Source organism: Aegilops tauschii, chromosome 7 (assembly GCF_002575655.3).
Source record: "Aegilops tauschii subsp. strangulata cultivar AL8/78 chromosome 7, Aet v6.0, whole genome shotgun sequence".
Classification (NCBI taxonomy): Eukaryota; Viridiplantae; Streptophyta; class Magnoliopsida; order Poales; family Poaceae; genus Aegilops; species Aegilops tauschii.
The window spans coordinates 643,657,092-643,801,270 of NC_053041.3; the positions used below are offsets into that span (position 1 = coordinate 643,657,092).

The following is a 144,179-nucleotide window of genomic DNA, read 5'->3' on the forward strand; positions in this document are numbered from 1 at the left end:
ATGTAACAGATGAGTTCTCGTCCGAAACCCTGATACTCCGAAAGAGATTGTTCAGTTTGTACACGAGGTGCGTCCAGTTTTCGCCGTGACCCTCTCTACTCTTTTGCACATGCTATGCGGGCGAAATGATGATACCATGCCAAGTTCCAACATTTTGAGTTCATTTTGTAGTGATTTTCAATTTCACCATCATTTAGCTCCCTAAACAAATCGGTAAATGACTGAAAAATAGCAAATGATGTCAGAACGTGTTGGAAATTGATGACGTCGCTTTGAAAGATGCATACTGAACGCAAAAATAGGCTGGAGTTCAATAAGTTTAAAAAACATTGAAGTGCCCGTGTAACAGATGAGTTCTCGTCCGAAACCCTGATACTCCGAAAGAGATTGTCCAGTTTGTACACGAGGTGCGTCCAGTTTTTGCCGTGACTCTCTCTACTCTTTGCACATGCTATGCGAGCGAAATGATGATATCATACCAAGTTCCAACATTTTCAGAGTTCATTTTGTAGCGATTTTCAATTTCACCGTCATTTAGCTCTCTAAACAAATCGGTAAATGACTGAAAAACAACAAATGATGTCAGAACGTGTTGGAAATTGATGACGTCGCTTTGAATGATGCATACTGAACGCAAAAATAGGCTGGAGTTCAAATAAGTTTAAAAAACATTGAAGTGCCCGTGTAACAGATGAGTTCTCGTCCGAAACCCTGATACTCCGAAAGAGATTGTCCAGTTTGTACACGAGGTGCGTCTAGTTTTCGCCGTGACCCTCTCTACTCTTTTACACGTGCTATGCGGTCAAAATGATGATACCATGCCAAGTTCCAACATTTTCGGAGTTCATTTTGTAGCGATTCTCAATTTCACCGTCATTTAGCTCTCTAAACAAATCGATAAATGACTGAAAAAGCAAATGATGTCAGAACGTGTTGGAAATTGATGACGTCGCTTTGAATGATGCATACTGAACGCAAAAATAGGTTGGAGTTCAAATAAGTTTAAAAAACATGGAAGTGCCCGTGTAACAGATGAGTTCTGGTCCGAAACCCTGATACTCCGAAAGAGATTGTCCAGTTTGTACACGAGGTGCGTCCAGTTTTCGCCGTGACCCTCTCTACTCTTTTGCACATGCTATGCGGGTGAAATGATGATACCATGCGAAGTTCCAACATATTCAGAGTTCATTTTGTAGTGATTTTCAATTTCACCGTCATTTAGCTCCCTAAACAAATCGGTAAATGACTGAAAAACAGCAAATGATGTCAGAACGTGTTGGAAATTGATGACGTCGCTTTAAATGATGCATACTGAACGCAAAAATAGGATGGAGTTCAAATAAGTTTAAAAAACATTGAAGTGCCCGTGTAACAGATGAGTTCTCGTCCGAAACCCTGATGCTCCGAAAGAGATTGTCCTGTTTGTACACGAGGTGCGTCCAGTTTTCGCCGTGACCCTCTCTACACTTTTGCACATGCTATGCGGCCGAAATGATGATACCATGCCAAGTTCCAACATTTTCAGAGTTCATTTTGTAGTGATTTTCAATTTGACCGTCATTTAGCTCTCTAAACAAATCGGTAAATGACTGAAAAACAGCAAATGATGTCAGAACGTGTTGGAAATTGATGACGTCGCTTTGAAATATGCATACTGAACGCAAAAATAGGTTGGAGTTCAAATAAGTTTAAAAAACATTGAAGTGCCCGTGTAACAGATGAGTTCTCGTCCGAAACCTTGATACTCCGAAAGAGATTGTCCAGTTTGTACACGAGGTGCGTCCAGTTTTCGCCGTGACCCTCTCTACTCTTTTGCACATGCTATGCGGGCGAAATGATGATACCATGCAGGTTCCAACATTTTCAGAGTTCATTTTGTAGCGATTTTCAATTTCACCGTCAATTAGCTCTCTAAACAAATCGGTAAATGACTGAAAAACAGCAAATGATGTCAGAACGTGTTGGAAATTGATGACGTCGCTTTGAATGATGCATATTGAACGCAAAAATAGGCTGGAGCTCAAATAAGTTTAAAAACATTGAAGTGCCCGTGTAACAGATGAGTTCTCGTCCGAAACCCTGATACTCCGAAAGAGATTGTCCAGTTTGTACACGAGGTGCGTCCAGTTTTCGCCGTGACCCTCTCTACTCTTTTGCATATGCTATGCGGGCGAAATGATGATACCATGCCAAGTTCCGACATTTTCAGAGTTCATTTTGTAGTGATTTTCAATTTCACCGTCATTTAGCTCTCTAAACAAATCGGTAGATGACTGAAAAACAACAAATGATGTCAGAACGTGTTGGAAATTGATGACGTCGCTTTGAATGATGCATACTGAATGCAAAAATAGGCTGGAGTTCAAATGACTGAAGAACAGCAAATGATGTCAGAACATGTTGGAAATTGATGACGTCGCTTTGAATGGTGTGTACGGAACACAAAAAAGTCTGGAGTTGTAATAAGTTTAAAAAAATGAAGTGCCCATGTAACAGATGAGTTCTCGTCAGAAACCCTGATACTTCGAAAGAGATTGTCCAGTTTGTACATGAAGTGCGTCCAGTTTTTGCCGTAACACAAGAAGTCCAGAGTTGTAATAAGATATTAAATATAAAAAGAGGCACAATGCTCGTTAATTAGCTTCAAGCCTTTCGGAACAGTGCAAACTGCACTGCACATAGCTCCGTGCATCTACACTATTCCTCAAGGCTTAAAGCTAAGCAACGTGCAGATGAGCATTGCGCCTCTCCTTCATCGTCTCTGCACTCAGGGCTTATAAACCGCTCCTAGTGCCTCTCTCTTCGCGAGGTGGGACTAAAAAACAGCTTACTAAGAAACTATAGTACCGGTTCATGGCATGAACCGGTACTAAAGGTGCCCGTGGGGCCCCAGCCTGACCACAGTCTGACGCAGCATCATTAGTACCGGTTCGTGACATGAACCGGTACAAAAGGTTGCTCACGAACCAGTACTAATGATCTCCGCCCGCCTAGACATTGGAACCGGCACTAATGGACACATTAGTGCCGGCTCAAAATCGAACCGACACTAATGTGCTTCACATTTGACCCTTTTTCTACTAGTGTGAGCGGTTACCCGTGTTCGCACGTCTTCCCGCGACATTTGTCCTTCTTCGTAGAACATCCCTATTTTCCCGATGACCTCCTTCATGATGATTTGCTCAAGTTCGCGTTGGATGTGATAGAACTCAGCTCGAAGTCGATGATCCTCGATATCTCCTACGTTCTTTGCCCATTGTAGAATATGGGCATCGCCGGATGTAGGTGACATGCGAAGGTTCTGGTGATCCCGTCTGTACTCCAGCATGTGTTGTAGGACATAGAATCCATCATTAAGAGAATCACTCGGTTGCTGGATGCAGCAGAAGTCGGTCTTATGGCCGAAGGCGGGCCTGCCGTCCCTTCTCTTCTTGTTCTTGACCTCTCCACCCCGTGCGTCGTAGTAAAACATAGCACTGTCGAGAACATCCTTGATGTGGGTGTAATCCTTTTTGTTAATGTTCTTCGACGAGTCCAAGTAAAGAGCGTGGGAGTATCGGGGGGTAGAGGATGATGAGGACGGCATGCCCACCGCTGTGCAAAATAAGTACACCTCAAATTAATTAGCCTCCACCATGCAAATGAATGATTGAAATCGAAGGAAGGATATCCGCGCGGATGACTTACAGGGGATGATAAGGCACAAGAATAGCCTCCTTGTCCTTATTGGGGAGCATGAAATTGACGATGTATTCCCTCGCGTATTCACGGTGCTTTGCGCAGACTCCCAAGAAGCCCTCATGCATGAAGTACGGGTCAGCGACACAGATATGAGGTATTTGCTCAACCCCGATGATTTAGTTCATGTGCAAGGCATAAAGGCGGACAAACGTAAAATCCAGCTTCTTCACGTGAAACATGTCGAATATGTAATCGAATCGAAGGAAGAACTTCTCCGCGGAGAATGTGTCGACGTACGACAATTACCGCGGAACGTTAACCACGTAGAGTGGGTATCCTGGATCTTTCGAGGCGATAAGGCCTTTCTCTATCCGCAACACATAGTCATGAAGTCTCCTTAGATCGCCGAATCTGGCCCCAAGCGCTGCTGCAGGTAGGATCGGTTGACCGGGGATATGCCATTTATCCGCACCGGGGATATCTATAAGGTCTTGAACCCGAGGCTGCTGAGGCGGCTGGATCATAGAATCAGCCTTTTGCCTTTGCTCAGTCTCTTCCTAGACTTCTTTACTACCGAAAGGTCGTCCATAATACGTTCAGCCTCCGGAGACGGCAATTCAGGCACCGACTCATGACGCTCAAACCCTAAGTAGGCACCAGTATAGACATACTGTTGAGTGCCATCGTCATCCTCATCTATGGCGACGTCACCAGTGACTAATGGAGCCTTTTCCTCACTCCCTCCGCTATCACCCAGCACGACAGCAGATGCTAATTGGGTAGGTGAGGTGTTGATGTTCATACCTAACTGCGTGCTCGTGGGTGTGCTCCTGGCCGCCTCCAAATGAAGCAGACTCTTTGGCCACAACAGGACCCACCCATTGCAACAATCACCAAGCCACCGCGGGGTCTCGTCGTCATCCCCCACTAGTACCAGAGGAGGCAAATTCTCATGGCCCGGTTTGACACTGGCCACGGAAACCTTGAAGACGTTCGGGGGGATCGGCCGGCTGTGGAACAATGGTTCCTTCGGCTTTATTATCGTCGGCTTCCCCACGTCTACCTTCTGGTCGCCGATGGTGTACAATATGGTGCACAGGGTTTCGTCGGCCTGCGAAGAAAAGTCTACGACTTGAGACATCCGAAAGGCAACGAGGACGGTGTGACAGATACCGTGAGGACGTCGAGCTCAGCCAAAGACGAAGCACCGCCGAGCACATCCGGTGCCGGAGCTGGTGCGGGAGCCGGTGCAGCTGCAGGTGCTGGTGCAATGCTAGTCGAGCTGCTCCCCAAGTAGTCAGCAAGGGGAAAGTCCGCTGCATTTTTTTCTGGATTTTGCCTGGTCCAATTGAAAATGGCCGGAACCAAGGAAGTAGACATATCTACAACCACCTGTTTTGCGGCAGCTACCGCTATTGCGACCGTCTGGGATGATTTCTTCTCAACCGCAATCTCAACCTTCTTGTCGATGTTTTCTTCAGTTAACCTCCGTCTTTCCTTTCTCTCCTCCATGGTCTCACAGTAGTATCTTCCACGTGGCGCCGTCTCCGAGACCGTGCAAGCGTCCATACGACGGTCGATTCTCCACTGGGAGTCATTTCAATATGTTCAATGCCCGGTTTAATGGAGTGTCCCACTTGGGCCTCGCCAACGCCTCAGACGGCGAGTCGCTTTCGGCCGCAATCCTGTGCTGCTCTCTCTGCAAAAGGCACAAGGATCGTTTACAAATATGACTAACGTGCAGTCGAATTGAGCAGAAACTAAAATTACCAGCAGTCTCATGAACTCCGTCGTGACCGCGTTCGTCTCGAAAACCTTCTTCACTGGGTCCCAACGGTGCCGGGCCCTGAGGACGTCACGCTCCTGCGGGACGGTGAACTCTGCCAAGGGGTCTGGGATGCCCAGACTCGCGGCTTCCATGTCCTCCTTGGCCCATATGGACCTCTTCCCGCCGTAACCACGGCTTCCGAGGTGGTGGCACCCAATGTTCCTTTGTTGAAACCCCTTCATGTACATCCACTTTTTTTTGCAGCTTCGGCCTCGCAAGCCGCCTTGAATATTTCAAAGTGCTCTGCCGTGATTGTTGGATTATCCTTTACAATCTCGGAGTAGGGTTCCTTTTTGTCGATGATCCTTGATTTCACCCTTGTTTTCCAGGCGGCCAACGCGTCGCTAAACTTGGTCATGGCGTGTTTGTTTATCTTCTTCATTGCCGGGTCCTTATCTGGATCTTTATAATCCTTTTCATTCCGGCCCGGGAACAAGAATATCTGGTGCAGCTTCTTTAGGAGGGAGGGCCTCATATTATCTATCTTCTGTAGTTTCTCATCGTTGATGGTGGCGGTTGTCCGTACGATGCAACCTATTTGATTGCCGTAGCACGCGCGCGCTTCCTCGGGCGCATTTGGCTCAAAATTACCGTCGTCCACCTTCGTGACCACCAGTCTAGTAGTCCTGAGTTTGTTAGGAAGCCGTTGCCTCTTTGCTTTCGGTTCTACACCGGCTCCGCTCCCCGAGGCAGCGCCGGTCTCAGTCTCAGCGCCGGTCTCGATGCCGGTCTGAGTCTCAGCGCCGGTCTCAGTCTCAGCACCGGTCTGCGTGTCGGTCTCAGTCCCCAATGCGACCGGTGGGCCCAACAACAACATCGGTTGATCGTCGGCATGACTCAAAAATTCGTCTGCCGCCAAGTAGACGTCGTCGCAATAACCAGAACCCTGTCCTTCATCGTTGCTAGCCATGTTTCCTACGATTAAATCTACTCAATTAATTCTAGACCTAATAAAATGAATAGTGACATAAAAAAGGCCTATGTTTTGCAGGAACGTTGACTCCTTCCTGATGCGGCAAATCCTGGGCGCTCGATATGTCCTAGTTTGTAGCACAATTCATGCCGAAATTCACGGAAAATTCCGGCATGACCTTTGCTAAAAAGTGGACAAATCGAGAACCTGAAATTTGCCGGAACGGAAATGAATCAACATTCAGGCAAAACATAGGCCACTCAGCTTCATTCCCTGGAAACAGTGTTCAAATATCCATCTTCGACACCGCAACACATGTCCAAATATACACGAGCAACCACATGTACAAATATACATGTCCAAATTTCACAAGCTAATTCAAAAACAAAGTGTAGAAGAAAATTCATTTAACTACTAATAGAACAAAATTTAGTTAACTTTAGTGCTCTATAATGATGAAAGGAAAAAATTCAGTTAACTACTAATTTCATTCATTTAGGTTATTCATTAAACTTCACCTAATTAACCTACTGTACCACTACTACTAGGAGCACTACTAACCTAATTAACCTAGCAAAACTCTACTGCCCTAACTAAAAAACATCTAATTAACATCTACTAGTACCACTACTGCCCTAACCTAATTAACATCTACTAGTATCACTATATACTACAAGCAGCATCTACCCTAATTAAACCCTACTGCCCTAACTAACTTTTGCTGTAAACCAAATTTTTTGCTCTAAACTAATTTTTGCTCTAACATCTACTACTTAACATGTTTTGCTGTAAACTAAATTTTTTGCTATAAACTAACTTTTGCTCTACTAATTTTTGCTCTAAAATGCAGAGAGAGAGAGGAGTGGGGGGGAGGGGTGGGGGACTTACAGAGAGGGGAGAGACGGTGGCGAGGAGGTGCTCGGCGACGGAGGCAGGGGCGGAGAGGGCGGGCTCAGGCACCGGCGGTCCTGGGCAGGCTCGGGTGGCGGTGAGGTCGACGGCGGAGACGGTGAGGTCGAGGGCGGCCTCGGGCGGCGGCGGTGAGTATGACGGCGGCCTCGGGGGGAGACGATGAGGTTGCGGGCGTCCACGCCAGCAGGAGACGGCGGTGAAGTGGGGTGACGGCGAATTGGGGGACGGTGGCGAGGGCGAGGGATTTGGGGGAGAAGTGGTGGCCGGGGGGAGGGAAACCGCTGTTTAAGTGAAACGTAACGGTAGCGCGTTCCCAAAAACGCGCTATAGCTAAGTTAGCTACAGCGCATTTCCTGAAACGCGCAACTGCTATTTCTTTCTCCTTTTCCCCCTTTTTCATTTATTTTTCTTTACATTATATTTTTTCCTTTCTCCTTTTTCTATTTCTTTCATTTTCATTTACTTTTCTACTTGTTTTTCATTTTATTTTATTTTCGTTAGCAGTAGCGCCTTACACATAAACGCGCTGCTACAACAAAATTAGCGGCAGCGCTGTTTCTAAAAGAGTGCTACTACTATGTGTAGCTGATCGGCTTAGTGGTGGGAATTTTTTTAGTAGCGCTTTTACAAAGGGACGCGCTACTGCTATATGTGTATCTGCAGCGCGGTTATTTCGCGTGCGCTACTGCTGTCTAGCAATAACGCCCTTTTTTAACATGCGCTACTACTAAAGTTCTGCGTATAGGCTTTTCCTTCATAGTGCACCCGTCGGAGTTAACCTTCCACCCTTATGACCCTTTCTCAATGTAGCATTTCTTCTATCAGGTTGGGCGCACGAGCAGCACAGTGCACCAGTAGGATGGACAAACATCGAGCGGGGCCCCCACCTTGACATCGGCCTGTAGGTGAAGCTCACTCGCAATGGAATGGGGCATGAGTGAACCATTGAAGCAGCACTGTGCTGCCTTCCAACGCATGGCGTGTCCTCGCTTTCTACTCTGCCTTATCCCAAACACCGATAGCAGCGGCTTCATCGGCGGTCTTCTCTGGCATGACCGAGGACAGCGGTGTTGAACCCCGCTGCGACACCGAAGCTGAGGCCGACGTCCCTAGGAACCATGGCAGTGCCCGCCCACCGCACCACCGACACAGGCCTCCTGCACGAGGTATAAGCAGCTCCTGACCGGAGGCACCATGCCCATGGCAGGGTATGGCCCAACCTCGATCAGGATTGGGTTCTCAACTCATCTAGGGAGCTAATATCAAATAACCTTTTTTCACCAGTAAGCTTAAAATCGTAATTGATTTATTTGATTGTCCAATAAACTTTATGTTCTAATTCAAGAGGTAAATGACATGCCTTCGCATAGATCATTTTATACGGAGATATACCCATAGAATTTTCATAAGTAGTTCTGTAAGCCCATAATGCATCATCAAGTTTATAAGACCAATTCTTCCTGGATCTATTAACATTGTTTTGCAAAATTAACTTTATTTATCTATTGCTCAATTCAACTTGACCACTAGACTGAGGGTGATAAGGTGATGCAATTCTATGGTTAACATCATATATATCAAGAAGTTTACGGAATGCACCCTGAATAAAATGTGAACCACCATCTATCATCAAATATCTAAGGACTCCAAAACTTAGGAGTATAATTTCTTTAAGAATTTTAATAGATGTGACGTGATCAGCATTAATAGTTGGAATAACTTCTACCCACTTAGTAACATAATTAGCAGCAACCAAAATATGACTATACTCATTAGAGGGAGGAGAAGGTCCCATATAATGAAACACTGCTGGAATCAGAGAATTTGCCATCAGTCCATTCATTGTCGTTCGCTTCTAAAAAACAGACGGCAAAGGAAGGACTGATGGCAAAGAAGTATTTTGCCATCAGTCCATTCTTTGCCGTCTGTCAGCCGACGGCCAAGAACGGACAGGCAGACGACAAAGAGGCTAGCTGGGGCCCATAGGCCAGTGCAGTGGCTTAGGTCAAATGCAAACTAGTTGGATGGTACATTGCAATCTAAAATAAACGGGCATGGAACAGTTAGTATATGCACATGCACCAATTCCCTTCGACTCATTGCTAAAATCAGTCAATTAGCCCGTGTAACATGTGAACACATCAAAGAGGATTCCTACTATTGGAAACAAAATTTATTCTGCAGAAAAAATCAAGACATGAAGCAATCAGCATATACACATTGTAGTGCCTGCATAACATTTGAACAAATCAAAAGAGGATGGCCGTAGAAACCACATGTCAACAGGAAGATTAAAAAGCGACATGGAAGTATCCTGACCACTTATGACAAGCCAGTGTCACAGGAATATTTGCACCTACTCTAGCTATATCTATTTATCTATCTATCTAGTTTCTACAAATAAAATTTCCCTCTCCAACACGAGAATGGGAGTGGAGCATGTTCCTGATCACACTACTAGTTCCTCCTATGTGACTTCCCTGGGTTGGTCAACTTGAGCTGCTTACTGCATTCTTCTCGACTCTGAGATGTAAGTGAGAGCGACAGCCACATCTATCATCTCATGTCTTAGACTGGCTGTTGTATTCAGGCACATTCGAGCAACGTTAAGGACATTGATCAATGATGTCACGTTGTACTGATTGCCAAGCGCTGGATCTATCAACATTGCAAAATTCCTTCTGTCAATCAAAGGGATGGCAGGAAATTACACAACAACAAATGTCACCACAATTAATCTTCATCGAAGAAAGTTTTCAACAAATCTGTGTTAATCAAATGGTTAAAAACTACTGAAAATGTAAGTAAAATTTAAGCTTATAATGCTTCTTCCTGCCAGTTTTCAGAAGCAAATAGAAATCAGAAATCCCCACAAGATCCCCTTGATACAGACTTATAGCATTGGGGAGAAGCAAATACTAGTTCTTCAAAAGAAAAAGGAAACACATGAAGTGATGCTTACCCATTCAGCAAGGGTACACTCAGCTAGGCTCTGACCTAAAGCCTTTCTTCCTGTGATAAACTCCAGTATGACAACACCAAAGCTGTAAAACATTTGACTTGATAGTCAACTGACCGCTCTCAAGATACTCCGGCGCACAATACCCAGGCGTACCCATCACTCTGCTTGGAACATGAGGCAATCCAAAGTCAGATACACTACCAGGAAAAACATTATACATAGAGGATTATCAGTAATGCTGGTTATAAAGAGGCGCTACTGATACTTAACAGTGGCGCGTGGTTACAAAGGCTGCTACTGCTACCGTCATAGCAGTAGCGCGACAACACTAAAACGCACTATGAGTATTATGGCCACACCGTTGCCGACAGGCTAGGTATAGTAGTAGCACCACTCGAGATCACACGGTACTGCTAAGAGAATAGTAGTAGCGCGTTTTTAGGGGACCGTGCTACAACTAAGTTTGTATTGTGCCACATGGCGGACCCCATTTAGCAGTACCGCGCCTGGCAGGAACTCGCTACGGCTACGTTTTTAGCAGCATCGTGTTTTCCCTGCCCTCGCTGCTGCTAAGGCGCAGTAGCCACCTTTCCTACCCCCTCCCCCATCCTCTCTTCCTTCACTTTCCCGTAGCTCCCACCTCCTGTCTCCCTCAATTTGCTTCTTACTCATTGATACGTCTCCAACATATCTACTTCTCCTAATGCTTTTCCTCTTGTTTTGGACTCTAATTTGCATGATTTGAATGAAACTAACCCCGGACTGACGTTGTTTTCAGCAGAACTACCATGGTGTTGTTTTTGTGCAGAAATAAAAGTTCTCAGAATGGAACGAAACTTTGCGAGGACTTTTATACAATAAAAGAGAATTTCTGGAGCCAAGAGTCACCTGAGGGGGGCACTTGGGTAGGCACAACCCACCAGGGCCCGCCTGTCCCCCTAGGCGCGCCCAGGTGGGTTGTCCCCACCTGGTGGCCCCGCAGACCCTGAAACCGATGCTATAAAATCCTATTATTCCAAAAAAATCAGGGAGAAAGAATTATCGCGATCCACGAGACGGAGCCGCTGTCACCTCCTGTTGTTCATCGGGAGGCCAGATCTGGAGTCCGTTTGGGGATCCGGAGAGGCTGATCTTCATTCTTCATCATCACCAACCCTTCTCCATCGCCAATTCCATGATGCTCCCCACCGGGAGTGAGTAATTCATTCGTAGGTCGCTGGTCGGTGAGGAGTTGGATGAGATTCATCATGTGATCTAGTTAGTTTTGTTAGGGCCTGATCCCTAGTATCCATTATGTTCCGAGATTGATGTTGCCATGACTTTGCCATGCTTAATGCTTGTCACTTTGGGCGCGGGTGCCATGATTTCATATCTGAACTGTTTATGTTATCACCATTATATCCATGTTCTAGATCCGATCATGCAAGTTATAGTCAACTACGTGTTATGATCCGGCAATCCCGGAGTGACAATAGTCGAGACCACTCCCGGTGATGACTGTAGTTTGAGGAGTTCATGCATTCACCGTGTGTGAATGCTTTGTTCTGGTTCTCTAATAAAATGAGGCCTTAATATCCATTAGTTTCCAATTGGACCCTGCTGCCACACGAGGGTAGGACAAAAGATGTCATGCAACTTCTTTCCATAAGCACGTATGACTATTTACGTAATACATGCCTACATTATATTTATGAACTAGAGCTAGTTCCGTATTGCCCTAGGTTATGACTGTCACATGATGAATATCATGCAACAAATTACTGATCCAATGCCTACAAATTTATCTTATATTGTTCTTGCTAAGTTACTACTGCTATCATTACTGCTGCACTTGTTACAAAACTACTGCTATCACTGTTACCATTACCATTGCTGTTGTCACTATTATCCAAACAATCATATTACTTTGCTACTAATCACATTGCCGCAGATAACTAATCTCCAGGTGTGGTTGAATTGACAACTCAGCTGCTAATACCTTCAAATATTATTTGGCTCCCCTTGTGTCAAATCTATAAATTTGGGTTGAATACTCTACCCTCGAAAACTATTGTGATTCCCTATACTTGTGGGTTATCACTCACTACTCCCCCCATTACTCTCTTTCTCTTTCTTTAATGCTCCTAGCTAACTACCCCACCTTCATTAATTAATGCAACTCGTTTCTCTTTTCCCTCACTTTTCCTCCCCCTCCACTAGTTAGAGACATCTCCTTCCCCAACTAGCTAGGTAGATCTACCCATTTAATGAAGTGACATATGTACCTCCCTAACTAGGTCTAGCCATGTCAAGAAGTAACCTTTGTCCACTTTTCATAACTCCCTAGGTGTATGTGGCGACACCGATCGGCCTCATCACCATGCTCGATCTCTATGTCAAGATAGGTGATTAAAAAGTTGTGCTTTTGTAAGAATGGAAATATGTGTGTGTGTGTGTGACTAGTAGAAAACAGGACATTGGTCCAAGCTCGATCTACACATTAGTCACGGTTGCATTATGAATCGGGACTAATGTGAGTCTTGTTGACGATGTATAAACTTCATCGAGTCTTGTTGACGATGTAGTTGCAAGTATTCGCGGCATGTCATAACTTGTATCGCTATTTAGAGATGATGACGAGAGACATCATTTTGTGTTCGATGATGATTATATATGATGATGACATGATTTGATGAGACTATTTGTATTTTGTATGTGTATGATATGATTAGATGTGTATGTGTATGATATGCTAGGGACTATTGTATAAAACCTGTACAAATACAAAAGAAAATATGCAGCAGAAAAAAATTCAGAACCTAATAACAGTAGCACGGGGTATGATTTTAGCAGCAGCGAGAGTTTAGCAGTAGCGCTCTTTAAAAAGGGACACTACAGCTATTAGCAACAACACGTTATTGTAACACATGCTACTGCTACCTTTAGATAGCAGTAGCGCGGGCTAACACGCGCTACTGCTAAAAGTTTGCTGTAGCATCGTAGCAGTAGCGCGGCCACCCGCGCTACTGCTAGGCATTTGACCCGGCTACTACTAGGCTTTTTCCTAGTAGTGATAGCTTTGGATGATATCCCTCGGCAAGCAAAATATTAGCGTATTTCACATCGCAGTTTATGACAGGAGGGTTGCAGTTAACATGCAAATGCTTTAGGCCTTCAGCTGCCCCTGCAAGTATCTTCATCCTTGCATTCCAGTCAGGAGGCTTCTTATCAGGGGAAAGATCTGGATAAAAAAAGAAACCAAATTCTGGTTAAAACAAGCTTCTACTTATTCAGCAACAACGTAATGAAGCAGAGAAAAGAACTATATCTATATACAAGGAAGTTCAGCACCATACCGAAAATGTGAGTTCCGAGTGAACCTAGAGGCATGTATTCATAAATTAAAAGCTTCTGATCATCATCAGCACAAAAGCAGACGAGCTTGACCAGATTCGGGCGATGCATCCGGCTCAACACCATAACTTCTGTGCAGAACTCTCTGTTCCCTTTCAATCCATGGGGGTTGAGCATCTTAATAGCCACCTGTTACAACAACATACAAGGGAATCATATATTACACCATCGTCATCTCAAAAGCCTTACTTTTCATAGCAAAATAACCTCAGTAAGCCATGCCATGGATGGTCGACCACATTAAAACATGCGAAATAAAATGCTATGGCAATCTGTTCTTTGACGCAGCACATTAGTTTAATGTAACACCCCGAGAATCATGCTACAGTAATCCCCTTCTAATGATGCCTTGTCATCATTGTTACTGTTGCTAATCTCACTTTGATTCTAATCCAGCCCAGATCTCAAATTCAAATTAAAGTCAAAATTCAAACTTCTCAAATATGCAAACTAAAATGTTCATTTTGTGGCAAATTTTCCATTTGTTAATATTGGTGCTGAACCATTTTTTTTGCAAAGTGGTTAATGCCCTAATCTAAAGAAAACAGGAAAGGTTAAATAAATAAATAAAAAAGAATCCCCCACTACCCTTGGGCCTCTGCCAACTGGCCGGCCCGGCTGGCCACTATACCCCCTCCGTGGACCGAACCCACCTCGGCCAGCCCACCTAACCCACCCGAGCCAGCCCAGCTCCCCCGGCCGCCTTCTTGTTCGAGCGACCGCGGGCGCGGTCGCCATCGAACCACTTCGCCGGCGACGCCCGACGAGAGGATAAGGCCTCCACCGCCCCTACGCCTCGGCCCCTCGCCTCCCACTTGCCCTGCCTCCCCCCACTCACGCCAGTCCCTATCCCCTCGCACACTCCCTCCCCCTCCTCCAGATCCGCCTCACCGACGCGCCCTGCACCGTCCGCCGTGCTGACCGCGGCCACCGTTGTCCCCGTCCCTCTCCGACGAGTCCCCGAGCGCCGTCGTGCCCCGTGAAGTCTTCCTCGATCACCGGACCAAGCCAGGAGCCCTCACAACGAGTGCGGCGACCTCTCCTTCCTCCTCTGTTCTGACGAACCCCAGCATCGAATTCGGCCACCCCGAGCCTCCCCCGAGCCCACGATTGCACACCTACAGGCTCACGGTGAGCAGCCGCATCGCCTCCCCCTCTCTCCGGCCTCTCCCCGTAGCCGCAGCCGCCGCTTTTGCCGCGCCCGAACACCTCGTCGCCGACGAGCTCGTAGCCTTGCCCTCGCTGCCCGTCGAGCTCAAACGAGCTCGGGTTCGTGCTCATCACGCCCGTGCGAGCCCGAAGCACCCATCTCCGCGCTCTGCCGAGCCCCGTAGCGCCAAATCCGATGGCGGCCGAACTCCGGCGACCGCCCCGCCTCTCGCCGTCGCCGTTCCAGCCTGTTGCGGGCCGCGCCGCCACAGTAGATGGATGCGCGTCCAACGTCCGTTCGAACGCGCCTAGCGGCACCTCTCCCCGTGCCCTGTAGCGTTTTTCCGGCAAAGTCCGGCGATGCTCCGCCGCGGTTTTGGTCGCCGGGGCTCTCTCCAGCGCCGACACCGACGTGGCTCAGTGGGCCCCGCCCCTGGGTCACTGACCAGTGGGCCCTGATGGCCCAGTTGACTGGGTTGACCCAGTCAACCTCCTTATCGTCTTGCATTATGCTTAATACCATATGTCTAACAATATTCATTAAAATTCTTTGAGATTGTCATTCCTTTCCTATTGATTCGACATGTGTGTGAATGCACACATTCATTAGTTATTCCCTGGTAATTATTTATCCTTCTGGCTCATACTCCACTCTGGACATGAGCTGTTTCTCTGCAAATCAAACCTTGATTGATTGTCGATGTAAGCCTATTCAACTTATCCATCCTTAATCAGAGTGTCTGATTCTGATCCCTTGATTTGGAACTCATAATTCCTTTGCATTGAAGCATCGAATTATTCAGATGTTTCTATAATCCGAATCCTTTGCATTCTTTCTTCTTCTGGTTGAGTACCGATACTCACATCAGATCCTATGTGGACCGCCAGATCCTTTGTTGGATTTTATCTGACAACGTCCTTCATATTCAATAACCTTTTGGAGCCTTTCCTCGGATACATAATGCCTTTGGTAAATTGTATCCTCTGCCTTCTCAACTAGGCTCTGCCTTCGAGCTTGTGTTATTTTACTCGTGGAGTTTGTGGTATATGTTCCCAAGATGCCCCTATGGGTTGAACCTATGCCTTCCTTAATCCATGTGAACCCGAGAGTTTTCATGAGTCATACTCTTCTGGTGTTTTCCAGATAACATTTCAACACTACAACTTCATTGAACGCGAGAAGTGAATGAAAGGTTATGCATTGGAGAAGTGGGAGTCGACCTTGAACTTGTGTTCATGCCCATGGACCTAATGTGGATCTTATCATGGAAGCTTCTTGTGATATAATAATCCCCTTATTATAAGTTCATACGGTATCTATGTTTGGTCCTTTGCAACCGTGGCTCTCACCACGATTGTTCCCCTTTGATTCCATTTCTCGGACAAGTTAAAGCACTTGTCTTCTACAGATCAATGCATCTCCGCAACCTCTATTTTGATCTTCCTTCGAGTATTACCCTCCGGTACCTCGAGAATAACAAAGAACCGTGTTGCTTCCTACGAGTCTTCATCTGGTATTGCTTCTCATCGATTTCAGATTTCACGGGGTTTCAGTTGTTAGTCACTCGAGAACGCCGATAAGTGAATCGATTCCACACTCTGATTCAATAACTCTAAATAATTTTCATTGCTTATGAGTTTAATAATCCTTCAAGTCATTCCTAGCCTGATCGGCTATATCATTATCGTGCTAAATTTTAACTGTGCTACCTAGTCCTTCTTCCCGGAGCACAATTTCTGATGATGAGCTAAGCCTACGTCGATTTTCCTCGTCATATCTTTTCGCCTTGAACAACAAACTTGATTTCAAGTTTGTGCCATACCCGTGGTTACAATAACCTTTTGCTTCATCATTCCTTTGACTTGATGTCATCGCCGGTCGATTACATCTTCATGAAATCTCTCCACAATTGTGGTGATCATCATCAACATTCTGAAATCTTCCAGGATATCAATATTCATGATGAGAAATACCATGCTTGCCCCTCGATGATTTGTGTTATCATCGACAACATTTATGCCTTCGCCCGAACACAAACTTGTTCATATAATTTTGGAAATACATACTTTGTGACATGTCGATGGATTGCGGCTGAACCCATCGGCCACCTTCTCATCTTTTACCTAATAAAATTGCATGAGATGTTCTAAAAATTCCTGTATGATCCTTTGTATTCCTAAGGTCCGATCTTTACCTGATGACCATGTCAATGCTATCCCGAAGCATGATAGTGGTACTCCGAACATCAATAAGAACATTGGGAGCGCAACGCTAACTGTTCTTGATCAATTATCCAAACACCGTTGTATGGGCAAACCTCATAAATTCCCTTACCCCTTTGTCTAAATGATTTAATACTTGGAGCCCTATCATGCCCTGCCTTTCCTTGGGAAAGTTATACTCTAATACTTGGGTATAAACACCTTTCCTTTCCATTGGTCTGATTATCAAAAAAATCACATTTTCCTTTCCCTTGTTTTGTTCCACCTTTCTTGTAATCTAACTTGTCTGAGCAGAGATAAATCCCTGCTTAAGTAAGCACCTCGATGTACAACTCTGTCAGTAAGACCCTGTTACTATTGTTGATCACATTCCGGTAACGACCGATGGACGAGAACTTTGCCTATTTGTCTGCCTCGTCTTACGAGCAGGAAAATGGTTCTCTTCGTCCCACGCCCTTGGTACCAAACTTTGTTGCCAACATAACCGACAGGCTATCCTCTCACCTGCCTTGCTATCATGACCGTTCAAGATGTTAGCGCCTTCCTGCTTTTAACCCACATGGTGGGCCCATACCCCACAGTTCCACAAGATCGAAACCTGACTCTCCTGTACACCCTTGTTTCTAAGGTTATTTCTCACGCTTGGCTTCATATGAAAATCCCGAGCCGGCTTCCGAGTGGCGATCTATTCTTGTATCAGACGCAATACTTATTACCATTTCTCTGAACCCCTTTCACCCCTTGTTTCAGGCAACAAACGATTGCCTACCCGGTTGGAGCTTCTTATTGCACCTCACTTTGCTCTCAATGACTTCCTAGAATTTCAACTCGAGAGATGCCTCTTTGCAACGTTCACTGAGATAGTCTCCAGGTAACTATCTTGTGTTGAGCTCCGTCCTTCCCGAGTCTTCCCCCTTACTCCACCCCTTAAATCTCGGGATGAGATTTCTTGTAGTGGAGGAGATTTATAACACCTCGAGAATCATTGTTACTGTTGCTAATCTCACTTTGATTCTAATCCAGCCCAGATCTCAAATTCAAATTAAAGTCAGAATTCAAACTTCTCAAATATGCAAACTAAAATGTTCATTTTGTGTCAAATTTTTCATTTGTTAATATTGGTGGTGAAGCATTTTTTTTGCAAAGTGGTTAATGCCCTAATCTAAAGAAAACAGGAAAGGTTAACAAAATAAATAAAAAGAACCCCCCCACTACCCTTGGGCCTCGGCCAACTGGCCGGCCCGGCTGGCCACCGTACCCCCTCCCTGGACCGAACCCACCTGTGTCGGCCCACCTAACCCACCCGAGCCAGCCCAGCTTCCCCGGTCGCCTTCCTGTTCGAGCGACCGCGGGCGCGGTCGCCATCCAACCACTTCGCCGGCGACGACCGACGAGAGGATAAGGCCTCCACCGACCCGACGCCTCGGCCCCCTCGCCTCCCACTTACCCTGCCTCCCCCCACTCGCGCCAGTCCCTATCCCCTCGTACACTCCCTCCCCCTCCTCTAGATCCGCCTCGCGGACGTGCCCTGCACCATCCGCCGTGCTGACCACGGCTACCGCTGTCCCCGTCCCTCTCTGACGAGTCCCCGAGCGTCGTCGTGCCCCGTGAAGTCTTCCTCAACCACCGGACCAAGCCAGGAGCCCCCACAACGAGTGCGGCGACCTCTCCTTCCTCCTCTGCTCCGATGAATGCACACGTACAGGCTCACGGTGAGCAGCCGCATCGCCTCCCCCTCTCTCCGACCTCTCCCCGTAGCCGCAGCCGCCGCTTTTGCCGCGCCCGAACACCTCGTCGCCAACGAGCTCGTAGCCGTGCCCTCGCTACCCGTCGAGCTCAAACGAGCTCGGGTTCGTGCTCATCACGCCCGTGCGAGCCCGAAGCACCCATCTCCGCGCTCTGCCGAGCCACGTAGCGCCAAATCCGAATGCGGCCGAACTCCGGCGACCGCCCCGCCTCTCGCCGTCCCCGTTCCATCCTGTTACGGGCCGCGCCACCACCGTAGATGGATGCGGCGTCGAACGCCCGTTCGAACGCGCCTAGCCGCACCTCTCCCATGCCCTGTAGCGTTTTTCCAGCAAAGTCCGGTGATGCTCCGCCGCGGTTTTGGTCGCCGGGGCTCTCTCCGGCGCCGACGCCGATGTGGCTCAGTGGGCCCCACCCCTGGGTCACTAATCAGTGGGCCCTGATGGCCCAGTTGACTGGGTTGACCCAGTCAACTGCTGATTGGGCTGCCCAGTGAGACTGACGTGTGGGCCTCACTTGTTTAAAACATTTTATAAATGAGTAAAACTGCTAGTTAAAATCTATTATTTAATTAGTAGTTAGTTAGTTACTGACACTTGGGGCCCACCCCTCTAATTAGTCAGTTAGATTAGTTTAACCCACTGTTTAAGCCTGAGAGGCTGACAGGTGGGCCCCACCTGTCAGTTTGACCAGTCAGCAGGCCAGCCAAATGCTGACGCATTGCTGACGTCATGCTGACGTCATATTCCTTTTCTGTTAATTTAAGTAATTCCAAACACTACAAAAAAAAGACACATCCGTGACATTTTGGGCCGAACGAATTTTTTTCTATCACACATATGACACTTCTATGAGGATAATTGTGACAAAACCCGGTATCATCATAGATGTGGTGGGCTCCTACTTCTATGACAAAAAATCAGGACAGAAAATGGGCTTTTCGTCCTGGGCGGGCCGGAGACGCAGCTGCATGACATTCTTTGGGTCGTCCATGACGGAAAAAACCGTGGTAGTAGCGAGGGGGAGGAAAATTTCGGGGAGTTCCCGGTTACGGTGGGAGGTCGGGGGCCGAGCGATGCACGTTTCTCTCATACACGTACGCGCGTGTGTGCAAGGCGTTGGCTCTAACTGAACCCGAGCGAGGCTTTGGGCTCTAACTGAACCCGAGCGATTGCACTGCAGGCTACGCGTTACTGAACCCGAGCGATCGATCGATGGCTGTTAACTGAACCCGATCGAGCGATTCCTTTGCTACTGCTGCTAACTGAAGCCGGTCGATGCTTCCTCTGGGATGAACAGTGAGCGTTGCGGGGGGGTTTGGATGAACAGTGAGCAGTGGCGTTGCCTCTGGATGAACAGGACCCCGTGGTGTGGTGGAGGGCTGAATGAACAGTAGACGGTGGAGGGGTGCCCGTGGAGGGGTGGTTGAATAGGACCCCGTGGTGTGGAGGGTTGGATGAACAGTAGACGGTGGAGGGGTGCCCCTGGAGGGGTGGTTGAACAGGACCCCGTGGTGTGGAGGGCTGGATGAACAGTAGACGGTGGAGGGGTGCCCGTGGAGGGGTGGTTGAACAGTAGCAGGTGGAGTAGCGCGCGGTGGAGGCTGGATGAACAGGAGCCCGTGGAGGCTGGAGGAGCTCGACGGTAGGCCGTGGAGGCTGGAGGAGGTCGACGGTGGAGATGAACAGTATCCCGTGGAGTCCCGTTTTGCGGTACGCCACACCCCTCCCGATGAAGAGGACCCCCGTTTCGACCATAGGAGGTCCGTTTCGTCCGTTTTGCGGTACGCCACACCCCTCCCGATCAACAAGACGCCCGTTTCGACCGTAGGAGGTCCGTTTCGTCCGTTTTGCGGTACGCCACACCCCTCCCAATCAACAGGACCCCCGTTTCGACCGTAGGAGGTCCGTTTCCTCCGTTTTGCGGTACGCCACACCCCTCCTGATCAACAGGACCCCGTTCCGAATGTAGGAGGTCCGTTTCCTCCGTTGTGCGGTACGCCAGGCCTCGTTTCCATCGCCTATTCCGTCCAAGCCCTCCCGATGAACACGACCACGCATTCTGTTCCGACCCAGCCGGTTGGCTCCCACGCGTTCCGTTGCCTCCCGATGAACACAACGCATTCCGTTGCCTCCCCATGAACACGACGCATTCCGTTGCCTCCCCATGAACACGACGACGACGTTGTTTCTCCGTTCCGACCCAGCCATGTACACGTGCCCTGGCCGTACGTATGCTCGAGTAGGCGTTCGAGACCCCGCCCTTATGTACACATACGTGGCCGTATTTTCTTTCTTGCACCCTGGCCGCTGTACGTACGTGTACATGCTACGTGCGGGCCTCTACTACGACACGTGCGTGCCTCTACATCCACCAGTATATATGTACGTGCACGTTCGCGACCAGAATGACAACGCTACGTACGCTTCGACCAGGTGGGTCCCGACTGTCAGGCACTTCCTTGCCTACGAAGATGTAGCTGGTGGGTCCCAGCAGTCAGGGGGGCGAATCGTTTTTTTTGCCCGGACGCACTTCCTTGCATGCGAAGATGTAGCTGGTGGGTCCCAGCAGTCAGGGGCAAACGTTTTTTTCACGAAATACGGTAGCCCGTCCGATGGGTCCCCGCTATCAGGTGGAGGAATAATTATTTTGCACGTAATAAGGAGGCACTTCCTTGCTGCGGTCGTGGACCCAGCTGTCAGCCTCTCCACGTACAATCCACGTCCGATGGAAGCCGTTCCTTGACCACGTTGACCACACCACGCCGAGAGCACCAGGGCGGTGGACGACGGCGAGGCCTAGGAAGGGGACGACGCAGAGCAGGGGAAGACGCGGCAGTGGATGCCCACGCGTAGAGGAGTACGAGGGTTCACTAGTTCACTGCGGTATGAGGCTGCCGTCGCCGCAGAATAACAGGGGGTGTGGGTGAGTAGTGGGATGGCCTGGCCAGCGGTGGGAGCAGTAGGGGGCGGTGAGGCCTCCGCTGCATCGTAGCCGGCCACGGGAGGCAGGAGCACGAGGCACGACCGGCGCTGGTTTGGGCAGCTGGAGCAAGAAGCCCAGAGGTTGAAGAAGCACTACGGCCGTTGGATGGACATCGTACGGTCACTGGAGCTAGGGTCATGCATATTGACTAAGTTGACAAAGCCCTCCGTCCCCGTCAACTTAGTAGGCCTGCAAGTCAGCCTGCCACTATACTGGGTCCCAGCTAACAGGGGGAGTATTCATTTTTGTGTGCGTAATAAAGAGGCACTTCCTTGCGTGCGAAGATATTGCTGGTGGGTTCGAGCTGTCAGTGGCGGTAACTTTTTTTCATGAAATACAGAGGCCCTTTCGGTGGGTCCCTGATGTCTTGTGGAGGAATCATTATTTTGCGCGTAATAAGGAGGCATTTCCTTGCGTGCGGCAGTGGACCCAGCTGTCGGCCTCTCCACGTACAGTCCACTTCAGATGCATGTCGGTCGTTGACCACGTTGACCAGGCCGTGCCGAGAGCACCAGGGCGGTGGACGACGACGAGGCCTAGGAAGGAAACGACACGGAGGCAGGGAAGACTCAGTAGTTGTTTCCCACGTGGAGGGGAGTACGACTGTACGAGGGTTTACTGGTTCGTCTGCTGTCGCCGGAGAATAACAGCAGGTGTGGGTGAGTAGAGGGATGGCTAGGCCAGCGATGGGAGTACGGTAGGGCGGTGAGGCCTGCGCGGCAGCAGAGCCGGCCGCGGGGAGGAGGGAGCAGGCAGTCCCGCCGGCACTTGTTTGAGCGGCTGGAGCAGGAAGAGCAGAGATTGAAGAAGCACGACGGCCGTTGGATGGCCATCCAACAGTCACTGCTTGTGCGTCAACCTTTTTTTTAGGAAAGCCTCAAATCTGTGGAAAACAGCATACAGCCCATCTGCCATTATTTCTAATAATTTACAGCCCATTTGCTAATTATTAAGGTTTTTTTGAAGCCCATATTCTTTTTGTTAGCATTACAGCCCATATTGTGGCCACGGTTAAAAAATTATATGAAATTTTGCATATTTCGGTGCGGTCCGAACTGTTTTTAATCCCGAAATTTCGACTCACATTCAAACTGATTTTAAAAATAAATGTATATCAATATAAAATCCAACAAATTCTCCACGCATAAAAATTAATGTAATTTAAAATCTCGAAATGAAAAAAAAGATATTTGAAACTAATTGCCGGTTTGATGTGTTTTAAAAATGTACAGCCCATTTCTCATTATTGATGGGCCATTTTCTCGGCCAGCCGAATGAAAGCTCTCCTCGTCTTGAAAGATTTGCAGTCCAACAGGCCTGACAAAGCGACTTACTTGGCAAATCACAAAAAAACTGGGATGTGGCCGTGGACCCAGCTGTCAGCCTCTCCACGTACAGTACTCTTCCGATGGAAGTCGTTCCTTGACCACGTTGACCACGCCGCGCGGAGAGCACCATGGCGGTGGACGACGGCAAGGCCTAGGAAGGGGACGACGCGGAGCCGGGGAAGACGTGGTAGTGGAAGCCCGCGCGGAGAGGAGTACGAGGGTTCACTGGTTCGGCTGCGGTGTGAGGCTGCCGTTGCCGCAGGGCCTGGCCAGCGGTGGGAATAGTAGGGGGCGGTGAGGCCTCCGCGGCAGCACAGCCGGCCATAGGAGACTGGAGCATGCGGCACGATCGGCGCTGCTTTGGGCAGCTGGAGCAAGAAGACCAGAGGTTGAAGAAGCACTACGGCCGTTGGATGGACATCGTACGGTCAGTGGAGCTAGAATCGTTCATATTGACTAAGTTGACAAAGCCCTTCGTCCCCGTCAACTTAGTAGGCCCACAAGTCAGTCTCCCAGCAAGGTGGATCCCAGCTAGCCGGGGGAGTATTCATTTTTTTGTGCGTAATCAGGAGGCACTTCCGGTGGGTCCGAGCTGACACCGGGGGGAACGTTTTTTCACGAAATACGGTGGCCCGTCAGGTGGGTCCCAGCAGTCAGGGGGCAAACATTTTTTTCGCAAAATATGGTGGCCCGTCCAGTGGGCCCCTGCTGTCAGTTGGAGGAATCATTATTTTCCGCGTAATAAGGAGGCACTTACTTGCTACGGCCGTGGACCCAGCTGAGACTCTCCACGTACAGTATACTTCCGATGGAAGTCGTTCCTTAACCACGTTGACCTCGCCGCGTTCCGTTGCATGCATGCGTCCATGGGCGTGGTGCGTCCCCACTGTCAGCCTCTCACGTACAGTCATCTTCCGATGACTCTTGGTTGTTGTCCACGTTGACCACACCGTGCCGAGCGCACCCAGACTGGAACGACCCGGAGATGGAGAAGACGGGGCAGTGGAGTCGCAGATGGAGAGGAGTGGGAAACTTCACTGGTTCGGGTGCGCGGCAGCACAGCCGCGATGCCGCCCACGGCAGACAAGAGCAAGAACAGAGGTTGAAGAAGCAGCACGGCTGTTGGATTAACATCCAACGGTCAAGCTGCTAGAATCATTTGTTGATTAAGTTGACAAAGCCGTGCGTACACGTCCTCTTAGTAGGCCCACAAGTCAGTCACCAAATCTGACGGGTCCCAGCTGTCAACAGGATGAATCATTTTTTCGCAAAACAAGGAGGCACTTCCTTCCGTGCGAAGATACAGCCGGTGGGTCCCAGCTGTCAGATGGAGAAATAATTTTTTTCGCAAAACAAGGAGGTCCCTCCTGTAGCTGGTTCGAATCCAAACCTAGACTATGACTATATATGGTGCTATGCTACTATGCAAGTAATGAAACTGACATATCCAACGTTTGCTTCTCCTCTTCTCTACTTAGTCTGCCTAGCATCAGAAGCTCTGGCCGCAGCAACCATGTCCGCTGGCTGCTCGTCCACCTGCTCTTCAGCAGGCAAAAACCAGATATGCGCCAAGTCGCCACCCGTACCATCGCCTGTGGGTCTCATCACACCCCTGCCGGCACGCGCACCGCAGCCGATTGCTCATCGCGACCCGCTGCCGTTGGTGTGGTGCCACTGCTGCAAATCACGCTGAGACATCCGTTGCGTCTCAACCACAATCCACAACCCTGGCCGAGTCTTCTACAAATGCCCGAATGATGGGGTAATAATATATTTAAGTGTTGTTCTGCTGCTTTCAGTTGCTGATTTTTTTAATAGTTTGGTTGATGATCTTCCAATTTGATCCATGCAGAAAAGGGAAGATTCATGTGATTTGTATTTCTGGGAAGTTGCTGATGTGGGGGAATGCAACTATGCTGATTATTTGGTTAGCCGAGGAATCCCAATACCAGCAGGTTGGGGTGTTGGAGAAGTAACTGAAGGAATGACAGAAGAGGAAGATGCAGAGCAGAAGGTTAAAGATGTAGTTCCTCTGATCATGGCCAAGCAACAGCTGTTGAGCGACCTTGACAGCAATGAGGAGATGAAAGAGCTTGTGAAGATAATGGGCAAAATCGATGTGCTCTGTAGGATGATTGTCTCTTTATTTGCAGTGTATGTAGCACTCGTGATGTATTCATAGGCTACGACATGAGCACTTTGCTGAAACTAGTAATGAATGAAACCTGTGTAGCAGGCTGGGCGTAGTGTTGTGAACATCTAATGATTTCTATTAACGGAAATTAGGGGGTATCCCCTTTTGCTCATATAAATAAATAAATAAATAGCAGAGGCCCTGTCGGGTCAGCTTTGTTCTCTTTCGAAGACATCGAGCAAATTGCAGTCCAACAACAAACTATGTCATCAAATTCAAGTTTCACAGCCAAATATGAGTACAACTAAACAACAATGTCATCATGTTTTAGTTGTCATACAATCACCAAACACAAATCAGCATACATAACAAGTGGTGTTCTCACAGCAAAATACTAAACAACATGTTCATCAGGTTTCAGTTGTCATAGCAAACACAATTTCACATAGTAGATATAAAAAACGTCTTCTGACAGGCAAATACGACAAAAGCAATGTAATCATCATCCGCAGCAGCAGCGTCAACATCTCCGCCATGTGTATCAGTCTGAATCGTAATTCCCCATGGTGTCATCTTCTTCTTCGTCCTCAACGTCCTCGAACGTTGGCTTCTTCTTGATCAACTCTTGTATGTCCACAACATGACAGGCAATCTTTTCGCCGGCGTCATTGACGTGACGGTTCTCAAAGATATTAGGAACATCTGTGTTATCTTGTACATCAGGAGCAGTGTAAGCATCATCTTGTTGTGCAACTTCATTAAACGAATTCCTCTGCTCAAACCTTTGCAATACTCTCCAGTCATCGCTACGTGCAAATGTGTCTTCCAAGAAAAATATCTGTGTTGCTTGATTTGCCAAAATAAAAGGCTCGTTGGTCTGGTACGCCGCCTTGACATTGATGGATTTAAAATAATCATTTGCTCTGGGTTTTGCGATCTTGGAAAACAGGTTATACCAACGACAGCACAAGAGAACCAGACACCGATGATCCTCGAAACTGGAGATATACTGCAACTAAACAATGTCTGTTGTGTTAGCATACATTTCAGTTGTCTCTTTGTCATACGTATCCATGCTCATGATGGCATTGTTTTGTGTCTTCCTGCCTTCGTCTCGTGCAAGGGTGTTGTAGGGCACATCTCCAACAACGCAAGATTCATAATGTCTTACCCGAGTATCAGGACCCATTGCTAGTGAGTAAAGGGCATCATCAACTGCCTGCCCATCCTCCCGCATCTTCTTAACCTATGGTTAGAAAATAGACAAGCTGATCATCTTATGTACTCAATATATTAAAAAAACTGACAGTGCACTTCAAAAGCTTACATGGTTCTTGAACCATTTCGCAAATCCTGCCATAACCAGTTTGTCAATGTTTCTTGGATTTTGCGGTAGTAACTCCTCTTTGTAGATGCTGCACAACATAGTGATCGCGTCAAACATCTAAATATATCAGAATGTGGTGCAAGTTTAGTAGATTACGATGTATAAGCTGCAGTACTGCACTGACTTGATATAAGGTAGTATCTCAGGACAGTTATTCAACACATATCAAACCATTTTGTCCAAATCTTTAGGTTTGTCCTCTTGTCGACTCTTCCCTGTAACTCGAACAGAATAATCGAAAACATTGAGCCCGGGATTGTCTTCACCCACCTCTTTGCTAAGCTGATCAGCTGTTTCAATGTATTTTGAGCAGAATGTCAACGCTTCTGTAGCAATGTAGGCCTCTGCAATGGAACCCTCGGGTCTAGCTCTGTTCCTAACATAGCCCTTGAAAGTGCCTAGCCGCCTTTCAATAGGGTACATCCAGCCATACTGTATTGGACCTCTACGTAGTGCCTCATCAGGTAGATGAACAGCCAAATGCACCATCACATCAAAGAAGGCTGGAGGATATATCTTCTCAAGGTCGCATAGGGTAGTTGGTATCTTCTCTCTAAGACGCTCCAAAGCATCTATCCTGATATTCCTATTGCAGAGTTCCCTGAAGAATTGTCCCAACTCTGCAACTGCTCTGTATAAGTCAGGGCGGCCCAATCCTCTAAGGATAACAGGTAAAACCCTTTGAAGTAGGACGTGGCAGTCATGAGTTTTCAACCCTTGTACCTTGTTTCCATCTGCACTGACTCCTTTCAGGGTTGGAAGCAAATCCATGTGGGAATCTCACACGTGACACGACCTCGCATAATTCTTTTATTTTTACCTTGTCCAAGACATACACAGCTGGTGTCATATCCCGTGGTTTACCTTCATCTTGCACCTGCAAATCCTTTCTGATACCCAGGTGTGTCAAATCAATCGTAGATTTTAAGGTATCTTTCGTCTTTCCTTCCATATTAAGAAGTGTGCCGATAATGCTGTCACATATATTTTTCTCGATGTGCATCACATCGAGATTATGCCGCAGATCCAAATCTTTCCAATACTCCAAGTCCCACAAAGTGGACCTGCGGGTAAACAATAATCTCTCTTCTACCCTGCCACGCTTCCTTTTCCCGCTACCATTACAAGGATGGTTTCCTGGTATAATATGCCTGACCTTCTCTAATTCCACTTGCAACTCATCGGCGGTGAGCCTCTTTGGCGCATCACGGTTTTCATGCTTTACATTGAACACATGTCTTCGGTATTTTCTAGGATGCGGCCTGTCCTTGGCAAGGAAACAACGGTGTCCAATGTAATAGATCTTGCTAAGTATTGCGTATGACAGCGGATTCCTGTCACAGCGAACACATGCATTGTAACCATGTGTCGTTCGCCCTGACATAGTGCCCAAAGCCGGATAATCATGGATGCACCAAATTATAACAGCACGCAGAAAGAAATCAGCTGGTGGGCTGCTATATAGGTCTCGAGTGAGAACACCCTTCCATAGCTGTTGAAGTTCCTCCACAAGAGGCTCCATGAACAAATCAAAATCCTTTCCAGGACTTTTTGGACCTGGGATGAGCAAGGCCATCATGTAGTTTGATTCTTTGGTGCAGAAATTCGGAGGCATGTTGTAAGGGATAACAAGCACTGGCCACATGCTATATGTGGCGCTCTGGTGGCCAAATGGGTTAAATCCATCTGAAGCTAAGCCAAGTCTAATGTCTCGGGTCAGCAGCAAACTCTTTGTGTTTTTATCATTGAAGCTTTTCCACTCACTACCATGCGATGGATGGCTCATTACATTCTGATCTCTGTACTCCTGGTTCCCAGAATGCCACAGTACATCCTCTCTTGTTTCAGCATCATGAAACAACCTCTGCAATCTTGGTATAATTGGAAAATGTCTCAGAACATTATGAGGAATCCTCTTCACAGCATCGCCATCTTTCCATCTTGATGATTTGCATTTCGGGCATTCACTTAAGTTGGCATAATCCTTCCGGAACAGAACACAATTATTCTTACAAACATGGATCATATCATATCCAATTCCAACTGCACGAAGGAAATTCTTCATTTTACTATAGCTGTGTGGCAGCTCAGACGCATCTGGGAAAGATTCGCGGAAAGCAGCCAAGATCGCATCGAATGATTTGTTGGTCATGCGCTCACATGTCTTCACCTGAAGAAAGGTGACCATAGCTGAGAATACTGACAGCTTATTTCCTGGGGTGACAGCAACGTTGCATTGTTCCAACCTGCGGGCCCACCGTTTTTCTTCTGCAGGTGAAAGTTCACGGAATGCACGAGCATTTCGTAGCATTGTTTCCATGTTGGTCAAACTCACTGGCTCCGCCACCACCACGTCCACCTCCTCTTCCACCTGAGCATCAGGCAGATCAAGATGGTGATCTGCTGCTTCCACGTAGTCAATAACATTGACGTTCACAGCTTCACCATGATGAACCCACCTAGTATATGTGACCGACATCCCATACAAGTGTAGATGATTTTGCACAGTTGACTGGGGTCTTGTAACTGAATTCATACAACTGCTACACGGGCAGAGCACATCTGATTTCGGACCACCGTACTCAGCTCTGATAAAGTTCATGAAGATTTCAACCCCCTCGACATATGCAGCGGAGAATCTTCGAGCAGAAGTTATCCAAGTCCTGTCCATCTGTTAGACATACAAATTAGTTCTTCTACTAGATATTACAGGAAAAACATATATGCTTTTTTATGAAGTCCAGAAAAAAAATACCTAGGTCGATGTCTAAAGCTATGGCAAGATATTTGGACGAGCAGATCTAAGTAATGAAATATATGTAAAGCTAATTCAGCAAACAAATTTGAGTGCCAAATTATGTCTGGCTGTTTCAGCAGTCAATGAGGCCGAGCACACAGCCATCGAACTATCGAAGGCCATCGCAGCAACAAAGATCGAGTATAAAACGGTGTAGAGCTATTTCACCTAACAGATTGGCTACTAGACCATGGCAATCTACGTCACAATAAATATATGGCAAGATATTTTAGCAACTAATCGGCCTTGGCATGCCATCTCAGCTAAGCAGATTGAGTGTAGAACAGGGCAAGGAAGCTTCTTAAGCAGAGCATATTGACAGTAAACTACTTCGGCAAACAGTGAGATTAACAGCGTCTATCAGCTAACATTCAGCGCTACACCGACATGAACAGGGCCTCAGTCTAGAATGCGCGTACCGTGGGAGAAGCTGACCGCCGTGCGTCTCCACACGAACGTCGCCAGCGGTGGCGGCGCTGACCGCCGTGCGCCTCCACAAGAACGTAGCCAGAGGTGGCGGCGCGGCTAGAGGACGGCAGTCTACGAGAGCGTACTGTGGGAGCGAGAGGATCGCCGAACCGCGGCGCCGACGTATCGGCGCGGCAGGGAGGGCGGCTTTGGCGTAGCGAATGGAGTGGAGGGGGACAGGGGGGAGGGGGGTTTGGGGAATATTATTGGCTAGTTGGCCGAAGGGCGGTTGAATAGGATTTGGGGGGAATTTTTGGGTGTGGGGTGTTGGGGAACGTAGCAGAAATTCAAAATTTTCCTACGTGTCACCAAGATCAATCTAGGAGATGCTAGCAACGAGCGGGGAGGAGTGCATCTACATACCCTTGTAGATCGCGCACGGAAGCGTTCAAGAGAACGGGGTTGATGGAGTCGTACTCGTCGTGATCCAAATCACCGATGATCCTAGCGCCGAACGGACGGCACCTCCGCGTTCAACACACGTACGGAGCGGGGACGTCTCCTCCTTCTTGATCCAGCAAGGGGGGAGGAGAAGTTGATGGAGATCCAGCAGCACGACGGCGTGGTGGTGGAAGTAGCGGGATCCCGGTAGGGCTTCGCCAAGCGCAAGCGGGGAGGAAGAGGTGTCACGGGAGGGAGGGAGGCGCCAGGGCTTGGGGTGCTGCTCCCATGCGCCTCCCCACTATATATAGGGGTGGAGGGGGCTGGTTTCTTGCCCTCCAAGTCCATTGGGGCGTTGGCAAAGGTGGGGGAAAGAAATCCCATCATTTCCCTGCCCCACCGATTGTTATCCCCCTTTTTTAGGGATCTTGATCTTATCCCTTCGGGATATGATCTTATTCCTTCTAAGGTGGGATCTTGGTGCGCCTTGACCAAGGGTGTGGGGCCTTGCCCCCACTACCCACGTTCATGTGGGTCCCCCCATGCAGGTGGGCCCCACTTCGGAACCTTCTAGAACCTTCCCGGTACAATACCGAAAAATCCCAAACATTTTCCGGTGGCCAAAATAGGACTTCCCATATATAAATCTTTACCTCCGGACCATTCCGGAACTCCTCGTGACGTCCGGGATCTCATCCGGGACTCCGAACAACTTTCGGTTAACCGCATACTAATATCTCTACAACTCTAGCGTCACCGAACCTTAAATGTGTAGACCCTACGGGTTCGGGAGACATGTAGACATGACCGAGACATTTCTCCGATCAATAACCAACAACGGGATCTGGATACCCATGTTGGCTCCCACATGCTCCACGATGATCTCATCGGATGAACCACGATGTCGAGTATTCAATCAATCTCGTATTCAATTCCCTTTGTCAATCGGTACGTTACTTGCCCGAGATTCGATCGTCGGTATCCCAATACCTTGTTCAATCTCGTTACCGGCAAGTCACTTTACTCGTACCGTAACGCATGATCCCGTGGCTAACTCCTTAGTCACATTGAGCTCATTATGATGATGCATTACCGAGTGGGCCAGAGATACCTCTCCGTCATACGGAGTGACAAATCCCAGTCTCGATTCGTGCCAACCCAACAGACACTTTCGGAGATACCTGTAGTGCACCTTTATAGCCACCCAGTTACGTTGTGACGTTTGGTACACCCAAAGCATTCCTACGGTATCCGGGAGTTGCACAATCTCATGGTCTAAGGAAATGATACTTGACATTAGAAAAGCTCTAGAAAACGAACTACACGATCTTGTGCTATGCTTAGGATTGGGTCTTGTCCATCACATCATTCTCCTAATGATGTGATCCCGTTATCAATGACATCCAATGTCCATGGTCAGGAAACCATAACCATCTATTGATCAACGAGCTAGTCAACTAGAGGCTTACTAGGGACATGTTGTGGTCTATGTATTCACACATGTATTACGGTTTCCAGTTAATATACGGTTTCCAGTTAATACAATTATAGCATGAACAACAGACAATTATCATGAACAAGGAAATACAGTAATAACCATTTTATTATTGCCTCTAGGGCATATTTCCAACCGTCTCCCACTTGCACTAGAGTCAATAATCTAGTTCACATCACCATGTGATTAACACTCAAAGTTCACATCGCCATGTGACTAATACCCAAGAGTTTACTAGAGTCAATAATCTAGTTCACATCACCATGTGATTAATACTCAATGAGTTCTAGGGTTTGATCATGTTATGCTTACGAGAGAGGTTTTAGTCAACGGGTCTGCAACATTCAAATCCGTGTGTGCTTTACAAATCTCTATGTCATCTTGTAGATGCAGCTACCACGCGCTACTTGGAGCTATTCCAAATAACTACTCTACTATACGAATCCAGTTCACTACTCAGAGTCATCTGGATTAGTGTCAAAGTTTGCATCAACGTAACCCTTTACGACGAACCCCCTTTCCACCTCCATAATCGAGAAAATTCCTTAGTCCACTAGATACGAAGGATAAGTTCGACCGCTGTCATGTGATCCCTTCCTGGATCACTATTGTACTCCTTGACTAACTCATGGCAAGGCACACTTCAGGTGCGGTACATAGCATAGCATATTGTAGAGCCTACGTCTAAAGCATAGGGGACGACCTTCGTCCTTTCTCTTTCTTCTGCCGTGGTCAGGTTTTGAGTCTTACTCAATACTCACACCTTGTAACACAGCCAAGAACTCCTTCTTTGCTGATCTATTTTGAACTCCTTCAAAATCTTGTCACGGTATGTATTCATTTGAAAGTACTATTAAGCATTTTTGATCTATCCTTATAGATCTTGATGCTCAATGTTCAAGTAGCTTAATCCAGGTTTTCCATTAAAAACACTTTTCAAATAACCCTGGATGCTTTACAGAAATTCTACATCATTTCTGATCAACAATATGTTAACAACATATACTCATCAAAAATTCTATAGTGCTCCCACTCACTTCTTTGGAAATACAAGTTTCTCATGAACTTTGTATAAACCCAAAATCTTTGATCATCTCATCAAAGCGTTCATTCCAACTCCGAGATGCTTACTCCAATCCTTAGAAGGATTGCTGGAGCTTTGCATACTTGTTAGCATCTTTCAGGATTGACAAAACCTTCTGGTTGTATCACATACAACCTTTCCTCAAGAAAATCGTCGAGGAAACAATGTTTTGACATCCTATCTGCAAGATTTCATAAATAATGCAGTAACTGCTAATATAATTCTAACAGACAATTAGCATCGCTACGAGTGAGAAAGTCTCATCGCAGTCAACTCCTTGAACTTGCCGGAAAACATCTTAACGACAAGTCGAGCTTTCTTAATGGTGACACTTACCATCATTGTGTGTCTTCCCTTTAAAATCCATCTGTACCCAACAGCCTTACGACCATCAAGTAGTTCTTTCAAAGTCTATACTTTGTTTTCATACATGGATCCTCTCGGATTTTATGGCCTCAAGCCATTCGTCGGAATCCGGGCCCACCATCGCTTCTCCATAGCTCGTAGGTTCATTGTTGTCTAGCAACATGACTTCCAAGACAGGATTACGTACCACTCTGAAGTAGTACGCATCCTTATCGTCCTATGATGTTTGGTAGTGACTTGATCTGAAGTTTCATGATCACTGTCATAAGCTTCCACTTCAATTGGTGTAGGTGCCACAGGAACAACTTCCTGTGCCCTGCTACACATTAGTTGAAGTGACGGTTCAATGACCTCATCAAGTCTCCACCATCCTCCCACTCAATTCTTTCGAGAGAAACTTTTCCTCGAGAAAGGACCCGTTTCTAGAAACAATCACTTTTGCTTCCAGATCTGAAATAGGAGGTATACCCAACTGTTTTGGGTATTCTATGAAGATGCATTTATCCGCTTTGGGTTCGAGCTTATCAGCCTGAAACTTTTTCATATAAGCGTCGCAGCCCCAAACTTTTAAGAAACGACAGCTTAGGTTTCTCTAAACCATAGTTCATATGGTGTCGTCTCAAAGGAATTGCGTGGTGCCCTATTTAAAGTGAATGCGGTTGTCTCTAATGCCTAGCCCATAAACGATAGTGTAATTCGATAAGAGACATCATGGTATGCACCATATCCAATAGGGTGCAGTTATGATGTTCGGACACACCATCACACTATGGTGTTCCAGGCGGTATTAGTCGTGAAACAATTTCCACAATTTCATAATTGTGTGCCAAACTCGTAACTCAGATATTCATCTCTATGATCATATCACAGACATTTTATCCTCTTGTCACAACGATCTTCAACTTCACTCTGAAATTACTTGAACCTTTCAATAATTCAGACTTGTGTTTCATCAAGTAAATACACTCAGCATCTACCCAAATCATCTGTGAAGTAAGAACATAACGATATCCACTGCATGCCTCAGCACTCATTGGACTGCACACATCAAAATGTATTACTTCCAACAAGTTGCTTTCTTGTTCCATCTTACTAAAAATGAGGCCTTTCAGTCATCTTGCCCATGTGGTATGATTTGCATGTCTCAAGTGATTTAAAATCAAGTGAGTCCAAATGATCCATCTGTATGGAGTTTCTTCATGCATATATACCAATAGACATGGTTCGCATGTATCAATCTTTTAAAAAACGAGTGAGTCCAAAGATCCATCAACATGGAGCTTCTTCGTGCGTTTTATCCCATTATGACTCAAATAGCAGTGCCACAAGTATGTGGTACTATCATTACTATCTTATATCTTTTGGCATGAACATGTGTATCACTACGATCGAGATTCAATAAACCATTTATTTTAGGTGCAAGACCATTGAAGGTATTATTCAAATAAAAAGAGTAACCATTATTCTTCTTAAATGAACATCATAATCTAATCATGTCTATGCTCAACGTAAACACCAAATAACAATTATTTAGGTTTAACACCAATCTCGATGGTAGAGGGAGCATGCGATGCTTGATCACATCAACCTTGGAAACACTTCCAACACATATCGTCATCTCACTTTTAGCTAGTCTCCATTTATTCCGCAGCCTTTTATTTCGAGTTACCAACACTTAGCAACCGAACCGGTATCTAATACCCTGGTGCTACTAGGAGTACTAGTAAAGTACACATTAATATAATGTATACCCAATATACTTCTGTCGACCTTGCCTACCTTCTCATCTACCAAGTATCTAGGGTAGTTCTGCTTCAGTGACCGTTCCCCTCATCTCAGAAGCACTTAGTCTCGGGTTTGGGTTCAACCTTGGCTTTCTTCACTAGAGCTGCAACTGATTTGCTGTTTCATGAAGTATCCCTTGTTGCCCGTGCCCTTCTTGAAACTAACCATCAACAATTGATGCTCCTACTTGATTTCTACTTTCGAGGTGTCAAACATCGCGAGTTGCTCAAGGATCATCATGTCTATCCCTGATATGTTATAGTTCATCATGAAGCTCTAATAGCTTGGTGGCAGTGACTATGGAGAACCATCACTATCTCATCTGGAAGATTAACTCCCACTCGATTCAAGTGATTGTAGTACTCAGACAATCTGAGCACATGCTCAACGATTGAGTTTTTCTCCCTTAGTTTGAAGGCTTAAGAAACTTGTCAGAGGTCTCATACCTCTTGACGTGGGCATTAGTCTGAAATCCCAATTTCAGTCTTTGGAATATCTCATATGTTCTGCGACGTTTCAAAACCGTCTTTGGTGCCACAATTTTAAACCGTTAGCATCACACACTGAACTATCACGTAGTCATCAAAACGTGTATGTCAGATGTTTCGTAACATCTACAGACGACGCTCGAGGTTTAGCACACCGAGCGGTGCATTAAGGACATAAGCCTTCTGTGCAGCAATGAGGACAATCCTTAGTTTACGGACCCAGTCCGCATAATTGCTACTATCTACTTTCAACTAAATTTTCTCTAGGAACATATCTTAGTAGAACTAAAGCGTAAGCTACGACATTATTTGCAAAGACCTTTTGACTATGTTCATGATAATTAAGTTCATCTGATTATTTAATGAACTCCCACTTAGATAGACATCCCTCTAGTCATCTAAGTGATACATGATCCGAATCGACTAGGCCATGTCCGATCATCACGTGAGACGGACTAGTCATCATCGGTGAACATCTCCATGTTGGTCGTATCTACTATACGACTCATGTTCGACCTTTCGGTCTCTTGTGTTTCGAGGCCATGTCTGTACATGCTAGGCTCGTCAAGTCAACCTAAGTGTTTTGCTTGTGTTCCGAGGCCGTGTCTGTACATGCTAGGCTCGTCAACACCCGTTGTATGCGAACGTTAGAATCTATCACACCCGATCATCACGTGGTGCTTCGAAACAACGAACCTTCGCAACGGTGCACAGTTAGGGGGAACACATCTCTTGAAATTTTAGTGAGGGATCATCTTATTTATGCTACTGTCGTTCTAAGAAAATAAGATGTAAACATGACAAACATCATATGCAAATCATAAAGTGACATGATATGGCCAATATCATCTTGCGCCTTTTGATCTCCATCTTCGAGGCGCGGCATGATCACCTTCGTCACCAGCATGACACCCTGATGTCCATCATCATGATCTCCATCATCGTGTCTTCATGAAGTTGTCTCGCCAACTATTACTTCTACTACTATGGCTAACGGTTAGCAATAAAGTAAAGTAATTACATGGCGTTTTTCATTGACACGCAGGTCATACAATAAATTAAGACAACTCCTATGGCTCCTGCCGGTTGTCATACTCATCGACATGCAAGTCGTGATTCCTATTAAAAGAACATGATCAATCTCATACATCACATATATCATTCATCACATCCTTTTGGCCATATCACATCACATAGCATACCCTGCAAAAACAAGTTAGACGTCCTCTAATTGTTGTTGCATGTTTTACGTGGCTGCTATGGGTTTCTAGCAAGAACGTTTCTTACCTACGCAAAAGCCACAACGGTGATATGCCAATTGCTATTTACCCTTCATAAGGACCCTTTTCATCGAATCCGATCCGACTAAAGTGGGAGAGACAGACACCCGCTAGCCACCTTATGCATCAAGTGCATGTCAGTCGGTGGAACCTGTCTCACGTAAGAGTACGTGTAAGGTCGGTCCGGGCCGCTTCATCCCACAATGCCGTTGAATCAAATAAGACTAGTAACGGTAAGCAAATTGAACAAATCATCGCCCACAACTACTTTGTGTTCTACTCGTGCATAGAATCTACGCATAAACCTGGCTCATGATGCCACTGTTGGGGAACGTAGCAGAAATTCAAAATTTTCCTACGTGTCACCAAGATCAATCTAGGAGATGCTAGCAACGAGCGGGGAGGAGTGCATCTACATACCCTTGTAGATCGCGCGCGGAAGCGTTCAAGAGAACGGGGTTGATGGAGTCGTACTCGTCGTGATCCAAATCACCGATGATCCTAGCGCCGAACGGACGGCACCTCCGCGTTCAACACACGTACGGAGCGGGGACGTCTCCTCCTTCTTGATTCAGCAAGGGGGGAGGAGAAGTTGATGGAGATCCAGCAGCACGACGGCGTGGTGGTGGAAGTAGCGGGATCCCGGTAGGGCTTCGCCAAGCGCAAGCGGGGAGGAAGAGGTGTCACGGGAGGGAGGGAGGCGCCAGGGCTTGGGGTGCTGCTCCCATGCACCTCCCCACTATATATAGGGGTGGAGGGGGCTGGTTTCTTGCCCTCCAAGTCCATTGGGGCGTTGGCAAAGGTGGGGGAAAGACATCCCATCATTTCCCTTCCCCACCGATTGTTATCCCCCTTTTTTAGGGATCTTGATCTTATCCCTTCGGGATATGATCTTATTCCTTCTAAGGTGGGATCTTGGTGCGCCTTGACCAGGGGTGTGGGGCCTTGCCCCCACTACCCACGTTCATGTGGGTCCCCCCATGCAGGTGGGCCCCACTTTGGAACCTTCTAGAACCTTCCCGGTACAATACCGAAAAATCCCAAGCATTTTCCGGTGGCCATAATAGGACTTCCCATATATAAATCTTTACCTCCGGACCATTCCGAAACTCCTCGTGACGTCCGGGATCTCATCCGGGACTCCGAACAACTTTCGGTTAACCTCATACTAATATCTCTACAACTCTAGCGTCACTGAACCTTAAGTGTGTAGACCCTACGGGTTCGGGAGACATGTAGACATGACCGAGACATTTCTCCGGTCAATAACCAACAGCGGGATCTGGATACCCATGTTGGCTCCCACATGCTCCACGATGATCTCATCGGATGAACCATGATGTCGAGGATTCAATCAATCCCGTATTCAATTCCCTTTGTCAATCAGTACGTTACTTGCCCGAGATTCGATCGTCGGTATCCCAATACCTTGTTCAATCTCGTTACCGGCAAGTCACTTTACTCGTACCGTAACGCATGATCCCGTGGCTAACTCCTTAGTCACATTGAGCTCATTATGATGATGCATTACCGAGTGGGCCCAGAGATACCTCTCCGTCATACGAAGTGACAAATCCCAGTCTTGATTCGTGCCAACCCAACAGACACTTTCGGAGATACCTGTAGTGCACCTTTATAGCCACCCAGTTACGTTGTGACGTTTGGTACAACCAAAGCATTCCTACGGTATCCTGGAGTTGCACAATCTCACGGTCTAAGGAAATGATACTTGACATTAGAAAAGCTCTAGCAAACGAACTACACGATCTTGTGCTATGCTTAGGATTGGGTCTTGTCCATCACATCATTCTCCTAATGATGTGATCCCGTTATCAATGACATCCAATGTCCATGGTCAGGAAACCATAACCATCTATTGATCAACGAGCTAGTCAACTAGAGGCTTACTAGGGACATGTTGTGGTCTATGTATTCACACATGTATTACGGTTTCCAGTTAATACAATTATAGCATGAACAACAGACAATTATCATGAACAAGGAAATACAATAATAACCATTTTATTATTGCCTCTAGGGCATATTTCCAACATGGGGTGGGGAGGATTTTCGCGCGGTGGGCGGGGGAGTTTGGCGCATGGTCGGTTTCTCCAAGTGCATTCCCACGTGTCAGTGAAGAGGCAAGCTGAAGCGCGTTCCGTTTGCGTGAGCCGTGTGCAGGACCGAACGTGTGTGGGGTGCAATGCGACCGCAACAGGAGTGCTGTGAGTGTACCGCCTTTTTTCCTTTTAAACTAGGTGCTGCACCCCCTCAAAAAAAAAATTGTTGCTTCGCGCGATCCATCGATACTACTACTAGTAATCCGGTAATCCCGACTAAAACGGCGTGGCCGGGTCTTTTCCAGCGCGATATGCTGGGAGGTTGGCTTAGTTGGGTTTTTTAGGACGAGTAATGCTACACCTACGTAATCCCAGTTACGTAATTAATGTAATGTGAAACGTGTGAGCTGTTGATTGTAGATTGGGGGGAGGGAGGGGCCCACCACCATGAAAATCAGGGGAGGAGAGAGAGAGGCAATTTACGTTAACCCTTTCGTAGGTTCCCATAGATGTAGAAAGATGTGAAATGCGTGAATGTGTAGTGGACGTACTATTGGAGTGCCTAAGATAATTTGTGTATGTATAGACCCTATGTGTTTATTTTACTTCGCATGTTAGATTTGTCTAGGTTCAATAAAAAGCAGAGTTGGTGATGATGGTGTGCCTGTCATCCTGCAAAATAGGCCGTCCGATCTATATCTAACGGACCGGAAGGAAACTATGAAAATTTACCCGCACTCCTCTCCACATTTGCAGATAAGGCTTTCCCTCGTTCATCCTTTTCTCCCACAAGATCTTGATCTTCCGTGCAACGCACGGGCATCTTGCTAGTACTCCTACAATATGTATATTATTGTGAAAGTTCATATACACCGGCCGAGATTAATGCAAACACGGTAGATTTCATTACATTTCGAACTTTTATAGGACAGAAAAATAAAAGAAACCCGACCCTAAACCTATTCTACGGCGGTGACCGACGTCCTCCATCTGCGATCTCTATGTACGGGGGCGGGGTTCAAGACCCGTGAAGTGAAGGTGCGGTCTCCGGCGAGGAAGAGTAGAACACGGGATACGGACCGGCCAGTTGGCACACCATGCGCTGCCGCCTCCCATGCCCTACTCATCCTCAGAGGAGTCCCCGACCTCGGCGGTGCGGGACGTTGGACGGCGGCAAGTAGGACGCGTGGCTAACGGTGCTCCCGTCGTTGGCCGCCAGCGTGGCCACCGCTTGTGCGGTCGCGTCCGCGTCCGGCTACACCGCTATTGCGTCGCGAGAGGCGACCTGAGTGAGGGCGGCGACCTCGAGCTTCATCCCCGAAGACAAGCTCTCCCGCAGAGCGTTCACACTTGCGGTCATGGCGGATGTGGTGCCAGGTAGGAGGACGATGCGCTATGGTGTGGAGGTTAGCTGGGTGTTGCCGCTTTAAGTAGCGCATTCCGGTGAGGCCAAGCGTACGGGTGCGTCATTAAGTCGCCTGAGTTGGTTTCTCGGGCACCGAGCCTCTTAACGACGACATACGAACGGACGGCATGAATGCGGGCAGCTAGCGCCGGCTGGGAACACACCGCGCGACGGCGCGAGCGGCGAGGGTTTTGGTGTGCCAGGGTAGTCGGCTGCGGTCGTGGCAACGTTGGAGATGCCCTTTGCTCACATGCGATCCCCGCATGTCATTGAAAAAGCAAGACGACCCGGCATGGTCTCAGGTCCAGAGGATGCAGTTGGCTGCGCAACACCACTCCGCGGACGCGTCGCGGCGCCCCGTGCATCCTCGACGAGCCGGGTGTTGGGGTGTGTTAGGATTGTGGCCAAAGTGCACCTTACCAAAATTTTGGTCATGACCCAAAGATTGGTCTTTGTTTGGATGGTTGCCATTTTTTTGGCATGCCAATGAACTCTAGCCAACTCTAGTTCATTTTTCTTGCCAATGTCGGCCAAATCATGGGAAACCAATACCACAACCAAAATTTTGGTCATGACCCAAAGATTGGTCTTTGTTTGGATGGTTGCCATTTCTTTGGCATGCCAATGAACTCTAGCCAACTCTAGTTCATTTTTCTTGCCAATGTCGGCCAAATCATGGGCAACCAATACCTCAACCAAAATTTTGGCTACCCAATGCTTTGATGGGGCAACCTTGGGCACAAACCAAACATACCGATGGTCGTGCCACAGCACTAATGCCACCCTCGACACACTGAAACCGACCGTGTCTAGCGACGATATGAGCGTGTCGCTCACCGAGGTCGCCGTGTCCAGAGGCGGTGCTAGAGGTGCGCCCTGTTGTTGGCCCCAACGACCAACATGAACGGTTGTCGGTGGCGAGGAGGTCGTGGGCCAGCTCCTCCATTGGACTAGTCTGCGCTACGTCGTCCCGACGGGTGTGCCCCACATGTCGGTTTCCCTGTTTTCCCGGCCATATTCGAGCGTCAGTGCTCCGCGTTGCGCATTAGGCCTTTCACTATGTAGGCCAAGCGAGACAACTTATTATTTATTTGAGCCGTTCAAGTATAATCATGTGGCGTTTGCTTATTTCTCATTCCTCTCCAACCCTCTTCTCCATCGATCATGTCGCCCTCCGGTCGAGTCCATCCTCCCGCATGCCTCATTTGAACATTCCGCCGAGTATCATTCGCATGTACCCACCCTAGTCCTCTTCCAATAGATCTCCGGACCCCGAGATGAAATCGAGAGGGAACGAGTGGGGGCACGTGATACCTAAGGCGGATTCAAAATTTTGAACCGGTGATCATAGCATTCGCAAATCATATATAAAGGGTATTCAATGTTCGTTTCGTTTTTGAGCGTACAATATACTCCCCCTATCCTTTCTAGTTTACATATATGTTTTATGTGTAGTCAAAGTATCTCTACTTTGATAAAAAAAGGTATCAACATTCAACAAACCCAATCAATATTGTTAGATTCGTACGTACTCCTAGATTTGTACTCGAGATGGTATCCAATTTGACTATTGACAAGATTAATAGTACATGAGATGTATAATGTGAAAATTATATCATTGGAAACTCCTTTCACATACGAATTTGACCGTACGCTTTGTGTAAGTTGCATGTCATATATTATTACTCTAACATTTGGTCAAAGTTAGCCTCGAAAAACGCATTAGACCCTGTATGCTTTGTGTAAGTTGCATGTCATATATTATTACTCTAACATTTGTGTAAGTTGCATGTCATATATTATTACTCTAACATTTGGTCAAAGTAGTATAGTGGAAGTGGATCCTCTGACGTAGGTATCCCTGCCTTACCCTCCCTTTCGGTCACTTACTGGCGGACCCCATGCTTGCTAGGCCCCGCATGTCAGTTACTCAATGGGTTCGGCCACGTCAGGGGATCCACATCCGTAGTATACTCCCTCTATTTTTATTTACTCCGCATAAAACGGAGGGAGTGGTGGTATAATAAATGACGCGGGCGGGGGAGGGGGAGGGACGTCGGTTTGCTCTCAACTGTGGTCCCAATAGCGAGCGAAAACGCAAGACGAAGCGTGTTCCATTCGGTGAGCAACGTGGAGGGTCCAGCGTGCCGGGCTGCAACGCGAATGCGACAAGAGCGATGTACAGTCAAAACCGATTGACCGGTCGTCACCGGAACCACTATTCACACCAGAACCTTCGCTGCTCGGCCTACGCCAGCCACTGCCCTAAAACCACAGCAAATCTCCAGGCCATTCCCCCACCTTTCGATCCCCTAGCCCGCATCAAGCGTCCCCTAGTTCGCCGGAAAGCCATGGTGCGCCGCAAGATCACTTACTACAAGATGCTGACGCCGGAGCGCCGCGCAGAAATCGCGGCGGCGGTCGGCGCCACAGACCTCCGTTCCCAAGCTCGCTTTGCGGCGGGCCAATCCCCGAGTTCTCTGGAGCAAACCTACGAGGAGGAGGAAGCCGATCCAATGTTCATGGCGGAGGTCGCGGCGCAGAAGGCCCCTGATGGGTATGAGACGATGGACGTCGACTTCGTGCTGGCGTCCGAGTCCCCCATGGTGCAGGCAGACCAGCGGTTCAACATGGCGATACTAAAGGAGGACCGGGAGGCAGAGGCTCAACTCGACGCGGAGCGCGCGCATGCCGCTGCCATCGAGGCTCTCCTACAGGCGGAACCGGATGTCGTGGATGTGAACCGGGCAGCGTAGGCTCAACTTGAGGCGGAGCGCTCGGATGCCGCTGCCATCGAGGCCCTCCTGCAGGTGGAACCGGACATCCTGGACTTGAACCGGCACTACTAGAAAAAGGGCTATAGATGGGATTGACACTAATGGCGCACCACCTTCTGATACGCCATTAGAGTTGAAACTACTAATGGCGCACCTGGCCCAGGGTGCGCCATTAGTATCCTAAATTTTTTTTTAACTAGTGCGCCTGTCCAAACATACTAATGGCGCATCTAGACGCAGTGAGCCATTAGTAGTTGAAACTACTAATGGCGCACCTGGCCTAGGGTGCGCCATTAGTATCAAATTTTTTTTTAACTAGTGCGCCTGTCCAAACATACTAATGGCGCATCCGGACACAGTGCGCCATTAGTAGTTGAAACTACTAATGGCGCACCTTGCCCAGGGTGCGCCATTAGTATCAAAAAAAATTTTAACTAGTGCGCCTGTCCAAACATACTAATGGCGCATCCAGACAGAGTGCGCCATTAGTGGTTGCAACTAGTAATGGCGCACCTGTCCAAGGGTGCGCCATTAGTATCAAAATTTTTTTTAACTAGTGCGCCTGTCCAAACATACTAATGCGCACCACCAGCAGGTGCGCCATTAGTAACCTGGATTACTAATGGCGCATTTAGAGTTGGTGCGCCATTAGTAAGTGGGCAGCAACAAGATATTTTGGACAGCCTCTCCTACCCACACTCACTTTCTCCCCACTTCATTCTCTCCACCTCCTCCTTGTCTCGGGTGCCTCCTCTTTTTGACCTCATTTCCACCATAGATTCATTCAATTTAAGTGGTTAAATTACCTTGTTTTGATAGGTAAGTAAGGGGGGAAGCTATATTTATGTTGTTCTCCCTACAACAATGTGCACATGCACTTTTTATGGCCTAGCTAGATCTATGTATGTTCGTGGTGTTGCATATGTTTGTGGTGTTGCATATGTGTTTGTGTTTGGAGGTGTACCGGTATTTGAAATGCGATAGTTGCCAATATTTTGCCGGAATGTTGATTCATTTCCGTTTCGGCGAGAATTTTGGCATTAAGCATTCTTTTTGGTCCTATTTTTAGGGAAAGTCATGCCAAATTTTTTCTTGGTTCTAAAATATCGTTTTGCTCTACCCCGCAGGCGACCATGGTCCGCATGATGACCGAAGGCATCGTGAATAGGTTTTTGAGGTCCGCGAAGGCCGAGATGCTTGAAAAGAACGAGACGGAGATAAGATGTCCGTGTCGAAGATGCAAGCTGAAGAGCCTTATTGCGGACCCGGAATCCTGGCAGGTGCGGGACCACCTGCTCTTGCGTGGTTTCATGGATGGCTATCGGTGGCAAGGTGATGAAGATGACTACGAAGTCGTCCATGGGGGCCGGGCAAGAAATGAGGAAGGGCAGCAAGACAACCACCGCGGCTCGGGCGGGCGAGAAGACGAAGAATCCCCAGGAGATGATCACGACGGTGATGCTGTACACAGTCATCATGTAGAAGATGCAGGACATGATGATGAGGAAGATGCCGGAGCAGACGACGGGCATGATCATGAAGATGATGATGCCGGCGGAGCAGACGACGCTGGTCCATCGATGGGCTGGGTGCAGGACCCTCATATTCAAGAGCTGCTTCTCAAGCAGACGGATAACGCAAGAGCTGCCGCCCAAGAGAAAGCCAAGCTGGATCAACTGGAGATAGACGCGATTACTCCATTGTATGAAGGATGCAGGCCCGAGGATACCCGCCTGAAAGTAACGCTCTTGGCTCTGGAGATGAAGGTAAAGCACAAAATGACCGACGCATGCTTCGACGAGAACATGTCATTCTGGCACGAACGTCTTCCCAAGGGGAACAAGTGCCCGACCAGTTTCGAGGAGGCGAAGAAAATCATGTGCATGAACAATTGCATCATTTATCGGGACGAGCATGCGGAGTCTACCATATGTCCGGTGTGCGGCGTCACTCGATACAAGAAGAGGAAGAAAGCTCCTCGAAAAGTGGTGTGGTACTTTCCGATCACTCCTCGTCTGCAGCGGTATTTCGCGGACCCTAAGGTAGCAAAGCTCCTGCGTTGGCACGCGGATAGGGAGGAGAAGAAGCGAGAAGATGACGCAAATGATCCGGAGATAGATAAAAAAGACAAGATGCTGATTCACCCTAAGGATGCGAGCCAGTGGCAAGCGTTGAACTTCGAAGACCTAGAATTTGGGAACGATCCAAGGAACATCGTGCTGGGCGCGAGCACCGATGGAGTCAATCCGTTTGGCAGCCAGAGAAGCACACATAGCACCTGGCCTGTGTTTGTGTGGATGTACAACCTTCCCCCTGGTTGTGCATGAAGAGGAAGTACATTCACATGAGTATGCTAATCGAAGGACCGAAACAACCAGGGAACGACATCAATCTATATCTGGGGCTGCTGAAAGAGGAGCTAGACATGCTGTGGAAAATGCCAGCCAATACGTGGGACGCCGCAGAGAAAGAATATTTCTCTATGAGAGTCGCGCTGCTCACGACGGTGCACGACTATCTCGGTTACAGATATCTCGCAGGGCAGGTGGTCCACGGATTTTCTGGATGCGTCAGGTGCATGGATGACACAACGTATCGCCAGCTAGATAGAGATCCCGGGTCTTCGAAAACCGTGTTCATGGGACATCGAAGGTGGCTTCGCGACGATGACCCGTGGAGAAAACGCAAGGATCTATTCGATGGTGAAACCGAACCCCGAGGACGCCCGCGTACGAGGAGCGGCGAGGAAATAGACGAGCTGTTGAAAAATTGGAAAGACTGCCCACTGCCGGGAAAGAAGCAAAAGGCGCCAGAGCCGGGAAAGAAGCGAAAGGCGCCAGAGCCGCTGCTGAAGGTATGGAAAACGAGGTCTGTTTTCTGGGACTTGCCGTACTGGAAGATCCACCGTGTGCCTCACAGCCTTGATGTCATGCATATCACGAAGAACGTGTGCGAGAGTCTGCTTGGTACCCTGCTCAACATGCCAGAGAGGACCAAAGATGGGCCGAAAGCAAGGGCAGACTTGAAATCAATGGGCATCAGGCAGGAGCTTCACGCTATATATGATGATGATGATGATGATGATGATGATGAGGCGAAGCAGGACACGGAAAGTCGTCGCAAAGGCAAAAAGGCCAAGAAGACCGGAAATGACTACCCTCCCGCGTGCTTCACTCTAAGTCAGGAGGAGATCGAGCAGTTTTTCACCTGCCTCGTAGGAGTAAAACTTCCTTACGGTTACGCGGGGAAGATAAGCAGATACCTAGACCTAGCGAAGCTGAAGTTCAGCGGGATGAAGTCTCACGACTGTCATGTGCTGATGACGCAGATACTTCCAGTTGCAATCTGTGGGATCATGGACGCGCACGTCCGTGAAACGCTATTTGGCCTATGCAACTTTTTCGACGTCATCTCTCGGAAGTCTGTTGGCGTTAGGCAACTCAGAAGGCTACAGGAAGAGATCGTGGTGATACTATGCGAGCTTGAGATGTACTTCCCGCCCGTATTCTTCGACGTTATGGTGCATCTGCTGGTCCATATCGTGGACGATATCATCCAACTCGGGCCGACGTTCCTGCACAACATTTTAAATGTTACTGTCTTATAAAAAAATATTACTGTTATGATTTAAACAAGTTTGAACATATTTAAACACAAATAAATATCAAACAGCATTTTAAATGCATAAAAAAAATTGTGGAGCCTGGGAATCGAACCCAGGACCTCCTGGTGTGAGAACTGGCTGCTGACCAGTCGAGCTAGTAGAGGGAACTTGGTGTGGATCAGGTCAGGTGGAAGATAACCTGTTGGCTCGAGCAGAAATAAAAAAAATACTAATGGCGCACCAGGGTGAGGTGCGCCATTAGTATGGATGTACTTATGGCGCACCGAGGGGTGGTGCGCCATTAGTATTGTGCCCTCGCCCAAACCTATCCCCGGCCCAAACCTATCCCCTCTCTCTCCCTCGCCCTCGCCCTCGATCCCCTTCCCATCTCCTCTCCCGACGCCGCTGCCCCGCCGCCTCGACGCCGCCCCGTCGTCCTCGTCTCCGCCGCGACGCCCAGACGCCGCGACGCCGCCCTCTCCTCTCCCGACGCCGCCGCCCCGCCGCCCCGTCGTCCTCGTCTCCTCGGCGCCGCTCTCCTCGTCTCCTCCCCGCTGGCCGCTGGCCGCGCCCGTGGCCAGCCCCGTCTACAAGTTCGCGCTCCTCCCCGCCTTCCTCCAGGTACCCCGCCTCCCGCCCCGGCGCTCGTGCCCGCGGCATACGTTTAACGTTAACCCACTCCAGATGCTTTCGATACTGAATCTTGATGGTTGTTGCTGTATTTGTGTGTGTGTGCAGGTCGCCGGTGGACCACCAGAGGAAGACGATCAAGAGGCTGATTGGGCTGCCCGGCGACTGGGTCAGCCTCCCGGAGAAGGAGGAGGTCCGGAAGATACCGAAGGGCCACTGCTGGCTCGAAGGGGACAACTGCAGCGTCAGCCGGGACTCGAGAGCCTACGGCCCTGTAAGAAACAAATTCTACCGCTCCCTTGGAAATTTTCACCTAATTCTTTCGCGTCATCTTGATAGACAAAACTGCAATCAAGTATCACTCACAATACGCGGTGTTCATGATTTTCAAGTCCATGCGAAAGCGATTCCTTGCAATGTGTGGTGCTACCAGACCAGTGCTGCTGCTGCTAGCTTAATCGCGGTTTGTGTTTGTGACTGATGCTGGTCAGAAAAACGTGTAACCCAACTCCTCACACGGGTTTGTTAGAAGATGGAAACTGCCCCATCTACTTGTAGCTTAATTACTTAGCAGTTGACACCAACAGGTCGAATCCCTCTCGGTTTTGGATGAAAGGGGATTAAGCGTCGACCCAGTTTATTTCTGTGAAACCCAAATAACATAACATCCATTACACTTCAGGCTTAAACATGAAAGCAACCTAAAGATGAAACTCGAGTGTTCCTATCTTGCACTGCCACCTTACCTGTTATATATGCATCATTGTATTGCTCTGTTTATATCTTCTGGTTTGATCTAGCTGCAGTTTGTATTGTACTAAATTAAACCCATATTTCTTAGCTCCATTAAATAAGCGCCTAATCAAGCTAAGCAGTGGGAGGGGGCTTGCACTTTTCTTGGTGCTATTTTTGATACTGCTATGGTGTCATGTTCATTTGGTTAATGTCACTGTTGATGAACTACAGTCCACCTGCAGTTTGAAATTCATTCAAATCCAGAATGCTGGTTTGCATGCTAGGGCAAATTGCTTTTGTCGCTGATCTTTAAAAATCAGGAAAACGATTGATAGTTTCAGTTGCCGAAAACATATCTATGCCTATTGATATCAGTAGATGGAGAGTTTATTGCTTGCACGGATCATGTTATATCAGTAGATGGTGGTGCTATTGGTCTTCTTAAAATAATCTGTCCTCTTTTGTGCTCATACAATTTTGGAATGGTATGCGTGTCTGCACCCATCAAGCCATTTGTTAATTCTGGATGCTGGCCATCAAGACTACATACTACTGCATTGTGGTGCACCTCCAACGACCACATAACAGCAGCCCAAATTTTAATTTTCTTGCTGCTGCTGCTTGTTTGTGGTGCACTTGTTGTAGCAGCAGCACTACATCAAGCACAAGTCTCGTAGTAGTTAGCATAGCAGCCTAGTGGCACTCTTGTTAAGCTATTGCATTGTACTATGTAGACTTGTAAAGGCCTTGCTTTTGGGTAGTCCATATGCATATGTGAACCTTGTTGTTTAGTTGATGCAGCTACATGTTGCTTTTGGGTGGTCAGTATGCATATGTGAACCTTGCAGTGTAGTTGATGCAACTACATATAAACCTTGTTGCGTAGTTGATGCAACTACATGTGAACCTTGCTGTTAAGTTTAGATGATGGATGTGTACTCCTATGAACTAATCTCCTGATATTATGAACTATGTTGCTGGTAATGATGCCATTAACTGTCAAGACTTGTGTGAAAATATTGTGTAATTATCTATGACATATTTCCAAATAGGTCATGCCAAACTTTTTAACATAAGATGTGTGATGTCAGATTTTCAAATAGGTCATGCTAAAATACTGTGTAACATTAGATGTTACTCTAGTGGCAAAACCAATATTTGGCGAAAACTAGAGTGTCAAAAGCAAAACAAATAACATAGGGCAATATGGTCTTTTCCCTGCTCCGTTTGGTCAAAACATCCATTAACCTAACAGAATGGCAATTGTGATAATTGTCACAAACTAAGAGTGGCAAAAGCGAGATGTCAAAATCTAGAGTGGCATAAGAAAATTTGACAAAATCTAGTGGCAAAAAAAAATTTTTCCCATATAAAATAATAAAAAGCATGTTGTAAATATAGCAGCTCTATTCCTTTTGTTGTAATGCCTAATGCCTTCATATTCTACTTGTATCACTGTATCATTGTAGCAAAAGTACAAGGATCAGATCACTTGGGCATGAAATGGTTCCAGAAACCAAATTTTTTTTGCTCAATTTGCTGCTGTCCAGTACATCTTGTTAAAATTGCTGCTGACCAGTACATCTTTGCAATATATGGTGATGTGTACCATTCTTGATAGGATGTATCAATTGTAGTAGATGGTCAAGAAGATGTATAGAAAAGAAAAATGATGGTATACTTGTCCACCCGAGAGGCCCTTGTCAACCCGAGAGGCCCTTGAGTTTGCCGGAATGTCGATTAACTTCCGTTCTGGCAAATTCGGGTACTCCATATGTCCTATTTTCAGCAAAGGTCATGCTGAAATTTTCCGTGAATTTTAGCATGACTTTGCTAAAAATAGGACATATGGGGTACTTGTGACTAATGCATGGGCCGGGGTATCTTAGTAGTTAATTAAGTAGGATCAAGTGCCCCGGCGTACTTGTGACTAATGCTTGGCTTTTAGGGTGCCTCGGTGTCGATAAAAACCGAAATGATGAAAGCTTAGGCTTTTAGGGTGCCTCGGCGTCGAAAAACCCTCAATGATAAAAGCCTAGCTTTTAGGATGCCTCGGTGTCGACAAACCCTAAATGATGAGACCATGATCTTGTTCCTTGACAATAACCAACTTTTTGACCAAACTTTGGTCCTATTTAGAGAGAAACATGGCCAACAACGATGAGGCCAGGGGTTCGAGCGTCAAGCCATTCTGGATGCTGTCCCAGGAGATGGAGGAACAACCTCACTTGTATGAGGACGCCGCCTTCCCCACCGATCCTGAGACCACTGATGCTACCGCCGAGGATGACCCCACTGATGCCACCACTGATGGTGCCGCCGAGGATGCCACCACTGATGGTGCCGCCGAGGATGCCACCACTGATGATGGCGGCGCACGCACAGATGGCAGCCAACCGAAGAGGCAACGGAAGGACCGGCGCCCGACCGTGCTCCGCACCCTCAAGGAGGAAGTTACTGAAGTGGACTCCGACGAGAATCCAACGGCGCCCGAACGAATAGTCAAGGGGTACTCGCTTCAGCTCGGGTGCATTCTCTGGAGCACCGTCTCGATCAACACCGAGAACCTGAGGCATCCTGACCGAGGGAATTTGCGCAACCTCCTCTTCACGAAGCTGCACGAACGATACAAGTTCCCCGCTGAATTTGAAAACACAAGCCTCAAAGGGAATAAAGTGAACAATGCTGCCCTCACGAAGATGAGCAAGGCCCTGTCTACTTGGAAAAGCAATGTGAAGAGAATGGTCGAGAAAGGTGAGAGTTATGAGAAGATCAAGGAGAAAAATCCTTCGATCACCGAAGATGACTACAATGACTTCAAGATCAATTGCTCGAGCACCGCAAACTCCGAATCAAGTAAGTGGGGGAAAGAAATGCGGGAGCTGAACTTAGGGGAACACACACTCGGTCCCGGCGGTTACAGAGTGGCGGAGCCTATATGGGACAAGGAGGAGGCGGACCGTGCCGAGCAAGGCCTACCGCCCCTCTTCGATAAATACGGTGACAAGCAGACCAGGAACTTTGTCAGGGCCCGGTACAAGAAGGACCCGAAAACAAAGGAGCTTACCACGGATCCGAAGACCAGGGCGCTTGAGCTTGTTCTGGTAAGGAATACACCCCCTCGTAATTAGCTCCATATGGTTGCATTCTAATTAATGAAGCCAAATTTCTAAATGGTTCACATTCCTTCCGCAGGCGACTGAAAGCAGTAGCGCGGGGTCGACTAAGAGCAACCCTTGGGACACCACTCTAAATAGGGCGTTGAATGTAATGAAGAACAAGGATAAGCTCAGTAAGCCGACGTCAGCTGGTCGTGTGGCCGGCAAAGGCTTGTCGACAAAATGGTCGTCATACTATGACACTGCTGGGCGAAAGGAGAAAAAGACCAGCTCGGAAAGCCAGGCGCGCGAGGTTCAAGAACTCAGGGCACAGGTGGCGCGGATAACGGAGATTGTCCAAGAGCAAGTGCAACAACAACTCGGAGCGACGATCACCGCCATTGTGCCTACCTTGATCCAGGGGATTAGTGCGTGGATTGCGGGCGCCAACAGGGGCCGCCCCCGATTCCTAGCTTCACGGCCAGCAACTCGCAGAACGCGATGGCGGGGCCATTGGTGTCTCCGGCGGAGCCGGCATTGGTGTCTCCGGTGCTGGCACGGGAGCTTAATGCACCCGGGTGTACGCCGGCCGACACCTCTGCAGCAAGCGGCCCCTCCGTCAACTGCACGCCCGCCGTTGGCGGTGCCTCGACATTAGCCGAGCTCGACGCCATCATCACGATAACTAATTAAGCCACTCTCGGCCGAGGACTTCATCTCCTTGCCTTTGACTGGGCATCCCTAACGCCCTACATGTTTTCGCAGGGCGCCGCCGACGTTCCGTGCACTCTCCTGCACTTCGTGAACAACGAGTTGGTCGATGTCGCCAAGGGCAAAATCGTTCAACCGGGCAACCCCTTGTTCCACGGTACCCAGATGCCACCCAACTTGTTTAGGGTTCAACTGGTTCGGGTGCTGCCAGGCTGCGACGAGGTGTTACCTCCGATTCGACCAATGGGGGCCGACGATGATGACGTGATGAACCTCAGCGCCTGCCTGAGCTGGCCCCTGCTTTGGCCGAAGAGCCAGATTCGTTTGGGGGCGGGGGACACCACCCCAAAGACAACACCGCCAGTCGTGCCGGCGCCAAGTCGGCCCCATGGCAAGACCGCCGCAACGGTGCCGGACATCCCTATGCCACTGGATCCAAACATGCATATGGCACAGGATCAGAACGACGACGACGACGATACATTTGCCAACGTCGATCAGTACTTTGCCGATCATGGGGATGGTGGCGACTTCATGGGGCTTCCTTCTCAAGAACCCAACCCAACAAAAGACGTGTGCGATCTAGCTGGTACCGCAGAGAAGCCAAGTTGCAACAGCCGTCGTCTGCAGTTCAGCTGTCAGGAGACGCCTCCAGCTGCCGACTTCACCGAGCCTCAAATAGGCCAGGTGCCAAATATGATCAGCCCCAACACACTCAAGAAGGCGGTCTGTGAGCAGAACTCGGTCCCATTACAGGAGATCAAGAAGAAGGCACGCAAAAGAAAGACTAACAAGGGTGCGGGCCAGCCGGCACCGAGTACGATCCGTGCTCAGGACGGGCCACCTTCAACTGCGGATATCTCGAGGAGGGTGCATGTGGCGGGTAGGCCGATGCTACCGAGAAATATGCTCAATGCTGCAACCGGTGCTATGCGGAGTCTGCATGACAGTGTGCTTTCTTTGGAGAAGCGGCGTCTCCGAGAGAAGGATGTGGCATACCCGGTTTTCGCGGCCAAAGTGCCAGAGGGCAAGGGCTTTGTGGATAACTCCATCGGGGGTACGATCGTCCTGCAGTTTGATGACATCCACGCTATGTTGAACCTTCATCCGCTGCACTACACCTTCGTTCGGCTATTTTCGCTGAGTATGGAGATGCGGATCATTCGCGACAAGACCCCGGACATCGTGATAGTCGACCCCTTCTACATGCGTGCCAAGATCTTGGGCAGCGCTGGGGACCGGCAAGTCGCGAGTTCTTACCTCGAAGGCGTCATTCTGGCAAACCAAGATAAGGACAACTTCCTCGTGCCTTACTTTCCCGAGTAAGTCCTCCCCTCAACCGCCCCGTAACATATGAATTCTTAGATTTCAATCGTTTTTCTTTTAACATTCCGTGTTTTCTGCAGTGACACACATTGCACGCTCATCCTCCTAAGCCCCAAATATTCCATGGCCACGTATTTCGACCCGGACCGTCAGTCGAACGGAGGCTACACAAATGTCAAGAAGGTTCTTGATGATGTTCTCCCCGGCTACGTCAAATCTGGAGGCACCTTCACCAGGCCTATTCGTAAGTACGGCAAGCACGTGTTCTCCCACAACACGACGTTCTGCTGCGTCAAGCAGCCGCCTGGCGGTCAGAAGGGTGCCTACTACGCCATCCATCACATGCGGGCGATCGTACGGGACCATCATCAACTACTGCTACCGAGTAGACTCAAAGATTGGGCCGCGAGCGTGTCGGCAATCCAGGACGCAGACATCAGACAAGAATTCTTTCGCATCCAGTCGGAGTTTGCGGAAATCATCCATCAAGATGTCCTTCGTACCTCGGGGCAGTTCTACCTCAGAAATCAACCGTCCAACAGTGACATCGACACAATCCTACAAATGCAGGCTGACAACGCCCGTGGTTTCATGACTCCCACGATAGACGGCGGCTTCATCCACGCTCCGGTCCCTTGAGTCGAGTCGAAAGCAGTGATGCTGTGTCTAGTTCTGAAACATCGATTGGCTCATGCTGTAATTAAACTTTAATGAACTTGTAGTATGTCTCTTTGGTTTCGAGAGTCCTTCAACTTAGATGTAATCGATGCTATTAATGTCTTGCTTTTCTCTTCCGATCGTTCTGTTGCATACTTATATATTGCTGATGTATTGTCTGTGAATTGGTACTAACGTTTCGTTTGGCTACTGCATAGCGATGTCGTGGTATGTCATGTACAAGGGTAAGGTTCCCGGAGTCTACGACGACTGGGAGGAGTGTCGGAGACAGGTTCACCGATTCAGCGGTAACAGTTACAAAGGGTACGCCACTAGGGTCGAGGCCAAATCTAGATACGCCCGCTATCTAGCGGGAGAGGGGAGGGAGCGTTGGAGGAACCGGATGAAGACGAGTTTCATCGTGACGATGCTCATCGTGATGACCGCAGCTCTCTTCTATGTGATGGTAGTTTAGATGATCGATATCGACTTGTAATGTGAAGACAAACTCGCGGTCTCGAGACTTGTAATATAATGATTCATACTTATACATTTTGTTCGGTCTTTTCAATTCGGAGACTAATATGATGAATTGTATTCGGAGACTAAAATGATGAATTGTATTCAGAGACTAATCTTTTATTGTATTCGATGAATCTGTTGTTGATGTGTGCTGTCTATATTTTGTCCAATTATACATTTTGTAACCTGTGCAAAAAACAGAAAATTAAAAAATAAAAATAAAACTAATATTCATACTAATGGCGCATCACATCATAGTGCGCCATTAGTATGCCAAAGGATACTAATGGCGCATCACTAAACAGTGCGCCATTAGTATGCCGAAGTTACTAATGGCGCATCCATCTGTAGTGCGCCATTAGTATGCCAAAGCACCTGGGTATACATGGCCCCTGGGAGGCATACTAATGGCGCACTGTTGTATATACTAATGGCGCATCCGGGATGCGCCATTAGTATACCAGATACTAATGGCGCACCAGTGGTGCGCCATTAGTAAAATATACTAATGGCGTGCTACTAATGGCGCACCACTGATGCGCCATTAATGGCCAGATTAGGTGCGCCATTAGTAGCCCTTTTTCTAGTAGTGCGGGCGGCAGAGGCTCGACTCAACACAGAGCGCGCGGATGCCGCTCTCATCGAAGCCCTCCTACAGGCGGAACCGGACGTCCTGGACTTGAACCGGGCGGCGGGGGCTCGACTCGACGCGGAGCGCGCGGATGCCGCTGCCATCGAGGCCCTCCTGCAGGCGGAACCGGACGTCCTCGACTTGAACCGGGCTGTGCTCTCGTCCGTGCAGAGTGCCCGCACGCTCCGCTTGAACGAGTAGTTGGAGGCCGAGGACAACCACGGTGCGGAGACACACGTCGGCAGCGACGGCTGGTTTGCACCGGCAGCCAAAGACGACGAGGCCGTCTCTTTCCGCGAGCAGTGATAGTTTTTCTTTATGTTGTTGTTTTTATGGATCTTTTGCTGTGTAAAAACATATATTTGTTATGCAAGTCGCCTGACTTGGGTCAGTCAACCATTTCAGGCGGTTGGATGAATATCCTACGTCTCCTAACCCTTCTTTCCTTCTTCCTCACCTCTTCTTCTTCCCCATCAGACCACCGCACGGGCCGTACGGATACTCCCCAACATGTGGTTGGATAAACATAGTCTATGAACGAAAATTATGTGTCAGCGATAGGATGGCTGAGTTTGGTTTGTTCACATGCGACAGCATGTGTCAGTGAGGGTGCGTTCCCTTGGTTGGGTTTGCGGCGTGCAGGAGCGACTGTGTGAGGGTGTGTTGCGACCGCGGCGTGCAGGAGCGACCGTGTGAGGGTGCGGTGCGACCGCGACAGCCGTGCGCAAGTGTACCTCCTTCTCATTTTGAAAACATTAGGCAAGCTTGGCAAAAATGTGTGGCCAAGTTTGGCAATGCAAGGCCCAGACCCAAACAGGATAAGTACGTACGTAGTAGGAGTACTAGTGTTAAAAAAGAAAGGCGGGGTTTTCCTTCGCGGGATTTAATCGATACAAATCCTCGTTTCACGTGTCAATTAATGCGTATTTTTTTCTCCAAAGACCAAAGAGCTAACCATCTCACTCCTCATCGCTTGATTAATGCAGTGCCATGCAAACCAACCTTCTCACTTCCGCATACATGCAGGGGATATTAATGTCCTTGGTTGCTAACCCCATCAATTTTGCCTCGTTTAGTGTTAGTGGCCCTTTGCAAATTTTAATTTTGATATACTGGCCTTGTGTACAAAAAAATGGAGGTAGTAACTATATTTGACTTCCTTCCCCATTGCGGTAACGTCGACGATATCTTTTTTTTTGTTGGTTTGGCGAAGTGCGTTCGACGGAGAACACCATTGAAGGAGACCACGGTAAGTCGTTTGCAAGTGCCGCCTGCAAGTCGAGACAACCGCCTTATTTGCATCCAGGAAGTCCTATACTAGTACTACTAGGAGTACTAGTGCGGTGAGATGGTTTCTCGAAGAAGAGGATGGAGAAGCGGAGTCAGCGAAGAGTGAAATGATGGTTGCTTCGTCCGTGCTTTTGTGATTTGACGCCTCACTGCTTTGTGATTTGTGATAGAAGGGACAGGGGAGTAGACTCTATGCTCTATACTGTACTACATGCGTCCAAGCATGGGAGAAAGAGGAGATACGTTGCATTTTTCTATTCCTTCAATCAATCAATCAGGGAGCTTCGGTTCCATCTTTTTGGCTTTGGAAACACCGTCCATAATGGTTCCCACGATGCCAAAAGCCATTTTCATATTTGGCTACACATTGTGGATGCCCTTAACCGTACCACTTGGTTTTGCTCCTGTGTGCTATCTATACAAATCTCAATTATATTGATCTAAAAAATTATAGAATCAAGATTAGTAAAAAGGAGGTGATTTTGCCGCACGGATGGCGGGGGAGGTTTCTTATTTGAGCAATGCTACATCCACGTAATGGTTTACGTAAAGTTACGAACTGATATGATGTGGGACTACTTGATTGGATTAAAGGAGAGGATTAGGCCCACCCCACCTGAAAATCAGGGGGGCATATATAGATTGGATGGAAAGTATATGTAGCAGCTACGTAGCCCTTTGTAAGTCTAGGATTAGGCTTCTTATTTTCGGAGGACATTGTCCTGGCGGTTTGCTAACATGCGGTCCCACGTGTCAGTGCTTTACCAAGCCGATTCGCGTCCCACATGAGGCAGAAGAACGGCAGAAGCAACACGTGGTTAAGTTGAAGAAGATGAGGGAGAAGCGGATTCAGCAACGAGTGAAATGATGGTTGCTTCGTCCCTCCAACTTAACTGCAGGAAAGGTGCAGCTTGTGATTGGACGCCTCATTGCTCATTACTACGCCGGCGCCATGACTGGGGTGCTTCACCCCGGCTGCTCTACACTGTATTCCGGTATGGCACATGGACCCGGTAGATTGATGTCCCACATGTCGGCGAAAGGGACTAGAAGATTTATGAAAGCGAGCGCTCCACTCTTACGACGGAGGAGTAGACGACACGACGGCCCAGTGAACTGTCACTTGTAGTACTGTATAGTACTATAGTTTTGCTGTTTCACACGATCCATCGATACAAACCCGATTAAACAGGAAAGGGTGGGATTTTTCCCGCGCACGGTAGATGATACTGGCCATACATTTCAAAGGCAATTTTAATGTATGCAAACTGAATAATTATAAGTAACAATATGATATCTAGTAAAACTAAAAACACATATGATTTATTGTGTTAGAGTGTAGTAGTAGTGCTGTATTGCATAGTTGTTAGATGTAACATGCGAGAACGTGTAGAGATGTAGTTTTGGAGGGCCTACAGAGAGAAAAGCGTAATACGGTCACCGAACTTCAGAATAAGCTGATTACGGTCACTATATACGTTTTGCGGTGATTATACGGTCACTTGCTCACAGTTCAGCATCGGATTGCACTTTGTTGACCGGCCAAATAGTCTACGTGGAGCCATGTTGACTAGTTAAATTGACCATGTTCCTTGTGGGTCCCACCTGTCAGTTCGCATAGGCAAAAGGTCTGATAAACACAAATTTACGCAGGCGCGACAAGGCTCTAACCCGTGCGCGGGAATCACCTCGTTGTGTATGTGTCTGTCAGGGCCTGATGTGCGCATGCACGTGTAGGTTGAGCACTTGAGCGTGAGAGTGTGTGTTTGTCGTGTGGTGTACTGGTGTGTGCATGCATGCGTGCGTGTGTGCGTGTGAGTGTTGCGTGCGTGCGTGTGAGTGTTGCGTGCGAGCGTGGCTGCGTGTGTACGTGTGAGTGTTGCTTGCATGCGTGGGTGCATGTGTTTGTGTGAGTGTTGCGTGGATGCAGTTCGTGTGCATGCGTGCGTGTGTGTATAATCACCACACCAGCTCCTGTGTGTTAAAACAGACGGCTCAGCATACCAATACAAGGCCACCTTGTCCGCTATGCCCGCGGTCATGACTTCAAACCACCGTCCAAATATTTTTCTGTCGTTTGTTTTCATTCTTACTAGCAAGATGCCCGTGCGTTGCACGTAACATCAAGGGCATTTGTATGACTTGTTTATCTTGTGAGAGAAAAGGATGAACGAGGGAAGGCCTTATTTGCAAATGTGGAGAGGTGTGTGGGTACCTTTTTGCAAAATTGCCATAGTTTCTTTCCCATCCGTCAGATATAAATCGGACGGCCTATATTGCAGGATGGCAGGCACACCATCATCACCAACTCTGTTTTTTATAAGAGTGTATTTTATGTATTTTATAAGAGTGTAGATGTAGAGTAGACACAAGTCGACAGGTGGGCACGATGGTAGTGAGATAATGTGATGCAACACTAGAGGTGCCACATGGAGCGTTTAACTGGTCAACTAGTCATGTCATGAGCAAATACAGAGTTGTACGGTGAGCACGTGACTGTATAATAACCACTAAACGTAAATGGTGACCGTAATGAGTGGATTCTGAAGTCCAATGTATGTATCATGCTTTTGCTTCAAATACAATGATCGTCATTGCATATATCGCGAGAGAAAGATGAAACATGGGTGAAATTTCTGGGGGCTTACTTTTAGAGGACCTGGAGATAGTTTTGTGTGCATACGTGAAAGGGGCGTACAGGGGGGTATGCGATGGAGAGAGAGATGCTCTTCGTTTCTCTTTATTATGACTAACTTTGTATATAGTATAAAAATATACAAATTCACACTGCGGAATAAATATCATTGCGGGCACCATGCAATGCAAATTAGCGTTCGTACTCCTCCATATAACTTTGTAATGTTGTATATATGTAGAAACTCTAAAATGATTTTTTGGCCACACTTTATTCAAAAGGAATGTTGTATGCGAAATAAACGTGAAGAGAGGGCTTTTTAGATCAATGGGATACGTGATGTAACATGTGTGAATGTGTAGTTGATGCATTTGGCGGGGCCTAGAGAGGTATGTGTGTGTATTACGTATTCGAGAGAGGCATGGATAGAGGGGCCGACCGGGGGGGCCGTGGGAGAGATAGCACGAGAAATGAGAGTGGTCTAGAGAGAGAGAGACGAATATGATGTCACGACAAGAGATTCCATTCCCTTGAGTGTGTATATGCAAGGGGGGAGGGAATAGAGGCACCACGAGAAATTTTATGTGTGTGTGGTGTTTGTGTTGGTATGTGTGGGTGTGAGAAGATAATGAGACGTGGGGGCAGAGGGTGTGTCACCGCGTGAGGTCCGGTGGGTCGAGGTGAGGCCCTTCGTTCGGTTCCGACCTGCGCCACATTGGTCGGCCCGTGACGCATTTAGGAAGACCCATGGATGACTAGTCGTACAAGACAAAGATAGCAGAATTGTGAAGGACTCTGTGTCCACCGACAAAGCCGGCTAGGATTTGTAACCCTAGGTTCTCGGACTAAGGTAACCCCTTTATCTCTGATATTACTATTCATCCAACCTAACTTTAAGGGGCATCCTACAGAATGCTCTGCTAGAATCATACTCGTCGATTAGGAAGAGAGGTGTGAGACAATGCGTGAGAGACAGGCGTAAAGATAATGTGCGTACATGAGACACGTAGGGAGGTCCATGTATATAGAAAGGGTCGATGAGGATTGTGCGTGTGTATGTTTACGAGAGGAAGAGTGCTTGTGATAAAGGTTAGTGAAAACAGTTGTAAATGGTTACGAGAGGGAGGGAGGGTTATATCTAGAGCATGTGTGCGAGAAAGACACCTCGGGAGAGACTGTGTGAGCATGTGTGAGAGACCACCGATGGAGAGTGAAACTACACGTAAAAGACTGCTCTACACATTGATTAAAGATATAAATTGTATCCAAATATTAGGATGGGATCATGATATTTGCAATTCGCGTAAGGAGCGGTCATTGATCCATGAGACATCTAGATTCTATCGAATTTGAGCATGTCTATGTTATTATTCGACACAATTGATCCACATAGTTAGTATTTTGAACTCCAGACAATGCATCGCTTTAGCAATCGAATATAAACGTGAGTATAGTTCATGTTGTGTGTGTAAAGCACATTATACATACGAAAGTTACACAATGGACATTATAAATAGCTACCTATGAAGTAGCATACATTTGAATTCAATTTAAGGTGGTTTACAAAAATCGAATTCAACATGAAGTCCATTCAATTATTTGAATTTGATATCATGGCATTTGTAAACCATACCTAAATTATGGGGCACCAATCGTTGCTCTGATTTTGTACATAATAGCATATGTAGTCGTGTACAAAATAGATTCAAATTTAGCTCCTCCATTCCAAAATAATCGTAGTTATAGGATTTTCAAGTGTCAAAATTTCAAAAAGAAGCAGATCATTTAATGAGGTTTTCAAACATACAAGGTCAAATATAACGTTGTCTATTTAGGTCAATCCTCATAGTTCAAGAGTACTCTAAACGTGAATGCTTGTGTTTCAAAATTTCGAACGAAGCGCCAAAAGAGCCTCTACTCGCCCGAAACCGCGTGAGACCAATGTTTGGTAGTACAAGGAAATTACTTTTCTAATAACTCCGACCCGTGAAACCTACCGGCCCGACGTCCAAAGGTCTAAACCGGGGTAGGTTTGTAGCTTCATCTAGACGCCACGCAACCGCATCCGAAAAACATTCATACACAATGGCCGCCTAAGCACACATGCGCGCGGCCGAAATCGCTCCCGCCCACTATTTGGGACACCTGGGATTACCATCCTACCCCCGACCTGCAGTAGGTCTGAAATTTAAGAGGGGGGCAAAGTTTGTACTTTCCCCAAATTTCAAACAAGCGCGTCCCATCTTCTGTTCAAAAAAGCCAAAAACAAGCGCGTCCCAGACCGAAACATGGTTCCCCCCCACCCGTCCGATTCCCCATTCGTACTCCGTGGGCGCCAAAACTACCTCTCCACCAGCCGCGAAACCCCGGCGTCCTCCGTCCGCTACCCCATCCCACCCATCAACCGCCGCCCTCCTTCATCACGCCGGAGCCGATACCCCGACGTCGTCGTCCACCACAACCTCAACCGCAACGCCCTCCACGGCTAGTAGTTGAGGCCGAGGCCGAGCCGTCCGTACCCGAGCCAGTTCAACCACGCCGTCCTGTGCCTCAACGCTGCCGATCCAACTTCGCGACCCTCCACCGCACCGCAGTTGTTCCTGCTACGCCATCCTTCGCCGCCTCGGATCTGCTTCCCCTCCGCCGACATACGGGCACGGCAACACAGTTAACAATTTGGCCATGGGTTCGTCCAAGCCTGCACCCTCCAGAACATCGGTTTCCCCGGTAAAAAGAAGAAGATCGGCGCGACATGTGGAGGTGACCACACCGGCAACTGAAAAAGGTACTCCTCTTCCCTTATTCGTGCAAATCTTACGTCTCTGCTTGCACGGTATTCATCCCACAGAAGACACTAGTTGACCGCTTCTTCTTGATACTAGATGTTCCTAGTAACTCGCGATGCACAAGGTTTGTCCTCTTATACTATTTCACCTTAGCTAGAGGGCCGTCGCCCCACTGAATTTCAATTTCTGGCCAGTTGATTCCCAATTAACGGAAGCATTCCCCAGCGTAACAGGCGCTAGTACTCCTATTACGCCGGGGAAGCAGCGCCTTGGTGTTTATCTTAGGGGCGTGTGCGGCCTAGAGCTACTGGTGCCCGATCTGGAGGTCGGCCGGGATTAAAGGGATGGCCTGGGGGCGCTGCCAAGCACGGCGGTGGTGTGAGGTCGATGGGAGGGCGGGGCGGCGGAGGCAGGGGTCTGGGCCGGTGGTCACTGGCGGTTCGAGAAAGATCGTCAACAGTGACTGGCGGGAGGTAGATGAAGGCCATCTGCCCGTTCCTTATAGATCGGACGGTTCATTAAAAAAATCGACTCGCCTATTTATTTTCAGTCGACTGTTATCTTAGATATGACCACATGTGGTGGTGTGCTGGAGGAGTACCTGCATTTCCTGTGCTCATATATTACAAAATCATACGGAGTAGAATCTAATTTTGTTTGCCATGCAATGTTGTAGAGCTATCATATGTCTCCTGTCATTTATTTTTCAGCCACCTGCTATCTGCTACTTTTACAGTGCACTAGTTCTGCACACACTTCACCCTTACTCTCACTATTGTGCTTTTATGCAAGGGTATTTCAGACTCTGCTGCCATGAGAGAAGCCAAAAAGAAAAGAGAGAAGTGGCCCCAGCTTCGTGTGCGGGTAGGCAAGACATGTTACAGCGCTATAAAGGGTGCAGTGTCAGCAGATGGAGACGGTAAACGTAGCGATGGAGTTGATGACCTCGCTCGCAATGAACCACCATCCCAGGTGCTTGCTTTAACTTTGCGGTGTCATATGTGGTTGCATGTTCCATATGGTGTCTAGCTTGTATTCGAAAGGCCGAAGTCGGTAAGATAAGGAAAGATATTTTTTTACATGAACCACCATCCCGTGAGCACAAGAAGACAAATAGCTAGTCAGGGCACTGGCCGAGCCAGTGACAAGCCCAGCAAAGATAGGCATCACCTGGAAGCCAACTAAAAAGCTGCGATGGTGGCGAAGCAGCCCGCCTCCCACCAGGCTCTCAGGTCCGAGATGATCATGCTCACCACTCCAGCCGGATGTCTAGCTTGTATTGCTTCCAATTTAGTTAAATTGCATCTGCTTAGCTTACACATTATACCTTTGAATATGACATGCCTTTCTGTTTTTGGTACATACTAGTACATTTGTGTATTAACCATGTTCTTACATCAAACTAATGTTCTTGTGTACCCCTCATCAATCACTTATGACGAGGCAGGCAGGCAAGGGGACTACTCCTCATTTAAAGAATGCAGCGTCAGCCTCCCGACATGATTCTCAAGAAACAGAAATGCTAGATGAAGATAGTGAACGTAGCTCTGTAGTTGATTACAACATTTCCCCTACACTAGCATCGCGGGTGCTTGCTCTAACTTGGCAGCGTGATATGTGGTTGCATGTTGCATATGGTGTCTAGATTGTAATTCTTCCAATCTGGATAAACTGCATGTGCTAGTCTGCTTAGCTTATACATTATACCTGTTAATGTGACATGCCTTCCTGTATTTAGTACATAGTATATCTGTCGATTAAGCATGTCCTTACATAAAACTATTGTTTTTTGGTATCCCGCATCAATCAACATGACGAGACACCTTTAGTATATGCAGTGCGATATTAGTTGCATCTTTCATATGATTTATAGCATGCGCTGCTTCTAATTTGTTGAAATTCCATTTATGATGGGACGCTTTTAACTTGGCAGAGTCATATTGGTTGCATCTTTCATGTGGTGTCTAGCTTGCATTGCTTCTTATTTGCTGGAATGGTTTCTGCTTAGTTTACACAAACAGTTGTGAACATGCCATGCCGTCCAGTTTTTCGTACATATTCCATCCTGGTATCATGTGTTTTCCTTACATCAAAGTAGTGATTGTCAGTATCATGCATGAATGAGTTCTGAAGAGAGAATTTTATTGCTTTTTCTTGTCGGTTTTACTTGACAATTCAAAATCAATAAAGCGGAAGGAAGTTAGCAAGGCAACGGATAAAGGTGCTCCTTCCGAACGGAGGGCCTCTATAGTTTCTACTCCTCCACACCCCCAAGATGATTTCCAAAACAACACATGCATAGACACTCAACAAAGTTGTGTTTATGATGAGCACGTCTCCCCTAGGGCAGCATCACCGGTGCTCCCTCTAACTTGGCACTGTTATATGTGGTTGCATGTTATGTGTGATGTCTAGCTTGTATTGCTTCTAATTTTATTGAATTCCATCTGCTTACTTTACACAATATACTTGAATAAGAAACGTGTTCCTGTTTCTAGAACATACAATATCTGTCTATCACACCATGTTCTTACATCAAATTACTACTGTTGTGTAACCTCCAACAATCACTTATCATAAGACACGTTTGACTTCTGAGTGTGATATAGGTTACATCTCACATTCTTTTCTAGATTGAACTACTAATTTGTTGAAATGGCACTTATGACGAGACAGTTTTAACTTGGTAGAGTGATATTCGTTGCATCTTTCATATGGTGTCTACCTTTCATTGCTTCTAATTTGTTGAAATGCATTCTCCTTAGTTTACAGATCATAAGCTGTGAATATGCAATGTTGTGAATATGCAATGGCACTAATGATGAGAGACCTCTAACATGGTAGTGTGATGTTGTTTCCTCTTGCATATGATTTATTTCTTGTACTGCTTCACATTTGTTTAAACGCCATTTATGATGAGACACTGTTAACTTGGCAGAGCGATATTTGTAGCATCTTTCATATGGTGTCTACCTTCCATTGCATTGCTTCTAATTTGGTGAAATGTCTTCTTCTTAGTTTACACATCATAGTTCTGGTTATCTCTTTCATCCTATTTTTTCATACATATTACATCCTCCAATCATGTGGTTGTCTAACATCAAAGTTCAGTTCGTCTGCATCACGCATCAATTTGTTCTGAAAAACTGAATTGTTATTCGTTTTTCTTGTCGGCTTGACTAAACATGGCACAGAGAAAGAGGAAGAAACACAGAATTGCAGGGAATGAGAAGCGGATGAATACTGCAGACTCTGCTAGTACTGATGGTGCAATAGAAGTTCAAAGTCTAGCGGAAAATTCTTCAAACACGGCATCCCATGCTACACGAGTTGCAAAAAAAGCCAAACAGAAACAAATAGCTGCCACCAAACAAGCAGAGAGAGCCCTAGTTCTTGCAACACCTACCACAGTACTACCAGCTGCACGACTTACTCGTGCGTCAACTGAGCTAGCAGCACGTTCCCAAGCTCCCTTGCCACCTGACAATACTTCCCAAGCACTCTAGACACAAGACGAGTTGGCAATATCAGATGAACCTTGTGAGCTTGAACAACAAGAAGGTAGTTGTTGGAGTCAAGTTACAGTTGCATGCTTCTTTATATATAGTCTCACAGTTTGATGTACACTAACACTTCCTATGTTCGTTGTTGGACTAGCACCTAGGCGCAAGAGGAAACAAACATCAAGGATAATGCTCGATAGGTTAACTAAATCTAGAGGAGGAAGAATGGAGATCCGTTTTGAGGCAGGTTTAAAAAGGTCACGTGATGCTACAGAGTCAGCCAAGTTAGTATCAGAGGCAGCGGTTGCCGTTAGGTGTCATGTACGTATCCTCCCAACATGGATTCAGTACAGGAATGACAAAGACGAAACCCAGTTCAACACCTTCCTTGACCATTTATCTGTAAGTATGGTTATGTATGGAAACTAGTAATATCGTCTTGCTCTGTCCCATACTTTCTAGGTTGCTGATAATGAGACTCCCATAATTTTCAACAGATGAGGTTCAAGTTGGATAGCCAAGATGATGCAACCAGACAAGCTTGCACCCATGTTTTCAAGTCTGCTCTGCGACAGTATCGGTATAACTTGAGGAAAACTCACTTTGAAGGCAAGGCTAACAGTGAACTTTCCCAAACATCTCCAGTGGAAAATATATCGGATGAAGACTGGAGGGGCCTTGTTAAACACTGGTCTGATCCGAAGTATCAGGTACATTATATATATGTGATCAGATCACATGTTGAAGTCCTATTTACGCATGTGCCACACAAATCTATCTTCTTGTAGGTGAACTGTTCAAAGAACAAGGCCAACCGTACGAAAGTGAAATTCCAACAGACGACAGGATAGCTATATTGCACACTGCGAGGCTCTTGTAATTAGCTGCTGTTTCACTCTTTTCGTTGTACCATATTATCAGATCTATATTGACTTGTTCGAAATGCAGAGGAAAGCCCGCAAGGACCAAAAAGTACCTGAACCAAATGATGTGGAAATCTTCAAGGACTGTGACACCAGTAAGAAGAAGGGCATGACTACACCAGTCAAAGCCGCTGTTGTAAGTCCTTAATCCTCATGCCTTTTAACTACTACTTACTCTGACTTGTGCCTTGAACTGCATGGTTTGCAGCCAATGTCTATTACTCTTTTCAATTTTATACACAATTGTCTTAGCGTATTATTGCACCTTACAAGGTTTAGACGATAGGAGTGATGTTCCTTTGATCTTGACCTGTAATCTAGTTCCGTGCTGGACTTGCCCACACAACGTTACAATTGCCTGTTTGTCTGTTCTCAGTTGTTTTGTGATATGAATGATGTCATACTATAATTACCGTATTATAAACTTCGTCTCTTTATCCTTAGCCCTCAATACAATGTGAAGAAATAGACAATACATTACCGATGGTACATGCTCATATGTTTGGAACCTGGTTTTATTATGTACTTTGCAATAAAATACAACTAATATTTTACATGGGTTCACCAGAATAAGTTCTGTATATAGACCAAAGCTATTTTGTTTGGTTTTGCTGCCTCCTTAATATCTTCTATTCTGGTACTACTAATGTAAAACCTCAACTTTTCAGCAAGCTATGGAAAAAATGGTGGAACCGCCACCTTCTGAAGGTGGCGAGGCAACTATAACCGCAATGTCAGCTCTTGCTGCAGTGGGTCAGTACATGTCAACTAACAGTGCCAAAAGCACGTTCCTGCATAATACTGGGCCCATGATCAAGATATGCAAGCTCAAAGCAATGTTGTATCTGCGCTCCAGACACAAGTCCATTCCCTAACAGAGACCCTTTGTGAAACAAGGAGAAACATTGCTCAATGTCGTCAAGATATGCATGGTTTTGAAACCAGACTATCAGACATTTGCTATGTTGTTCAGGAGCCTAGGGGAAATGAAGGCGAGGGTTATGGTGCTCCATCGGACAATACAGCATGAAAACATAACAGTCAGGTCAAATGAACTGAGCTTCTGAACTTCTGGTGGTGCATTTATCTGCTAGACTGTTAAGTTTTATGCCAACCTTCCTTTTGTTATATAGTTGTAATTTGTTTTGGTGCGATACAAAATTTATTCTTAACGTGCAACCACCTGCTGAAGAAAACAGCAAGCCATTTTTGTATAGTGTAGGGTGTTCCCTATATCTGCACTGGTGGCGATCTTTGATGTCGAGTGGATGTAATCTGTGCAATCGCCTTAATAGCCTAGCGTTAGTTTCGGCCTTATTTATTTCCTAGTCTTCTTTTTTCCTGGTTTGCTAGTGGCCGCAACTACCATGGGCCTGAAGGGTAACGCAGCAGAAAACAAAAAATTCCGACCTACGCACCAGCCCAGGACCACTATGGAGACTGCATACATGGTTTGATCTTTTTCGTTACCGACTCGTAGCGCAGTGGGAAATAGAGTCGTTGACGATCGGCGGTGCAGATCCCCGCAGCTAGCATTTACAACCTCACAACCACGAGGATGTATACCCTCATCTGCTCCTCAGACAGCCCTCCGGGAGGCGGTCGAACAGCCCCCCGGACGGTGTCGCGGACAGCCCTTCGGGAGGAGCTTCGAAACTCGAACGGTCACTCGGACAGCCCTTCGGGAGGACCTTCGAAACTCGTACGGTCACACGGACAGCCCTTCGGGAGGCACTCACGAACTAAGACCGAAACTACGATCTCTCTACAGAGTTGCGCACATACGGTGTCATCTATCCGGCAGGGCTTCGCCGTCCAGAACTAGTTCCTGCCGAAACCCAGACAGCCTTTCGACTCTACGAAACTATTTCGCGGGGAGGGAGACAGAAGCCAGATCATTGCATGGCACTTGTATGTGAGAAGGGATGAGTGTGGAGGGCTGCCCCTCCACCTCTATTTATAGGAAATCCCAAGGGGTAGGGTAGTTTCACACAAAAACCCAAAATGCACATGAATGAAGTCCTTCCACAAGGACCTAGGAGTGAAACCAATGAACAAGAGGGTCCCCAAGGGGGGATACCCCATGTGGCCGGCCACACCCCCATGGGGGGCCCAAAAATGGCTCCTATCCATCCATGTCATCCCCAAGATCTTTTGGAGCAAAGCCCCAAAAGGTGGCTTTCCATAAAGTAACCATAAAGCTGATTTTCACTATTCACGACGACATTTTGCAGCGTCTGATCGAACTGAAAATATTTATGTGGGCTAAGAACATTTCCATTACCCACTAAAATGATTTTCAACGCGTTCCGAAACAATTCCGGTTTTAGTGATTTTCATCTGCGAAACGCATCTGAAGTGGCTATGGCAGCTGCGGAACATTTCCGGTTTTTATGTCAGAAAATTCCAAAAAGCTTCCAGAATGATTCTGGCATCCTCCAAGAATTATCAGGCATGTGCCGAAACCAATTTTACTTAATGGTGTATCCCGAAACAACTTTTCAGTATCATCGAAACTTATCCGATTACCTCTCTCTGCGGTACGATTCCGCTGTCCGAAACTTTTCGGTGTCCGAAACTTTTTCGGTGATTTTCTCTCAGAGTCCCTGTCTAGTATTCAGCAGATAGATGACCCTTAAGCGAGTGACCCTATAGGTTCGGTGAAGTATAGACATGACCTAGAACCCCTTCCGATCAATGATCAACATCGGAGCCGTGGACACCCATATTGACCCCGATACCCACACGAATGAATATTCGAGTGAACCTCCAGTTGCGATGAGCTATTCCTGTTGCTTCACGATATATCACAAACACATGAGGTGAGATTTATTGCATCCCCGTGGGCCAACACTTTGTCCACTATGCAAGTTACCTCGTTACCGGTTTTGTTCTCTTTTCTCGTTTCGTGTTCCGGCATCCCCGTGATCAAATCACAAAGTGTCTGGCCAGACGATGATGGACACCGTAACATCGAGAGGGCCCGAGTATATCTCTCCATCGTCGGAGGAGCAAATCCCAATCTCGATCTATCAAGTTACTTAACATACTTTCCCATGAACCCGTAAGCCGCCGTAATAGCCATCCAGTTACGGATGACGTTTAACAAACCCCAAAGTTCATGAAGCAAGCTTGAAGAAACTCGATACTCTCATGGTCTAAGGAATTATGCAAACATTAACTATCTCTATGTTATAAACCATTAACTTGTGACGAATGTATCTCATAGCATAACATCAATTCGGGTCGATTCAACACAAATGTCCTTCCTGACATTGTGCCCTCAAAGTTGCTTGGCATAGACATGCCCATGATTGGGAAAACATAATCATCATGCAACACTTGAGCTAGTCTTAGAGGCACGACTAGGAATACATTTTACCATTTATTATTCCACACGTGCATATGGGTTCTCCCCAGAGCCTTTATGGATATACGGGCTCGGGAACCACAGCAGTTATAGCATGGAACATAAACATAATTATGAACAGGGAGATAATCAATAACATTTATTATTGCCTCTAGGGCATATCTCCTACAGACTCCCACTTGCACTAGAGACAATAATCTAGCTTATGCTAATGCACTTCACACCTATGGCACATTGGTGTAAATATGCTTCGCTTGTGGTATAGCCTGATGTCCAACGGATCTGGCGACTTCAGCTCCTTGTGTATCTTTGCATGTCCTCACGTTTTCACGTTTTCACAAAATTCATATTTTGTGTGGACTTGGCTTTGTATGTATGTGAATCACAGGTCGAACCTGGATTTCTCAGACTGAGTTATGGAGCAACTATCTGCAGTAGTGTCCCATTGTCAAAAGCCATCTTGGAACCATACTAAGTTCATGAATGAACTATATGATTCAACATCTTCTTTGTCGCTTCTAAAGCGTCAACCTATTTAGCCCTTGTTATAGAATTCGCCACAGTAACTATTTTGAACAAATTCCAACTAACTGTGCCACCACATTGTGTGTTACACAAAACCCTTAATTTAAATCGAAAATCGCATGGAGAAAAGATGAAGACTGTATCGATGTAACATTTTACAACGAACTCTTCATGATCTCTGCTTGCGAGAAAACCATGTCATCAGTACTTACTCTAGTACTCTGTGACATCTTTCACTATTGTCCCATGATTAGTAATTTGATCACTTTGGTATCCATACTCGCAACACCTTGGGAGTATCGGACATATCTAGTTGTTTTACATACCATGGAATACATGATTAATCCAAACACAAAAGTGTGTGGAATCTGCATCATGTATTTTACTCATCAGTGTTTTGGGACACCGAGTCTTGCAAAAACTCTTTCCATGTGACTTTGGCAAGAATTAGTCCTTGGCTTTTTAAATGCTAAAAGGTTTTAGCATCTTGTCAATATGTATTCATTGCTTAGCCCCATTAGGTAAATCTATCTCCATAGATCATGATGCCTAATATTGAGGCTATTTAGCCTAAGCACTTCATCGAAAAACTATTTTCAAATGAAGTCCTAATTCGTGTCCAAAATTTATTTCCAATTACCAATGTGCCAAGCACATAAGGTTTTTAGAAATATTATTACGCTCCCACTTACTTTCTTGAATTACAAGCATCTTCGTTACCCATTGATGAAGTCAAAACCCCTTTGACCATTTCATCAAAACACGAAGATTCCAACTCCATTTTGCTCTCTTCTGTCCATTGCTGGAACTCTGAAGTTTGCATACCTACTAGCATCCTCTGGATCGACAAATTACTTTGGACTGTATCATATACAAGTCCTAGCTTTCATTTTCATCAGATGGAAATCCTTTCATCATCCATGTTTCATATCTCATGATTGAAATATGTATTAATTGCTAGTTCAACCCGAACCGACTTTAAGCATCGCTACGATGAAAACAACCTCATCGTAGTCAACTCTTGAACTTGTTGTTTCAAAAAGTCAAGCTTTATGGATAAAACATTTTTATCCGTATCAGTTTTAAGTTCCATAAATATTCGTTAGACTCTAAGTCTTCCGAAAGGTGTATCAAGGTTTAAATCTTGAATCACTTATATGAAACTAACTCGGGTTGTATTGGCATTTAGCCAATTCCGGAGTCAGGGCCCATCAACGCTTCCTTGTGTATCGTAGGTATAATGTTGTCTAACAACAATATCTCGTTTGCGCACCTGAGAGGTTTGCACGAGCCTTGCCTACGTGGTTCAGCTGCAAGTTTGACCGAAGTTCATACATTTTATTGTAGAGACTTCCGTATCAGTCGCAGTAGGAAACTCTGGAATTACTTCCAAGGTCTCTTTCCTTTGATCTGATGACGTAGATACTGTTTATCTCGTCGAGTTGCACTATTCTCCCACTCACCTTTTTGAAAGAACCATTCTCTTTAAAAGCACACCGTTTCGTGGCAAAACTATTTGCCTCGGTATAGTGAGGGAGGAATACCCAACATTTTGGTATAACCTACAAAGTAGCACTTGTCTGATTTGGATAGGTTTGTAACCTTTTACACAAGCCCCATATTCCAAATGTTAAGAAAAGATATAACATGGTTGGGCGTACCATACCATGGCTTCATTTCAACAGACCCAATGTAGCTCTTTTAAGTGTAAAAGCCGCAGTATCTAAAGCATCACTTTAAAAGGGATAATGGCAAATTTATTTATGTCATCTTTGACCTTACCATGTCATAAATGGTTTGATTACATCTCCACAGACTTTCCACTTGCAGTGGTGTTCCGGGAGGTGCAAGTTATGAAACCCCTTTCACAACTCATCAGACATTCGCTAAACATGTATCTCAAATATTCCTTTGTGCAATCAAATTGCAGAAACATAATTTTCTTGTTACAATAACTTCTACTTCAGTTTTGAGAACCTTTCGAATGATTTCGAAAGATCCAGACTTACGTCTCATCAAGTAAATATCCATATATCTATTTGAGTCATTTCTGAAGATAAATAAATCCACCACTAACAACACTTATCGGACTACACACATCAAATGTATGATCACTAATAAGTTTGTTGTTCGTTCCTTATGGCATGTGAACGGTATTTTAGTCACTTCACTTTTCGGAGGAAAGTTGCAAGTGTCCGATGATTCAAAATCAAAAAGACTTCAAAATCCATCATAATGGAATTTTCCATGCGGGTTTCTCCAATGTGACCAAATGTAGTGCCACACTTGTGTGGTATTCTTTTAGTCTTGCGACATTTAGCGTCAGTGTTATGGATGTATCATATTACCATCAGTATTCATAACATACGTCCCATCGATGATGGAAGTATGGCCCTTATGTTATTCATAATACTTAACAACAACTCTTGGTTTTATGAACAACTCTTTTGCAACAAACATTGTGCAATGGGCTAGAGTGTATGAAACTCTAAAATGAATTATGAAAGTAAACCCAGAGGTATTGTATTATTATCAATATTCATAACATACATCTCATTCATAATGAAAGTATGGCCCTTGTTTTATTCATAACATCGAACATAAAAAGTTCTCTTATGAACAACCTTCTTGCAAGATACCTTATGCAATGGGATAGAGTTTGTAAAACTCTAAATGAATTATGAAAATAAATACAGACGGCAATACACCGATGGAAGGTATAGTAACATTTACTATGTTCCCTGTGTATACCTTAACCTCATTTCTAGCCAGTCTTTCAGGCCATAGTAGTTCTTACATCGAGTTGCAACAGAATGCAATCGAGCGGGCATTTTTGTGATGAACTCACAATACCCAAGAATTAGTGATTAACATGTTTAACCATAATTCTCAAAAACTATATCTTTGACCAGCCTTCTATACATCAAAAACTTGTATGACATTCATACATGAGCTAGATATTCCAGTCTTCTTTCCTTTTGCCTTTATACTTCTAACAGTTTAACTTTTAGTATTTCTCCTACTCTCAGAAGAAGCACCCAACTTAAGAGTGGAATTAGCCCCGGACTTCCTAGGCGTGTAAGTCATACTAACACCCTTTGGACACTTCCTTTCTCTTTAAGTTGTTGTTTTATTCACCTTTCATTATATGACAGACGTTCTTCTGGATCTCTTTCCCAACAGTCAAATGCTTAGTAAACACTTTTACCAATACTTGCAAACAAACATTGCTTTGTTTGTATCTGAAATTAATTGTCAGTTCCATGAATATCATATAACTATCCCAACTTTCGAAGTGTGGGTTTCATGGAAGCAAACATATTCCACTTGACCGTAACAGAATTCTAGCTTTTGGATCAAAGGACGAGAGTCACATGATCCATAGCATTAGCGGGAGGATACGGAAAGCATGCGATAGGACAAAGCCCTTCTCGGCACTTTTGAGGACAATCCTCATATTACCTTACCAATCGTAAAGTTTTAACCAGATATTTAACAGCTATTCAATTTTAATAGGGAAGGTGGAAATGCGAGCCATCATTCTACAACTATTATGCAAACCACACTTCACTAGTAGAAAAGGGGGCTTTTGTCCCGGTTGGTAAGGGCCTTTAGTCCCGGTTTTTGAACCGGGACTAAAGGATCGTTACTAATGCCTCCCCCCTTTAGTCCCGGTTCTTACACGAACCGGGACTAAAGGCCGTCCACGTGGACGCAGCCTGGAGCTCCACCTTTAGTCCCGGTTGGTGTTACCAACCGGGACTAAAGGAAATTTTATGATATTTATTTTTTGAAAAACAAATTTGCGAATTTTTTTTGATTTTCAAATTTCTGAATTATTTTAACCTCTAATCTCTAATCACAACCCCTCATCACTGTTCAATTTATCCTCTAATCTCTAATCACCCCTCATCATTCCAAATCATCTAACTTCCCGGACGGTCACCCATCCTCTCACTACTCTAGCCTGAGCACGCTTAACTTCCGGGTTCTATTCTCCCTCGTTTCCAAGTCTGCACTTGTTGTTTTCCTGACAATAGTAAGATGTCAATTCTATTAACCCTCAGGAATTTAGCTTGAGCATGAAGTGACACATTTCACTGTTTGAGGTTGAAACTATTGTTTTAAAAAACAATAATTATTTAGTAACACTAATATTTCTGGAATAATTAGTTTGACCATTGTTTGACCACTGTTTGACCACAGTTTGACTAGATTTGACCAAAATTCAAAAAAACTGAAATAATTATTTAGTAACACTAATATTCTAGAATAATTAGTTTGACCATTGTTTGACCACAGTTTGACCACAATTTGAATTTTTTTGAATTTTTTGCCTCTCCAGATCTTAAAAGCCCCGTATCTTTTTTTCTGTTAGGTTTTTGAGGATTTTGAAAATGTTTAACAGGGTTCCCCCAGTTAAATTCGGATGTAACTTTTCGAGTAGATGATTTTTCATATAAAAGACTTTTTATCCGAGTTCGTATGCAAAAGTGGTCATTTTAAGAAATTCCACAGAGATTTTGCAAATAAATTGGAAATTCATATTTGTTAATTTTCCCAACAACTAGACCACATATCACATGGGAAACTTATTTTATTTTATTTTTTTGACATTTCCATCATTTTCTTTTGTTTTTTCTAAAACTGAAAAGGCGGTCCACTAGGGGTGTAGAGTTTGATGGGCCCTTTAATAGCAAAAAGAATTTTCATAAAGAATGTTTTTGTTAGACATTTTAATAGCAAAAAGCATTATCATAAAGATTTTTTTGTTAGAAACTAAAATAACAAAATCTGTTTTTGAATAGAATCATAAAACACAGTAATATTAAATAGCAGGACAAAGAATCACAGAAATTTCAAAGAATTCAAATTTGAAAACTAATGGCACTAACAGAAAGTTTATAATTTTTGTGACCTAAAAGCAAAAAGAATTAAAAAATAAAATTTAATAAAATAAATAAAAATAGCAACAGTAAGTATTTTGTTGTAAGTAGAAACAAAATAAAATAAATAAAGCAACAAAGAAAAAAAGTGCCATCTACTGGGCCACCACGGCCTGAATACGACTAGAAACCCAACCATGGGCCAAGATTCAGGCCCGCAGGTGGCCCAGTAGGCCCACAGGCACACAGTGTACGGTTAGGCCCGAAAGCCTGCAATTGAGAGGAGCTCGAGAGGGTGGGCGCAGCAGCGCTTATAAACCACTCTCAAGCTCTCTCAACTAGCGAGGTGGGACTAAACTCTGGCCGCGACGCGGGCAGCACATGTCCTTTGGTCCCGGTTGGTGGCACCAACCGGGACTAAAGGACTAACCTTTAGTCCCGGTTGGTGCCACCAACCGATACTAATGGGCATCGCACCCTTTAGTCCCGGTTCGTGGCACCAACCGGGACTAAAGGGCCCAGGTGAACCGGGACTAATGCCTTAGCCGCACGAACTGGGACCAATGCTCACATTAGTCGAACCGGGACTAAAGGGCCCAGGTGAACCGGGACTAATGCCTTAGCCGCACGAACTGGGACCAATGCTCACATTAGTCCCGGTTCGTGACTGAACCGGGACTAATGTGAATATTGCCCTGTGACGAAAAAGCCCTGTTTTGTACTAGTGCTTAGACAATGTTTAAAATTAATTGCATTGAGAATTAAACATGTTAATTCAACAGTGCGCTCCCACTCAAATCAATATCTCTCAAAATTGATTGTGAGTGACACAAGACCCACATTTCAATTGTTCGCCATTGGTGAAACACCATTGATGACGAAAAATCTCAACCGGTAGGCCAACTTGCCAATCACATCTCTATGTGACTCTTGCTCATCTTTCGATGCGTGTGTTCCGAGCTCATGACGGTCATGCCTGAACGTCAAGACAACCAAGTGATCTCGCTGTGAGGTCTCAACTCACCCGCCTCACACTTCTCTAATCGTTCGTACCCGTGTGACACGGTGCACCCCGAAAAGATAGGTGCCGTGACGGTGCTACACTTGGGAGAACACTAACTACTTGGTATTTTTGTGAGAGATCACCCTAATAAAAAGCGACTACCGCGCAATCAAGAAGGGTGCACCATAAGGGATAAACATCTTAGGCAATTCATAATAGCATGATATGGTATAGCCCTTTCTGACGGAGAACTATTTCATTTCTTCATCTTCGGCATTCGCATCGGTGTTCACCTTCGCGAAGATTGCCACCACCTTGTCGATGCACCAGATAATATTGTTATCTCCATAGCGTATAAAATTAATGCATTACTTAAGGTTGACACACAGGTCATTAAAGTGCAATCATATGGCTCCAGCCATCATGCCGAATCATGACACGCAATTCATGTTAATCAAATTACATCATATAGTCATCTCATACATAATCGAATTAGTATGAGCACTGCTATACCACATCACATGCACATCCTGCAAAACCAAGTTAGACGCCTCTAATCGGTTTATGCAAAATTTTATTTTACGTGGCTTCTAAGGTTTTGACTTAAACCGCAGCTACCAACATTTTATCATCAAGTATCATTATTCAGGTTGCTAGATTAACATCTCGGGGTGTATGAAACACGGGATAATTAAATCCCGGGCCCCATACTAAACTTCGTCATACGCATGACCCCCGTGCAGATCATATCTGCAATGCCCTTTCATCTGCGAATTTCATCTTTCTATTGACTACGGCAGAACCCAAAGAACTGATAGCACTTCCATGATCAATCAGGATCACGGATTGCCAGAACTTTGTCAAATTCCACCATGCTGTCTCGAGATTGAGCAAACGCAAATTCTAGGGAAGCAACAAGAACGTCGGGTAATAGATTTCATCTGTCACCCGCATAAATAATTTTCAGCAATAGATCTCATCTACTACCTAATTATATTATGCAATACCCATACATCTCCATGTATTCTAGATCGAAACCTGCATCTACGCATAGCACGGCTCTTGATGCCACTGAAGGGTAACGCAGCAGAAAAAAAAATCCGACCTACGCACCAGCCCAGGACCACTATGGAGACTGCATACATGGTTTGATCTTTTTCGTTACCGACTCGTAGCGCAGCGGGAAGTAGAGTCGATGACGATCAGCGGTGCAGATCCCCGCAGCTAGGATTTACAACCTGCCAACTGCGAGGATGTATACCCTCATCTGCTCCTCAGACAGCCCTCCGGGAGGCGGCCGAACAGCCCCCCGGACGGTGTCGCGGACAGCCCTTCGGGAGGACCTTCGAAACTCGAACGGTCACTCAGACAGCCCTTCGGGAGGACCTTCGAAACTCGGACGGTCACACGGACAGCCCTTCGGGAGGCACTCATGAACTAAGACCGAAACTACGATCTCTCTACAGAGTTGCACACATATGGTGTCATCTATCCGGCACGGCTTCGCCGTCCAGAACTAGTTCCTGCCGGAACCCAGACAGCCTTTCGGCTCTACAAAACTATTTTGCGGGGAGGGAGAGAGAAGCCAGATCATTGCATGGCACTTGTATGTGAGAAGGGATGAGTGTGGAGGGCTGCCCCTCCACCTCTATTTATAGGAAATCCCAAGGGGTAGGGTAGTTTCACACAAAAACCCAAAATGCACATGAATGAAGTCCTTCCACAAGGACCTAGGAGTGAAACCAATGAACAAGAGGGTCCCCAAGGGGGGATACCCCATGTGGCCGTCCACACCCCCATGAGGGGCCCAAAAAATGGCTCCTATCCATCCATGTCATCCCCAAGATCTTTTGGAGCAAAGCCCCAAAAGGTGGCTTTCCATAAAGTAACCATAAAGCTGATTTTCACTATTCACGACGACATTTCTCAGCGTCTGATCGAACTGAAAATATTTATGTGGGCTAAGAACATTTCCAGTACCCACTAAAATGATTTTCAACGCGTTCCGAAACAATTCCGGTTTTAGTGATTTTCATCTGCGAAACGCATCTGAAGTGGCTCCGGCAGCTCCGGAACATTTCCGGTTTTTATCTCAGAAAATTCCAAAAAGCTTCCAGAATGATTCCGGCATCCTCCAAGAATTATCAGGCATGTGCCAAAACCAATTTGACTTAATGGTGTATCCCGAAACAACTTTTCGGTATCACGAAACTTATCCGATGACCTCTCTCTGCGGTACGATTCCGCTGTCCGAAACTTTTCGGTGTCCGGAACTTTTTCGGTGATTTTCTCTCAGACTCCCTGTCTAGTATTCAGCAGATAGATGACCCTTAAGCGTGTGACCCTATAGGTTCGGTGAAGTATAGACATGACCTGGAACCCCTTCCGATCAATGATCAACATCGGAGCCGTGGACACCCATATTGACCCCTATACCCACACGAATGAATATTCGAGTGAACCTCCAGTTGCGGTGAGCTATTCCTGTTGCTTCATGATATATCACAAACACCTGAGGTGAGATTTATTGCATCCCCGTGGGCCAACACTTTGTCCACTATGCAAGTTACCTCGTTACCGGTTTTGTTCTCTTTTCTCGTTTCGTGTTCCGGCAACCCTGTGATCAAATCACAAATTGTCTGGCCAGACGATAATAGACACCGTAACACCAAGAGGGCCCGAGTATATCTCTCCATCGTCGGAGGAGCAAATCCCAATCTCGAGCTATCAAGTTACTTAACATACTTTCCCATGAACCCGTAAGCCGCCGTAATAGCCATCCAGTTACGGATGACGTTTAACAAACCCCAAAGTTCATGAAGCAAGCATGAAGAAACTCGATACTCTCATGGTCTAAGGAATTATGCAAACATTAACTATCTCTGTGTTATAAACAATTAACTTGTGACGAATGTATCTCATAGCATAACATCAATTCGGGTCGATTCAACACAAATGTCCTTCCTGACATTGTGCCCTCAAAGTTGCTTGGCATAGACATGCCCATGATTGGGAAAACATAATCATTATGCAACACTTGAGCTAGTCTTAGAGGCACGACTAGGAATACATTTTACCATTTATTATTCCACACGTGCATATGGGTTCTCCCCAGAGCCTTTATGGATATACGGGCTCAGGAACCACAGCAGTTATAGCATGGAACATAAACATAATTATGAACAGGGAGATAATCAATAACATTTATTATTGCCTCTAGGGCATATCTCCTACAGGGCCATATACGGGCCGTAGGATCCATGGGTCTCCTACGGGCCGTCGATAAATGGGCCTGTAATCGGTGGGCCTCGGGCCGTCGGATAAATGGGTCTACATGGGTCGTATTCGGGCGTAATTGGTATCGGCCCAGCATGGTAATAGGCCGTTAACAGGCCGTAGGACATCAAAGGCTTAATTCTGTCACAGGCATAACGGGTTGTTAATGGGCCAGAATATAGGACGGCCTGGAAACGGCGCAACGGGTTAACAGGCCAGAAATGGGCCGACTCTTGCCATGGGCCGAATTTGGCCCATTAGGGTAACAGGCCAGTAACGGGCCGACTCTTGCCATGGGCCGAATTTGGCCCATTATGGGAACAGGCCAGTAATGGGCCGACTCTTGCCATGGGCCGAATTTGGCCCATTAGGGGAACAGAGCAGAAATGGGCCGGAAGTAATCGAGGGTCGAAAAGGAGCCCAAGAACGTATGGGCCATCAATAGGCCGAAAGCTAACACGGGCTGGAAACGGCCCATGTAAATCACGGGCCGTTAACGGGTATAAAGAAAATTACTGTTCATTATGGGCTAGAGTCACCGTGGGCCTGTAAAGGGCCGAAAGATACGAAGGCCTCATATGGGCCGAAAGACGTCGTGGGACACACATGGGCCGAAAGTGAAATGTCCTGGTGTTATATTCGACGGCCCACATGACGTTGTTGGGCGGATTTCCTTTAGGGCCTAACGGGCCGTGAGTTAATGGGCCGTAAAATGGGCTATTTGCGAAGAGACCGTTAACAGGCTTTTCATGGGCCAGCCCGTTAACTTTTGACCAAGTCAAACGGGCTGGCTTTGTAAGCTAAATGGGCCAGTGGTGGGCCGTGGCACGTGTCGACATATCATAGGCGCCTATCTGACCCACTGACGAGCTGACACGTGTTTCGTCCGGCCAATAAGAATTTCACACGTGGAAATTTCCCATTAGTCGGGGTTGTTAACGGGTTATCGGATCCAAAACCCGACCCGATAGCTTAACGGCGTTCCGTTATGGTGGATGCCACGTGTCGGTCACCCTTGACGAAAGCACTTCTGTGACGCGCGATTTATCGTCATGGAAGTGGACACTTCCGTGATGCTAATTTTGGTAATGTCATGGAACACTTCTACGACATCACATGTATGACTATCTTGATTCTGTCATAAAATCGTCATGGATGTACATGCATGACAAAAAACGCGACCTACTGTGACAAACACGTATCATCACGGAAGTGTATTTTTTTTGTAGTGAGAATATGTTTTAAACTTGCAAAAATCATAGTAATTAAACCGTAACTTCGATGAAAATGTTTTCTACATGAAAGTTGCTCAGAAAAATCCAATGAATCCGGATACGTGGTTCGTTCATCTGTCACATGGCCCTAGCATGCTGAACTTGGAACTTTCCCCCTCTTTTCCTTTGTCCGGAATCCACCTAACGTCGGGAATTCATCCTCGGATGTTTATCCCCTCCGTCTGCAATGTGTAGTACTACGTTAGGTCGACCCTAGTTCCGCTTATCGTCATGTCATGCTTAGCGTTGCATCTGTGTGCTTATATTTACTGTTTCTTCCCCCTCTTCTCTCCAATAGACCCCAAGACCAATGCCGCCCCTGTGATCGACTACGTCGACGACGACCCCTCCTTGGTAGAGCAACCAGGCAAGCCCCCCCCCCCTTTGATCATCCCGATATCGCCATTCCATTCTCTCATGCTTGCATTAGATTTTGCTACTGTTATTGTTTGCTCCTATTCTGATGCATCGCCTGCTTTTGTAACCTGCTCATTGTTACCTACCTGCTTATCCTAAACTGCTTAGTATAGGTTGGATAGTGAACCATCAGTGACACCCACCTTGTCCTTGTTGCCCCTGCTTCATCATCGAAGACCCGATCAACGGGATTGAAGACCAGGCCCCGACACCGCACATCACTTTCCCCTTAGTTGCTCGACACTATTGGGTAACTATCGAACGCCGAGGGTGAGACCTCTACAGCACTTCTGATGTTAACCCTATAGTGTAGCTATTCGGTCGTGGTCATCAAGGGTGATTCCGCCTTAACCACTTCCGATACGACTCTGTCGTGCAACCCCTCAAGTGTGAACCTCAGGGGTGGTTCCTCTTACGTTCACCTTGATGATTACATTGAGTGGAATTCACCAGGGGTGATTCCTTGGGGTTTCCCCTTGATATTTGGACACACAGTTACTATGGTTACTATGACTTTACACTGAACCCTGTTACTAAAGATGGGTCGACCCTGAGGGGTACCCGCGCGAGCATATTTGCGAGTGATGAGGAGTCGGGTTGACCTGGAGGGTGCCCGCGAGATAATTACGAGGCGTGGCCGGGCATTCCTCGCCCTTGCCGCAAGTCCTCGAGATAGGGCAACGGGGTCACATCTTTCGTGAGCCTCTGCTTGTTACTGCGTGCTCCTAATCCACTACGATTTGGATATTTGATTCGTGGGGCCTCTAGCGTGATAGCACTAACCATCACGTGGGCATAGTATGGGCGTTCTGCGTCGTATGCATCGGCCGAAGCTAAATAGACGTCAGCGACTGAGCGGCACACGCCCGGTTGGACTGCGTAAGCACCTGCCTTGTTGAAGGAGGTAGCTAGGTCTGCTCACCGGCCGCGTACGCAACGTGCAGGAGTTCCAGGGGAGATGGCCCATGACCCCTGGGGGCATAGGTTTAGTCCGGCGTGCTGACCTCTCTATTAAGCCTAGGTCGGATTGCGGCGTATTGTTTCGCCGAGGCCGGGCATGACCCAGGAAAGTGTGTCCGGTCGGAGTTAATCGAGCATGGTGGGTAAGTTAGTGCACCCCTGCAGGTAAGAAAACATCTATCGATAGCCTGTACTACGGTAACGGACACTTGGAGTTGTATCCCGATCGATACACCTAGAACTGGATACTTGTGATGAGAACTGGATGGTGATGAGAATTAGATTGTGATGACACTTGAATAGTATGGCTCTGGGATTGCTTTCTCGCAGGGAGTCGAGAAAGGATCTCTGGCCGAGGTTGATAACACTACTACTACTTTACTTTATGCTACTCTACTCCCTCTTGTTGCTGCAAGATGGTGGTTTTCAGAAGATGCTAGTCTTCGATAGGACTAGGTTCTCCCCTCTATTCTGGCATTTCTGCAGCCCAGTCCACATATACAGCCTTCCTTTGATAATGTTGCATATGTAGTGTAGATCCTTGATTGCGAGTACTTTGGATGAGTACTCACGGTTGCTTTGCTACCCCTTTTTCCCCCTTCCTTCTTCTTTCCGGTTGCTGCAACCAGATGTCCGAGCCCAGGAGCCAGATGCCGCCGTTGATGCCTACTAATACGTGGAGACCGTTGACGACCAGGAGTAGTTAGGAGGCTCCCAGGCAGGAGGCCTTGCCTTTTCGATCGATGTTGCTTTTGTGCTAGCCTTCTTAAGGCAAACTTGTCTAACTCATGTCTGTACTCAGATATTGTTGCTTCCGCTGACTCTTGTGTTTTTGAGCTTATGTATTCGAGCCCTCGAGGCCCCTGGCTTGTAATATAAAGCTTGTATTATTTTAATTTGTCTCTAGAGTTGTGTTGTGATATCTTCCCGTGAGTCCTTGATCTTGATCGTACACATTTGCCTGTATGATTAGTGTATGATTGAATCGAGGGCGTCACAAGTTGGTATCAGAGCCGACTGCCTGTAGGTAGCCCCCTTTCCAACTCCTTGGCTGAAGTTGAGTCTAGTCATTGAAAAACTTTTACTAACATGGTTGTGTGGCTTGCGGGCCCGCATCGCCATTGGGTGGTATTAGGATGTTTTACTCCTCGTCTATACTCTGGGACTCTATTCTCTCTTCTATTCGGGTTAAATGAATTTACTAACTACATTAGGTTCTCGTAACAACTTTCCCCGGAGAGCCCCTCCATTTCGGATGGTTGCCTGCTTCACCAGAAGACTTCAAAGATACTCTCTGATCTACTCCCGAGTACTCGTGTTCATTTCTTTTGCAATCCCTTAACGCTGTTGAATCCTTATGGATAACTGCGTACCCTCGTTGTTCATACTTCCATCCCTATTTGTTCTTGTTATTACAAGATACCCGAAAGTATCCTCCGACTTTCGAGAATCCTTTTTCCGACTGCCTTGCAGCTCTTTTTCGCCTGAATAACCCTACGAACAATTCCTCACACTCATCGGGGATTCGTTCATCCCTAGTTGATAATATGTCTCACCAAATTCTTCGAATGCAATTCGATCTTCCGATAATCCTTAGTAGCCTATTGCTCCTGTTCTTCCTTATCGTCTTGCATTATGGTTAATACCATATGTCTAACAATATTCATTAAACTCCTTTGAGATTGTCATTCCTTTCCTATTGATTCGACATGTGTGTGAATGCACACATTCATTAGTTATTCCCTGGTAATTATTTATCCTTCTGGCTCATACTCCACTCTGGACATGAGCTGTTTCTCGGCAAATCAAACCTTGATTGATTGTCGATCTAAGCCTATTCAACTTATCCATCCTTAATCAGAACGTCTGATTCTGATCCCTTGATTTGGAACTCATAATTCCTTTGCATTTAAGCATCAAATTATTCAGATGTTTCTATAATCTGAATCCTTTGCATTCTTTCTTCTTCTCGTTGAGTACCGATACTCACATCAGATCCTATGTGGACCGCCAGATCCTTTGTTGGATTTTATCTGACAACGTCCTTCATATTCAATAACCTTTTGGAGCCTTTCCTCATATACATAATGCCTTTGGTAAATTGTATCCTCTGCCTTCTCAACCAGGCTCTGCCTTCGAGCTTGTGTTATTTTACTCGTGGAGTTTGTGGTATATGTTACCAAGATGCCCCTATGGGTTGAACCTATGCCTTCCTTAATCCATGTGAACCCGAGAGTTTTCACGAGTCATACTCTTCTGGTGTTTTGCCAGATAACATTTCAACACTACAACTTCATTGAACGCGATAAGTTAATGAAAGGTTATGCATTGGAGAAGTGGGAGTCGACCTTGAACTTTGTGTTCATGCCCATGGACCTAATGTGGATCTTATCATGGAAGCTTCTTGTGACATAATAATCCCCTTATTATAAGTTCATACAGTATCTATGTTTGGTCCTTTGCAACCGTGGCTCTGACCACGATTGTTCCCCTTTGATTCCATTTCTCGGACAAGTTAAAGCACTTGTCTTCTACAGATCAATGCATCTCCGCAACCTCTATTTTGATCTTCCTTCGAGTATTACCCTCCGGTACCTCGAGAATAACAAAGAACCGTGTTGCTTCCTACGAGTCTTCATCTGGTATTGCTTCTCATCGGCTTCAGATTTCCCGGGGTTTGAGTTGTTAGTCACTCAAGAACGCCAATAAGTGAATCAATTCCACACTTCGATTCAATAACTCTAAATAATTTTCGTTGCTTATGAGTTTAATAATCCTTCAAGTCATTCCTAGCCCAATCGGCTATATCATTATCGTGCTAAATTTTAACTGTGCTACCTGGTCCTTCTTCCCGGAGCACAATTTCTGATGATGAGCTAAGCCTACGTCGATTTTCCTCGTCATATCTTTTCGCCTTGAACAACAAGCTTGATTTCAAGTTTGTGCCATACTCGTGGTTCCAATAACCTTTTGCTTCATCATTCCTTTGAGTTGATGTCATCGCCGATCGATTACATCTTCATGAAATCTCTCCACAATTGTGGTGATCATCATCAACATTCTGAAATCTTCCAGGATATCAATATTCATGATGAGAAATACCATGCTTGCCCCTCGATGATTTGTGTTATCATCGACAACATTTATGCCTTCGCCCCAACACAAACTTGTTCATATACTTTTCGAAATACATCCTTTGTGACATGTCGATGGATTGCTGCTGAACCCATCGGCCACCTTCTCATCTTTTACCTAATAAAATTGCATGAGATGTTCTAAAAATTCCTGATTGATCCTTTGTATTCCCAAGGTCCGATCTTTACCTATGACCATGTTAATGCTATCCCGAAGCATGACAGTGGTACTCCGAACATCAATAAGAACATTGGGAGTGCAACGCTAACTGTTCTTGATCAATTATCCAAACACCGTTGTATGGGTAAACCTCATAAATTCCTTACCCCTTTGTCTAATGATTTAATACTTGGAGCCCTGTCATGCCCTGTCTTTCCTTGGGAAAGTTATACTCTAATACTTGGGTATAAACACCTTTCCTTTCCATTGGTCTGATTATCATAAAAATCACATTTTCCTTTCCCTTGTTTTGTTTCACCTTTCTTGTAATCTAACTTGTCTGAGCAGAGATAAATCCCTGCTTAAGTAAGCACCTCGGTGTAAAACTCTGTCAGTAAGACCCTGTTACTATTGTTGATGACATTCCAGTAACCACCGATGGACGAGAACTTTGCCTATTGGTCTGCCTCGTCTTACGAGCAGGAAAATGGTTCTCTTCGTCCCACGCCCTTGGTACCAAACTTTGTTGCCAACATAACTGACAGGCTATCCTCTGACCTGCCTTGCTATAATGACCGTTCAAGATGTTAGCGCCTTCCTGCATTTAACCCACATGGTGGGCCCATACCCCACAGTTCCACAAGATCGAAACCTGACTCTCCTGTACACCCTTGTTTCTAAGGTTATTTCTCACGCTTGGCTTCATATGAAAATCCCGAGCCGGCTTCCGAGTGGCGATCTATTCTTGTATCAGACGCAATACTTATTACCATTTCTCTAAACCCCTTTCACCCCTTGTTTCAGGCAACAAACGATTGCCTACCTGGTTGGAGCTTCTTATTGCACCTCACTTTGCTCTCGATGACTTCCTGGAATTTCAACTCGAGAGATGCCTCTTTGCAACGTTCACTGAGATAGTCCCCAGGTAACTATCTTGTGTTGAGCTCCGTCCTTCCCGAGTCTTTCCCCCTTACTCCACCCCTTAAATCTCGGGACGAGATTTCTTATAGTGGAGGAGATTTGTAACACCCCGAGAATCATGCTACAATAATCCCCTTCTAATGATGCCTTGTCATCATTGTTACTGTTGCTAATCTCACTTTGATTCTAATCCAGCCCAGATCTCAAATTCAAATTAAAGTCAAAATTCAAACTTCTCAAATATGCAAACTAAAATGTTCATTTTGTGGCAAATTTTTCATTTGTTAATATTGGTGGTGAACCATTTTTTTGCAAAGTGGTTAATGCCCTAATCAGAGGAAAACGGGAAAGGTTAAATAAATAAATAAATAAGAACCCCCCCCCCCCACTACCCTTGGGCCTCGGCCAACTGGTCGGCCCGGCTGGCCACCGTACCCCCTCCCTGGACCGAACCCACCTGTGCCGGCCCACCTAACCGACCCGAGCCAGCCCAGCTCCCCCGGTCGCCTTCCTGTTCGAGCGACCGCGGGCGCGGTCGCCATCCAACCACTTCGGAGGCGACGCCCGACGAGAGGATAAGGCCTCCACCGCCCCGACGCCTCAGCCCCCTCGCCTCCCACTTGCCCTGCCTCCCCCCCACTCACGCCAGTCCCTATCCCCTCGCACACTCCCTCCCCCTCCTCCAGATCCGCCTCGCCGACGCGCCCTGCACCATCCGCCATGCTGACCGGGGCCACCGTTGTCCCCGTCCCTCTCCGACGAGTCCCCGAGCGCCGTCGTGCCCCTTGAAGTCTTCCTCGACCACCGGACCAAGCCAGGAGCCCCCACAACGAGTGCGGCAACCTCTCCTTCCTCCTTTGCTCCGACGAACGCCGGCGTCGAATTCGGCCACCCCGAGCCTCCCCCGAGCCCACGATTGCACACCTACAGGCTCACGGTGAGCAGCCGCATCGCCTCCCCCTCTCTCCGACCTCTCCTCGTAGCCGCAACCGCCGCTTTTGCCGCGCCCGAACACCTCGTCGCCGACGAGCTCGTAGCCGTGCCCTCGCTGCCCGTCGAGCTCAAACGAGCTCGGGTTCGTGCTCATCACGCCCGTGCGAGCCCGAATCACCCATCTCCGCGCTCTGCCGAGCCCCGTAGCGCCAAATCCGAATGCGGCCGAACTCCGGCGACCGCCCCGCCTCTCGTCGTTGCCGTTCCAGCCTGTTACGGGCCGCGCCGCCACCGTAGATGGATGCGGCGTCGAACGCCCATTCGAACGCGCCTAGCCCCACCTCTCCCCGTGCCCTATAGCATTTTTTCGGCGAAGTCCGGCGATGCTCCGCCGCGGTTTTGGTCGCCAGGGCTCTCTCCGGTGCCGACGCCGACGTGGTTGAGTGGGCCCCGCCCCTGAGTCACTGACTAGTGGGCCGTGATGGCGCAGTTGACTGGGTTGACCCAGTCAACTGCTGACTAGGCTGCCCAGTGAGACTGACGTGTGGGCCTCACTTGTTTAAAACGTTTTATAAATAAATAAAACTGCTAGTTAAAATCTGTTATTTAATTAGTAGTTAGTTAGTCACTGACACTTGGGGCCCACCCTCTAATCAGTCTGTTAGATTAGATTAACCCACTGTTTAAGCCAGAGAGGCTGACAGGTGGGCCCCACCTGTCAGTTTGACCAGTCAGCAGGCCAGCCCAATGCTGACGCATTGCTGATGTCATGCTGACGTCATATTCCTTTTATGTTAATTTAAGTAATTCCAAAATATGTTTTAAACTTGCAAAAATCATAGTAATTAAACCGTAATTCTGATGAAAATGTTTTCTACATGAAATTTGCTCAGAAAAATCCAACGAATCTGGATACGTGGTTCGTTCATCTGTCACATGCCCCTAGCATGCTGAACATGGAACTTTCCCCCTCTTTTCCTTTGTCCGGAATCCACCTAACGTCGGGAATTCATCCTCGGATGTTTATCCCCTTCGTCTGCAACGTGTAGTACTACGTTAGGCCGACCCTAGTTCTGCTTATCGTCATGTCATGCTTAGCGTTGCATTTGTGTGCTTATATTTACTGTTTCTTCCCCCTCTTCTCTCTGATAGACCCCGAGACCGATGCCGCCCCTGTGATCGACTACGTCGACGACGACCCCTCCTTGCTAGAGCAACCAGGCAAGCCCCCCCCCCCCTTTTATCATCCCGATATCGCCCATTCCATTCTCTCATGCTTGCATTAGATTTTGCTACTGTTATTGTTTGCTCCTATTCTGATGCATAGCCTGCTTTTGTAACCTGCTCATTATTACCTACCTGCTTATCCTAAACTGCTTAGTATAGGTTGGATAGTGATCCATCAGTGACCCCCACCTTGTCCTTATTGCCCCTGCTTCATCATCGAAGACCCGATCAACGGGATTGAAGACCAGGCCCCGAGACCGCACATCACTTTCCCCTGAGTTGCTCGACACTACTGGGCTACTATCGAGTGCGAGGGTGAGACCTCTACAGCACTTCTGATGTTAACCCTGTAGTGTAGCTATTCGGTCGTGGTCATCGAGGGTGATTCCGCCTTAACCACTTCCGATACGACTCTGTCGTGCAACCCCTCAAGTGTGAACCTCGGGGGTGGTTCCTCTTACGTTCACCTTGATGATTACATCGAGTGGAATTCATCGGGGGTGATTCCTTGGGTTTTCCCCTTGATGTTTGGACACACAGTTACTATGGTTACTATGACTTTACACTGAACCCTGTTACTAAAGACGGGTCGACCCTGAGGGGTACCCGCGCGAGCATATTTGCGATTGATGAGGAGTCGGGTTGACCCGGAGGGTGCCCGCGAGATAATTACGAGGCGTGGCCGAGCAATCCTAGTCCTTGCCGCAAGTCCTGGAGACGGGGCAACGGGGTCACATATTTCGTGAGTCTCTGCTTGTTACCGCGTGCTCCTAATCCACTACGATTTGGATATTTGATCCGAGGGGCCTCTGGCCTGATAGCACTAACCATCACTTGGGCATTGTATGGGCGTTCTGCGTCGTATGCATCAGCCGAAGCATAATAGACGTCAGCGACTGAGCGGCGCGCGCCGGGTTGGACTGCGTAAGCACCTGCCTTGTTGAAGGAGGTAGCTAGGTCTGCTCACCGGCCGCGTATGCAACGTGCAGGAGTTCCCGTGGAGATGGCCCATGACCCCTGGGGCATAGGTTTAGTTCGGCGTGCTGACCTCTCTATTAAGCCTAGGTCGGGTTGCGGCGTATTGTTTGGCCGAGGCCGGGCATGACCCAGGAAAGTGTGTCTGGCCGGAGTTAATCGAGCATGGTGGGTAAGTTGGTGCACCCCTGCAGGGAAGAAAACATCTATCGATAGCCTGTCCTACGGTAACGGACACTTGGAGTTGTATCCCGATGGATACAACTAGAACTGGATACTTGTGATGAGAACTGGATGGTGATGAGAATTGGATCGTGGTGACACTTGGATAATATGGCTCTGGGATTGCTTTCTCGTAGGGAGTCGAGAAAGGATCTCTGGCCGAGGTTGATAACACTACTACTACTTTACTTTATGCTACTCTACTCCCTCCCGTTGCTGTAAGATGGTGGTTTTCAGAAGATGCTAGTCTTCGATAGGACTAGGTTCTCCCCTCTATTCTGGCATTTCTGCAGCCCAGTCCACATATACAGCCTTCCTTTGATAATGTTGCATATGTAGTGTAGATCCTTGCTTGCGAGTACTTTGGATGAGTACTCACGGTTGCTTTGCTACCCCTTCCCCCCCCCCCCCCCCGTTCTTCTTCTTTCTCGTTGCTGCAACCAGATGTCCGAACCCAGGAGCCAGATGCCACCGTTGATGCCTACTACTACGTGGAGACCGCTGACAACCAGGAGTAGTTTGGAGGCTCCCAGGCAGGAGGCCTTGCCTTTTCGATCGATGTTGCTTTTGTGCTAGCCTTCTTAAGGCAAACTTGTCTAGCTCATGTCTGTACTCAGATATTGTTGCTTCCGCTGACTCTTGTGTTTTCGAGCTTATGTATTCGAGCCCTCGATGCCCCTGGCTTGTAATATAAAGCTTGTATTATTTTAATTTGTGTCTAGAGTTGTGTTGTGATATCTTCCCGTGAGTCCTTGATCTTCATCGTACACATTTGCGTGTATGATTAGTGTACGATTGAATCGAGGGCGTCACATTTAACTTCTCTTCACACAGTCGTTCATATGACTAACATTTTAGTAAGAAAATATCTTCCTAGTTTAATACATTCGCTTTATCACTGCAAATGTGATTATACCGGTAGCACTACCCCCTATAGAATAGTGAAAGTCGCTACATTCAAAACAGGTGTTACACAATGAATTTATAAGCTAGAGATTTAAGCCCTAAAAAAAGGTTGCCACACAATTCGTTGAATGGAAATTGAGACATATAGCTTGAGGCATAATTGTTGGTAATTTTTGTGGAGCTATACTTCTCTAAGGTCACCCTTGTCTCACTGATGACATGATGTCTGCTATCACCAATCAAAGCCTGTCATCCTTTGGTTGGCCTGCTACTCTACTACAACCAGTAGTCATATTGATACTGGAACTATCACTGAACTCTGTGAATCGTATCGATCATACATCTTGGAAATACTATATGGTAAAAGGTTAGATTGCAATGGCAAGCGTTGAGCATAAACCCGTTTTTTCCATTGGTTAACAACTGGATTTCTCATACAGCTGTGTGCCATATACTCTTAAACAAATATGTCTATCCTAGAATCCCAATCATTGAACATGACTGCTAAAGCATCGAACATGACTGCAATCATTGAACTGCTCATAGATCAACACATGAACCAACCTCTTCGCTGTCCAGCACACCTTTATAAACCTTTGCGAACCGACCCTCTCCCAGGAAGTTATCTCGTGGGAAACCCGATGTCGCCGCGTTCATCTGCTCGTAGGTGAATGCTAGGTGATTGGTATGCACACCAGGGCTTGAGATGCTCTCTAAGCTTCACATATCTACAGAAATAAAAGCACCAGTGAAAAGCCTAAACGCATGCATTATCCCAGAATGACACTTTTTATAGGAAATTATCAATTAATGAAAAGGAACAGAAAAATTCCAAGTATGCAACAAACAGTAACTATCTGATCATCAATTTGTAACAAACAAAGCAGGGAAGACTGAAACACCAACAGTCCCGACCTGCTGGTAGCCTCTTCTTCTTCTGCAGCAGAATGATGTCGTCGTAGTCAACATGCACTCTTCTTGTACAAACAACCTCCGAAGCCCTGAATATTTTCTGAGGCAAGAAATCCTCCCCTACAAGCGGAAAGTGGGCTAACTCCAGAATAAGAAACCGTCTGGCGTGGCCGAGTGGAGGTATGGAGGAGGTCGAGGCGTCACCCTGGCCGAGAAGAGGCACGGAAGAGGTCGAGGCGGCACCCTGGCCGAGAGGAGGCGTGAAGGAGGTGGAGGCCCCCTAGGCGGGGAGGAGCTGCAGGGGAGGGAACCTGGTGAGCCGGAGAGCTAGTGCGGGGGATAGGGGCCGAATAGGCAGGGTCAAGGATCCTCCTCTTCTTTCTTGATGACGCGCAGACGGGTTTTGATATGGGCTTGGCCTTGTCGCCACGGGGGCTCGGATATATTTTGGATCTCGCCATGTCGTTGCGGCCGTCGAGTTTGCCCTCTTCGCCGTTAAGGCTGAGTTCCTGGATTATGTACCCTTGCCGAATTTCCTCTCCCCGCGTTCCCAACACAGTGAAGGAGAATGCATACCGAGTTCCCTCGGGGACGAGCGGCAGCGGGCATCACTCAGATTTCCAAGTGCCTCTGGGGACAACTCTTTTCTTCCTCGAGTCGGTTACTGTCTTGGGGCGGACCACATTGATGAAGTACAGGGCCAAGCTCCCGTCCGCCGGGGTCGCACAGGGGTATGTCGCCAGAAGTTTTTTGCAGATGGTAGTTGTAGACGTTGACATTGAAGAGGAAGTAGCGGGGGAGCATCCATGGGGCGAGACCCCTCACCCAGAGGCAGAGCACCCCGAGGAGCTCCAGGTGTCCGGCGTCCATCGAGGCGGGAGCGGCAGGGGGGCTAGAGCTGTGGGCACCTTCCTCTCCTCGTCGCTTTCCTCCATGCCTTGATCGGCTCGGGTTGGTTTGGGAATTGGTTGTTGTGGCTTTGGGCGGTGGAGGTGGGTATTTGAAGGAGATATTGGCAATTCCTATCCGACTACACTGTAGGGTGTGTAGATAGTACCAGGTGAAAGTGTCATCGTTAGCGGTGGCCCTTTCGCTCTGGGCAGTGAGGATGTTGGGGTGGTCATCATAGATGTTTCATCCAGGCGTCTCCCTCGTCACTTCTCCTCTGCTATGTTAATTTTGGTGTATGCCCCTCTCCCCCATCGAAGTTAATTAAATATTTATACCAATTTTTCTTACTTATTTTTTAGTCGTGAGGTTTTGTTATAATAAGTAATTAGATCATTAAGAGTCTTTTTATGTTCGAGCTGGAACGTCTATTTTTGTATTTTTTTGCATGTGAACTATATTTGTAATGAAATTTACATTTATATGCTTTTTATTTAAGTACATTGCGTCTTAAAATGTAAGAAAATAAGAAGCACAAAACTGCGTATATTTTGTATTTTTTTGGGAACATAGTCTATATCTCTTTGTGTTTATTCTTAGATATACCTTAGTCGGAATCTTTAAAGAATATGGTCTTATAAATATCTGGCTAAAACTTTCTAGTTTATAATTAGTTATTCATAATAAAAGATCTAGAATATTTATGAGGAGCTTGTCACCAGATCCTACATGTGCTGCTTTATGTTGTTTTCTAGGTCACGTGTCTCACATGTTATATCGGTTTCATAATTCATTTATACATGTATGCAATCTATATTTGGCCCTGAAATAGAATCACTCGTGCCTTGTGTAATCTATCCACGTATGCAGTCTATATCATAGCCAGTGTGTGACCTGTGCTAAGATAGCCTTTAGTGGAATCTATATACATACACGGGAGAGAAACCTTATGAGGACACATTTTTAGCTATAGCAAACATGCTTGTGCATTGCAACGGGAGAAAAAGCTTGCATGCTCCTAATACAATAAACACGCTTCAAGACCCTTCCACATGTCCATGTTATCTATTTGAACATAGCGCCTCATCCGTGTTGTTCTAATCGTCCTTATTGCCTTCATCACCATGGTCGATGTGTCCACCTGACTGCATGCCTCCGAACATGTTCAATCCCAAAATGATGCTCTCAGCCAAAGCACACACAACTGCCATTAAACCATGCCATTGAAAGTCAACGTCTATTTGTTTTATCCACTATTTTTGTATTTTGGACAGCCGTTTGTTGGCACTTTAAGTATTGGTTTTTCAGCATGGTAAAACCAACATAGTGTTTCATAAAATGTTGAATAGTTGCATGCCCTAAAAGTTAGTTCGACAATTATATATGACCTTACATTATGTCGTGATAATTGCAAACTTTAAATTTAAATATGATATTTCAAAAAGAAAAACACATTTATAGATAACAACTTAATATTACAGTGATGCCATTGAGTTCTACTCCTATGTAGGTATATTGCTTAAATTTATGTACACTATTTTGGGTTCTTTGCTCTTCTACAGACCTCTTTATCCATGAAGCAATGATATTCTCTTAGAGTGGCATGTGTCATCAGTAACCGTCACTACGAAACAATTGTGGCTGTAGTCTCGGGTAACATACTTTTCTTCTCGTTTTCCATATTTTAAAGGTTCAATCAGTACATCAAATCTGATTTTACGATATTACTTGGTTTGATTCTCCGAACCCCAACTCCTATGTCTTGGAAGTGGTGCACCGTGACTATGGTTTGGGCATAACCACTCTGTTATGTGCAAAGCACTTGTAACAAATGTGTGATGTAAGCATGGTAGTGTAACTATAATGTTTATCGGCCATTACCAAGCAGCAACCTTTCTAGATTTTTTGTCATTGGGAATGTACGTCTGATTCTCTACATTCATGTTGCTTGGAAACCTTTGATTCGATCAAGAATTGATGGGTCATCATGCGTCATCACCACATACTCTTGTTTTCCAGCATGTTGCAAACATATAACTCTACCAGATTAACGGCCTCCATCAAGAAGCTACTCAAGGAAGGAAAAGGTGATTGTATAAATTCACAGAAAGGTTATAGTACGAAATGTTTTTTTAATTGTTTGGATTGCCAAATGGGTTGTTTGATGCTTCAAACACGTGTAACATTGTTTAGAAAAATAATATTTCTTATGCCTGAAAAAAAGAATGCTCTAGAAACAACCCGGTAATCATGAAATTTAACGCACACAAGGGATGAATGTGTACATGATCAGAAATTCAAACATTTCAACATTTAATTATTTTTATCCCTTTTTAGTGAAATTTAATTATTTTTACCTGGGAGCTCGTCCAAATATTGACAATTGTTTACTATGAATATCAGAGGAAAGGCCCACGTACATAACCTGAGTCACACAAAACTAACCGTGTCCGATGCGCCGCACGTCGTGCGTACTGCAACACTATGCAAATCGACTCATGAGTCGTGACGGCTGTGGCGAAGCACCAATCACATATGAGCCGGCGACTCTGCCTGTGCGGCGTCGCGGATGATGCTTTCTATCTCGGCCTGCGCTTTCCGCATTCCAAGATCCATATCCGCCCGCATGACCTGAACCATACCCAGTTGAGACACAAGAGCTGCTGCATGTACGCGCAATGCCCGTGAGCCGCCTGCTGCTCCTCTAGCACACCATGCACAGTCGTTGTCCGGCACTGCAGCCACCTCGCTCTCCAGCAGCTTCACGTCGGATGATCCTTCCTTGCTTACCCACGGCCTCCTGCGAGCATGCTTATTCTCATCCTCTTCTTCGTCTTCTCGAGCTAATCTTTCCACAACGCTGCTTGTAGTATATATTGCTGTGTTTCCAGAAGCGATAGTTGTTCGAGCTGGTGGTGGCCACAATCCCAACATAGCCGGTGGCCCTGCTGACAGCCGGAGCTTCTCGCCTTCCGCCTGTTCGACCGTGAAGATGGCTGCAATATGATTCAAATTTAGAGTTAGGTAGGGGTAATACAGTAATACTTTCCTACCTTGTCTCCTCTACTTGTTATGCACGGTTACGATGGAGTCCCTTATATTCACCGTCTCCTTTACCTTCGGGAAGAAAGGACGATAATTTTGCTAGCTTATTATAGGATGGAAGTTGTTTTTTTTTTCAAATGGGGTATGCCCCAGCCTCTGCATCAGAATGATGCATACGGCCAATATTATTAATAAGCAAAATATCCAACATAAGTCTCCAAGTCTCGAACAACGAGCGAAAAAAGGCTCAGCAAGAGCTAAACAGTAAAATGGAAAAGCCACAACCGGCTGGCATAAAAAGATAAGAGCACTACATGCCTATCCTATTACATGACCGCCATCCAAACCGGTTGAAAATATCCCGTGCTACCATCTCCCATCGGATAGACCCAGTAACCAAACGCTCCCTGGCCTCCGTCGGAGTGAGTAGCGACCACATACGGATCAACACAGTGGCTCTGAAGATAACCTGCAAAAAGTGAATATTTGTTGTTCTATTAAAACCAAATCATTTATGCAATTCCAGACTGCCCATAATAAAGCACATACTCCTAAACAAATGTGTCTTGCTGTATCGCAATCAATCCCATCAAGCCACGTCCCAAATAACGTGTTGATAGAATTCGGTGGAGTAATGTTAAAAGCTGTGTGAACCGACGGCCACAAAATTTTTGCCAGAGGACAATCCAGAAAGAGATGTTTGATTGATTCGTGTTGGTCGCAGAAACTCCATCTGGTAGATCGTGTCCAATTGTGTTTTGCCAAATTATCCTTAGTTAAAATAACTTGTTTATGCACAAACCACATAAACACTTTCATTTTCAAAGGAACTTTAACTTTTCAAACGTGTTTCGATCTAGGAATCACACTAGAGTTGATAACATCCAAATACATGGATTTAACCAAGAATTCACCATTCTTAGTTAGTTTCCAGCACAAATGATCGGGCTGTTGAGACAGCTGAACATCCATCAATCTTCTGACAAGATTGAGCCAATTTTCCCAACGGGTTTCCACTAGCGTCCTCCTAAATTGAATATTCAGCGGAGTTGACTGCATAATTGTTGCAAAGTAAGCGTCTCTACGCTGAACAATGTTATACAAAGAAGGATATTGGAGCGCGAGGGGCGTCTCCCCTAGCCATGTATCCTCCCAAAACCTCGTAGCGTTAGCGTTTCCAACTATGAATCTTGTCCTATTGAAAAAGAGTGGTTTAACTCTCATCAGTCCTTTCCAAAAAGGCGAATCAGTCGGCCTCACTGTCACCTGGGACAAGGTTCTGGAGTGAAGGTACTTGTTCCGCAAGATCTGAGCCCAAGTGGCCTCCGTCTCGACAGAAAGCTTAAACAGCCACTTGCTAAGGAGACATCTGTTCTTCACTTCTAGATTCTCAATACCTAGACCCCCTTGGTCTTTCGGCCTACAGATGATATCCCATTTAGCAAGTCTGTATTTTCGCTTAAGTTCATCACTCTGCCAGAAGAAGCATGATCGATAGAATTCTAGCCTCTTCCGGACTCCCACCGGAACCTCCGTAAGACATAAGCTTGCCTTTCCAGCAGTTCAATTTCTTCTCAAAACGATCCTCAATGCAGTTTCATTCTCTGTTGGTTAGCTTACGATGGTGAATTGGTGTACCTAAGTACGTAAAAGGTAAAGCCCCCAATTCACACCCGAACAATTGCTTGTACGCATCTTGTTCAGCATTAGCTCTTCCAAAACAGAACAGCTCGCTCTTGTGGAAGTTAATCTTTAACCCGGACAATTGTTCGAACAAGCATAACACGAGCTTCATATTTCGTGCTTTTGCCAAACCATGCTCCATGAATATGATAGTGTCATCAGCATACTGTAGGATGGATACACCTCCGTCTACTAAGTGCGGGACGAGGCCGCCTACCTGACCTGCATCCTTAGCTCTTCCTATAAGAATTGCCAACATATCGGCCACTATGTTGAAGAGAATAGGAGACATCGGATCCCCTTGCCTCGGTCCTTTGTGTGTTTGGAAATATTGACCTATGTCATCATTCACTTTAATTCCAACACTTCCTTTTTGCGTGAAGGAGTCTACCTGGTGTCTCCAGGCCTTATCAAAACCTTTCATACGCAATGCCTGTTGAAGGAAGGGTCATTTGACCTTATCGTATGCTTTCTCAAAGTCCACTTTGAAAACAACTCCGTCTAGTTTTTTTGAGTGGATTTCATGGAGTGTTTCATGCAGAACGACAACCCCTTCCAGGATGTTCCTGTCCGGCATGAAAGCGGTTTGGGACGGTTGCACGACAGAGTGCGCAATTTGCGTAAGCCTATTAGTCCCGACCTTGGTGAAAATTTTGAAACTAACATTAGAAGACAGATAGGCCTGAACTGCTCAATACGAACAGCCTCTGTCTTCTTGGGGAGTAGAGCAATCGTTCCAAAATTAAGTTGAAACAACTGAAGCTGTCGAGAGAAAAAATCATGAAACATTGGAAGCTTGTATCCCTTCCTTTTTTTTTAGGGAAGTTTTATCCCTTCCATAGTCTAAGATATTCATACGTGATGTGATCCAACTCCGGTTTCCACTTTTATTCCTCACGTTTGCATCCTTTTGACAGGTTGTATTTGCACAAACCAAAATTAGACAATTGTACGTGCGGACATATATGTGATTACGGTTGCACTATTCCATCATAGGCACGGTACGTGATAGACTTTTTTCTTTTCTTTTTGACCACATGTACGTGATAGACTTGGCAACGGTAACACAACATATCCCTTTACACAAATATTTGTATGTAATGTTGTATCTTTAAATCACAGCCGTTTATATCTAGAAATTAACGGCAGAGAAAATTTAATCTGTGTGGAAGAACGTGAAAGCTCGTTTGTCTCTTGTCTTAATAATATAATAGATCTCGTGGAGCAGGTCGTGATAGACAGCCGCCCTTTCCTAGCTACAGTCTACACCTTGCAAAGTCAATGTCTATTTGTTTTAAAACTAATCTTGAGCAGGACGTGACGGCCGCCCTTTCCTAGCTACAGTCTACACCTTGCAAAGTGATGCTCTCGAACAAAGCACACACAACTGCCATTAAACCATGCCATTGCAAGTCAATGTCTATTTGTTTTCAAACTAATCTCGTGGAGCAGGACGTGACGGCCACCATTCCCTAGCTACAGCCTACACCTTGCAAACATGCCTGTGTGTTGCATCAAGTGAAAAAAAAATCCTCGCACCCCGGAGCGATCCATCCATGATGAGAAGTGCCACTTCTATCCTTCACTACCATCTGTGATGGTTGTTATCTTGTGCATCTATTCACGACAAATGTGATCAATTTCAAGACGACGAGCTTGGTCATCACATTATAGCACAACGCTTCTGTGAGCCCCTTTCTGCACTAACTTGCAATTCTATGAACAAAGCTCGTGTTTTGCAATGGAATAAATATGAGCCGAACTCAACGCGCATAGGGCATTAGTGGGTCACGCAAGGTGGTCTTCTACCCTCTAGCCCTCAGCAGATGAGTACGCTAGTGATGGACATGAGCAGGTCGACATGATCATCATCAATGAAGACATGGTGACAATGAAAAACATATATGATGATGAAGAGGTGATGTTTCTTAACGATCCAGATCGGAAGGAGGAGTGATCAACATAAAACCCAGCGGAGGGCCGATCCCATCCAACCAGTTGAGTCTTTCCATTGGGAACACGTAAGCTGGCCTGGCTTCTACCAGTTTCTTTACGACACAACCCGGTGGATCGATTCTGAGATGCTAGCTGATGCACGCACAATGAAAGATCGATCGGCTGAAAGCAGGAAAACACATGCGAACACAAAGCACGTGAGACACGGTAATAGAAACACAATCCTGCTTGTTTATTTCTTCTTATTTGGCTGACAAGGGTAGTCACATATAGGTATATATAACCCAAATGATAAGTGTCACATGTGTGGCACCAAGCACTCTGGCCCTAACGTTTTTTTACAACTAAAGATGCCATCCGAAAAGAGAAAACAAACCCAGAAGAGCTGAAACTTGTCATCCGAAAAGAAGTTGTCATCCTCATGTCACTAAATTTGCCATAAAAAAGTTCAAAGTTACTATGTGTGCATGCCACATGTATGAAACTTATCGGTGTCCATATATAACACCTATACATAGCCGACACGGTCTTGGCTACACCGAACAGGCTAACCTAAACGTGGTTTACTACAACGGCGGATGCATAGAAAAGGCAGGAAGTAATCTTTCCCAGTTGGATAGCGAGAATTCATGAGTTGAAATCCCCCACCTACCACGCCTATTTTTCTACTAGGTGAGTGCCAGGAAGATGAAAATTTTCATGTTTACATTACAATAGAGTGGATTGAACTAACAACTACTATTGTAGTTTCGACATACATATTTAGTAGGTTCATGCATGAAGCCCAAGCTCATCTGCTCATGCATGGGAACCGAATAATGGACGCCAAGGAAACAACAATTGCTACCATGTGCATTCAGTAAAATTCCGTTTCATTTCAGCTATATATGGGACATAATGTTAAAGTATGACTTTGTATAGCTAACCTGCGCGTATTTTGTTTGCATGCGGTTGTACATATACGCGTATAGGATTCTTTCTTGGTCTCCAAGACATGTAATCTTGCTATAAATATATGAACCGACCGCCCCTTGAGAGGCGTCTTCCCTCAATCAGATTTTCGTTTATATGGTATCAGAGCCAAGAGGTCTTGAGTTCAAGACCCGGCTGGCACAATTAAATTGCAGCCCACTTTCAGTCCATGTTTAGGCCCGAGGAAGCCACATGTGAGGGGAAGTGTTGACGTATAATGTGTGCCTAGTCTATTCCATCAGATCGGTCTTTTGGTTGCATTGGCTAGAGCAGACACTTCTACATGGTATCAACGGCGAGGGCCTCGGCCCAGTAGGCGGGGGGCATATAAGCCTGGAAGAGGAAACTGCGAGTGATGTCCTTAAGAGTGCGAATAGCACGCTCAGCCTTGCCGTTTTGAGGAGAAGTGTACGGGCAAGACATGCGTAGGTGAATGCCGTTGCGGGCAAGGAACTCGACGAAGGTGGAGTTAACAAACTCAGTACCATTATCGGTTTGGAAGGACACGACCGGAAGATTGAATTGTGTGCGTGCGTAAGCTACAAAGTTAACGAGAATATCACAGGTGTCGGATTTTCGGCGAAGGGGGAAGGTCCACATAAAATGAGAAAAATCACCGACAATGACCAAGTAATATTTGAAGCCAGAATTGCTAGCAACAGGTGATGTCCATAAATCACAATGAAGTAATTGGAACGGAGTGACACAAACTGTGGATGATCTAGAAAATGGTAGACGCACGTGCTTGCCAAGTTGGCATGCACACACTTGAGTACTTTTATTACACTTCTCTACCAACAAAAACCCTCCTTCTCCGACCTCCGTGTCTTCGGGTGCTTATGCTATCCAAACCAGTCCGCCACGGCACCGCATAAACTCGCATCGCGCTCCACCGCGTGCGTGTTCCTTGGTTACCCTACCTCCCATCGCGGCTATAGATGCCTCGACTTAGCTTCACGCCGCATCATCATCTCCCGCCACATCATTTTTGACGAACACACCTTTCCCTTTGCCACAAATCGCACTGATCACTCTCCGGACGACCTAGACTTCCTGCTAGTCCTGGCCGCCACGCAACCGGCTCCCGCAGTCATCGCGCCCTTGACGGGCCAGCCCAACATGGCGCCGGCCTTCTCGGCCCAGCCCGCTATGCATGGCTCGGCCTCCGCACCCCCCACGTCCATCCACGACACGCCCGCCTCACCTGAGCCGACCCCGCCCTCCTCACCTGAGCCGAACCCCGCGTCCCCCGGCCGGTCACCCTCCCCGCCACCACCACCACCATCACCCCCTCCCCATCCCCGCCGCTCTCTCAGCAACACCACTCCTGCCATCAACTCCCACACCATGCTCACACGCGCCAAGCGTGGCATCTTCCAGCCGATTGACAAACTCAATCTCTCGGCCGAACACTCCACCATCTCTCCCGTTCCCAAAACCTATCACTCTGCTCTTTAGAACCCTCTTTGGCGAGCCGCCATGTCCGAGGAGTACGATGCTATCATTCAGAACCGCACTTGGTCTCTGGTTCCTCGTCCGGTTGGGGTAATGTTGTTTCAGGCAAGTGGATCTTCAAGCACAAGTTTGGTGTTGATGGTGGTCTTGCTTGGTACAAGGCCAGGTGGGTGGTTCATGGATTCTCTCAGCAGCCTGGTATTGACTACGATGAGACTATTAGTCCTGTTGTCAAACCGGCCACGATTCGCGTTGTGCCCAGCATCGCTGTCTCCCATGCCTGGCCGGTTCATCAGCTGGATGTCAAGAACATCTTCCTCCATGGCGATCTTGACGAGGTGGTTCATTGTGAGCAGCCGCCCCGCTTCATCGACCCTACGCGCCCTCAGCACGTCTGCCTGGCTCCACAAGTCCCTCTATGGACTCAAGCAGGCGCCCCGCGCGTGGTACCAGCGGTTCGCTCATCATGCTCATCGCCTTGGGTTCGTGGCTTCCCAGAGCGACATGTCTCTGTTCGTGCTTCAGCGCGGTACCGAGATGGCCTATCTGCTCCTCTATGTCGACGACATCATCCTCACCGCCTCGAGCGCCGGGCTTCTACAACACATCACCGCCCAGCTCCACCGCGAGTTCTCCATGACCGATCTCGAGGACTTGTCTTACTTCCTCGGGATCTCAGTTTCCCGCTCTGCTTCGGGGATGCTTCTCTCGCAGCACCAGTACGCCATCGACCCTCTTCAGCGCGCCGGTATGATGGACTGCAACCCGTGTGTGACGCCCATCGACACCCGTTGCAAGCTCTCTGCCGATGAGGGTGCACTCGTCGCTGACGCTACTGAGTACCGGAGCTTTGCCGGGGCTCTTCAGTACTTGACACTCACCCGCCCCGACATTGCTCATGCCGTCGAGCAAGCGTGCCTCTACATGCACGCTCCTCGGGATCCCCATCTCAACCTCGTCAAGCGGATTCTTCGCTACGTTTGTGGCACCCTCGACCCCGGACTTCAGCTCCACTCCACGCCGGCCTCCTCGCTCACCGCCTACTCCGACGCGGATTGGGCCGGCTGCCCCGACACACGACGCTCCACCTCAGACTACTGTGTCTATCTCGGTGACAACCTGGTGTCCTGGTCCACCAAACGCCAGGCCACGGTGTCTCGCTCCAGTGCCGAGGCTGAGTACAGAGCCGTGGCTCATGCCGTGGCTATGTGCTGCTGGCTTCGACAGCTTCTTCTTGAGCTTCAGCGTCCCCTTCCGTCCGCGAACGTTGTCTTTTGTGATAACGTCAGTGCTGTTTACATGGCATGTAACCCAGTCCAGCATCGTCGCACGAAGCACATCGAGATCGACATCCACTTCGTTCACGAGAAGGTGTCTCTCGGTCAGATTCGGGTTCTTCACGTGCCGTCTTCGCAGCAGTTTGCCGATATCATGACGAAGGGCTTGCCGTCTCACCTCTTCGAGGACTTTTGGTACAGTTTATGTGTTCGACCGACGCACAAAGTGCGGGGGGATGTTAAAGTATGACTTTGTATCACTAACCTGCGCGTATTCCGTTTGCACACGGTTGTACATATACGCATATAGGATTCTTTCTTGGTCTTCAAGACATGTAATCTTGCTATAAATATATGAGTCGATCGCCCCTTGAGAGGCGTCTTCCCTCAATCAGATTCTCGTTTATACATAACTCTTCAGTTGAAGCAATGCAATTACAACACGTTGATTAATGGATGGATGGATGGATGGATGGATTACCACAAAACAACACTGGTCTAAGGTAAAGCAGATCTACCTTGTAAACAAATGCATTGCAATATGAGCGGGTATTTATCAGTGTATACACAGGGAACGGAAAGTGCTAGTCCTAGCTAAAAATAAGAAAAGGGAAACCTGTTTGACTCATTCTCCTGGATGCTACGTAAGCTCCAAATCTGTCCAGCATATGAAAGAACAAGGTAATTTGGTCAAGAAATACCAGCAATTTGTATGTACCAATGTATTGTTGTATATCGGACTGTAGGGAGATCTCTCCACTGTTGTTGTTTAGGATTTAGGACTTGGTCGCCACGGCCATGGAGTGGCACGTCGGCCCAGCGCACTCAACGCCGCCATCCTACTTATCCACCACGACCCTGTGATGTTCTCGTCCTCCTCTCCACCTCCCCTGTCGGATGGAGCTCCAGGTCATCACAGACACGGACAAGGCGTGGAGCACAACGATGGGAACGCCGATGGAGAGCGCGAAGAGGAGGTTGGCGATGGCGGCGAGGACGACTGTGACAAGAGCGCGTGACGATGCAGCAGAGCAGCGCGCAATTGGGAAGGCCTTGACAAACCCCGTATAGGAGGAGCCCTTGATAAGGCCATGAGGAAGAGTTTTTTTTTAACACAAGGAAGGCGCCATCAAGCGCTACTATTTCATTCAACTCATAGACAATGTACAGCATGAATTACATAGCCCTGAACCTGAAAATTGAGAAGGGACTGCAAAAAAGGGCAAGGTACATTGGCATGAGAAGAACGTGAACAACTAAAGACAGGTTCTACTCTCGAGTTGAGAACCTGATGAGCACAATTGTGAGCAATTCCATTGGTATTCCTGGAGATGTGATAAACAACATTAAGAGAATGAGAGATTTGAAGGAACTCGCTAATTGGTTGTCTGCACCTCCAGTTGATGTTGGTGTTATTGATATCTCTTGAAGCAGCCATCTTTGCTAATGTAAGATTGTCCATGAGAAAAGAACCTTCTTGAAGTTGAAGCCTGCAAGAGATTTTAGCAGCAAATAGAAGTGCATAAACTTCAGCAATAAGAGGTGAAGAAACATCATGAGTAGAGGCTTGAATCATTATTCTTGAATCAGGATCGTCTTTGGGAAAGAGGATGTGAACACCAATACCAGTAGCCGGATTGCCACCATACCAGGCACATTCTTCTTATGCCAAGAAGCATCTGAATATATTTTGGTTCCTGAAATAGCCAAGTCAGATTTGAAGGTGGAGCCTTGCTGTACTTGTTCTTGCCCTTGAGAGAGTATGGTTGTAGATTGCTTCTCCTTCGAAGAAGTCAGCTCCCAATTTAGGTTTTCTTGGGGATCTTGCATATCTTGGACAGAGGCGATGGCTAGAGCAGCTTGGTGAACCTGATGGGGATGTGATTCTTTCCTGCAAAAAAGAACATCGTTTCTTGCTTTCCATAAACACCACAAGAAGGTAAATATATTAGGAATAGATGCTTGCGGATGGTTCATGTTAATTAGAGCCTGAATAATATCAAGAACATAATTTTTTATTGAGAGCAAGAATATCAGATCTAATATACCAGGGGTGCCCGAATCGAGAGGCTCTAGCAAAGTTGGAAAGAAAGAGAAGATGCATTTCATCTTCATCTGAATCACATCTAGAGCATGTAGAAGAAATATGAGAGGAAAACCTGCCAGCTCTAAGAGAGCATGCCTAAGTAAGCGCCACGCAAAAGTTTTGACCCTTGGAGCCATGAATTTGTGCTTCCAGACCTGCTGCAAAATATCTTTGGTTGATTGGTTCACCTGTCTTGGTTGATTTGCCTGCACAGTATGAATTTATTGTAAACACAGCTTATATGTACTCTTAGAATTGCACTTACCAGAAGGAGTGGGCTTCCAACAAACGATATCCCTACTATCATCAAGAACTATAGAAGTTGCAATAATAGCCGAAGCAGTCGGTTCCTGAAAAAGGTTAGTGATGAACTCAGAGTTCCAAACTTTTTGGCCTGGTAGCCAAAGATCAGAGACCTTAGCTGGGTAAATAAAAGCACTATGCTAGGGAGTGCCCACTGGATCACGGCGTGATTGACGTGGAAGGTGTGGACGTACACATGCTGGATATTTCCAAACATGAAACATGTGTGCCTGCGGTTTCCATTGGATAGTTTTCTATCTGCCGCACAAAAAAAGGAGGCTTACAGAGGGAAAACAAAATCTGGGGGGGTTAGTATACCTGGCCAAATGTCGGGCCCGGCCAAACAAAGCCCGCTGCAAAAAACCTGGGCCTGGGCCCGGCCTGGCCCGGGCGTCGGGCCTAAATATCAGGCCTAGGCCCGGCCCATCAGAGCAAAAGCCCGCCGGGCCGTGCCCTTCCTTAAATTGCAAATTTGTCCGGCCCAAGCCCGGCTCGGCCCGGGCGTCGGGCTGAAATCTCAGGCCCAGGCCCGGCCCATGGGCAAGGTCAGGCCGGGCGGGGTCGGGCTTTTTCGGGCCGGCCGGGCCGGGTATCCCATGGCCAGGTCTAGGGGTTAGCCACGAAATTGCTCTACCTACGGACAACAGTTACGGAACCAGTCCTACGCGCAGTCGTTGCCTCATCTAATTCCCTTCTCCACCCTGAATTTCAGGGGTGGGCCCTTGCTCTCCCCAATCTAATGATACCATCACAGTCCGTAAGCTTTATTCCTTGGAAAATTGCCTGTAGGTGTAGCATCTCTCGGTTAGCCAGATTCTTTTCCTCTTCCCTCGGCTCCGTGCTGCTCCTGCGAGCAGCTCGGGCGCCCAACCTCCGCCGCCGCCAGCAACACCCCCCCTCCCTTGCCTCGCCGTCGTCGGAAAGTGCCGTCAGGCGAGGCCCGCGCTGCATCGGCGGCGGCGGGGCCTTCCCTCCCTCTCGTGTGGTTCTGTTGACGCGGGGCGCTGGATCTCGCGAGGGCGCGGCGCTGGCATGGTTCGTCATAGCAAAGCGGATTTGGTCATCTCGCAGCAGCGTGGCGGGGTTTGGCTGCATCGACGGCAGCCGGTCGTGGTGGAGGCGCGGCTGGGCGACGAGGTGCCACCCCGCGTGGATCTCGGGTCTGCTCCTCCTTCCTTGCTCTGTTGGTGCGCCGCCGACTGTGGGGATGGCCTCCTTGCGTGATGCTCCTCTGTTCTCGCGCCAGTGGACGGCTCCTTTGTCCCAGCTCAGGGGTGGGCTGGTCGGGTCCTGCTAGATCCGGCCTCGCAATGCTACCGCTGGTATGAGGGCTCGGGTCCATGGTTGTAGGCCATGGTCTATGGAAGCAGCGTAGGGTCGTCCGAGGGCGTAAAGGCGGTCCCTTTCATCTCGTTTTTCGGTACGCGGTGACCGATGGCTCGGCTGGGCTTGGAGGCAGCGAGATCTGGGATGCCTGGGCGGTGGCCCTGGAAGGTGGTCTGCGCGATCGGCTCTTCGGCGAGAGGAGTTGCGGTGGTGGTGGTGTTTCTCCTTGGCTGTGCGGGCAGCGAGGAGCAAGGTGGCGGGGATCCTGACGATGGCATTGCTACGGCAGGGGTATCGTCCAGATCGTGGTCTGGAGGCATGTTTTGGTGGCGGCGTATTTGCACCGTGGTACGTCGATGTGCCACGAGAGTGTCTTCGGGCGAAAGTTCAACGCTTTTGGTGCCGACGGCGGCGATGCCTGTGGGTGTCGTTTCCCTGTTGGGGGCGTCATTGTGGTATCTCTCCTTGCGTCAGGGCTCCGGGTGAAAACCCTTGACCGTGTCTTCAGTCTCGACGGCGGCGGCCTGTTCCGTCGTCCTGTTGCGTCGTCACCCTCTTGGGGGCATTGTCGTGGGGTGTAGGTGCCCACCGGTTGCATTTCTTCACCATCGGCGGGTGAGCTCGGATCCTGTCTCGGAGCTCCTTCAGCTCTGGCTTGGGGCGATGCCGACAGCTTCCTATCCTTTACACGTGAAGTCGAGGGCATCGCTCTCAGTCCTTGTTGTTTGCAGGCAGGCTCGGTGTTGCACGGTCCGGAGCGAGAGGGCAGGGGTGCCCTCTCCAGCGACAACTTGGTGTGTGTGTGTGTGTGTGTGTGTGTGTGTGTGTGTTGCATCGACGTCCGGTGGTTTCTCTTGGAGGGGCGATCTCTCTTCTAGTTAGTAGCCTTGGGAGTGTCTTGATGGAGTGTGGGCTCTCTTGTAATCTTATTCTATCTTTGATCTGCTTCGTAAGAGGTTTCCCTCATCACTTTGTATCGGTTTGGCCGTGGAACTTTATATATAAAGCGGGACAAAAGCTTTTTTCAGTAAAACAAAATCAATGATAGCGGACAGGTTGGCCGAAATGTAGCGACATAAGACAGGAGACGGATCGTAAGTTTTTTCCCTAAAAAAATGCTTCTTTAGGTAGTTGGGATGTTAATTATTTTTTAGGGAAGTCCGATTTTAATTTAAAGGCAGCCCAAGGCCGAATGGAAAGCTGGATTCCAATAGAACGAGCCCCTGTGTGACCAAAACGGGACGAGCGGAGCAGAGGGAGCCATTTTCGTATTGCGATGACATATACGAAGAAACGGGCAGATATTGGGACTTTTTAGACTGCCTAGCTTCTTTTCTTTACGAACAAATGGCTTGATGAGTTGGTTAATGCATGCCGACTATTTCCGTGCCAGTGAGGTTTGAATCCACGGTCTACTGCTATTTCCTTTTTCTATAAAGGCTTTCGTGCAACTAAGCCTCGGAATAGTTTCAGACCCAGATTAAAGCCATCCCGAACCATACAACTTCACTAGTTTTATCCAGTCCAACCCAGCCCAACAATAAGCATAATCGAGACTAACCCAGACTATTTGCATTTTCTACCCAATCCCATAAATATTTTTTTCTGAACCGGGCTTTACCCCTTTCAATTGCATAAGAATGGAAATACAACCAGTTCCAGAGAACATTGTTAGGGGAAGGGAGAGAGGTAGAGCGAGCTCAAGCACTGCCAGGAAACCCACTGCCATTCGTTCGCCATCCAAACGAATGCTGTGTGCCAAAAACCTGGCAGCACATACAGTTCAAAGGCACCCAAACGATTACAGCCTCCACCACAGGCATCAGGAGACGACATTAGATCGAACAAAAGAAAAAGCAGTCCTACCAAGATGAATTCCCAGGAGCATTCACCCCTCGCATCGAAGTGTCTGGAAAGCGCGTCCATCATGTTCCGCCGATCGGACGACATGCAGCATCGCACACCTTCATCAGCTGCATCGTGCTGGCCCTGACCATCTCGGCACCGGATCGTAGCTTGTCGGCGTCGCCTCCCTGTTGCAGTCCTGTTTTTGGTTGGAATCCACAGGTTGAAACCCTGGAAACAAGAAGCCAGACGCCCACCGTTAGCGACGATGAAGGAGAACCTGCTGACACCCTCGGCCTCCACACCCACCGCCAGCTTCCGATGCAGACAATGCGGGTAGTAGTTGATCTTCAGCTTCAATCAGCAGATGGCGCCATCTTCGTCGGCGAGGCACCGGGACACCGAGTCCGAGGGAGAGGATGGTGAGGAGCCAGGACACGAGAGCACTGACGTGCACACCAAAGCTTTTTGTCAGTGGTCATGGGGATGTATTGAGCAGGTGCCCCGACCAACAGGCATGGTCCGCAGCCGTAGCCGGCATCGCGCAGCTCGTCGACGAGGTTCCCCTAGGTGCCATGCCACGGGACATGGCCAGCGCCGCGCAGCATGTCGATGAGGTCCACCGGGATGGCACGCCCGGCCACGTGCATGAAGCTCCAGACAGCCGCGACCATGTAGGCAGCGCTGGCGGGGGAGTTTAGATCGAAATCGGCCACGTCAACGCCGGGCATCTTGCAGCCACCTGGTCGTAGCCTCGTAGGCGTGGCCCAGGCCGTGGCGTAGCTGGCGGTCCTCCTCCAGCCGCACGTACTCCGCCAGGATCGCGGACAGGCCTAAATGTATGCCATTGTAGTTCTTTTTGGTCCACTGAGCGAGCTTGTTGAATGGAATGGATTAAGCTACGTATATATGTGTATTCATACATGTGGAGCCCAACAAAGTCCATGCAAGTTGGCCGTCTCATACGCTTTGGTCGAGATCGCGTTTGGAGGTTGTTGGAGATATTCCCCACGGTTATGAGGCGGCCATAGTTTGACCCGGCCAAGAGCCAGGAGGCTCTATGGGTCATCTCATATTCCAGGTTATGGCGAGACAATAAGAAGAGACCAAAGGCCCAGGTCCAGACCCGGCAGGAGGCCGGCTTAAGGGGATCCCAATGAGCCGGCTCGTAGAGAAGGTCCAAGAAGGGAAAAGTTCGGCGACAAGGGAAGCGAGATCTGGCGAGGATTGACCCGGTTAGGGTTGATTGGTTCAAAAGAGGAGACCCGGTTTGCTATTGCCGGCTCAACAGGTCATACACGGGATGGATACTTCCTAACTGAGAAGGCACAGAAGATCAACAAGACTTATAGTAGGACTCCAATTAGGAGTAGGACTCGTGACCTATTGTAAATCCCAGGGACCCTACTTTCATATAAAGTGGGCTTCTAGGACGTCTAAAGAAAAAAGTTAGGGACAAGTTTTTAGATAGGTCAATAGCTCTGGAGATAAAAGTAGCAAAACACCGTCCTTGTCATCGAGATCGTCATTATCAATATTAATCAAATAGGCTGTAGGCTTTTACCTCCACCGTGAGGGGTCGAACTTGGGTAAAACTCGCGTCTCTCAATTCCGACCAACCCCGTTCAAGCTACCACCTAGTTGCGATGGCCTCACAACTTAATCCTTTCACGAAGACATCTGCCGTGACAAAATCACGACAGTGGGCACACGGTGGTGTTGTGTGTACGGACGGAACTCTTCGAGGATCGAGAAGCTCGCAAATTGATCAGATGAAGAAGACCTGGCATCGCACAACCCTAGGCAGAGCCGACAAATTTATGGTTTGGGTTGTGTCGAGTGCGCTGTCATTACTGCAAGACTAAGACGTGTCCATGATCAAATATAACCATAGATTGATTCTATTGAAAAGCTGGTGCACGTCGCTGATGCAGCCGCGCGTCATCCAGACCGCCAGGAGTTTCGTTCGTACGCGTACAAATCACCCAGTTGCAGGTGTTCTACGCGATCCGTCAAATTGCCGTTGTTCTGTACTGCTTGAAATCCAAAAGCAATAGTCCAAGTACATGAGAAAATACTTCTTCCAATCACGTCAAGCATCAAACCCGATCGTTTCCAGTACTGGTACATCACGTGAAGCCAAATCAGTTTTGTGGCTAAACTCCGATTGCTAGGTGCAAACAAGGAACCTACCAGGAGGCTAATTCAATATTCAAAGGAAGGAAAGGTTACTACACACGCGAAACCCGTGAGAAAAAAGAAAAGAAAGCAATATATCATCCGGACTCGGATTGATGCGCATCCACATTGATGGTGCATGTATATCTCAATTAATTCCTAGCCTACCCACAGATTATCTATGGTTCAAATACATCAGGTGAAATCTGGACAGGAATATCATGGGATACATCGATCAGATCCCTACTATGTCAGATCGCAGATGAAGTTTGTGTTCTTGTTAAGTGTGGTAGTCATCCCATTACAAGTCATTGATGCAGACCTTATGGCTACATCCATCAACCATTATCTTTAAGACAATGTTGCTTGTGTTGCCCGGATGCAAACATGTTACGTAATAAGCAATCTTGTCAGTCAAATCATGTGACTGATTTGTTCTCCAAGTCTTTACCAAGTTCTACATTTCAGAAATATGTTTATGGAATTGGTATGTGACGGCTTCGAAATTTGCAAGAACCAGGGGGAGTATCTTCCTGAATTGTTCCTGTTCAAAGCATCATATTATACTCTTTTTCCTTTAATGAGTTTACTTCTACATGTTGTCATTAAGGTTTTTAATGAGGTAATATCAACACAAGATCATATGTCATACTTTCTGTTTTTGCCATCGGGATTTTTAGGAAAGTATACACGACATATTTATTGTCCTCTAAACTCTTTGGATTTTCTCATATTGAGTTAAAAGAGAAAATTATAATGATATGTCATATCATTTTCTTCTTATATATTTCCCACTGGATTCTAAAGGAGTTTTCAGTGATATATCAGATCGCACTCTTTTTTCTTATGAGATTTCGCTTGAAGTTTCTCATAAAAGGTTTTTATGAGGCGACATATGCAATACTTTCTCTTTTTTCCCACTGGGGTTTTTAAAGGAAATATACAAAACATATTTACTGTTCTCCAAACTCACAAATGAGTTTTCTCCTTCCTAAAAGGTTTTTCTCATATGAGTTATAAAGGAGACACAGTAATCATAATATGTTCCATCATTTTCTCCTTATTATTTTTTCCATTGGGTTTAAAGGAGTTTTAGCAACATGTCAGCGCTATTCTCCTCATATTTTTTCCACTGGATTTTTGGGGGAAACTCTCAGGATCATACAAAGGATTTCCCAAGATGGAAGATGAATATACAAGACACCTTCAGTGATGTTCAAGAAGCCTTCAATGATGATCAAGAAGCGGTGTTGTACAAGGGAGAGTGTTAGGAATTAATTAGTGGATTAATTAGCACATGCTAATTAACAAACCGTCATTAGCAAGGGGTGTGTCCAACCCCGAAGAGTCATGTCCCTTCTCTCTCTGTTGTCAAAAGGCACATGTTCTGGAGGGATGCCTCCGAACAAGCACCTTTTCTTCCTATCTCTTTGAGATGTATATATTCTTGAGAATCAATAGAAACCAGGACTGATCGTCCTTTTGCTTTCAATCTTGTTTTACTTTAACAGTTCGCAAGCGTCCGTGTCTTCACGGGGCACCAAAACATCTCACGGTGCCAACTGGCATGGGCGTTGGTGGCCCTGCCGCTGGCCCGGCTCAACGCCACATAGCCCTTCCCTTCTTCATCCATGCATTGAGCTCCAAGACGGCCGTGCACAATGAACGTAAGAGCGCAGATGGAGGAGGCATCATACCCAGCTGACGACGAGGAAGGTTCGTAGGCGCTCTAACCGGTCGCGCTGCCACAGACGCTGCCGAGGGTGGAGCAGAGGGGGAAGCCCAGGTACATCACGCGGGTGCGGTCAGGGTTCAAGTGGAACAGGTACAACCGCGTGCAGTACGACCATGACCAGCCGCCGCCCAAGATCCTCAAGGCTTTACCAGAAGCCTCCGGAGTACACCATCCATGAGGATGGGGACGGCGAAGAGACCTGCATCATCAGGTTACATGCCGGGTTACCGTACAAGGCATCTCCTTCAGGATCGTGAACAAGGAGTAAGAGTACTCGCGCAAGCGGGATTCAGGTGGACCTTCGATAGGGGAATCATGAACCTGAATTTTAACTTGAAGCGCTTATTTTACAAGCGAAGAGAGTGAATTTTTATTTATTGAATTCTTCATGCTCCAATATTGACCAACTATATATTTGAGTAAAAAATAGATGTTGATTTTTTTGTTAATCTGCTCTGAGCCAAGGAACGTCTGGGGTGGATCTGGAGCTGCTTACCAAGGTCTCTGCATGCCAGTGATTGGTAGATTGCGATTACCGATCCACCTACCGCTGACGATTTCACATCGTATGATTGGTTTATGGGTTCTGTAGCGATATCCTATCATTATTTACTTGGTGCGTCACTTGAAGATTAATTGTGTGTTAAGTATTGGGTGTTGCTCTGTTGACTCATGAAGCACAATTTTGTAACATGACATGTCACTCACTCTTCAGATGTTTGTATTTATATATTTATTTACATCTTTTTAACAAACCTAGCTCATCTCTCCATACACTATAATATTGAAATTTTGTTCCAGAAGCTCTACTAAATTGGAGACATGTGTCCATATGTTGCTTTGAAATAAATGAAATATGCCTTTGGACTTCCACAGTGGTTTTTCCATGTGTTCTCATGATTTTTCACGTCTCTATTCTCTTATCTCTCCCTATAATCTTTCCCTAATAATAAAGCACGGATTGACTTTGTCGGGTTCACCGTCACAATACGCTTCTTCCCGTGATTTTACGCTTTCAGTTTTTTCTTCTTCAACACATCTATACTTATTTTCAATATCCAAGGTGGTACTAATATTTCCCTATCTCTACTATCTATCTACTACCTAAAAAAACGGAGCGTTCCGTTTCCCGTCATAGGTCGTTGTCCTTCGTCCTGCCCTCCTCCCGCACGTCCCTTCTCCACCGATTTTTATCGTCAACCGTTCGCTGGTTTTTTTCCTCCATGTGTCCACTCAACCGGTTCCCCTCAACCCCCTCAGCTTTCTCTCAGCTAACCCTATTTTCCTCCTGAAACGCATCTCATCGTCTCTCTCTCGGGGCGGTGGCGGCGGCGGCAATACGTGACGCAGGTGACAGCGAGCTCTTGCAGGTCTGCACCTCTTCTCAGCTATCTCTAGACGTACGCCCTGACATCTCTTCTCCCTTTCTGCGATCATTGGCAATGGTGTCAGTGTCACCACGGAACAAGGGGCGATGGCGGCCGGCTGTGCGAGAGTCAATTGAGAGTGGCCTCGAACGATCGGTGGTGGCCTACTCTTGTTCCAATCTCGCGGGAACAAGACCAGTGGCGGCCGGGCCTGGAAGAGTCTCTCCTCTCCATACCACCATCTTCTCCCATGTCCTTCACCGTGGACCTTCTAGCAGCGCCCACAACTCCCTAATCCACCCTTTGCAGCAGGAAGGGTCGGAGCACTGGCCTAGCGACCCCTGATGGTGTAGCGGACAGCCCCTCCGGCTCCTAGGCGCCCGAGGTTTCCTAAAGCAGCAGATCGACTGTGCCCATGTGATCAGGTGATTCAGGTCTAATGTCGGGTGTGTTTGCTTATTCTTTTGTTCCTTGCCTACCATAGCATCAATAGGTAATGTTTATCGCAGCCAAAACTGTCGGCGGGCTTAATCTCGAACCACTTGTCATGGGATGAAGGTCAGCCCTACCCTCGGCAAGCTTAGAGGTCTGTAATGAGCTCCCATAGCACACAATGCGATATGTGAAAACTTTCAGTTTGGTGCTTCTGTTCCTTTGGTTGTAGTCTGAATTGTCATTTGTCAGAAAACCATGCCTTGCAGAGGTGTTGCTCAAACGGATCCGCTTCAGTTTTATCCAACTACAATCAATTTGCTGGCTAGGCTTGCATGATGCTCAAGTGGTGGCATTCAAGATGCATATGCAGTTGTGATTGTAGTGTGATTGAATGCCTACTAATTACATATATGCAGTTGCGTTATAGTGCATATTGTTTCTTAATATTTATCCTTGCCACTGGGATGCTATGTTCAATATTCGTGTGTTCTTCAGTTGTCGCTAACATAAGGCTGCCACACTATTTTTGCAAGGATATGGAAGAGCGCTCCCTGATGGTTAATGCATGGATTTTACGAAGAGAATGTCCGTGCATTATGAATACGGTTTCTTAATGCATAGTTGTTCACATGGAAAGGTTTTCGATCAAGACAAACTCTGAAGTTATATAACGCATACCCTCTTTTCTATTTCCTTTCTGAAATTCAGAAACAGTTTTCACTTGCCTACAACAGGTTCTCAAGTCAAAGCGTACATGAACGATGGTTGGCAGCTCATATTCCCCTCCAGATTTTTATGTAAAGGTATTGACAGAATCACTTGTGTTCCGTTACGAACATTATAGTGCAGCCCGGCCGAAAATAAGTACAAGAACCACTGGAATTCAAGGTGCGAATATACATAATTGAAAAAATGTAATTAATCTCATCCCTTCTATTTAAAAAGAACATATCACTGGATGTGAGTAGAGCGGCAGCTCATGTCTAGCAGGCCAGCGGCACTTCCTAGGCCAATGATGCCGGTGTGCACTATTTGCTTCTGCAGGGGCGTGTAGGCGGCAGCATACATCGTGATTCTCTGCTGCAATAACTTGCAATGCAAGGTCTTTGCTGTGAAAGATTCAGGGTATCTGGGAACGATTGCTTTTGCTTTTGCTTGAACTATTAGATAAGCACACACTGCCAAAATATTTTTGTTTGTGTAGGGATTACTCTTAGAACTTACAAGATCTTCGGATGTTCTTTTGTCTTCCAAAGTTCTACTGATTTTTTTGCCAGTGCCAAAGGTATACTAGATTTTCCTTTTTTACTTTCACATCTTCAAATTAGTGGCTTGTGGATTGATGCGTATGGTTTGGCATCACTCTATGGTGCACTTCAGTGCACCGTTGGCATTATAACTACCACAAATACGAAAATACAAAGGTGAACATGAGTGCGCGCGCACCCATGTGAATAGTAAATTCATAAAAAATACTAGAAAAATTAAAAAAATTCTGAAATTTTGCGGTATGAATCTTAGTCGATCATTCTACTCACGTGTGAAGTTTCATGATGTACTAACACCCATGGTATTCTTAGTGAAGAAAATACAAATGCAATCATACTATTCATTAAACAGTGTTTTTTAATATAGCTTCGATTAGCTTCGATTTTGTTATTTTTGCCCAGATTACCACGGATGTGATTTCTTCGTGAAACATCATATGCGAGTATACCGGTTGACTATGTATATTTATAAAGTAAATTCAGATTTTTTTGATTTTTCTAGCATTTTTTCGAATTTACTATTCATAAAGGATGCGCGCGCACCCATGTTCACCAAATCCGCGGCTACAAATATAGCTATATTGCCAATATAGTAAAGATGGGAATTGAAATATTGGACGTTGCTTTGTGTCATAGTTGAAAAAAGAATAAAGAAAAAATGATAGTTGATTGTGTACTCATTTGAAAATTTATGATCTCGCATCTCTTATTGCGGTTCTGTAGCACAATGCCAAAGCTATGCTAAATAAATCACAGTGATTACATATAAAATATTATATTTTTTTGCGAGGTACATATAAAATATTTATGTACCCGTTGCAACGCACGGGCAATTACCTAGTCTTTCCCTAATAATAAAGCACGGATTGACTTTGTCGGGTTCACCGTCACAATACGCTTCCTCCTGTGAATTTACGCTTTCACTTTGAATTTAAAACATATAGGCGAGATGGTACGTGAGGGAAAAAAACGTTTGGATCGTCGAACACCATCATGGGCCGGCCCTTTAAAGCTTTGACGCTGTGCCACTCCGATCAACGAAAAATAATATGTGGTTTGCCAGGATCGAACCCAAGCCTCCAGTTTACAATCGTAGAGAAGAACCAGCCGGGCTGTGTTTTGTTTCTGTCAAAAATAAAGGGTCGCGTCTAATTCAAAAAGAAAGGGTCGCATGTATTAATACCACCTCGCCAATTTGGACAACATTACACCAACTTATATATGTCAGCAAGTAGACAACGGACAAGCCTTCTTGGAAGTTGAACAAAATAGAAGATGCTGGTCCCGTTTCTAGAAAGGAAAGAAGACCCAACAAATAAAGACATGCATTGCAAGGAATAAAAGAGAGGGTATGCAGGGAAAGAAATGAAAGAGAGGCCCAAATAAAGATGGGATGTGTTGCGCTAAAAAAGAAATAAAAGAGGATGCATGGCAAGGAGATCCCATAAATATGGGATGTAAATAAGGATATGTATGGCAAGAAATAAAAGAGAGGCTCGATAAAGATGGGATGTGCTGCGCTATATAAAAGAAAGGACGCATGGCAAGAAAATTCGAGGAGATCCGAAATATATGGGGATGTGCTGCGCAAAAGAAATAAAAGAAAGGACACATGGCACACATGGCAAGAAAATTCGAGGAGATTCAAAATATACGGGGATGTGCTGCGCAAAAGAAAGGAGACATTTCATATAAAAGAATGGACGCATGGCAAGAAAATTCGAGGAGATTCAAAATATACGGGGATGTGCTGCGCAAAAGAAAGGAGACATTTCATATAAAAGAAATAAAAGAATGGACGCATGGCAAGAAAATTCGAGGAAATCTGGTAAATATTATGGGATGCGCGCCGTAGGAGAAATATATAAGATGGGATGTGGGCAGTATAATACTCTTCAAGTACGTGGAAATATATTAAAGAGTTGCAACAAAAATATTTGCAGACATCAACACATTTTTTCAGAACGGTTGTAAATAACAAGCCAAGTGACCCATTAGCAGAGGGGTGGGAATTATAAGGCAGTCAATGTTGACGAACAATATTGGACGAGCATAGAGAAGGCATGAGAAGTTCCGGAGCGATATTTCACGTCAGAGTGAAGCAAGGAGGAGCCCGGGACGATGCCGCGAGGATGAGCTTGACATCATGGAGCTGAGCTAACAACAAGAATGTTGTTGAACATGCCATAAGTTGGTGATGCTTGAATCAAAAACCATCCATGATGCATGCATGTCTCCGCAGTGTGCTAATGTATCATCGTCTGTTCTTGTCGTTTTCCTTTACCCATAATAACACCTCATTCCGCGCATGTCATGAATAAATGAATTATTGCTAGCCCGTTTGTATGTACTTTTTAAATCTACATGCAAGCCGTGTTGAAATAGAAGAGCTGGACTTCTGGAACAGATTCTTAGATTCTATACCCCTTTTCTAGATTAAAAGAGCATGCGATATATTTTTCTCCCGTTGCAACGCACGGGCCCTTTTGCTAGTATATATATGTATATATATATATATATATATATAATAATAATAATAATAATAATAATAATAATAATAAAAAAGCACGGATTGACTTTGTCGGGTTCACCGTCATAATACGCTTCTCCTCGTAAGTTTACGCTTTCACTTTGTATTTAAAATATATACACAAGGTGGTACTAATCCTAGGAACCACAAACGTCATGTGCATCGAACGATGCCCGGCCGTGCGCTTCGGCCCTGATAAAAGCACGATTTGGCAAGCCCTCTGTCTTCCGCACGATAACACGAGACGCCCTGGCGTTAGGGTTGCCTCCGCCGCCACGCCCCCATCCCTCCCACACCGCGGTGCACGGGGCAGGGGGAACCGGGCGACGGCGGCGGCGTGATCTACGGCATGTCGACGGTTTCATTCCCTGTGGTGGAAGGAGGTTTCTGGCAGAGGCAAGCTCCTGTAGGTATGCGGCGAACCAGAGAGAGAGGAATTGAGAGAAAGAGAGATGCAGGGGAGAGAGAGAGAGACTGGAGGGAAGGAGAGGACGAGGAGCGAGGGAAGTGAGGCGCAAGAGAGAGAGGACCGAGGGAAGGAGGAGAAGGAGAGATGACAGGGACGGCCGGTGTGGTTGCTCCGGTGACGGCGTCCGGCGGGATCAGCGGCGTTTATCGCCCTTGCCGCGGTCGAGGAGTCAGGGTAGAGGAACGGAGCTGTGGGTGTGGCTGGAACATGGGGAGACGCCGTGGCATGGGGATGGAGCACGACCGGCCGTAGGTTGGAAGGAGCTGGGGGCGGGGCAGCTCGTAGGCTGGATGGAGAAGAGGATGAGCGGCGCTGGCTGGTGGATAAAAAAGTGACGGGAGGAGGAGCGATGGTGATGTGTGGAGAAGAGGCACACACTGGTCAAAAGGAGCTCTCGGTGGGGATTGCTATTGCTACTGCTACTTTTTAATGAACGGTTGCTAGATCTGGCTGCTGCTAGATGTCGCTTTGCATACAATTGCGACGCTGCTGTTTGTCTGGACTGCCATGGTTTGATGTTTCTGCTAGAAGATGATGCTCCATTGCCATTGTTGCCAAGTACATCATATAAAGTAAATTTCATGGGCATTGGTGTACGCTTAAGTTTCATTATCATATGAAGCGTGAACATGCTTCAAAAAGTCAATTTTTTGTTCCTATTAGATAAATTATCTGCAACAGTGATTGAATATTTGCAAAAAGTACATATTTTCTCAGGAAGTATTTATGTTTTATCCGAATATGTTCGATGGAATTTTTATACTGAAAGACACCCTCGTACAAATGTTGCTTAGCTTTGGCTGAACTTGCTCGGAGGGGTTTCTGTTGCCTTGTAACTTTTCTGATGTTTGAAGCGCATGCTCCCGCTATAATTAACCACATCCACATCTCCCTGGATGGTCTGTGCGTGTTTTTGCTAACTTCTTTTCTAAGAATATATATATAATATACACAATGGATGACCAGCTGTAAATCCACATGAGTTGTTCCACCCATAATAATTTATAAGTTGCAACATTCAAAATTCAAATATAATACTTACTGGAACGATATAGTTGATTGAATTTTGCAGTGCATATTTGGTTAATTTTATATACACGTCAAAAAAATTGTCCTCTTGCAACGCAAGGGCATATGTTAAGAACAAACAAATGAAGCAGTGTAATGTACTACGGGTATATTCGTTTTGCTTTATTTGTGTGTCTGGAAGAGAACTAACCATATGTTCCATTTGTTTTTGTGTATTATATTGGATTAGCGGCATATGATATATTTTTTTTCTTCCGTTGCAACACACGGGCATGTTTACTATGTATATATGTATGTGCGTCCGCGTGCCAGAGCAGGTCCATCAACGACATGCTCGCCTGGAGCTCCGTGTGCAGGGTCATGGCGAGGCGCTCCGTCATCTGGTTGCTCACCATGCCGAGGAAGAACTACTCGCGGGCAAAGGCGACGACCCAACGTACAATAAAGTGATTGGCTTTGCCTGCGGCAGCTTCTTCGTATAGCCAACAAGGATTAAAAAAAGATGAGCACAACGGCTGGCCAAGTACAAGACACAGAAATAAACTTGTGTGTCGTCATGCTCGTGGGCTCTCCTTCGCGTTGATCGTTCGTTCACTGTGTGCGGATGCAACTACGACCCCTTCTGACGCCGTTCCAGATCATCGGTGGCGCCGCGCGCTATCACCGAGGTGAAGAATTCTCTCCCGATTGGTCTTACACATGGATGGCGCGCACTGCAATCTTTTTTTTCTTTTGAGCTGGGTGGCACTGCGCAATCTGATGTAGTGGAGTGGTTCAGTCTATAAATTGGTTTTGGCACATTCAAAATTATTAGCTAGATTTAACCGTGAATTCATCTGGCTCTATACATGTTCTAGAGGTTTAGAGGTTTAGTTGCAAGGATACCATATTGTAAGATGTCACATTCACATCTGAAGGTTAAATGTATTCAACAAATCGGGTGACCATGCGGTTGGATCGCTGTTATATATTGGTGAAATAGGAACTTCTCTTTGAAATATGTACATGATTATTTTTTGTCATACTTGCAAAAATCTCCTCCATAATCACTATGCATCCAATGTGTACTTCTTATCGAAGATAAAACTAAAGTTTGCATGCTTTTATACTGATATATTTGACAGCAGAATTTTAATTCTAATGTTTTAAATTGAAGAAAAACTTTGATATTTTGTGTTTCCCAAATTAAATAGCATATGAAATAAAAAAATAGAATCTAAATTACTATCATATGCAAATCGCTGGTTTGTTGACTATTTTTATAATAACAAAAAGGAGTACTTTTTTGCCGATGTTCCATCCTTTATCGCCCTTTAAATAATTTTAGATCTTTTTTTGTGGGGGAAATTGTTTTTATTTGCATGTTTTATTTGGCTGCAATGCAATGACAACATGTTCAAAGTGTATTCCCGTTGCAACGCACGGGCAATTTTCCTATGAATCCTAACACAGGTAAGATGTTTGAACAGCTTGGACTTCAGAATATTCATATGCGAGTTTAGTGCTTATACGTGTTGTATTTTGGATTATTCCATCGTACCTATATTTTTGTGCACTCAATATCAACTTTTTTCTATAGCTCATGTTTTATAGAAGTTTTTTCTCTATTTTCCGCAACAACGCGCAGGGTATTAACTAGTTTTAATAATGCAGGACAAGTGTTATAACAATAGAAGTGATGTCATGCTGCGCATACGGAGCGCGCGCTGGCATCATCTGCACCGGTGTCTATGCATGCCGCATTGCTGAACGAACGCGCGCAAGCCGCCACCCCGCAGTCCGATCTACATCAACATGTCGCAGCCGACAGATGCGACCGCGCCGGCTTTAACACACCGCGGCCGACTCGCGCGTCCGCGCCGGCTTCCAACGCCGTGGCCGACTTGCGCCGGCTTCAACACGCCGCGGCCGACTCGCGCATCCGTGCCGGCTTCCAACGTTGCGACCGACTCGCGCGTCCACGCCGGCTTCAACACACCATGGCTGACTCGCGTGTCGGCGCAAGCTTGCAGCGTCACAGCCGACTCGCGCGTCCGCGCCATCTTACAACAGGGCGGCCGACTCATGTGTCCGGGCCGGCCTCCGACGTCGCGGCGACTCGCGTGTCTGCGCCGGTTGCCAACGCCACGGCCGACTCGCTTTTGCGCCGTTTTCTAATGCCGCGGTCAACTCGCACGTCCAAGCCGGCTTTCAATGACGCGAATAGGCCGCCACCCCTGCGGTCCGGTCTACTCCAAGAAATGATGGAGCAAAAAAACATCAGGTGCTATCTATACTATGTATTTTATCAGTACATGTTGATTCCTCCGAGAGCAACTACTCTGCCCTGCGGTATTTTTATAAACAGGACAATTATTCATTACAAAAGTGACATTATATCGCGAATACGGGGATCGTGCCGACATCATCGTGTGCCAGCATCCGTCAATGCTGCACTACTCGACGGACATGCGCGCAAGCCGCCGCACGCGCGGTTTGATCTACATCAACACGCCAGGTCGACGCTCACTGTGCCGGCTCACACTATCCCGCCTCGGATTCAACATTTTTCGGCTGCAGCGCCATCCAATTCGGCCTTCGCCAACGGCTTGAACTGTCAGCCGGATTGTTGATTTCCGACTCCTATTGCTGCATCTTTTACCTATGCGCGGGCGACCTTGATGTCTTATGCCGCATCACTAACTGCTAAGTTACTTTCATACTTGCAATTCATATTTATTTTGCTTTCGTCAATAAAAGAATGTTGTATCTTGAGTTAATCTTGGGGGCTATCATTTCTTCTCAATATATTTGAGCCAAAAGGTTACCAAAGAGGACTAGCTGCCATGATGTGCATTTCAAACATGGGTGCCCTGCCTTACTGGCGAAAAATTAAAGGTTGCCAAAGAGGACTAGCTGCCACGATGCACAGTTCAAATATAGGTATCCTGCCTTATTGGCAAAACATAAAAGAGGTTACCAAAGAAGACTAGTCGTCGTGATGCACAGTCTAAACATGGGTATCCTGCTCGATAATGGTCAATGGAATAAAGCTAGCTTATCTGGATCCCAGATGTTTTGCCGTCGTAGCATTGTCTCCTGTATATCCCATGCTGAGCTTTTCCATGATCATATGGTCACTTGGGGGCTTCCAACTCATCGAGTTTAGCTACTAACATCCCTCTTGACCCGGCATATGTCATCATTATACTTGGTTAAACATGCATGTTAGATTGATGCATGTCGCATGTACTCTTGATAAGTCAATCACGCTGATGCCTATCACGGCCTGTATTGACCCTGAACTTATCAAAGTTAAAACACCGGCTTCACGTGAGAGCAGGCTTTCAGAGAGCTAGGACAAACCATAAAAGGTTACAAGGCTTACTTCCACATGAAGAAAATCAGATTCGAACCTCGAAAGCCGGACTTTATGTCGTGCCTCGAAAGCCGATATTTTTACATTCTGTTATCATACACACACTTCATCATACACTACATCATCATACAATGCATCATCATACAATGCATATGTATATTCGTTTATGTTGCAGGAACTAGTCTATTGGCCAGATTAACCATTTGCAGTTATTAAAAATTGTTAAGTCAATTACTCTGAGGACTATATGGCCTTTTATTATAATACTAATGGCTATCAAGCCAGCTTCAACATCAAGCACCAATAACTGGCCTCGAAAGCCGACATTTTTTGTATGTTTATTCAAACTTGGTTCATATTGATTTTATATGATATGATTTGTTATAATAACAATTCATTGCCTTGTCAAAGCATATACATTGGTTTCCTGTATTGCAAGAGCCGGTCTTCAAAATTGGGTTACATTGTAACTATGCAGGAACAAACAAATCCTTGATAGCCAAAATGGCCGGGTCTTATATTGTTTACCAAAAGCAGTTCCAAATAACGTGGCCATCACTGCCAATTTTGAAAAAATTGGAGAGAGATGGCTATTCTTTCTAAATCCAAAACGCCATCTAGTAAGGAGCATGGTATAATAAATTACTAGTGGCAATTCGTAAATTGGATTATTGCAATGCTACAAAGAAGGACAACAATTTCACGCAAGGATATCGTAGCAAAGATCATGGCAACTAGCTTTATTAAAGGCAATGAAATGTGGAGTGGTATGCAAGGCAGCACTCTTGATGGATTTAGCAAAAAATTCAACATTGATATGCAAAGTACCTAGCAACATCATTCAGGTAAGGGCATTATGTTTCCTACTTTATTACAAGACCATTGGGCTGAATATCAATTTTTTTTGCAGAAATATGACTATTCTACTGCATACTGTCCCTCAGATTCAGGCAAGTTTTTTCTCCACAATTGTCAAACCCCGGGTTTCAAGAGTTGGTTTGGCCGGTTTTTCTTGGTTTTCTCCTTAAGTCCTGGGGGCTACACTTTTTTCAAATTGGAAAAGGTTGGAGTGTATATTACAGAATTCCCGAGCTGCTGGAGGCAATAAAACCCGGCACTTGGGGGCTCCAGTGGATATTATTTTATTCTACAATGAAAGGAAAAGTCCCGAGTGGCCGCAGGCACACGACCCGGCACTTGGAGGCTTCATTATTCAAATCAAGATTATATTAAGTGTGAAAGTTTCATGTCGCTGCAAGCATGGACCACGACCCTTGGGGCTAATGTATTGTCATTTTAAACTACTTTCATTGAAGGCCCGGCTCACTACTAATAGTGACCCGGCCCTTTGGGGCTACATTCATTGACTCTACACATAGTTCATGTTCCAGATTGATAAGGACAGCTAACCCGACCTTCGGGGCTACACTATTTGCAGGGATACATCTACAAACATCCAAAGCTAAGTTCAAGTCCCAGGTTGCTGTGAGCAAGACAACCCTGCACATGGTGGCTATAGCGTTCAGTTGTTTAAACGGATCATAAGGTCCAAATTGAAAGACCCGGCCTATCACATACTAATGAGCTGGCCCTTGGGGGCTACACATGTGAAATGCAAAACATTCAGTTTATGATTTCTCCAAAGCTGCAACATTTATATTTAAGCAAGTATTAAGCTATCACTAGGTTCTACTCTTAAGACTTGGGGACTACAGGTAATATGGATATATGGGAGGAAACCTTCAAGTTATCAGTTTTCAGCGAACTGGGTCTCACATTCTAGGTGGAAAATTTTGAAAATTTTATCTATTCCAAGTTATTCATAGAAGGCTTGAATTTTTGAACTTCCAAATATTTCTATCAAGCAGAAGCACTGGAAGCCGGCTCAACGTCATATGGATTATTTTTCACAATATTTTTCTACGAGGAACCAGTGTCAAGCAAGTTGATAGTGAAGTCGGCCTATATGACAAAGAGACCTAGAAATTTTGGGAGCCAGTTCATTGAATAAACCGACCATTTATGCGAGCCGTACACTTAACATATTAGTTATCCTTATTTCATGAGCTTAGCATGAATAAATTCAAGCTAAACTGGAGGCTAATGTTGGGGATATTCCGTACGGTTCTGACCCGACCAAGAGCCAGGAGGCTCTATGGGTCATCTCATATTTCGGGTTATGGCGAGGCAATAAGAAGAGACCAAGGGCCCAGGGTGAGACCCAGCAGGAGGCCGGCTTAAGGGGATCCTAATGGGCCAGCTCGTAGAGAAGATCCAAGAAGGGGAAAGTTCGCTGACAAGGAAAGCGAGACCCGACGGAGGATTGACCCGGTTTGGGTTGATTGGTTCGGAAGAGGAGACCCGGTTTGCTATTGCCCGCTCAACTGGTCATACATAGGATGGATACTTCCTACTGGGAAGGAACAAAAGATCAACAAAACTTATAGTTGGACTCCAATTAGGAGTAAGAGTCGATACCTGTTGTAAACCCCAGGGATCCTGCTATTATATAAAGTGGGCTCCTGGGTCATCTAAAGAAAAAAGTTAGGGACAAGTTTTTAGATAGGCCAATAGCTCTCGAGATAGGTAGCCAAACACCGTCCTTGTAATCGAGATCATCATCATCAATATTAATCAAGCAGGGTGTAGACTTTTACCTGCACCGCGAGGGCGCGATCCTGGGTAAAACTTGCGTCTCTCGATTCCGACCAACCCCGTTCAACCTACCACCTAGTTGCGATGGCCTCACAACTTAGTCCTTTCACGAGGACATCTCCCGTGACAAAACCACGACGGAGGTGATCCCTCATTTTCTCCATTGATGGTTGCTGTGGAGCTGCCAGAGGCAGGTGACAGGCGTTGGTAGCAAGCTCAGAGGATTCTTCTGCCTTGTTTGGAATTTTACTTTTTGGCTAGTGTTTCTGTGTGCAAAGACCAGCCTTCTGCTGTCTTTTTAGTTTTATCAAGCCGGTATGTACGTGGCTTGTACTATGATCCTTCTGATATAAATAAGACATGTATTACCATGAAAAAACACTTTGGTCGAGAATTGGATTTTGTTCACACATTAAAATGTTTTAAGACCGACTTGTTTTTGTCTGGAACAAACCAATTTTTCCATGTTTACGTGCAATGATAAATAAAAAGGAAGTCATACAAAACAACCACGAAAAAAGGAGCGGCATACAAAGATACATCCTTTTAATCTCAGCCATCAATCTTTATAGTTAACACGCAATTAACAGTTGTCCAGGCCATACCTACTATTCCAAGTTTACGTGCAATGATGAATAAAAATGATGTCATACGAAACAACCACAAAAAAAGAGGCATACAAAGATACATCTTTTCAATCTTAGCCATCAATCTTTATAGTTAACATAACATTAACGGATATACAAAGATGACAGAAGAAAAACCAAGGGATCTTTCTCCCTTCAATACTAGGTATAGGTATAGATTTGTATCTTGTATCTTGAACTTTATACACATAATTTGTAAGGGAAACACTTTCTACCACATATGTAACTGTCAGTTATCTGTCAACGTTGTATTGTAATCTATACTATAATTGAACAAGCAAACATATTCATCGCTAAGTGCACAAAGCTAATGTACATATCATGCCAAAAAAACCTAATGTACACATAACAATATGGACCAATTACAGCCTCACGATCAATACCACTTAATTTGATTTAATCGTTAAGATTATATAATAACCCTAAACCAAAACTGCGTTTAGCAATTTGCCTCAGCGGAGCATCATGGGGAGCCTCAGGTATCTCGTGCACACGTGACCAGACATCACGTTCGTTGTCGTGTACCTGAGTAGGTTCATGGAAGCTCCGGCAAGCGATCACCTCGCTGCCGTCAAGCACCTGCTGCGTTACATCGCGGGTACGCTCACGCATGGATGCGTGTATCGTCATGGCGACGGCGAGAGCTTGGGCGGATACAGCGACTCCGACCATGTTGGTGACGTGGACTCCCGGAAGAGCAACTCGGGCATACTGTTCCTTCTTGGGAATAGTCCCATCAGCTGGCAATCGGTGAGGCAGAAGGTTGTCGCCGCATCTTCGTCCGAGGCGGAGTACATCGCGACAGCTACAACGGCCTGTCAAGGCATTTGGCTTGCTCGCCTTCTCGGCGAGATGCTTAATCAGGACACCGCCCCTGCGCTCATCTTCATCGACAACAAGTCCGTGATTTCCCTCTGCGAGAATTCAGTGCTTCACGACCACAACAAGCACATGGATCTCTGCTATCACTTGAGACGGCCCTGGGTGGCGTAGGCCGCCTGCATGATCGCAATGCGGCCACCCTCCTTGTTCACGTCTAGTCCGAGGTAGTACCGGAGCAGGCCGAGGTCACTCATGCTGAAGAGACGATGCATCTCTCCCTTGAAGCGTCGAACCTCTTCAGGCTCTGCCCCGGCAATGACCAGGTCGTCGACGTAGATGCCGACGATGAGCATCGTGTTCGCGGTGCCACACGAGTACACGCCGTGCTTAGAAGCGTTGTGTGAGAACCCAAGGGATGCGAGGCTTGCATCGAGCTTGGTGTTCCACGCCCTTGGGGCTTGCCAGAGACCGTACAAGGCCTTGTGTAGCCTGTACATGCCCTGCTCGTGGTTCTTGGCAATGAACCCTAGCGGCTGGAAGACGTACACCTCCTCGTTAAGGTCGCCGTTGAGAAACGCCGACTTGACGTCCATGTGGTATACCTCCCACCCGCGGTGAGCGGCCACGGCAAGGATGAGCCGCACGGACTCTAGCCTTGCCACTGGAGCAAATACTTCCTCGAAGTCCACTCCTTCATGCATCACGTAGCCCTTTGCGACCAGGCGTGCCTTGTGCTTGACAATGGCGCCATCCTCATCCTTCTTCACCTTGAACACCCACTTGAACCCGATGGCTCGGTGCCCAGCAGGCAGTGTGGTGAGTGTCCAAGTGGTGTGGTCGTCCAGCGTCGCATGGCGCCAACAATCCTCTTGCTCAGCCTCCGCGAATGTGGTCGGCTCCTCGCCGGCCATCAGATGCAGGACATCGCCGTCATCAACGTCCTCATCCTCGGGCTGTTGCGGTGTTACCACAGCCTCGTCGAGGAGATCCCCCATGCGCTGAAACTTGTGGGGGGGCACCAACACTGTCGTCGGCGTCGAACAGCTCCGACCTTGTTGTTGGCGGGGTTGCGAACAGCCTCCCGGGAACCACCTTGATTGACGTCAAGGTGTCCTGGGACACCGTACCCGGGGACGGTGTTCTCGAGGTTGTGGTTCCCGAATCCACACCTCCCGGGCTTCCTCGGGATGTAGAGTACACCGGTTACTCTACGATGAAGGAGCTGTTTGCCGGTGCCTCCCCCGGCGCCTCCCCCGGCGCCTCCCAAGTCCATCGCGCATCTTCAACGAAGATGACGTCACGCTAGACATGCACATGCTTCGCGACAGGGTCATACATCTTGTAAGCCTTGGAGCCCATCTCGTAGCCCATGAACACCATTGGGGTGCTCCTGTCGTCGAGCTTCTTCATCCATGGACGCTCGTCTTGACGTGCCCGTCACAGCCAAAGGTGCGGAGGAAGCGTACGTCAGGCTTCCTCGCATACCACGCCTCATAAGGCGTCTTGCCATCGATGCTCCTTGTGAAGGGCGGTTGAGTATGAAGACGGCGTGAGCGCGGCCACCCCCCAATACATGCTCGGCACCTGCTTTTGGCTTGAGCATGCAGCGTGCCATCCCGAGCACCGTCTGGTTCCTCCGCTCGACGACGCTGTTCTGCTACGGCGAGTAAGGGGCTGTGAGGTGACGCTGCACCCCTTTCTCGACGCAGTGCTTGTATAACGTGACCGACGTGAACTCGCCGCCACGGTCCATGCGTAGCACGCGCAACTTGTGGCCGTACTCGACCTCTGCTGCCGCTTGCTGCTTGACGATGGGTCGCTCCGCCTCGTCCTTGGAGGCGAGGAGCTGCACCCACATGAACCTGCTATAGTCGTCAACGAGAAGCAAGATGTAGCGACGCCCTCCTGGCGTTGCTGGGGTGATTGGGCCGCAGAGGTCCCCGTGAAGAAGCTCCAGGGGTTTCTGCGCCTGATAGGGTGTCTTCTCGGGAAAGGGCAGACACCGCTACTTCCCGGCAAGACATGCATCGCACAGCTCATTGGCGTGGTCGATGTAAGGTAGCCTGCGAACGAGGTTGCCTCGCGCCATCTTCCGTAACCCGTCGAAGTGCTGGTGTCCTAGCTGGGCATGCCAACGCCATGCGTCGGAGACATGGCCCACGGCAAGGCACACAAGATGCACAGGTTGAAAGAAGAGCTTGTCGAGGTGGTTTGGCGAGCGGGTTACCTCGACGAGCAGCCTCTTCTACTGGTCACACACGGTGAGAACACAGCGGCGGATGCCTATGTCGAACCAGCCCTCGTCGAGCTATCCGACACTCACGACACTACTCTTGAGCGCCGGGATGAAGTAGACGTCCGTGAACGCCTTGTGATCACCCCCTTTGTCGGCGAAGATGACGGTCCCGTGCCCATGCATCTCCACCACGGATCCGGCCGCAAACCGCACCTTCCCGGTGTTGAGCGGTCCAGCTCCGCGAACGCGTCGACCGAACCAGTCATTTGGTTCGTGGCGCCTTTATCGAGGAACCAACCCTCACTTTGATTGCCGCGTGCAAGTGTGGTTGTGGCCACGGCTCTCTCCTCGTTGAGGAAGATGAAGCCGCACGCACACGCCGTTGTCCGGGAGCCATCTCCCGCCAACACAATAGACCCCGAACAGCTCGTCGTCGGGGTGTGGGTGACCTGAGTCTCCGTGCGCTCCTGCACGGAGTAGATGGTCGCCAGCATCATGGTCGGAGCATGGTCCGTCATATGCGTCATTGCCGCACCAACTTGCGCGGCCTCGTCGTGTCTCGAGGTTGTCGGGGATGCCGTCGCCGGGGTGTGGCTCCCACACACCCGAGCCTTCATCGCCTCCCAGTCGTCAGGCCCCGAAAACGTCATTGTCGAGGTGTGGCCTGTCACTAGAGTGATGGTTCTCGTGGACGGTCTCCATGCCTCCTGCACGGAATGGGTGGTTGTCGGGGCCGTGGTCGCGGGAGACGCTGAGCTCTCCTACACAGGCTCGACTCTTGCCAGCATCATCACCGGCCCGCCATCCACGTCAGCCTGGACGAGGTTTGTCGTTGCCGCAGCTACCTCGTCGGCATTCCTCATGTTGCAATCCCGGATCCAGTGACCCGGCATGTTGTAGTAGCGGCACTTGTTCCGGTCGCCATTGCCTCCAGTTCCGCCCTACTGCTGGGGCAGGCCCGGTCTATGACCGCGGTTGGCACCGCCGCTCTCGGCGCGGCCTCCACTCTGCCTCCCATGGCGGTGCCTCCCCGACTGCCAGAGGAGCCATCGTGGTCTCGCTGCTGAAGGCGTGCGTCCCACTGCTACCAGGTGAGCAGTAGTTTGCCACGGGCGCGGTTGTTGGCTTCATGTCCACGCTCCTCGACGACCTTGAGCGGCCCTACCAGCTCCTCGATCGTCATGGTTGAGAGATCCACCAAGCTCTCAATGGACGAGGCTAGTTGCTTGTACTGCCTGGGGACAACGCGGAGGAACTTGAGAATCACCATCTTGTTGTCGATGGGATCTTTAAGCGTTGCAAGCTCGTTGATGAGACCTTGCAACCGCAAGGCGAAGTCGTCGACTTGTTCACCGGCCTTAAACCGGATCTGCTCGTACTGGAGGCACAAGGTCTGGGCCTTCGAATCCCGTACATGCTCTACGCCGATGCACAGAGTCTTGATGGTGTCCCATGCTTCCTTGGCCGTCTTCTTGGCGCGAAGGGTGAGCACCATTTCCGATGGGACGGAGCGCAAGATCCTATCCATCGCCAGCCGGTCCTCCTCGTACTCGACATCGTCGATTTCCACGGCTTTGCACATATGCCGTGCCTTCATGATGACTTTCATCAGGAGCGACCAAGTGGGGTAGTTGGCCTGCGTGAAGAGAGGGAAGGAGGTACTGGACATGCCCACGTCTCGCACGGAGCGTGGCGCACCAGCTCACCTGCCGGCCTGCCTTGTAGCACGAGCGCGTCCGCCGCACGGGAGCTCTGCTCGGCGGTCTTGGAGCCTTTGCCGGCGATTCCTTATTTCGGCATATGCTTCGACATAACCTGAGGCTCTGATGCCAATTGTTAGTCCATTTATAATCTAGCTAGCTCTCCCGCCAGGATCGAACTACAGACTAGTTAGTACCAGACTGAAGAAAGAGCAGAATATGTGGACGAGGATCACTAGCACGAACACTACCAAGCACACACACTCACGTACTAGTGAGGACACACGGTGGTACTACTAGTGGAAGCTGAATGGTTTTTGCTTCTGAACTGGCTTAATTACAAGTGAAGGAGCCGGGTCCTTTATAGGTCGGGCTGGACGTGCACACATCACACACACACTCAAATTCCTTCGTACTTGCATGTCACTTACGGGACTACTATCACGACCATGCAAAGCACCTTCCTAGCTACTAGTACTACGTAATTGCTTGCACAGCTAAAGTCTACTTCTAGTCAAGTTCCTCAACGTTAAGGAAAACTACAGGAAATAACTAGGAAACTACCTAGTCCTTGCACGCCAAGGAAGCTGTTGGTGCTGCATGCATGCAACCGAAGACCATGGTTGACTCAACAAGCTCCTCGATGGCCTGCTGCGGTTCCAGGGAGAGAGAGAGCTTCGAAGGTGAGGAGGAGATAGATAAGAACAGAAGGAAAGGAGAGGAGGAAGGGCAGGGGCACGGCGGCCTCGACGGTGAACCTCCGGTGGCGACGGTGTCCGGCGAGTGGCGGCCTCCCTTCCAAATTAGATCCAAAATCTCCACCTGAGGCCATGGCAGGGCTGCGCGCCGGAGGGAATTTCCCAGCTGTGCGCCAACCATTGTCTGCATCGTCGTTGCTTGGGGCTGTTGGAATCAACCACGTAGTGTGACCAGTCCGGTACGGACTTGGTACAGTCATCAGGTAGGATTTGTATTTGGATTAGGACTAGGACTAGTAGGACTAGCTTAGCTAATATATATACTGCTGTACCCCCTGTAATCAGATCAATCAATAAAAAGAGCAAAGGCACGTCACGAGCCTTTTGGCCAACTCTCGCGTCCTTGTCTCGTTCGTCTACGTGGGTTCCTGAAGTATTATGTACGCGGCCGTTCCAGCGAGCCGCCGCTAGCTTAAAGCTAATTAGCTAGCTTGGCGTACGGGAGTGTCTGCAGGAATCGATCCAGTAACTTTGGTTTAGCTTCGTACGTGTGCGTCCCGTCGGAAAGAACTCGTCGGCTGATCGCGGCAAGTCGAGGCTTCGCCAACAATTGGTATCTAGAGCAAGGTTGGTCTTCTAGTAACGGAGGATCATGGCGGACGACGATAAGAACAAGCAACTGGCAGAATACTCCGGTGCGGCTAAAGTATTTGCTGCTCCGGCGAATTCATCGTACCCACGATTTGATCGCGAGAACTTCGGGGTCTGGAAGGCCCTCATGGAGTGTGGTCTCCGCGCCAACGAGCTATGGGACGCGGTCGACCCAGGAGGCAACGCGTTCAAGAAGGAGGGAGCCGAGCACCGGAAGGATCGGCAGGCGGCGTCGGCGATTTACTCGGTGATGCCGATGGATGTCCTCCAACACCTGATCGCCAAAGAAACGGCATAGGAAGCGTGGGATACCTTGAAACTCATGTTCGAGGGACACACCCGCGTCAAGCAAGCCAATCTCCAAACTCTCCTAAGGAACTATGAGACTTTGGTCATGGGCGACAATGAGTCCGTGGATGCGTTCGCTTCACGGGTGGCTACTCTCGTCAATCGGATCCGCGCGCTTGGTGAAAACCTCACGGAGACCTCAGTTGTCCGGCGGTTCTTGCACGCAGCCCCTCCCCGGTACCTGCAAATTGTCACGGCGATTGAGCAGTGCGTCGATCTCGAGACTCTCTCCATCGACGATCTCGTCGGACGCTACAAGGCTCACGACGAGCGTATGCGGTACAGTCTCAGGGATGGGAGGAACGATGAGAATGTCATGCTCACACGGGCTCAGTGGCTGGCGCTGGACTCAAGGAGAGGAGGCGAGGGCTCTAGCAGCAACACTCGCCAAGATCGTGCGCCAAAAGAACAAAGTAAGAAGAACGCCGGCGACGGCGCTCCGAAGAAGAAGAAGTTCGACAAGCGCAAGATCAAGTGTCACAACTGTGGCATCATGGGGCACTTCAAGTCGGAGTGCAAGAAACCACCGAAGGAGAAAGCTCTCCTGGCCAAAGGAGGCGATGATGGAGACATGATGCTCATGGTCGAAGTATGCGAGCTAATGGACAAGGACAGTCCAGCTCCAAAGGCGCCGGCTACAGAGGTTGTCACACTCATAGAGGAGGCAGTTTATCTTCACGATAAGAAGAGGATGAACATGTCGAGGCACGTGTGGTACCTCGACACGGGCGCTAGCAACCACATGACCGGTGACAAGGACCAGTTTTCTGAGCTCAGTGTTTCGGTGGGAGGCACGGTTCGGTTCGGCGACGGACGGACCGTTGACATCGCAGGGCGAGGTACTGTCCTGTTTGAGTTGAAGAACGGCGGTCACAAGGTACTCACGGATGTGTACTATATTCCCAAGCTAAAGAGCAGCATCATAAGTCTTGGTCAGCTCGAGGAGCGTGGTTGCAAGATTGTGCTCGAAGATGGCTATCTATGGGGGTATGATCGTCAGAGGATGCTAATTATGAAGGTGCAGAGGTCACCGAACAGGCTTTACGTCCTCAACTTGGATCGTGTGGATCCAGTATGTCTCTTGTCAAGCATGGACGACTCGGCATGGAAGTGGCACGCGCGCTACGGTCATCTAAATTTCTAGGCTCTTCGGCAACTTGGACAAAAGGAGTGGTACGTGGTCTACCGTGCATCAATCATGTCGACCAAGTGTGCGACGGTTGTCTCATTGGGAAACAAAGGTGAGCCCCGTTCCCAAGAGAGGGAAACTTTAGAGCGAGTAAAGCTCTTGAGTTGGTACACGGAGACTTGTGCGGACCGATTACACCGGCCACCCCTGCCGGAAATAGATACTTCTTGCTCGTCGTCGACGACTTCAGCAGATTCATGTGGATCGTGTTGTTGAAGACAAAGGACCAAGCTTTGCAAGCCTTCAGGATAATAAAGATGGCGGCTGAAGTAGAATCTGAAGCCAAGCTGAAGGCCCTCCGTACCGATCGGGGGGGTGAGTTCAAGTCTCGTGCATTCACTGAATTTTGCGAAGCTCAAGGGATCAAAAGGTATCTTACGGCGCCATATTCACCGCAGCAAAACGGTGTTGTGGAACGGAGGAATCAGACTGTGGTAGCGATGGCACGAAGCATGCTGAAGAGTAAAGGCATGCCGGGCAAGTTTTGGGGTGAGGCGGTCAATACGACCGTGTATTTGCTGAACCGGGCTCCAACCAAGAGTGTGGTTGGGATGACGCCGTACGAAGCATGGTACGGACACAAGCCCACGGTTGATCATCTTCGCACTTTCGGGTGCGTGGCACATGTGAAAACGATGGGCGGGCATACTAGCAAATTGGCAGATCGGGGTACTCCAATGGTGTTGGTTGGCTATGAAAAAGGCACGAAGGCGTACCGTGCGTGCAACCCCTCAACCAATAAGGTGGTTGTGACGCGCGACGTGGTCTTTGAAGAAGCAAGGTCATGGAATTGGAACTCCAGCGAGCCGGTATACCCGTCTTCCGATGATATTTTCAACGTTGTTTACGATGATTACGAGCATGCAGACATTGATGATCAACCGGAGACGTCGGCCGCGACAAACGGCGCGGAAGAAAATGGAGACGCGCCAGCTACTCCCGCTGCGTCACACGCGCACGAGCAAGAAGGACCGGCTGGTGCGCCTGAAGACACGCCAGGCAGCACCAGCGGCGCTCGACCTGGTGGCTCACATATGCGTGGAGGCACTGGACGAAGCCCATCAGGAGGCAGTCCACCTCAAAGCCCAGGTGGCTCATCAACCAGCCTGGGAAGCCCACGTGGTGCACATGAGCTGGCTGGTTCTCCTGTACGTGTAGGAGAAGGAACACCAATCTCAACTGGTTCATTTGGTGGACGTACAGCCAGTCCAGGAGTGCTTCAATCGCCAGAAATCGGGAGTTTGGCAACTCCAGATGATGTAACTTCGTCTTCGACTGTACAGGAGACAAGGGAACGTCCGCCGACACCGGTACGTCTTCGACCAGTGGTGGATTTATATCCAAAGGAAGTGTTCTCAAAAGTAGATCCCGTGAAAATTAAAGGAAGAGGACGGCGGTGTCTACTTAGCGTCGAGGAACCGACGAAATTTGAAGACGCAAATACGGAGGAGTGTTGGCGTCGTGCTATGGATGAGGAGTTGGGATCGATCCAAGACAACAATACATGGGAGCTCGTGAATCCACCCAACGACCATAAAATCATAGGGCTCAAGTGGGTGCACAAAGTCAAGAAAGATGCCGAAGGAAACTTGGTGAAGCATAAGGCAAGGCTCGTAGCCAAAGGATACGTACAAGAGCAAGGTGTAGACTTCGAGGAAGTGTTCGCTCCTGTCACAAGGATGGAATCGGTGAGGCTAGTTATAGCTCTCGCGGCTCAAGAATCTTGGAAGCGACATCACATGGATGTAAAATCCGCGTTTTTGAACGGGGAGTTAAAAGAAGAAGTATATGTGAAGCAACCACCGGGTTACATCAAAAAGGGAGAGGAGCACAAGGTGTTGAAACTACACAAGGCATTGTACGGGCTATGCCAAGCTCCTCGGGCGTGGAACATCAAGCTTGATCGTACACTAGTTTCTCTTGGTTTTGAGAAAAGTCCACTGGAGCATGCTATGTATAAGCGAGGTAAAGGCAAGGATCGTCTCCTAGTGGGCATCTATGTTGATGATCTCTTGATAACTGGAGCAGATGAGGAGGAGATTGCTAGATTCAAGCTACAAATGAAGGAGCTTTTCAAGATGAGTGATCTAGGGCTCTTGACTTACTATCTCGGGATCGAGGTACATCAAAAGCCGGAGGGAATCACACTATGCCAGGAGGCATATGCAAAGAAGATTCTTGAAAGCTGTAGCATGGAGGACTGCAATCCAAGTCATGTTCCAATGGAGCCTCAACTTAAACTTAGCAAGAGGAGCCAAGCACCCGCGGTTGATGCAACGGAGTATAGAAGTGTGGTCGGAAGCCTAGGTATCTTGTGAATACACGACCGGACTTGGCCTATTCCGTTGGCGTAGTGAGTCGCTTCATGGAAGCACCCACGACAGAACATTGGGCAGCTATGAAACAAATACTCAGGTACATCAAAGGGACAACTAACTTCGGTTGTGTCTATTTGAGAGAGAAGCGGAAGGAGATGGTGGAGCTACTTGGCTACAGTGATAGCGACTTGGCAGGAGATATTGACGACCGTAAAAGTACCTCAGGCGTGGCATATTTCTTGAGAAAAAACATAGTGAGTTGGCTATCATAAAAGCAGAAGGTGGTCGCATTATCATCCTGTGAAAGCGATGTATATTGCAGCTGCAACCGCGGCAGGTCAAGGTGTGTGGCTAGAAAGGCTACTCGGTGACCTCACTGACAAGGAACCGGAAGGAGTGGTGCTCTATGTTGACAACAAGTCCACGATTGCTCTATGTAAGAATCCAGTGCATCATGATAGAAGTAAGCACATCGATATAAGGTATGATTACATACGGGATTGCGTGGAAGAAGGCAAGATTGAAGTCAACTACATTTGCACCGACGATCAGCTTGCAGATATCCTGACCAAATCTTTAGGACGACAAAAGTTCACGGAGATGCGGGGAAGGATCGGCGTCCAAGCTGTGAAGTGAGGACATCGTGGTTGGGGGGGTGATTGTTGGAATCAACCATGTAGTGTGACCAGTCCGGTGCGGACTTGGTACAGTCACCAGGTAGGATTTGTATTTGGATTAGGAATAGGACTAATAGGACTAGCTTAGCTAATATATATACTGTTGTACCCCTGTAATCAGATCAATCAATAAAAAGCAAAGGCACGTCACGAGCCTTTTGGCCAACTCTCGCGTCCTTGTCTCGTTCGTCTACGCTGTACGCGGCCGTTCCAGCGAGCCGCCGCTAGCTTAAAGCTAATTAGCTAGCTTGGCGTACGGGAGTGTCTGCAGGAATCGATCCAGTAACTTTGGTTTAGCTTCGTACGTGTGCGTCCCGTCGGAAAGAACTCGTCGGCTGATCGCGGCAAGTCGAGGCTTCGCCAACAGGGGCTGTGCCGGGAGGAGTAGCGACGGGGCCGAGGGCCGCCGTGTGCTCCAGTACGGAGGCTTCTGTGCACTCCGGGATGGAGGCTGCCGTTTCGTCGAGGGCGGGGCAGCCTCTGGGATGCGGCACTGACAGTGGCTGCACGGGTCAGCTCGTAGCCGGCGTGCACTTTGGTGGTGGCGAAAATGAGGCCGGCACACGCCACACCACCATCAAGATCAGATGCATGTACTGCCCGGTAAGGCTTCTCTGCAACTCCCATCTTCTCTTTTCACCTTTATCTCTTGTGATCTGCCCATCTAAATCATGACCAAAATTCAGTTTAGATTTAGCACTTTGCATGAGTCATGAGCCTGCCTGATTGGTGATGACACGCTTTGACTGAATATTTCATCATCAATACTTGTGTTCAGCTTATCAGGATATCTGTCCATGCATATCTTCTTGAGGAGCAGAACATAAAACCGTGCATATCTTCTTGCTTTGACAGATTTTATGCATTCAAAAATTGTAACTGCCGGCGCATTATCAGAGAAGGCCAAGCAAAGGTTGCATGGACATGTGAATCAGTAAACATGCCTCATCGTTCTTCTATATATGCGTCAAAGTAAAACTCTACAATACAAAGCAAACCAAGATACTTGGCATTAGTGAGATCCACAGATCAGCTAGGTAAGTAGAAAGCTACGAATTTTCATGTAGCTATGTAAGTTTTGTGAATGTTTTCCTGATGTTTCCTACATTTCAGTCTATAAGTAAGTTTATTAGTTGATCCTGTGCCGAAAATAATCCAATTGGACATGTTTGTTCTAGCACTTTTTAGGCAACCATTCACGTACATATGCTGTTTGATTCCATGTGATTCAATGACTGGGTTTTTTAATGAAATTCATCATTTTTGCTTGGTCAAGTTTCATTTACAAAAGAAGATATGTTTAATTATGGGGAATATTTGCAGGTAATATCCATCTAGCACTACTTTAGTCGTGTATAACTCTAGGTTTAGAAAATTGACCCCGAATTGGACACACGCCAGCCGACCTTATAATAAATCCTATGAAATAAAGACAGCACATGCTTAGATTTCAGCAGTGCGCACTGTTTTAAGAGTGTTCATGCTACAATTCATTTTAATTTCAACTGGGGACACTAAAAATTCTATCATTATCGACAACAAACATAAAAAGTGGTCACATGAATGAGTCACTAGGAACGTGGAAGGATATTTATTTTTGGCTGTGGATATTAACTATCCTATCATTATCATTGGTGAACATAAAAACTGGCACTAAATGATATTTCTCCTGGTGCAATGCCTGGGCACATCACTATCAACAAAAGCATGTTCCATCAAAACTTTGTTAGAATGTATAGTGCCAAATACGGGGCATGCATGTTGACTGTCATAACATTTTTTTTCGTGCAACTACACTGAGAATGAAGCTTTAGACAACATCCATGAGAACTGCATAAGCTTATTGGGAATCACTGAGATAATTTCTTACGTTGTTGTTCTATGCATACAATGCTAAATTATAGTGTTTCTTGCAACTCATTTAAATTATAGGTTGAATTATAGTATTTTTAGTGCTATCAGAATGTATTTTATGCATGTGAATGCTCACATTTGGTTGTAATATTTGTCAAGACGTGTGTTGCACGCGCACGCTTACTAGTGTTATCTCAAGAACTCACGTGCAAAGCATGTACAACTCAGTTGTAGTATAATAGTATGTTAGCACGGGCTTTGCATGGCATAGCGTCTACAACGGGAGCGTTCTGATGAGCATAAGATGTGCGAATACACACAACGCCTCTTATCGTCGGACCAGGAGGGGGGGGGGGGTGTAAAGATCCTGCTGGGGGGAACATCTCTTACAAAATGGTTAGGGCTGGCGATGGGTTCGAGATCCACTAAAAGTGGGAGCCAAATTTAGCGTTGGAATAGTTCATTCCTGCTGGATCTGCATGCATGCATTGCTCGTTCGATCCAGTTGTTCTCCCGGGGCGCGAGCATCCCAATCATCAAACCCTTCCCCAATCTTTCTCTCCCCTGTTATACAGGATCACATGCACGACATCCATCATGAGAATGCATGGTTCAGGGTCAGCCATCCGAGACTACCGCGTGTTTGCTCGGTTTTGCTACGACACCCTATCGTGCTTAGTACAGGCATACACAGCTATGCATGTGCACTTTGCTCACGCCCATCTATGATGGATCGATTGACATTAAGGATGGCAATGGGTCGGGTTTGGATCGGATTGAACAATATCAAATCCATATCCATATCCATGAAGAGAATCTTTGCCCGCCCATGAAAAAATCCACGGGTGAAAAATTGTGTCCATATCCAAACTCGATGGATATCCATACCCACTGGATATCCATTGGGTCCTCTCAACACATATAAAATAAGACATAACACATTGCTAACATAAGCTCTTCCATTCTTCACCTCATGGTAGGCTAGGCTTCATTTATGGTAAATCAGCGTCCACTAACAACGTAATATCATATAGAATTTTCCTAAAAAGATGAGAATGATGAGTCATTTAACGAGGAGATAAAAATAAGGAAAGGGGCACTGGAGTATGTTACGGTGGGGATTGAATGCGAACTAATAAAAGTTAGGGCAGGGATTGTGCAATTTCTTTTGAATGTTTTAGATAACTTAGTGTAAAATTGCAGTGGGACATATTACAATAGGGTAGAGATAGCAGATTTTTTCCCATTAAATCATACTATCGGGTCGGGTTTGGGTATACCCACGGGTACAAGATTATATCCATGCCCTACCCATGAGCAATCGGGTCGGGTTTGGACGCCGCCCATGGGCACAAAAGCATATCCAAACCCTATCCATTCGGGTCGGATATCCATGGGTATCCATGTCCATGGGTAAAATTGCCATCCTTAATTGACATGGACTCCCTCAATAGTGTCAAAAATCATGATGAGATGCAAACTAATTTGAGGAACACTGGTTGTCTAAAAAAAACTTTAAAAAACAAGGTACCTGAGCCAAACGCAATCCAAATCGGATGTGTTTATCCCATCCTCTGTGGAATTCGGTAGAACCTATTCACAGGTGCATGAAAAAAAACATTTTGCGTGGGCCACTTTTCTCCCACCAACGTCCCGCCTATTTTCTTTATATATCTTTATATTATATTATGGATGGAAGAACACAATGTTCAGCTTTGTCCATTAGATTCAGAGGGCGACGACACAATAGGGGCCTCGGCGCTCACCACCAACCTCACAAAGGTCATCCACAGAACGGTGGAACTCCAAGACAATGTCTCCTCATCAAGAGATGGGCTTGCCGGCATACGCAATGTCCACTCGGCAGCAACCTAACCAATGGCAAGGTTCCGTACAAATACCAGAGTCGTACCAGAAGCGGAGGCTGATGACCCACAACTATTGGGAATCAATTTTAGCTCTTTTCGATAAGTAAGAGTATCGAACCAAACGAGAAGCAGAAATAAATGACAAGTAGTTTTCAGTAAGATAATGTCTGCAAGTGCTGAAACTGTAAGTAGCGAGTAGTTTGATAGCAAGATAATTTGTAACGAGCAAGTAATGATAGTAACAATAAGTATGCAGCAAGGTAGCCCAATCTTTTTGAGGCAAAGGACGGGCCAAAACGGTCACTTATAATAAGCAAAGCGTTCTTAAGGGTACACGGAAATTTCATCTAGTCACTTTCATCATGTTGGTTTAATTCGTGTTCGCTACTTTGATAATTTGATACGTGGGTGGACCGGTGCTTAGGTGCTGTTCTTACTTGAACAAACCTCCTGCTTATGATACCCTCCCGCAAGCATCCGCAACTACGAGAAAAGTATTAAGAATAAATTCTAACCATAGCATTAAACTTTTGGGTCCAATCAGTCCCTTACGGAATAGTGCATAAACTGGGGTTTAAACTTCTGTCACTCTTGCAACCCACCATCTATTTACTACTCCATAATGCATTCCCTTAGGCCCAAATATGGCGCAGTGTTACATACTCGACGTTCACATGACACTACTAAGGGAATCACAACATACATACTATCAAAATATCGAACACATATCAAATTCACATGATTACTTGCAACATGATTTATCCCGTGACCTCAAGAACAAAAGTAACTACTCACAAATAATAAACATGCTCATGATCAGAGGAGTATTAAATAGCATCATGGATCTGAACATATAATCTTCCACCAAATAAACCATATAGTACCAACTACAAGTTGCAATCAACACTACTAGTCACCCCCTAGCACCAATCTATAGTTCCGGTAACAAGATTGAATACAAGAGATGAACTAGGATTTGAGATGAGATGGTGCTGGTGAAGATGTTGATGGAGATTGCCCTCCCCAAGATGGGAGAGTTGCTGGTGATCATGATGACGATGATTTCCCCCTCCGGAAGGAAGTTCCCCCGGCAGAATCACTCCGCCGGAGGGTAAAAGTGCTCCTGCCCAAGTTCCGCCTCGAGACGGCGGCGCTCTGCCCCGAAAGTCTTCTCCTCAGTTTTTCTCGGTAAAATGACTTATATACCAGAAAATGGACACCGGAGGTGGGTCGAGGAGGCCACAACCCACCAGGGCGCGCCAGGGGGGCCTGGTGCGCCCAGGGGTTGTTCCCACCTGGTGGCCCCCATCTGGTAGTTATTGGCTCCAATATTTCTTAAATATTCCATAAAAATTCTCTGTAAAGTTTCAGCTTGTTTGGAGTTGTGCAGAATAGGTGGCCTACCGTAGCTTTTTCAGGTCCAGATTTCCAGCTGCCGGAATTCTCCCTCTTGGTGTGTACCTTGCAAATTATGAGAGAAAATGCATTAGAATTACTCCAAAAAGCATTATTATGGATAAAAACATTATAAATAACAGTAAGAAAACATGATGCAAAATGGACGTATCAACTCCCCCAAGCTTAGACCTCGCTTGTCCTCAAGCGAAAACCGAAATCGAAAAACATGTCCACATGCTTTGAGAGAGAGGTGTCGATAAAAACAAAATATGGAAATAGAAGTATCACACTAGTAGAAAAAGGGCCTATTGTCCCGGTTGGTAAGGGCCTTTTGTCCCGGTTTTCGAACCGGGACTAAAGGGTCGTTACTAATGCCCTAACCCTTTAGTCCCGGTTCTTACACGAACCGGGACAGATGGGCCTCCACGTGGCCGGTGCGGCGAGCCCAGGCAGGAGGGCCTTTGGTCCCGGTTGGTGGCACTAACCGGGACCAATAGGCATCCATGCGTCAGCATTTCAGTGGCTGGGGTTTTTGTTTTTTGAGGGGGGGGGGGTGGTTGGGGGTTTTGGGGGGTTAATTTAGGTGTTTCATATATTGTGCTATCTAGCTAATTAATAGAGAGAAGTGTCCTCTCTTATCTCCGTGCTTGGTCGATACATACTATATACGTATGGAGAGGACTAGACACGCTAGCTAGTAATCGAATGAATGAAACAGAAGATCGTCATGAACATATGCATACAGAGAGAAGTGATATCGACCACCTCTCCTTCTCCGAGAGATTGGTCGAACAACAAGTTCTCGTATATCTATCCGACACTACCGGCTACATATATACAATAATTATCTCTTACAATATAATCTCCTAATTAGATTGTAAGAACACAGGGTCCACATAGTATTCTCCGTTTTCAGCGATCACGTGGTCAAGGAAGAATGCCGCCAATTCCTCTTGAATTGCTCGCATACGATCTGGTGCTAGGAGTTCATCCCGCATCCGAAAGATCTAATTTGAAGAAGGGGGTCAATACATATATATATGAATAAATGAAACTCAACACAAATGATGGTAATAAAATAAAATTGTGAATATTATTGCTTACGCACTTCATATTTTTCGTCAAAGTAGCCCCGCTCACAGGTCGTGTAGCGGATGGACTCGCAAACGTAGTATCCACAGTAATTATTCCCGGGTTCCTACCACAACCACTTTACAAGAAATAGAGGTCAATCAAACTGATAAGCAAGCATGCTAAATGGTATTGATGAAACTAGCGCTTGAATCACTAGGAGATGCGCGGAACATGCTACTATAGTACTTACTTTCGGGTGTTTAAATTGCAGCTTCTTCGGTAGTCCCGGAGCTTTTTTGGTGAATTTTCTCCAAACCCTGCCAGACAAAGAAAACAATTACTTGATATCAGGAAATGAACAAAGTTGCTGATAGTTTGGATAATGATCGATTTAACTTACTTCTCGAGCATCTGAGTCATGTCCGCATAGTCTTGGGGATCTTTTCGTCTCGAGTCTAAGACGGTTACTACTCCCTGCTCAAGCTTAATCTCTAGGAGAATATAGTGGAAGCTGCACACACATGCATAAGTCATCAATTACATTACTATAACCTGGACTAATAAGGGAAACCGAATATGCACAAGACAGTAACACTCACTTGAAGTTGTAAGGAAAGAGTATTATATCTTTGTTTTCATTTATTACCAACGATGGTAGCAAGTTGGCCTCGGTATTTTCGGCATGATATTTAACCTGAGTTGCATCTATGAGATTTGTGTTAATGAACCCAATATCACCGATTTGTCTTTTCTTCAATTCGGCGATCTTCAATCTGCATAATATAGTGAGGATAATTATAAATACATGCAATGAAAGAGCTGACCTTTATAGAGAGACTTAATGACAGAAGTAGTACTACTTACAGACATTAGCAAGTGATCGTTGATTTATCGAGGGCCTTTTGATTGAAAAACTGGAAGAACTCCTCAAATGGAACATTCAACAGTTCAATTCCAACGAGATCATGCTCCGGTTTAACTCTCAGCGTCAAAGTATCCCTCCCCCCAGACTCTCTGCAGGTTTTCATGTACCAATCATGTAATCTACGCATCATCGTTGTTAGAGATCTTTCATCTTTGACGAGAGGCTTCCCGTAATGGAATTTGTGTTCGTCCACCTCCAAGATATCATAATGTACATCGTCGGGCAGGTAATCTCCAAGATTGCTATAACCGGGCACCATCATCGGATCATTAGCGACGATGTCGCTAGACACCTTGAGCGGGGGGCACGATTGGTTCGCTTGTTCGCCCTGCTGGGCAATTTTTTTCCAGCTCGTCGTTCTTTTAACCTTTGATCACTGACAGTACTTCCTGACCGCTCCGCTTCGGCAAATTTCTTTGCAAGAATGCGCTCATAGTTGCCTTTCGGCGGAGACTTTGGTGGTTTTGTCGGGGCAGCCAGAGTGTGCTTCGCTTTCACCGGATCTACCTTCTCCTCCGGAGGTGGATGTTTATTTGCATTCACCCCTTCAAAGAAGTTCGTCACTTTGGCTCGCACGATCTTCGTGGTTTCCTCCTTGGTCCTCTCGTATGGTAACTTCTCTGGAGTCTTCAGAGAAGGACTGAATCTGTATTGCCTCCCGCCTCTGGCTGTACTGCTAGACGCCGGCAGAGCAGATGGAGCGGCTGGGGCTGTCTTCTTTCCTTGCTTACGAGG

At 46.9% G+C, this 144,179-nt stretch overlaps 1 pseudogene; it reads right to left on the reverse strand.

Annotated features, from left to right (window-relative positions):
* Positions 1–9,819: 9,819 nt before the first annotated feature.
* Positions 9,820–92,049, reverse strand: LOC109749915 (probable serine/threonine-protein kinase PBL7; annotated as a pseudogene).
* Between the last annotated feature and the right edge of the window lie 52,130 nt (positions 92,050–144,179).